The 137,784-nt window shown below is 45.1% G+C and overlaps 2 protein-coding genes and 1 pseudogene across 2 annotated transcripts; 2 read left to right on the top strand and 1 right to left on the bottom strand.

The window, feature by feature from the left end:
- Positions 1-71,528: 71,528 nt before the first annotated feature.
- LOC149336871 (uncharacterized) lies at positions 71,529-119,505 on the bottom strand. Its single transcript, XM_089553627.1, has 5 exons — positions 119,485-119,505; positions 118,945-118,995; positions 111,485-111,810; positions 74,435-74,440; positions 71,529-72,083 (listed from the first exon to the last, which is right to left on the bottom strand). Exons 1-5 carry the CDS (start codon positions 119,503-119,505, stop codon positions 71,735-71,737), a joined length of 753 nt encoding a protein of 250 aa, XP_089409753.1. The 3' UTR covers positions 71,529-71,734.
- A 508-nt stretch (positions 119,506-120,013) lies between these two features.
- On the top strand, positions 120,014-124,040 carry LOC149336870 (uncharacterized; annotated as a pseudogene).
- Positions 124,041-124,725: 685 nt separating this feature from the next.
- On the top strand, positions 124,726-130,972 carry LOC149336869 (uncharacterized). The gene is made up of 3 exons (XM_089553626.1): positions 124,726-124,752; positions 126,820-127,014; positions 130,181-130,972. The coding sequence occupies exons 1-3, from the start codon at positions 124,726-124,728 to the stop codon at positions 130,970-130,972; spliced, it is 1,014 nt and encodes a 337-aa protein (XP_089409752.1).
- Positions 130,973-137,784: the final 6,812 nt, after the last annotated feature.

Raw genomic sequence — 137,784 nt, 5'->3', positions numbered from 1 at the left:
GAAACAGCGACGGGGATTGGGTATGTAATGCCTTACGGTGATTTTCAGGTATCCAACATCGATCGTTTCGGGCAAACTGCTGGTGTTAAATGTGAGGACCATGTGTTTGGTGTCAATTTCTTTGTTGTCTTTACGGATTTTGATTCTGTGCACTTCAATTACATTTTGATCGGAAAGTCCTTCAAGCATTTCGGTTTCTGTTAGATGGATGAAGTCAGCCTCTGAGATTACGCCTTTGACTGTGTTGAGGGATCGGTGGGGAGTTACGGAGACAGAGATGTCCCCTATGGAATCGATGTTTGAGAGTTTTGAGCACTGGATGCTCTCGCGTAGTTCAAGAAGTAGGTCGCCGCTGGCCATTTTTGATACCTTATAGCCAGGCCCTAAGGTATCTGTTAAACATTTGGTTACAAGGAATGGGGATATTATTCGAGCTTGCTTTTCGTCACTGTTGCTATGTATCACATGAAACTTAGTGAATGTAGGTTTCTTTTTCGAAAAAAAGTCTGCTGCCTCGTTCCGCACTCTTTTAAGAGAGCGATCAGGTTTTCAAAGGGGGGGAGCCATAAAAAATTGAGGTTTTTCGGTCATGGTGCCAGCCACCCACCATGGAGTCCAACAGGGGGACGCGACAGGAACTTGAAAGCAAGTCCTGCCCACGCCAGCTGTACACCTTAACTATAACCTAATATGACTCAACTCAGGGTAGTTGGTCACACACGGTTAACCCTCGCCGCCAGGAAAAAGAGGAAAAAACGAAGATAAGAGGAGGAGACAGGAGAGTTGTAAGAAAGATATAGGAAAGTGAAAGATAGAGGGGAGGACAGGAAAAGGAGAACTGCCGATTTCCCCCGGTCGGGTCAGGCCGGAAGTGCCGTCTACAGGAAGCTGGGGCCAAAGTGGTGTGTTGCCTCCGCCGAGGGGCCTTAAGGGTCCAAACGCTCGGCATCGGCTCAACCACCAGGATCCCCTTTTCCCCGGACACGGCGATGCCACGCACGGCTAAGCGCGGATGCTCGGGTCCGTGGTGACGCATTGTTCACCATCATCCCCCTGCGGGGATGTCCCTGCGGATGCTCGGGTTAACCCCGTTTTATCACTTTGCATCTCTGTCTGCCTCTTAGTGATGGCTTTGTGACCGTACCCTTCCGCGTTTATTGCTTTGAGCTGAGCACGCGTTGTCATGCCGCCTCGTGGGAACCTAGACATAACGTGTGTTTGAGGTGGGCGCCAGAGGGAAAGTGGGAGGGAGGTATTTGTAGTCCACTTTCTATTGGCTAATGAGGCATGCGATTTGCAAGGTTGACTTATATCGTATATACAATGTGGGTTAAGAACTTTGTAGAGTTTCTTTGGACAAGTTCGGAAAATCTACGTGTAATCTGCACGCCCCTTTTTTGAAGCCTTAATTCAAGGGGAAAAAAAGGCGAAATTCACACAAGTAAATATCCTAAATCTCCTCAAATAAAAGGGAGTACCTTGCGAACCACACCAATTCTGCACTTAGCTTTTAGCTTTGTGTTTTTTGCTGCAGCCAGCAGAAATTGAAGCAAAAGCTATAGAAAACGAAGAGATTGTGAACAGGGCACCAACAAACTAGTGGCGATCCCATACATCCACAGTTTTCCGTAGTGTGTAAATGGCTGCCAGCAAGCCTGGCGCACTGGCAAGCTGAAAGGGCACCACATTTTATAAAAAAATATTGCATTATGGATGATGCAAGCTTGAAAGTAACAAGCCACTTAGTACAAACTGCTGCAATTAGCCACCTAAATTGTAAACTTGTTTTTCACTGCAGGGTCTAATGCCAATCACAGCTTGTGTACTCTACTGTGGCGAGTCCATTGAAGACGCAGACTACTTTTACCTCGTCGTGGAACGCAAGCACCTGTTTTCCACGTGCAATGCAGAAGAAGGACTAATTGTTTTGCTTGGAGCGTACTAGATTTTCAACTTGCGTTACTCAAGTGACGCATTTAACACGCTAGCTGTCTTGGAGCACCTGTACCTAAAGATGCACGTGACAACACCCCGAACAGTTGTCACGAAGTTTGTTTTTAAACAAATTTGTAACAAAGCATTCAGTGGTAAATGCTGACTTCCAAGAAGCTTATTGCAAGAAGCAGAAATCAAGTTCTACCTTCTTTGGCATCATCTAAGAGGGTCAGCCAACTCAGCTGTTTGGTGTTAATAAATTTTTGTCACTGAGACAAGGCATCTGTAGAACTCACACTTTTTATAGCTGTTTTCTAAACCCAGCACTACATCCATTTCTGCACAGTGGCTGAGCAACTCTGTATAAAGCGTAAGCAGAGTAGTATCTCCAAGCATGCTTTTGGGGTGCAAGCTTGTAAAGTGTTTTACGTTTCTGTGTCAGGTATCAAAATTCACTTCATGTGGTTCTGCGAGAAACATTCTTCCTATTCACCCATTTTTACAATCCAGTAAGCAGGATGTTCCTGCAAGCCGACTTGGGAGTAAAGGTGCGGAGGATGTCCGATTATGTTCTTGCCTGTGAAATGAAAGTAGGTTGCCGCATTTTCCACTTATACGGTTCTGTAATGTGTGATTTTGTTTTCATTTTTAACTTTGCAACACTTCACAGTTGCATATACTGTGCCAGTTCCTAGCTTTTCCTTTACGAACGACTTATGGAGTCGTTCGTAAAGCAGAAATTGGGAATTGTCACAGGAACACGCCTGCCGTATGGGAAACACCCTCCCTTGAAGGGTGCGGTCACAGCACCCCAAATGGAAAGGTGCAGATGCAACTGCAACACCCCAGTCGAAGGTTTGTTATATACTCAATAGGGGTGTAAAACTTTTTCACTGTGTATAGACACAGAAATGCACCTTTAAGGGTGCGATACTTTAAGTGTACAAACGGCCCTATACATGCCCATGTATGTGCTAGTTGACTGTTCTATTGCTGAAAGCAAGTTGTGGCCAGCAGTTTTGCTGAATATCTTAGGCTGGTTGGAACATACCCATCCAAAGACCTGTGTGACAATTAAGGGGCTCACAATCTGAGCAGGAATCGCCTCACTTGGGCAAGGCAGTACACCATTATTAAAAATCCATCCCATGTGTGTCGCCTGAAATGGAGGGGCTGCGAAAGCATCTGCCTGCTACCACATCTACTGCAGACGCCTTTGCGCAGGTGGTTGCGCTGCTAAGCATCATGGCCGTCAGTAAACGCGTTTAGGAAGTCATTATGAAACAGCCGGCGCTAGCAGAGCCCGACCCCTCGTATTATTTTCCTCCACTTTTCACCGTATACTTCCCCCATTCTCTCCTCCCTATCATTCTCACCCTCCCTTCGTTACCGACCCAGTTTAATCCTTCGCCGCACTCTTTGCTTTCCTATAGCTCTGGCGGTTACTCCGACATTGCGCAAGCAAAGAAAAATGCCTAAGAGCTGCATTCTGCAAGTTTTCGATCCATCCTAGTCGCCAGGCAATAACGCAAAAATATTTCAACCACTGGCCGTCATCTTCGTTCGACCTTATCTGAAACAACCCTGCTGGGCTCGACATGCCGCTGGAGGGGAGTGGCATTTCGGGTATATCGCTTAGTTTCTCAAACATATGCAATCTGGTCACATACCGCAGAGTTTGAGCATTGCGACACAGGGATGGCTCGTGTGCAGCCCAGCGGCGGGGAGCTCTAGCCGCGTCTCAAACAAGGAAGAAAAGAACGGCGGTCGCCAGCAGCTGGAGCAGCGCCGAGCAAAGCCTAGCAAATCGAATGGAGGAACCGGGGTCCAAACATCCCGGCGTCGAAGCAGGCACCGCCCTGGCGAGTTCAGAGCAACTGTCATGCGTCCCCATTTCAAAGAGGTTGGCTATAGAGGTGGGCTATAGGGCTATAGAGGTGGAATATGCAGTTGGTGCTGTGACCATTCCTTTTCTGCATATCATCCGGTTTGAGGAATTTGCTTGAATGTGCTAAAATATTTATCATGTCAATTTCTGTGTTTGCGTATCCTTCTTGGAGGTGGCTGTAAATTTATTCTGCCGAGAGCACTCCTGCTGCAATGGCCTTCCTCGCCGCTTCATCAAGTGCTAGTGGGTTTCTTACATCAAGGTTTGCTAGGCTTCCTGTGCTTGTTGCACTATCTTCATGCTGCTCGTACAGCCGAACACTGGATGAGATTGGCTGTGCGGGTAGCAATGGTGCTGTATCGTTGCATGATGGATGCACAGTCGAGCTGCCTGAACCTTTACCTGACAGTGGGTATGCCATTTGGTCACTGCGACTTCCTAAAAGGAAAGAAGTACAAGTTAATTCCTGTACTTCTTAAACAGAAAATAAATTTCTGCGCATTTTTTGTGTCTTATTGTGTTGGTCTCTCTGAATAGAGATGTATTCTGAAGCATCTACTTTTTCCTGAAACAATTCATCCATGGATTACTGAACAGTAGGTTCAAATAACATACACAAACAGTGACAGTGCACGAAACTCTTTACACACAATAAATAAGCTTGCTAATTGCTTACATTGGTACATTTCGATTGGCATGCTATAACGAGTTGCTAAGTCAAGAAGCGCCTTGCATCAAACTAAGCTATAACAATGCAAAGCGAGCTTCTGATTTCTGGCACCCAGTAATCGGCACACTGCGAGTGAAATTCGATTCTCTTTCATCTTGATGTTTTCAGTATTGTAAGTGGAATAACCTCTGTTTGTGCGCTACGATTTCAGCAGGTCTACCCCCGCTGGTATCTGGACAGCATCAGGAATCCTTGGAAACAGATGCTATGAATTTCTGTAAGAACTTCCAGATAGGATTTTTTCCCAGTAACATCCTATAGTTGCAGAGGGTCGTGCACTGTAAAATTGCTCACTAGTTAGCTGCATACGCATTCTTCTGCGAACGGCGCTTCCTCGACTAACAACGTAGCGGACTACCGGAGAATAACTAGGTGCAGGGTTATCACTCCCTACGCCTGCGCAGATACACACATGGTCTCCGCACGCACTGGTTTCTCAAGCCTCCTTCGATAAGCTGCCGATAAAGTCTATAAACAGTCCGCTCATGAATCACTCCCTGATCCTGGCGCAATTGTCTCATTGTCCAGGCAGGACGAGCTTGCATGTTAGGATCCTCACGAAGTAAAAGCGAAGTTTAGTCACGTGCCACAAGCTACACAGCACTCAAGTCACGAGAAAACTGTTGTGGCACACACTGCTTTTTCTAACTCTTTAATAAGTAGTCTGAGAATCCTGATTTGATTAACTTTCGGCATGGTTTCGTCCTCAACCTTAATATTGAAATTCCAGTCGCACTCGCACTGGAATGCTTTCGGATTGTAGATGAAGAGTTCGGATTCTTTAGCCAAGAAGACGGGTATAGCGAAGAAACTATCAAGAAGCTAAGCAACTAAGCTGCGCAAATATTAGGGATCTTAAGGAGGGTCGCGCTCAAGGTCAGAGGCCTCAAAGAACATAGCATCCTGAAATTGACACAGGCGTGTATCATTAGCAGAATATGCCACACCATTCCACGATGTTGGGGCAAACGAGAAAGATAAGATCAACGCGCTTATTAGGCCTTGCGTCAAGAGGGCGCTGGGACTACCTATTTCCACCTCTATAGCCCACCTCTTTGAAATGGGGGTGCATGACAGTTGCTCTGAACTCGCCAGGGCGGTGCCTGCTTCGACGCCGGGATGCTTGGACTCTGGTTCCTCCATTCGATCTGCTAGGCTGTGCTCGGCGCTGCTCCAGCTGCTGGCGACCGCCGTTCTTTTCTTCCTTGTTTGAGACACGGCTAGAGCTCCCCGACGCTGGGCTGCACACGAGCTATCCCTGTGTCGCAATGCTCAAACTCTGTGGTATGTGACCAGATTGCATATTTTTGAGAAACTAAGAGGAGGTTGAAAAGAGGTCGGGGACTGAGCGCGCAGTTCACGCAGTACATCAGCCTATGTCTAATGCTGAAGAAAGTCTCTGCTGCTGACCTGGTTATCCCTGCCCTGTTCCAGCTGCAATTATCCTGTTTCTTAATATTACTCTGGCAATCTGCGCTCTTCGAAGAGAGACCACTCCAGCCGGGTGAGCAGAGGCATTGATGTACAGAGGAGGTTGAAAAGAGGTCGGGGACTAAGCGCGCAGTTGACGCAGCACAGCTCAGTAAGGCGATCGCAGACAGAGAGCGATACTACATATAGCATTTTCTTTCCATACTTTGCTTTGCTCTTCAAGCCTCATCGTTAACCTCTAGATTTCCTGATTTGCCGAATTCGAGCTGGCCAGTATCCAGCCGGGCAGCACCAACTTGGAGGCAAATTTAAAATTACATAATGCTCAAATCCTTATGTGTATCCCTGAGCATGCTTTGTTTGTTTGCAGCTTTCTTTGCGCAACAGCCAGTGAAACAACCTTGATGTACTACCGCTCGGAGTGTGCTTGACAGGCTATGCCAGTTTGCCAGATGTGATAGAGGATTCCTGATGCTGTCCAGATACTAGCGGGGGTAGACCTGCTGAAATCATAGCACACAAACAGAGGTTATTCTACTTACAATACTTTTTGAAAACATCAAGATGAAAGAGAATCGAATTTCACTCGCAGAGTGCCGATTACTGGGTGCCAGAAATCAGAAGCTCGCCTTGCATTGTTATAGCTTAGTTTGATGCAAGGCGCTTCTTGACTTAGCAACTCGTTATAGCATGCCAATTGAAATGCCAATACACTGTCACTGTTTGTGTATGTTATTTGAACAGTAATCCCTGAATGAAAAGTTTCAGGAAAAGTAGATGCTGCAGTATACATCTCTATTTAGAGAGAGCAACATAATAAAACACAAAAAAATGCGCAGAAATTTATTTTGTTGTTTAAGAAGTACAGGAATTAACTTGTATTTCTTTCATTTCAGAAGTCGCAGTGACCAAATGGCATACCCACTGTCAGGTAAAAGTTCAGGCAGCACAACTGTGCATCCATCATGCAACGATACAGCACCATAGCTACCCACACAGCCAATCTCATCCACTGTTCGGCTGTACGAGCAGCATCAAGATAGTGCAACAAGCACAGGAAGCCTAGCAAACCTTGATGTAAGAAACCCACTAGCACTTGTTGAAGCTGCGAGGAAGGCCATTGCAGCAGGAGTGCTCGCAGCAGAAGAAATTTACAGCCACCTCCAAGAAGGATACGCAAACGCAGATATTGGCATGATAAATATTTTAACACATTCAAGGAAATTCCTCAAACTGGATGATATACAGAAAACGAATGGTCACAGCACCAACTGCATATTCTGTTTACACATGAGTGCACTCACTCAGAAGAAGGATGAGCCCACATCATGTGCGGCCTCTGCTGAAAGTTGTACTGAGAGAAACCTCAGCGCAGACACCTGCAATGGTAAGAGGCACTCTGCTAGAACTCAAAACGTGAAAGTCGAATAGTGCGCACTTGTGCCCCATCAGTTTAGAAAAATTCAAGGCAAAAGAAATAACAAGTAAAGGCGTAAGCTTGTGTCTGAAGAAGACCAGCAGGTATTTCGGTCAAGTGCAGGTCCAATGGGATTGAACAGTCGCGCTCGAAATGGGAAACGACTTACACATAAAATTACAGATTAACATATTTCCCATATGCACCAACAAGCTCAAAAAGCCACGCAGATTGGATTGCAAGGGTGTCCAGTGCCTCGAGCGCCCGTAGTCGTGCGAGGCCTAACGAGGCTTAGCTCGCACCCCGCCGCTCGGCAAATTCAAAGTCCGGTAGAAAATCCAAAAATGGGCCCACCTCTTCGAATTTGGTGTCCAAGTGGTCCGCTTCAGTTCCTCTTCAAGCTCCAACAAACATTTTGGAGATCCGTTGAGATGATCGAGCCTGGCTGGTCAAAATTTGCGGAGCCCATGCGGAGCACGTCGCGGTGGACACCCGAAGGATCGGACGAGGAACTGCTAGAAGCAGTCCGCATCAAATGCTACAGCAAGGACAACCCCGGGGCTACAACAGGGAGTACCAAGGAGCAGACAATCCCGCAATGGACAGGCCGATCACAAGATAGGAAGTCCAGGCAGCGATAAGCGCAACAACAAGAAATACAGCAGCCGGCACAGACAAGATCAAGAACGCCTTGATCCGCAACCTCAGTGACCAGGCGATCGACCAGCTCACGGCGTACCTCAACACGCTGTGGGCAGAGGGAGTGGTGCCGAAGGAGTGGAAGCACGCTGTCGTGGTTACGATACCCAAACCCGGCAAGAAGCTTCAGATTGAGAACCTGAGACCCATTTCCCTCACGTCGTGCCTTCGAAAATTGTACGAGAGAATCGTCACCAGGCGAATCCAACAATACCTGGAGGACGAAGAACAGTACCCGCACAGCATGTTCGGCTTCCGGGCGAACCTGTCGACGCAAGAAGTCCTGCTGCAGATCAAGGAAGAGATCATAGCCACGGCACCTAGAACTGGCGAAAACATTATCATGGCCCTGGACATCAAAGAGGCTTCGACAATATTAGCCACGAACGAGGCCATCATGGAAGGAATAAACAACGCCAACTGCGAAGAAGAACCCACGACTACGCAAGATCCTTCCTGTCAGAACGCACAGCGACAGCGGGATTGGGAGACCTGCGAAGCGACACCTTTACCACCCCACGCAAGGGCACGCCGCAAGGATCCGTAATCTCACCAGTGCTTTTCAACATTGCAATGACTGGACTGGCCAGAAGACTCGGCAAGATCGATGGCATCCAGCACGCGATGTACGCCGACGACATTACAGTCTGGGTGAATCGAGGCTCGCTAGGACAAAAGCAATACATTTGATTCTGTGCAGCTCTGTTCCACGTCTAAATGGGCGACGTGCCAGCCGATCTGTGGCAGAAGCGGCTGAAGGCTGTCCGAAAGCACCTGTCCCAAAAGCTGGGGGACATGCAAAGAAAAGGACCATGCCGCGATTGAGTATTTTTTTTCATTATTTTCATTAATTCGCATAAGGATCAAGAGTCAATAAATTATTTGTATAAATCACGTGGTTTGCTAAAGATGTATTGTAAAGCTCTTCTGTCCCTCTTGACCAGCTAGCAAGCTTGGCACCGGGACAGTAGGCTTTTCAGTGTCATACACCTTTCATGCGCTACATAATGGTGCGTGCTCGTGAACATATATGAAGTTAGGCCTAGTATCTGCCGAGCACTGATCTGAGCATACATTCAGACCGTCACCATCACCATCAGGCCCATCACCATCAGGCCCATCACTATGAGGCCCATCACCATCAGACCCATCATATCAGACCCATCACCATCCGACCCATCACCGTCAGACCCATCACCATCATGCCCAAATTACGGGTTCCTTCAGACCGGCAAGCTGATGGAATTTTTGAGAGCAAAATTTTGCTCTCTCCAAGAGCAAGGGCATGCCCTTGCCCTTGGAGAATAGAACCTATTCGACAACAAAGCCACATACTGTCGTGGATGCTGACCGCCGTTGAGACAACCATGCACGTTTTTTTTTTACAAGTTTGCCGTTTCTCTCGAAGAGAGAATTGAACCCATTGGACAACAAAATCACATACTGTCGTGGATGCTGACCGTCGTGGAGACAACCATGCACATGCTTTTCTTTACGAGTTTGCCCGAGTTTTCGAGTTTTCTTTACGAGTTTTCTTTACGAGAACCTATTCGACACGACAACCAAGCCACATACTGTCGTGGATGCTGACCGTCGTGGAGACAACCATGCACATGCTCAGTCTACAAGCAGGACAACAAGAAGAAGTAGACATAAAGCCAGTGATTCCTGTCCTTTCAGACACCAAACGACAAGGAGAAAAAGAACAGGAAGACAGAAAGCCAGTGATTCCTGTCCTTTCAGACATCAAACGACAAGGTGAAAAAGAAAAGGAAGACATAAAGCCAGTGATTCCTGTCCTTTCAGACATCAAACGACAAGGAGAAAAAGAACAGGAAGACAGAAAGCCAGTGATTCCTGTCCTTTCAGACATCAAACGACAAGGAGAAACAGAACAGGAAGACAGAAAGCCAGTGATTCCTGTCCTTTCAGACATCAAACGACAAGGAGAAACAGAACAGGAAGACAGAAAGCCAGTGATTCCTGTCCTTTCAGACATCAAACGACAAGGAGAAACAGAACAGGAAGACAGAAAGCCAGTGATTCCTGTCCTTTCAGACATCAAACGACAAGGAGAAACAGAACAGGAAGACAGAAAGCCAGTGATTCCTGTCCTTTCAGACATCAAACGACAAGGAGAAACAGAACAGGAAGACAGAAAGCCAGTGATTCCTGTCCTTTCAGACATCAAACGACAAGGAGAAACAGAACAGGAAGACAGAAAGCCAGTGATTCCTGTCCTGTCAGACATCAAACGACAAGGAGAAAAAGAACAGGAAGACAGAAATCCAGTGATTCCTGTCCTTTCAGACATCAAACGACAAGGAGAAAAAGAACAGGAAGACAGAAAGCCAGTGATTCCTGTCCTTTCAGACATCAAACGACAAGGAGAAAAAGAACAGGAGGACAGAAAGCCAGTGATTCCTGTCCTTTCAGACATCAAACGACAAGGAGAAACAGAACAGGAAGACAGAAAGCCAGTGATTCCTGTCCTTTCAGACATCAAACGACAAGGAGAGACGGAACAGGAAGACAGAAAGCCAGTGATTCCTGTCCTTTCAGACATCAAACGACAAGGAGAAAAAGAACAGGAAGACAGAAAGCCAGTGATTCCTGTCCTTTCAGACATCAAACGACAAGGAGAAACAGAACAGGAAGACAGAAAGCCAGTGATTCCTGTCCTTTCAGACATCAAACGACAAGGAGAAACAGAACAGGAAGACAGAAAGCCAGTGATTCCTGTCCTTTCAGACATCAAACGACAAGGAGAAAAAGAACAGGAAGACAGAAATCCAGTGATTCCTGTCCTTTCAGACATCAAACGACAAGGAGAAACAGAACAGGAAGAAAGAAAGCCAGTGATTCCTGTCCTTTCAGACATCAAACGACAAGGAGAAACAGAACAGGAAGACAGAAAGCCAGTGATTCCTGTCCTTTCAGACATCAAACGACAAGGAGAAAAAGAACAGGAAGACAGAAAGCCAGTGATTCCTGTCCTTTCAGACATCAAACGACAAGGAGAAACAGAACAGGAAGACAGAAAGCCAGTGATTCCTGTCCTTTCAGACATCAAACGACAAGGAGAAAAAGAACAGGAAGACAGAAAGCCAGTGATTCCTGTCCTTTCAGACATCAAACGACAAAGAGAAAAAGAACAGGAAGACAGAAAGCCAGTGATTCCTGTCCTTTCAGACATCAAACGACAAGGAGAAACAGAACAGGAAGACAGAAAGCCAGTGATTCCTGTCCTTTCAGACATCAAACGACAAGGAGAAACAGAACAGGAAGACAGAAAGCCAGTGATTCCTGTCCTTTCAGACATCAAACGACAAGGAGAAACAGAACAGGAAGACAGAAAGCCAGTGATTCCTGTCCTTTCAGACATCAAACAAGGAAAAAAGAACAGGAAGACAGAAACCCAGTGATTCCTGTCCTTTCAGACATCAAACGACAAGGAGAAACAGAACAGGAAGACAGAAAGCCAGTGATTCCTGTCCTTTCAGACATCAAACGACAAGGAGAAACAGAACAGGAAGACAGAAAGCCAGTGATTCTTGTCCTTTCAGACATCAAACGACAAGGAGAAAAAGAACAGGAAGACAGAAAGCCAGTGATTCCTGTCCTTTCAGACATCAAACGACAAGGAGAAAAAGAACAGGAAGACAGAAAGCCAGTGATTCCTGTCCTTTCAGACATCAAACGACAAGGAGAAAAAGAACAGGAAGACAGAAAGCCAGTGATTCCTGTCCTTTCAGACATCAAACGACAAGGAGAAAAAGAACAGGAAGACAGAAAGCCAGTGATTCCTGTCCTTTCAGACATCAAACGACAAGGAGAAACAACAGGAAGACAGAAAGCCAGTGATTCCTGTCCTTTCAGACATCAAACGACAAGGAGAAACAGAACAGGAAGACAGAAAGCCAGTGATTCCTGTCCTTTCAGACATCAAACGACAAGGAGAAACAGAACAGGAAGACAGAAAGCCAGTGATTCCTGTCCTTTCAGACATCAAACGACAAGGAGAAAAAGAACAGGAAGACAGAAAACCAGTGATTCCTGTCCTTTCAGACATCAAACGACAAGGAGAAACAGAACAGGAAGACAGAAAGCCAGTGATTCCTGTCCTTTCAGACATCAAACGACAAGGAGAAAAAGAACAGGAAGACAGAAAGCCAGTGATTCCTGTCCTTTCAGACATCAAACTACAAGGAGAAACAGAACAGGAAGACAGAAAGCCAGTGATTCCTGTCCTTTCAGACATCAAACGACAAGGAGAAAAAGAACAGGAAGACAGAAAGCCAGTGATTCCTGTCCTTTCAGACATCAAACGACAAGGAGAAAAAGAACAGGAAGACAGAAAGCCAGTGATTCCTGTCCTTTCAGACATCAAACGACAAGGAGAAAAAGAACAGGAAGACAGAAAGCCAGTGATTCCTGTCCTTTCAGACATCAAACGACAAGGAGAAACAGAACAGGAAGACAGAAAGCCAGTGATTCCTGTCCTTTCAGACATCAAACGACAAGGAGAAACAGAACAGGAAGACAGAAAGCCAGTGATTCTTGTCCTTTCAGACATCAAACGACAAGGAGAAAAAGAACAGGAAGACAGAAAGCCAGTGATTCCTGTCCTTTCAGACATCAAACGACAAGGAGAAACAAAACAGGAAGACAGAAAGCCAGTGATTCCTGTCCTTTCAGACATCAAACGACAAGGAGAAACAGAACAGGAAGACAGAAAGCCAGTGATTCCTGTCCTTTCAGACATCAAACGACAAGGAGAAACAGAACAGGAAGACAGAAAGCCAGTGATTCCTGTCCTTTCAGACATCAAACGACAAGGAGAAAAAGAACAGGAAGACAGAAAGCCAGTGATTCCTGTCCTTTCAGACATCAAACGACAAGGAGAAACAGAACAGGAAGACAGAAAGCCAGTGATTCCTGTCCTTTCAGACATCAAACGACAAGGAGAAACAGAACAGGAAGACAGAAAGCCAGTGATTCCTGTCCTTTCAGACATCAAACGACAAGGAGAAAAAGAACAGGAAGACAGAAAACCAGTGATTCCTGTCCTTTGAGACATCAAACGACAAGGAGAAACAGAACAGGAAGACAGAAAGCCAGTGATTCCTGTCCTTTCAGACATCAAACGACAAGGAGAAAAAGAACAGGAAGACAGAAAGCCAGTGATTCCTGTCCTTTCAGACATCAAACTACAAGGAGAAACAGAACAGGAAGACAGAAAGCCAGTGATTCCTGTCCTTTCAGACATCAAACGACAAGGAGAAAAAGAACAGGAAGACAGAAAGCCAGTGATTCCTGTCCTTTCAGACATCAAACGACAAGGAGAAAAAGAACAGGAAGACAGAAAGCCAGTGATTCCTGTCCTTTCAGACATCAAACGACAAGGAGAAAAAGAACAGGAAGACAGAAAGCCAGTGATTCCTGTCCTTTCAGACATCAAACGACAAGGAGAAACAGAACAGGAAGACAGAAAGCCAGTGATTCCTGTCCTTTCAGACATCAAACGACAAGGAGAAACAGAACAGGAAGACAGAAAGCCAGTGATTCCTGTCCTTTCAGACATCAAACGACAAGGAGAAACAGAACAGGAAGACAGAAAGCCAGTGATTCTTGTCCTTTCAGACATCAAACGACAAGGAGAAAAAGAACAGGAAGACAGAAAGCCAGTGATTCCTGTCCTTTCAGACATCAAACGACAAGGAGAAACAGAACAGGAAGACAGAAAGCCAGTGATTCCTGTCCTTTCAGACATCAAACGAGAAGGAGAAACAGAACAGGAAGACAGAAAGCCAGTGATTCCTGTCCTTTCAGACATCAAACGACAAGGAGAAACAGAACAGGAAGACAGAAAGCCAGTGATTCCTGTCCTTTCAGACATCAAACGACAAGGAGAAAAATAACAGGAAGACAGAAAGCCAGTGATTCCTGTCCTTTCAGACATCAAACGACAAGGAGAAACAGAACAGGAAGACAGAAAGCCAGTGATTCCTGTCCTTTCAGACATCAAACGACAAGGAGAAACAGAACAGGAAGACAGAAAGCCAGTGATTCCTGTCCTTTCAGACATCAAACGACAAGGAGAAAAAGAACAGGAAGACAGAAATCCAGTGATTCCTGTCCTTTCAGACATCAAACGACAAGGAGAAACAGAACAGGAAGACAGAAAGCCAGTGATTCCTGTCCTTTCAGACATCAAACGACAAGGAGAAACAGAACAGGAAGACAGAAAGCCAGTGATTCCTGTCCTTTCAGACATCAAACGACAAGGAGAAAAAGAACAGGAAGACAGAAAGCCAGTGATTCCTGTCCTTTCAGACATCAAACGACAAGGAGAAACAGAACAGGAAGACAGAAAGCCAGTGATTCCTGTCCTTTCAGACATCAAACGACAAGGAGAAAAAGAACAGGAAGACAGAAAGCCAGTGATTCCTGTCCTTTCAGACATCAAACGACAAGGAGAAAAAGAACAGGAAGACAGAAAGCCAGTGATTCCTGTCCTTTCAGACATCAAACGACAAGGAGAAACAGAACAGGAAGACAGAAAGCCAGTGATTCCTGTCCTTTCAGACATCAAACGACAAGGAGAAACAGAACAGGAAGACAGAAAGCCAGTGATTCCTGTCCTTTCAGACATCAAACGACAAGGAGAAACAGAACAGGAAGACAGAAAGCCAGTGATTCCTGTCCTTACAGACATCAAACGACAAGGAGAAAAAGAACAGGAAGACAGAAAGCCAGTGATTCCTGTCCTTTCAGACATCAAACGACAAGGAGAAACAGAACAGGAAGACAGAAAGCCAGTGATTCCTGTCCTTTCAGACATCAAACGACAAGGAGAAACAGAACAGGAAGACAGAAAGCCAGTGATTCCTGTCCTTTCAGACATCAAACGACAAGGAGAAACAGAACAGGCAGACAGAAAGCAAGTGATTCCTGTCCTTTCAGACATCAAACGACAAGGAGAAAAAGAACAGGAAGACAGAAAGCCAGTGATTCCTGTCCTTTCAGACATCAAACGACAAGGAGAAACAGAACAGGAAGACAGAAAGCCAGTGATTCCTGTCCTTTCAGACATCAAACGACAAGGAGAAACAGAACAGGAAGACAGAAAGCCAGTGATTCCTGTCCTTTCAGACATCAAACGACAAGGAGAAAGAGAACAGGAGGACAGAAAGCCAGTGATTCCTGTCCTTTCAGACATCAAACGACAAGGAGAGACAGAACAGGAAGACAGAAAGCCAGTGATTCCTGTCCTTTCAGACATCAAACGACAAGGAGAAAAAGAACAGGAAGACAGAAAGCCAGTGATTCCTGTCCTTTCAGACATCAAACGAAAAGGAAAAACAGAACAGGAAGACAGAAAGCCAGTGATTCCTGTCCTTCCAGACATCAAACGACAAGGAGAAAAAGAACAGGAAGACAGAAAGCCAGTGATTCCTGTCCTTACAGACGCGATACGACAAGAAGAAAAAAAAGAAGACAAGAGAGCCGTTTTGTGTCTAAAAGGACACGACATGTACCAATGTAAGCAATTAGCAAGCTTATTTATTGTGTAAAGAGTTTAATATAGTACACTGTCACTGTTTGTGTATGTTATTTGAGCCTACTGTTCAGTTATCCATGAATGAATAGTTTCAGGAAAAAGTAGATGCTTCAGTATACATCTCTATTTAGAGAGCGCAACATAATAAACAAAAAAATTAATTTTTGCGCATTTTTTTTGTGTTTTAAGAAGTACAGGAATTGTATTTCATTCATTTCAGGAAGTCGCAGTGACCAAATGGATACCCACTGTCAGGTAAAGGTTCAGGCAGCTCGACTGTGCATCCATCATGCAACGATACAGCACCATTGCTACCCACACAGCCAATCTCATCCAGTGTTTTTATGGAAAGAAAATGCTATATGCAGTACCGCTCTCTGTCTGCAAACGCCTTACTGAGCTGTACGTCGTCAACTGCGCGCTCAGTCCCCGACCTCTTTTCAACCTCCTCTGTAAATCAATGCCTCTGGCAATCTGCGCTCTTCGAAGAGAGACCACTCCAGCCGGGTGAGCAGAGTAATATTAAGAAACAGGATAACTGCAGCTCGTGCAGGGCAAGGGATAACTAGGTATAACTTTCTTCAGCAGTAGACATAGGCTGATTATATTCTGTAGTTTTTGTGCAGTGAGAAGGTTTGAAAATATGTAGGGGAAACAAAATTTTATAGCTTGTATTGTTCATGGTTGCATATAGTGTCGTTGGATTAGCCTTAGAACTATGTTTGCTGCTGCTTTTTCGGGCCGCATGCGAGGGAACTGTTTTATCGCCTTGCATGTCTGTCTGCCTCTTAGTGATGGCTTTGTGACCGTACCCTTCCGCGTTTATTACTTTGAGCTGCGCACGCGTTGTCATGCCGCCTCGTGGGAAACCAGACATAACGTGTGTTTGAGGCGGCACCGGAGAGAAAGTGGGAGGGAGGTATTTGTTGATATATATCTGGAGTCCACTTTCTATTGGCTAATGAAGCACGAGATTTGCAAGGTTGACATATCGTATACAATGTGGGTTAAGAACTTAGTAGAGTTTCTTTGGACAAGTTCGGAAAATCTACGTGTAATCTGCACGCCCCCTTTTTGAAGCCTTAATTAAAGGGAAAAAAGGGCGAAATTTACACAAGTAAATATCCTGAATTTCTTCAAATAAAAGGGTGTACCTTGTGGACCACAGCCATTCTGCACTTAGCTTTTAGCTTTTCGTGTTTTTTGCTGCAGCCAGCAGAAATTGAAGCAAAAGCTATGAAAAACGAAGAGAATGTGAACAGGGCACCAACAAACTAGTGGCGATCCCATACATCCACTGTTTTCCGTAGTGTTTAAATGGCTGCCAGCAAGCCTGGCACACTGGCAAGCTGAACGGGCACCACATTTTATCAAAAAATATTGCATTATGGATGATGCAAGCTTTAAAGTAACAAGCTGCTTAGTACAAACTGCTGCAATTACCCACCTAAATTGTAAACTTCTTTTTCACTGCAGGGTCTAATGCCAATCACACCTTGTGTACTCTACTGTGGCGAGTCCATTGAAGACGCAGACTACTTTTACCTCGTCGTGGAACGCAAGCGCCCGTTTTCCACGTGCAATGCAGAAGGGGGACTAATTGTTTTGCTTGGAGCGTACTGGCTTTTCAACTTGCGTTATTCAAGTGACGCATTTAACACGGTAATTGTCTCGGAACGCCTGAGCCTAAAGATGAACGTGACAGCACCCCGAACAGTTGTCATGAAGTTTCTTTTAAACAAATTTGTAACAAAGCGTTCAGTGGTAAATGCTGGCTTCCAAGAAGCTTATTGCAAGAAACAGAAACCAAGTTCTAGCTTCTTTGGCATCATCTAAGAGGGTCAGCCAACTGAGCTGTTTGGTGTTAATGAATTTTTGTGAGCTCTACAGATGCCTTGTCTCAGTGACACTTTTTATAGCTTTTTTCTAAACCCATCACTACATCCATTTCTGCACAGTGGCTGAGCAACTTGGTATAAAGCGTAAGCAGAGTACTATCTTCAAGCATGCTTTTGGGGTGCAAGCTTGGAAAGTGTTTTACGTTTCTGTACAGGTATCAAAATTCATTCCATGTGGTTCTGTGAGAAACATTCTTCATATTCGCCCATTTTTACACTCCAGTAAGCAGGATGTTGCTGAAAGCCGACTTGGGAGTAAGGAGCGGAGGATGTCCGATTATGATCTTGCCTGTGAAATGAAAGTAGGTTGCCGCATTTATTTTCCACCTATACGGTTCAGTTATGTGTGCTTTTGTTTTCATTTTTAACTTTGCAACACTTCACAGTTGCAATTTTTTCGTCGGCAGGACTCGTGGGCCAAAGTGTCACTGGCACTGCCTCTAACAGGACGAAAGCTGATCCAAAGCCTCCGTTGGACTCAATGAACCTCAAAACCTTCAGTGATATGTGTGCAGCAGCATTGCTCTTGTATTCAAGAACTGCTGAACTGGATATACCATGCGTTCTCAACCTAGCTAGCATAGCTGCACTCGGAGCACAGGAACCTCTCTCTGCCTTTGGGCGATGTTTGCTGCGAATAAGAGCTGCAGCTACTCTTAGCTGTGGCCGAACCTGCACAATGAAAACGACCTTGTTTTTTTAAGATACAAAATGTGTGCCTCAATGCATTGATAATGGCTGGCCCAAGTGCTGAGATGACTAACTGAATGGTAAACATTCGCTAATTCAATCTGAGCACATGCGGCATATTTAAGTGAGCCTCAGATTAAGACAACCTTGGTTCCACTCAGTCATATGTTTATAAGGTGGCATACATTTTTTTGTTACTGATACAGCCCCCAAAGTCCACCATCGGAGAAATTCTACCAGAGTGTAAAATCGCAAGAAAGGCACCAAGAGCTTCTAAAAGTTGGAAGAAACAAATATGATCATCCAGTCACAGCAGGTTAACATAAGAATGGCCATTAGAGAAAGTTTGCTTTCATACCAGTTTCTCCACATCAAGAAACTGGGAAAGGGAAAGTACTGCGCCATTTCCTCAAAAACCAATTTACTATTTTTTACACAACCACAATAGCTTTGTCAAAAGCACTTTGTTGGTTTGAGATGCAACACCTTCCCATCGACTACGGTGTGTGTGCAGCGATGTCATTGATCTCCTTTCTCATGATTCTTGGTACGCCGATGACATCGCTATCCTACATTCTTGTGTCCACCAAGCCTTTTGGTTCTGGCACACCATTCCTGTGGACTGGGGAATCGTGCAGCATCGATGATACATTTCGTGAGAATTTCCTTTAGTTCGTCTATGCTAAGTGTCTCAGCGAAAATGCTTTGTAAACTGGCTTTTTCGCTGAATAATGCCCAGTCAGCTAAATGGAGCTTCCATCGTCATGGTTTAGTTGGGAGGATGGCAGGTGAGGATGGCAGGTGAGGATGATAGGCTAATAAAAACTGGTAGGTGATCACTCCCATACGGGTTGTCTAAAACATCCCATTTAAAATCATGAAAAACAGATGGTGAACTAAAAGACAAGTCTAAACAGCTCATTCTTCCAGACGATGGGGAATAGTACCTGGCCTTTTCTGTATTTAAAAGACACATATTATTTGTGAGAATAACGAACAACGGGGCAAGCCCAGCCACGGGGAGCTCTGGCCTCGTGACGAACGAGGAAGACAACAGCGGCGGACGCCAATAGCCGGAGCAGCGCCGGACACAGCCAATGAGGTCGTGTAGAGGAACCGCAACCGGGGACCAAGCATCCCGGCGTCTACGCAGCACCTATCGTGAACCCCAGCGTGCCGAGGCCACATGCGACCGTGGTGTCGTTGCCAAAGTTCAGCGTCGAAATGCTTCTACTCAGACTTGAATAAATCAAGCGAGACGGCTGTCTTTGCCGGCAAGTTTCCAGAATAAAATCTTCGATCATCTGACCCCTAGCGTCACAGCGTTCGCTGCCCCAAAAAGGGGAGTGAGCGTTAAAATCCCCGACTACAAGATATGGTTCTGGCAGTTCATTGATGAGTTCCTGTAGGTCACGAACTGTTAATGTTATATGTGGAGGAAGATATACAGAACAGATAGTTATAGTTTTGTAGCTGACAATGCTGACCGCAACTGCCTCCAGTTTTGTTTTGAGTCTGATCTCTTGAGCAGGGACGCCGCGTTGAACGACATTCGCGACGCCTCCTGAGAGTCTATTTGCCTGCTCGCGATCTCGTCTAAATGTTTTATAATGTGTCAGGATATTCATGTGTTGTGGACCAAGATTTGTTTCCTGTAGACATAAAGCTACAGGCAACATTGACGCCAAAATATCTGTTATATCATTTTAATTCCTCAAAAGTCCTCTACAGTTCCACTGAACCCGAAAAGCCATGTTTATGTTTGGGGTAGGAACAATAAAGGGTTTACTTATTTTCTGGGCCCGTTATGAGGGCCCTATCCTTCTTTCGCTCAAGGGAACTGTTCCGCCACTGCAAAGCAGGTGGGCTTGAAGTGTCACTGACAGCAGGTGGCTCGACAGGGTACCAAGACAGGCAATCAGTGTCTTGATGGAGACGTCCAGACTTGTACACGACAGTGTACGAATACTCCTGAAGGCGTACCGCCCAACGGACAAGATCAATGGAAGAAAAGTATTGAGATCCGTGGAGGCAGACAAGAAAATGGCTGAAAATCAGGGTGACCCCGAACAAGAAGTTGCAAATTTTTTTTACGAGTTTGCCCTTGATCTCAAAGAGAATAGAACCTATTCGACAACAAAGTCACATACTGTCGTGGATGCTAACCGTTGTGGAGACAACCCTGCACATGCTTTTTTTTACGAGTTTGCCCTTGCTCTCGAAGAGAATAGAACCTATTCGTGGATGCTCACAGTCGTGGAGACAACCATGCTCATGCTCCGTCTACAAACAGGACAACAGGATGTAGACATAAAGCCGGTGATTCCTGTCTTTTCAAACATGAAACAAGGAGAAAAACAAGAAGACAGAAAGCGAGCGATTCCCGTCCTTCCAGACCCAAAACAACAAGACGAAGAAAAAAAAGAAGACAAGAGAGCCGTTTTGTATCTAAAAGGACACGAAATGTACCAATGTAAGCAATTAGCAAGCTTATTTATTGTGTAAAAGAGTTTCATATAGTACACTGTCACTGTTTGTGTATGTTATTTGAACCTACTGTTCAGTTATCCATGAATGAATAGTTTCAGGAAAAAGTAGATGCTTCAGTATACATCTCTATTTAGAGAGAGCAACATAATAAACAAAAAATAAATTTCTGCGCATTTTTTTGTGTTTTAAGAAGTACAGGAATTGTATTTCATTCATTTCAGGAAGTCGCAGTGACCAAATGGATACCCACTGTCAGGTAAAGGTTCAGGCAGCTCGACTGTGCATCCATCATGCAACGATACAGCACCATTGCTACCCACACAGCCAATCTCATCCAGTGTTTTTATGGAAAGAAAATGCTATATGCAGTACCGCTCTCTGTCTGCAAACGCCTTACTGAGCTGTACGTCGTCAACTGCGCGCTCAGTCCCCGACCTCTTTCCAACCTCCTCTGTAAATCAATGCCTCTGGCAATCTGCGCTCTTCGAAGAGAGACCACTCCAGCCGGGTGAGCAGAGTAATATTAAGAAACAGGATAACTGCAGCTCGTGCAGGGCAAGGGATAACTAGGTATAACTTTCTTCAGCAGTAGACATAGGCTGATTATATTCTGTAGTTTTTGTGCAGTGAGAAGGTTTGAAAATATGTAGGGGAAACAAATTTTTATAGCTTGTATTGTTCATGGTTGCATATAGTGTCGTTGGATTAGCCTTAGAACTTTGTGCAAACTGTGGCAATTGGATTGTGCTTAAGATGCCAAAGTTTGGTGTAGTGACAGGATTTCTGTGTAAAATGCTTCGGCAATGTTCCAGCCTCTCGACAACTTCAATTTCCTTATCAATAAAGATGGAGGCATGAGGCCAAGCATTCAAACTGTGCTAAGCTTAGTTCTCAGGGATAGTCTTGGCATAAAAAGAAAAGAGATGCTGCTGACAGTCTGAGGCATCAACCCTTTTCTGCGCCCCTTATTATCCGGATTTATAAGAAAAAACTCTGATATTTTGAGCTCTGTGCTCTGGAAGCCCACCAGGATGCATGGAGGTGCACGCAAGGCAGGCTTCCGAAAAGTGGCAAAACCACGTTGCCACGCGCGGCTTTGAAAGGTGAGTGAGTGGTGTAAGAGAGTGAGTAATTCATTTGTAAATTTCTTCCAGTAAGAAAAGTAGCCGTTTACCCGCTTGCTCGCACATGCGGCCGCTTTCACGTACTAGCAGCTGCAAAAGAAAATTTTTAGTAACCTCTGGAGCGTGCACTGCGCCAGAATCCGAAACCGTCGAACTGTTACCTGCTATGTTTGCTGCTGCTTTTTCGGGCCGCATGCGAGGGAACTGTTTTATCGCCTTGCATCTCTGTCTGCCTCTTAGTGATGGCTTTGTGACCGTACCCTTCCGCGTTTATTGCTTTGAGCTGCGCACGCGTTGTCATGCCGCCTCGTGGGAAACCAGACATAACGTGTGTTTGAGGTGGCACCGGAGAGAAAGTGGGAGGGAGGTCTTTGTTGATATATATCTGGAGTCCACTTTCTATTGGCTAATGAAGCACGAGATTTGCAATGTTGACATATCGTATACAATGTGGGTTAAGAACTTAGTAGAGTTTCTTTGGACAAGTTCGGAAAATCTACGTGTAATCTGCACGCCCCTTTTTTGAAGCCTTAATTCAAGGGAAAAAAGGGCGAAATTTACACAAGTAAATATCCTGAATTTCTTCAAATAAAAGGGTGTACCTAGTGGACCACAGCCATTCTGCACTTAGCTTTTAGCTTTTGGTGTTTTTTGCTGCAGCCAGCAGAAATTGAAGCAAAAGCTATGAAAAACGAAGAGAATGTGAACAGGGCACCAACAAACTAGTGGCGATCCCATACATCCACTGTTTTCCGTAGTGTTTAAATGGCTGCCAGCAAGCCTAGCACACTGGCAAGCTGAACGGGCACCACATTTTATCAAAAAATATTGCATTATGGATGATGCAAGCTTTAAAGTAACAAGCTGCTTAGTACAAACTGCTGCAATTACCCACCTAAATTGTAAACTTCTTTTTCACTGCAGGGTCTAATGCCAATCACACCTTGTGTACTCTACTGTGGCGAGTCCATTGAAGACGCAGACTACTTTTACCTCGTCGTGGAACGCAAGCACCTGTTTTCTACGTGCAATGCAGGAGGACTAATTGTTTTGCTTGGAGCGCACTGGCTTTTCAACTTGCGTTACTCAAGTGACGCATTTAACACGGTAATTGTCTCGGAACGCCTGAGCCTAAAGATGAACGTGACAGCACCCCGAACAGTTGTCATGAAGTTTCTTTTAAACAAATTTGTAACAAAGCGTTCAGTGGTAAATGTTGGCTTCCATGAAGCTTATTGCAAGAAACAGAAACCAAGTTCTAGCTTCTTTGGCATCATCTAAGAGGGCCAGCCAGCTCAGCTGTTTGGTGTTAATGAATTTTTGTGAGCTCTACAGATGCCTTGTCTCAGTGACACTTTTTATAGCTTTTTTCTAAACCCATCACTACATCCATTTCTGCACAGTGGCTGAGCAACTTGGTATAAAGCGTAAACAGAGTACTATCTCCAAGCATGCTTTTGGGGTGCAAGCTTGGAAAGTGTTTTACGTTTCTGTACAGGTATCAAAATTCATTCCATGTGGTTCTGTGAGAAACATTCTTCATATTCGCCCATTTTTACAATCCAGTAAGCAGGATGTTGCTGAAAGCCGACTTGGGAGTAAGGAGAGCAGGATGTCCGATTATGTTCTTGCCTGTGAAATGAAAGTAGGTTGCCGCATTTATTTTGCACCTATACGGTTCTGTTATGTGTGCTTTTGTTTTCATTTTTAACTTTGCAACACTTCACAGTTGCAATTTTTTCGTCGGCAGGACTCGTGGGCCAAAGTGTCACTGGCACTGCCTCTAACAGGACGAAAGCTGATCCAAAGCCTCCGTTGGACTCAATGAACCTCAAAACCTTCAGTGATATGTGTGCAGCAGCATTGCTCTTGTATTCAAGAACTGCTGAACTGGATATACCATGCGTTCTCAACCTAGCTAGCATAGCTGCACTCGGAGCACAGGAACCTCTTTCTGCCTTTGGGCGATGTTTGCTGCGAATAAGAGCTGCAGCTACTCTTAGCTGTGGCCGAACCTGCACAATGAAAATGACCTTGTTTTTTTAAGATACAAAATGTGTGCCTCAATGCATTGATAATGGCTGGCCCAAGTGCTGAGATGACTAACTGAATGGTAAACATTCGCTAATTCAATCTGAGCACATGCGGCATATTTAAGTGAGCCTCAGATTAAGACAACCTTGGTTCCACTCAGTCATATGTTTATAAGGTGGCATACATTTTTTTGTTACTGATACAGCCCCCAAAGTCCACCATCGGAGAAATTCTACCAGAGTGTAAAATCGCAAGAAAGGCACCAAGAGCTTCTAAAAGTTGGAAGAAACAAATATGATCATCCAGTCACAGCAGGTTAACATAAGAATGGCCATTAGAGAAAGTTTGCTTTCATACCAGTTTCTCCACATCAAGAAACTGGGAAAGGGAAAGTACTGCGCCATTTCCTCAAAAACCAATTTACTATTTTTTACACAACCACAATAGCTTTGTCGAAAGCACTTTGTTGGTTTGAGATGCAACACCTTCCCATCGACTACGGTGTGTGTGCAGCGATGTCATTGATCTCCTTTCTCATGATTCTTGGTACGCCGATGACATCGCTATCCTACATTCTTGTGTCCACCAAGCCTTTTGGTTCTGGCACACCATTCCTGTGGACTGGGGAATCGTGCAGCATCGATGATACATTTCGTGAGAATTTCATTTAGTTCGTCTACGCTAAGTGTCTCAGCGAAAATGCTTTGTAAACTGGCTTTTTCGCTGAATAATGCCCAGTCAGCTAAATGGAGCTTCCATCGTCATGGTTTAGTTGGGAGGATGGCAGGTGAGGATGGCAGGTGAGGATGATAGGCTAATAAAAACTGGTAGGTGATCACTCCCATACGGGTTGTCTAAAACATCCCATTTAAAATCATGAAAAACAGATGGTGAACTAAAAGACAAGTCTAAACAGCTCATTCTTCCAGACGATGGGGAATAGTACCTGGCCTTTTCTGTATTTAAAAGACACATATTATTTGTGAGAATAACGAACAACGGGGCAAGCCCAGCCACGGGGAGCTCTGGCCTCGTGACGAACGAGGAAGACAACAGCGGCGGACGCCAACAGCCGGAGCAGCGCCGGACACAGCCAATGAGGTCGTGTAGAGGAACCGCAACCGGGGACCAAGCATCCCGGCGTCTACGCAGCACCTATCGTGAACCCCAGCGTGCCGAGGCCACATGCGACCGTGGTGTCGTTGCAAAAGTTCAGCGTCGAAATGCTTCTACTCAGACTTGAATAAATCAAGCGAGACGGCTGTCTTTGCCGGCAAGTTTCCAGAATAAAATCTTCGATCATCTGACCCCTAGCGTCACAGCGTTCGCTGCCCCAAAAAGGGGAGTGAGCGTTAAAATCCCCGACTACAAGATATGGTTCTGGCAGTTCATTGATGAGTTCCTGTAGGTCACGAACTGTTAATGTTATATGTGGAGGAAGATATACAGAACAGATAGTTATAGTTTTGTAGCTGACAATGCTGACCGCAACTGCCTCCAGTTTTGTTTTGAGTCTGATCTCTTGAGCAGGGACGCCGCGTTGAACGACAATCGCGACGCCTCCTGAGAGTCTATTTGCCTGCTCGCGATCTCGTCTAAATGTTTTATAATGTGTCAGGATATTCATGTGTTGTGGACCAAGATTTGTTTCCTGTAGACATAAAGCTACAGGCAACATTGACGCTAAAATATCTGTTATATCATTTTAATTCCTCAAAAGTCCTCTACAGTTCCACTGAACCCGAAAAGCCATGTTTATGTTTGGGGTAGGAACAATAAAGGGTTTACTTATTTTCTGGGCCCGTTATGAGGGCCCTATCCTTCTTTCGCTCAAGGGAGCTGTTCCGCCACTGCAAAGCAGGTGGGCTTGAAGTGTCACTGACAGCAGGTGGCTCGACAGGGTACCAAGACAGGCAATCAGTGTCTTGATGGAGACGTCCAGACTTGTACACGACAGTGTACGAATACTCCTGAAGGCGTACCGCCCAACGGACAAGATCAATGGAAGAAAAGTATTGAGATCCGTGGAGGCAGACAAGAAAATGGCTGAAAATCAGGGTGACCCCGAACAAGAAGTTGCAAATTTTTTTTACGAGTTTGCCCTAGATCTCAAAGAGAATAGAACCTATTCGACAACAAAGCCACATACTGTCGTGGATGCTAACCGTTGTGGAGACAACCCTGCACATGCTTTTTTTTACGAGTTTGCCCTTGCTCTCGAAGAGAATAGAACCTATTCGTGGATGCTCACAGTCATGGAGACAACCATGCTCATGCTCCGTCTACAAACAGGACAACAGGATGTAGACATAAAGCCATAAAGCCGGTGATTCCTGTCTTTTCAAACATGAAACAAGGAGAAAAACAAGAAGACAGAAAGCGAGCGATTCCCGTCCTTCCAGACCCAAAACAACAAGACGAAGAAAAAAAGAAGACAAGAGAGCCGTTTTGTATCTAAAAGGACACGAAATGTACCAATGTAAGCAATTAGCAAGCTTATTTATTGTGTAAAAGAGTTTCATATAGTACACTGTCACTGTTTGTGTATGTTATTTGAACCTACTGTTCAGTTATCCATGAATGAATAGTTTCAGGAAAAAGTAGATGCTTCAGTATACATCTCTATTTGTTATGTTATGTTATGTTAGGTTTAATGGCACATAGGCAGCTAAGGCCATCATGCGCCAAACACAAGGTATAATAATTTCTGTGCGATTTAATAAAAATGTGAAAAGGTGATCAGTGGTGTAAAGGGCCTAAAAAATTACCTATCTACTAATAACAGAGAGAAAAAGATTTAAGAATTGCTAAAGGTAAAAGCTTTAAAAAGGTCAGGTAGCCTCAGCAGCCATCCTTGGCTGGGCGAGGAGGTCGAGGAACCCGACCAATCAAATAAAAGCCTCAGCCCTTTCTTCACGGGTGAGGAAATGACTGAGGGACATCATGTGAAGCTGTGGGTCATGATTTATATTTTGTTGAGAAAACCTGCTTCAGTTAAAAATTTAAAAACACAAGATATGTCCACAATTGCATTATCGCCTATGAGTAGCGCTGGGTGGAAAGGAATGGTTTGCGTGTAAAACAGAGAAAAGCACTTTTTCCTTAGTTTTTCGTGTTTAGAACATGAAAATAAAATGTGGTTAACTGTAAGTTCACCTCCACATGCACAAACTGGTTTATCTTGTTTCGTGAGCAGAAAGTTGTGTGTAAGGTGCGTGTGACCTATACGGAGACGGCAGATAATCACTTCTTTGAAACGTTCTTGGTGTACACATGACTTCCATTCTCCTAAAACAGGTTTTACCAAATGTAGTTTATTGTTTATTTCACTATTCCAAGCAGATTGCCATTTTTGCCTTGCGTTAAGATTTACTAAGTTTATGCAGTCTCGATGCGGCACATTTACTTTTTTTATTTGCTTGTCACGTGCTTGGGCAGCGCATAAATCTGCTCTCTCATTGCCTTCTATTCCTACATGACTCGGGACCCAACATAGTTTTATGTTGTGTCCTTTAGCTGTGGATGTTACTATGTTGTGTATGATGTCACCGAGTAGAGGAGTGATAGCATTTCGAGAGTGGAGAGCTGTAAGCACACTTAAGGAGTCTGTATAAATGATACCGTTCTTGACGTTCTCGTTTACTATTTTTTCTATGGCAACATATACGGCGTAACATTCGGCAGTGAAAACAGATGCACACTGCGGAAGTCTTACTGTTTCCTCCCAATTACCTCGTACTACCGCGCTTCCTACATAATTATCTGTTTTTGAACCATCAGTATAAAATTCTGAAAAGCTACTGTATTTTTCTTTCAGTGCAAGAAATTCTTGTATGATATGCTGTTGTGGAGTTTTCTTTTTACGGAACTGTGTAAGTGTGAAGTCGCAGATTACAGGAAAATTGTACCATGGAGGTAGTGGGTCTCGTCTTCGGGAAACGTCAGGTAGTGTGTCCTGCATATCGAGATTTTGGCACATCTCTTCAAAACGCAAGAGCAGTGGCCTGGTAGCTTGAGGTTTGTTTGCAAATATTATTCTAGAAGGAGATTTTGTTACAACTGGATAGCAGATGTGTTTTGGTAGTGACCGTATTTTAAGGACATATGCACACGTTAGAGTGGTTCTTCTAATTTCTAGTGAGGGTTCATTTGTTTCTACATAGAGGCTTACTATGGGGGATGTCCTGTATGCACCGCATGAGAGGCGCAAGCCTGAGTTATGTACTGAATCTAATTTTTTTAGGTAAGATGGTCTTGCTGAGCCGTACACAATGCACCCATAATCCAAGGATGAACGTACCAACGAGCGATATATGTGCAGAAGACATGTTCTATCAGACCCCCAATGTTTCCTTGAGAGTACTTTGAGTATGTTTAAAGATTGCGAGGCTTTCTTTTTTAGTGTGTTTATGTGCGGTAGGAATGTAAGTCTTTTGTCGAATGTTATGCCTAAAAATTTATGTTCTCCTTTTACTGGCAGTATAGTTCTGTTCAAATTTAGGGTAGGGTCATTCTGCAAGCCTCTTTTTAGTGAGAAAAGAATCGCTACTGTTTTCTGTGGGGAAAACTTAAAACCATTTCTATCTGCCCATATCACTAGTCTGTTTAATGTTAGTTGTATTTGCCTCTCACAGGTTGATAAGCTGGAGGATGTACATGCAATCTGAAGGTCATCGACATAGACTGAATACATAATGGACTTTGGAATGAAGTTTGCTAGCGAATTCATTTTTATGACGAAGAGTGTAGTGCTTAGAATGCATCCTTGCGGTACTCCATTTTCTTGAATGAAGTTCCTCGAAAGTGTTGAACCCAGGCGTACCTGAAATGAACGGTCGGACAGAAAATCTTTCAGGCAGTTCAGCATCCTTCCACGGATACCTAGATCTGCTAGGTCGCGGAGAATGCCAAACCTCCAGGTAGTGTCGTAAGCTTTTTCCATATCAAAGAAGACTGCCAAACAGTGTTGTTTATGAATGAAAGCTTCTCGTACTGTGTTTTCAAGGCGGACAAGATGGTCAGTTGTTGAGTGCGCTTTTTTAAATCCACATTGGTGGACGTCCAGAAGTTCACGGGATTCGAGGATGAACATTAATCTAGTATTCAATACGCTTTCAAAACATTTTGCAAGACAACTTGTGAGTGCTATAGGCCTGTAACTATCAGGGGAGGTTGATGGTTTTCCATGTTTCAGGAGAGGGACAATTATTGCTTTTTTCCAGGTGTCCGGTATTTTTCCTGATACCCATATTTTATTAAAAAATCTTAAAAGTGCCTCTATGGCAGGTTCCGAGAGATGAGCTAGCATTTCATAATGTATTTCGTCTGGGCCGGGTGCAGTCATTTTACCGGCGGACAGTACTTTATGGATTTCCTGAAGAGTAATTGGGTTATTGTAAGGCTCCTTGGTACTGCTGTTAGTTGGGAGTCTTTGTTTTTCGGCTGTGTTCTTATACTTTAAGAATGACTGTGTATAATGCGAGGAACTGGAAATTGTAGAGAAATGTTCTCCTAGTATGTCTGCTTGTTCACCGATGCTTGTTTGGGTACCAGGGGGTGTCAGAAAAGGAATTGTGAATGGAGAGAAGCTGCCATTTAGTTTACGAACTTGCTCCCACATTTTTTTGGAAGTGATTGTACTATTTATGGATGATATATAATTCTGCCAGGAAGTTTTCTCAGCAGCGCGACGTACGTGACGTGATTTTGCTCTCGCCTTTTTAAAATTGATAAGATTTTCTTGTGTTGGGTATCGTCGAAAAATTCCCCAGGCTTTATTTCGTTTCTTTTTAGCTTCTTTACATTCTTGTGTATACCAGAACTTGTGGTTTTGTCTTACCAATCCCGAGGACTGAGGAATCGCTAGGCGCGCAGCAGCTATGATACAGGTTGTGAAGATTTCATTCAGTTCGTCAACGCTAAGGCTATCGGAGTATATATTATCCAGGCTGGCCTTTTCTCGAAAGAGTGACCAGTCGGCTAAGTGTAGTTTCCAACGGCGAGGTTTACTTTGGATGATTAAAGGTGACGATGGTATGCTGATAATTACTGGCAAATGGTCACTTCCATAAGGGTTGTCCAGGACTTCCCATTTAAAAACTGTAAAAACTGATGGTGAACTAAAAGATAAATCTAAGGGGCTAGTTTTTCCAGTACTTGGAGAGCAATAGGTGTGCTTTCCTGTATTGAGTAGGCACACATTGTTGCACAGTATAAAATCTTCTAAAATGCGACCTCTAGTATCAGTTTGATCACTTCCCCAGAAGGAGGAGTGGGCATTAAAATCTCCGACTAAAAGATATGGCTCTGGTAGTTGTTTTAAAAGTTCTTCCATGTCCTCAAGTGTTACTGTTATATGTGGTTCAAGATAGATGGAACATATTGTGATCGTTTTAAAATGAAGAACGGTGACTGCAACAGCTTCATATTTAGTCTGAAGTTTGACTTCGCGAGCTGGAACACCACTCTGAACAACGATAGCAGCGCCTCCAGAGAGCCGACATGCTTGCTGTCGGTCGCAACGAAACACTTGATATTTTTTCAGAATGTTTTTGTGTTGCGGGCCTAAATTGGTCTCTTGTAAACAAAAAATGACTGGGGAAAGTGAAATTAAAAGATCTGTTACATCACTGTAGTTTTTTATAAGTCCTCTACAGTTCCATTGGATTAAAAAAGCCATTTTTGTTGTTTTCCTTGTTTTGTTTTTTTTTGGAAAGATTGAGCTGAAACCTAAGTTTCTGGCTTTTCGGGTCCCGTTATTCTGGCCCGTCCTTTGCGACGCTCGAGTGAGCTGTGCCGCCCGAGCGGGACGGACGTGCCAGGGGTGACATCCATCACCTCGGAGGAGGTGCTGGAAACCCGCGAGGAAACCGTGCGTGTGCGGGTTTCAGGCCTCCCACGGCGGGGAGTAGCCTGGTTGTCCGCCGACTCAAGGGACGGCTGGACCTTTTTGGGAGACGACAGGGCAGCTTTCGCTGTCCCTGCCTGGGGCGTTGATGGCGCTGCCTGTGTCCCGGTAAACGAGACTTGGGCAGGCGCCTGATTGCGGTGTGATGCACCGCCCCTGCGCACCACATCCGCGAAGTTTGTCCTAGCTGTGAAGGCGAATGGATTAGACTGTGAAAATCGTTTACGTGCTTCTTTGAATGAAATGTTTTCTTTTGTTTTCAATGTTATGATTTCCTTTTCCATCTTCCATGATGGGCAAGACCTAGAATACGCTGGGTGTTCGCCTTCGCAGTTTGTGCAGTGTGGTGATGCTTGACAGTTCTCGGATTTATGTTCTCTTGATGCACATTTTGCACATGTTTGATGGCCACGGCAACTCTGGGAGCCATGACCAAACCTCTGGCAATTAAAACACCGACGGGGGTTTGGAATGTAGGCACGAACTCGGATTTTTTCATAGCCAACTTGAATAGATTCAGGGAGTGTGCTACAGGCAAAAGTGAGTACTAAGTGTTTGGTTGCTATTTCCTTGTCATCTTTTCTGATTTTTATTCGGTGCACATTTACAACATCTTGGTCACTAAGACCTTCCAACATTTCCTTTTCGGTGAGCAAAAGAAGATCATTTTCAGAAATTACACCTCTGACAGTGTTCAGGGATCGGTGTGCAGTGACAGAGACTGCAACCTCCCCAAAAGACACGTTTGGCAGTTTTTCATGTTGCGTGTTATCTTTGATTTCGAGCAATAGGTCACCACTTGCTAGTTTTGTTACCCTGTAGCCGGGGCCCAAGGCATCTGACAGACTCTTAGTAACTATGAATGGGGATATCTTTCTGGCTGGTTGCTCTGTTATTTCGCTATGAATAACATGATACTTTGGGAACGTTTCTTTTCTGGTGAGGAACTGAGCTGTTGCATCGGTCCGCCCTCTTTTGAGAGGGCGATCAGGTTTTGAAAGGGGGGGAGCCATAAAAAATTGATGTTTTTCGGTCATGGTGCCAGCCACCCACCATGGAGTCCAACAAGGGGACGCGACAGGTACTTGAAAGAAAGTCCTGCCCACGCCAGCTGTACACCTTAACTATAACCTAATATGACTCAACTCAGGGTAGTTGGTCACACACGGTTAACCCTCGCCGCCAGGAAAAAGGAAAAAACAAAGAAGAGAGGAGGATACAGGAAAGTTGTAAGAAAGGAAATAGGAAAGTGAAAGGTAGAGGGGAGGACAGGAAAAGGCGACTGCCGATTTCCCCCGGTCGGGTCAGGCCGGAGGTGCCGTCTACAGGAAGCTGGGGCCAAAGTGGTGTGTTGCCTCCGCCGAGGGGCCTTAAGGGTCCAAACGCTCGGCATCGGCTCAACCACCAGGATCCCCTTTTCCCCGGACACGGCGATGCCACGCACGGCTAAGCGCGGATGCTCGGGTCCGTGGTGACGCATTGTTCACCATCATCCCCCTGAGGGGATGTCCCTGCGGATGCTCGGGTTAACCCCGTGGTGTCGCCACTCACCAACGTCTGCATGCTGCAGACGCCTCCCTGCGGGGACACATCTCTATTTAGAGAGAGCAACATAATAAACAAAAAAAAAATAAATTTCTGCGCATTTTTTGTGTTTTAAGAAGTACAGGAATTGTATTTCTTTCATTTCAGGAAGTCGTAGTGACCAAATGGCATACCCACTGTGAGGTAAAGGTTCAGGCAGCTCGACTGTGCAGCCATCATGAAACGATACAGCACCATTGCTACCCACAACGCCAATCTCATCCAGTGTTTTTATGGAAAGAAAATGCTATATGCAGTACCGCTCTCTGTCTGCAAACGCCTTACTGAGCTGTACGTCGTCAACTGCGCGCTCAGTCCCCGACCTCTTTTCAACCTCCTCTGTACATCAATGCCTCTTCTCACCCGGCTGGAGTGGTCTCTCTTCGAAGAGCGCAGATTGCCAGAGTAATATTAAGAAACAGGATAACTGCAGCTGGTGCAGGGCAAGGGATAACTAGGTCAGCAGCAGAGGCTTTCTTCAGCAGCAGACATAGGCTGATTATATTCTGTAGTTTTTGTGCAGTGAGAAGGTTTGAAAATATGTAGGGGAAACAAATTTTTATACCTTGTATTGTTCATGGTTGCATATAGTGTCGTTGGATTAGCCTCAGAACTTTGTGCAAACTGTGACAATTGGATTGTGCGTAAGATGCCAAAGTTTGGTGTAGTTACAGGATTTCTGTGCGAAATGCTTCGGCAATGTTCCAGTTTGTCGACAACTTCAATTTCCTTATCAATAAAGATGGAGGCATGAGGCCATTGAGGCAAGCATTCAAACTGTGCTAAGCTTAGTTCTCAGGGGTAGTCTTCGCATAAAAAGAAAAGACATGCTGCTGACAGTCTAAGGCATCAACCCTTTTCTGCGGCCCTTATTATCCGGATTTAAAAGAAAAACTCTCATATTTTGTGCTCTGTGCTCTGGAAGCCCACCAGGATGCATGGAAGTGCACGCAAGGCAGGCTTGCCAAGAGTGGCAAAACCACGTTGCCACGCGCGGCTTTGAAAGGCGAGTGAATGGTGTAAGAGAGTCAGTAATTCATTTATAAATTTGTTCCAGTAAGAAAAGTAGCCGTTTACCCGCTTGCTCGCACATGCGGCCGCTTTCCCGTACTAGCAGCTGAAAAAGAAAACTTTCAGTAACCTCTGGAGCGTGTATTGCGCCAGAATCCGAAACCGTCGAACTGTTACCTGCTCTGTTTGCTGCTGCTTTTTCGGGCCGCATGCGAGGGCACTGTTTTATCGCCTTGCATCTCTGTCTGCCTCTTAGTGATGGCTTTGTGACCGTACCCTTCTGCGTTTATTGCTTTGAGCTGCGCACGCGTTGTCATGCCGTCTCGTGGGAAACTAGACATAACGTTTGAGGCGGGCACCAGAGAGAAAGTGGGAGGGAGGTATTTGTTGATATATATCTGGAGTCCACTTTCTATTGGCTAATGAGGCACGTGATTTGCAAGGTTGACATATCGTATACAATGTGGGTTAAGAACTTAGTAGAGTTTCTTTGGACAAGTTCGGAAAATCTACATGTAATCTGCACGCCCCTTTTTTGAAGCCTTAATTCAAGGGGAAAAAAAGGGGCGAAATTTACACAAGTAAATATCCTAAATTTCCTCAAATAAAAGGGAGTACGTTGTAGACCACACCCATTTTGCACTTAGCTTTTAGCTTTGGGTGTTTTTTGCTGCAGCCAGCAGAAATTTAAGCAAAAGCTATAGAAAACGAAGAGAATGTGAACAGGGCACCAACAAACTAGTGGCGATCCCATACATCCACAGTTTTCCGTAGTGCTTAAATGGCTGCCAGCGAGCCTGGCGCACTGGGAAGCTGAACGGGCACCAAATTTTATAACAAAAATATTGCATTATGGATGATGCAAGCTTTAAAGTAACAAGCTACTTAGTATAAACTGCTGCAATTAATCCACCTAAATTGTAAACTTCTTTTTCACTGCAGGGTCTAATGCCAATCACACCTTGTGTACTCTACTGTGGCGAGTCCACTGAAGACGCAGACTACTTTTACCTCGTCGTGGAACGCAAGCACCCGTTTTCTACGTGGAATGCAGAAGGAGGACTAATTGTTTTGCTTGGAGCGTACTGGCTTTTCAACTTGTGTTATTCAAGTGACGCATTTAACACGGTAATTGTCTCGGAACGCCTGAGCCTAAAGATGAACGTCACAGCACCCCGAACAGTTGTCACGAAGTTTGTTTTTAAACAAATTTGTAACAAAGCGTTCAGTGGTAAATGCTGACTTCCAAGAAGCTTATTGCAAGAAACAGAAACCAAGTTCTAGCTTCTTTGGCATCATCTAAGAGGGCAAGCCAACTCAGCTGTTTGGTGTTAATAAATTTTTGTGAGTTCTACAGATGCCTTGTCTCAGTGACACTTTTTATAGCTGTTTTCTAAACCCAGCACTACATCCATTTCTGCACAGTGGCTGAGCAACTTGGTATAAAGCGTAAGCAGAGTAGTATCTCCAAGCATGCTTTTGGGGTGCAAGCTTGGAAAGTGTTTTACGTTTCTGTACAGGTATCAAAATTCACTCCATGTGGTTCTGCGAGAAACATTCTTCATATTCACCCATTTTTACAATCCAGTAAGCAGGATGTTGCTGCAAGCTGACTTGGGAGTAAGATGCAGAGGATGTCCGATTATGTTCTTGCCTGTGAAATGAAAGTAGGTTGAAGCATTTTCCATCTATACGGTTCTGTAATGTGTGCTTTTGTTTTCATCTTTAACTTTGCAACACTTCACAGTTGCAATTTTTTCGTCGGCAGGACTCATGGGCCGAAGTGTCACTGGCACTGCCTTTAACAGGACGAAAGCTGATCCAAAACCTCCGTTGGACTCAATGAAGCTCGAAACCTTCAGTGATATGTGTGCAGCAGCATTGCTCTTGTATTCAACAACTGCTGAACTGGATATACCATGCTTTCTCAACCTAACTAGCATAGCTGCACTCGGAGCACAGGAACCTCTTTTTGCCTTTGGGCGATGTTTGCTGCGAAGACGAGCTGCAGCTACTCTTAGCTGTGGCCAAACCTCCACAATGAAAATGAGCTTGTTTTTTAAGATATAAAGTGCATGCCTAAATGCATTGACAATGGCTGGCCTAAGGGCGGAGATGAGTAACTGAATGGTAAACATTCTCTAATTCAATGTGAGCACAAGCGGCATATTTAAGTGAGCCTAAGATTAAGACAACCTTGATTCCACTCAGTGATGTGTTGTTTAGAAGATGGCAAACATTTTTTTGTTACTGATACAGCCACCTAAGTCCACCATCGCAGAATTTCTACCAGAGTGTAAAATCGCAAGAAAAGCACCGAGAGCTTCTAAAAGTTGGAAGAAACAAAATAGATCATCCAGTCACAGCAGGTAAACATAAGAATGGCCATTAGAGAAAGTTTGCTTTGATACCAGTTTCTTCACATCAAGAAACTGGGAAAGGGAAAGTACTGCGTCATTTCCTCAAAAACCAATTGAACATTTTTTACACCACCACAATGGCTTTGTCAAAAGCACTTCTTTGGCTTCAGATGCAACACCTTCGTATCGACGACGGTGGGTGTGAAGTGATGTCGTTGACGCCCTTTCTGATGATTCTTGCTAACTCGCTGACATCAATCCGTGCGTCAATAACTGAGAGTAGGCACAAGCTCTGCAGTGTCGGGGCAAAGTGCAATATGTGAACATTCGTCAGCCACCCGGTCTGTCCATCCTCCTGGTTAAGTACCAGACCAAAACCACCAAAGACACTCTTTCACCAGCAGTAGAGCAGCCATGGAAGCTCCTCGCCGATGGGCTTGAGCCACGTGTTGTGCATTCCCTTTTTTTTTCTTGAGGTAGGGAGAGTGCATCTCCCACAAACGCCATTGTTTACTCGAGCCTTTGTTTTTTGTCGCCCATGTGCCCTCCTTTACGTTTGTCTGTGTGTGTCTCCTAGTACGTGTGCGCGACGGGGGGCCAAAGGGGACCGGAACAGTGCGGGGGTACACTGCCTGTTTTCAGCACTGGTGGCTGGCCCGGGATCGGGCTTTGTGAGCAATAACTATGACGCGAGTTTGGGCACGAAACGGCCTGGTCAAGGAAAAACGGCCAGGCCCCCGCAAGACAGTGACCTCTTCTATGGCAAAGAAGATACGTTTGTGTCGAGTGTTCCATCCGATCACTCTTTGTGTATCTACCGTAAAGTTAATACAGGTTTCCTTGCTTGTTTGTTAAAGAATGTGTCTGTGTCTTCACTCTCTTCAATATGCCCCGTCGCAAGATTCCAGTGCTACATTTTGCAACAGCAAGTGGCCTAACTACGATCCAGCACGACGTCTCAGGGTCGTACTTGTGCATGTCTGCAAAGTAACGGGGCTGCAGCGCACTGCACCCTCAGAAACTGTAAAGCTCTTCATTGTACACTGAACGCCTTTTCCGACCCACAGGGGGAGTGCCTTGTATTACGTGTGGGCGCACCCACGTCGAGGTGGTCGTTTGCACTGTGTACACCCAGTTGTCGCAGACGCCACCGCCGAAAAAAGTGCTTATCTGGACACCACCCCACACATATATGTGGGTCCCAATGGCAGACACAGTGTGGAAGGTAAACCTAGACGGGACGTCTCCAGTGGCGGGGACACGATGCCATTCCATGGTATCCTAGTCAAGGACACGCGAATCTGACAAACGGTTCGAGAGCTCAAAGATATACATGTGGTTACCTACCACACATGCTGTGTTGCCGTAAAGCAATGCAGGCACCTCACCACACACCTGCAGTCGGATCCATGCCAAGGTGTTGGTGTTGAAGCGGTAAAGGGCGTTGCCCCATGCCGAGCTGTACGGGCCGCCCCACAGATTCGTAAAGTGGCCGCAAGCTACAACTGTGGAGTTAACAAATGTCAATTGGCTAGCCGTTGGGGAGTTACGTTTGCACTGTATGCCACGGGTATGTGACGGTGTCAAGGACGAACATGTCGATGGCATTCTGTAAGTCGAGTCCTCGCTGCGTGAGGCCTATCCAACGAGTAGACCTTGCCGTTGATGGAGACAACCTTTTCGGTAACGCGCTCTGCAACACCGTGCAGTCACACTGTCTACATCTTATCTCCCACAGGCAGACAGCACCCTCACAAATGAGGACTGGCCATTCTAGCGATGGCAGCAGCGTCTTCCTGAAGCAGCAAAACATTGGTAGGTGTCCCACAGCGCGTGCGCATGCAGTGTTCGAAAGGTGACTACGTGAGTCAGATATGCAAATACCTTTGATATTTTATGGCGTGCAAATGATAAAACGTCTGAATAAGAAAATATAGTACTGCTCTCACCAAGAAAAAAAGCAAGAAAAGCTGTCACGAAGTGCTCAGAACTGGACAGAAAGGCCCTTCATCAATTACACGTACACTGCTGAGCAAAGTACTTTTTTGACGCTGCTAACCACGATGCAGTTGACAACGTCTCAGGTTGTGAGACCATTAAACCTGATCACAGTTCTGGCCTGCAAGATGTGGGTAACACTCCTTCCGGCAATATTGGTGAACCAGCTCCTATTACTGTGAATGAGGAAGAAGGCAATGCCGATCTTACAGGCCGGAGTGGTGTGATCGATGACACAGCGTCCGTAGGTACACCTCACGACCACGTTAGGGCCTATTTCGAGAAATGTTGCAGAGAACCACTACCAAACTAAGATATTACCAAAGCACAGACTGTTTTGCTCATTCTGACCTAAATAGTGCATGCAGGTCTCACCTGCTCACAGGTGGAAGGCCTCTTAAAGAAAACACACTTTGTGGAACAAACATGGTACCCGCCACTGCACATCTATTCCGAAAAATGTGAGAAAAGAAAATGGATTGACTTCGGGTTCATTTCATTTGCATACGCTGCTTCTCAAATTTCGACTGAAAAACCAGAAAGGACCATTGCACTTATTGTTGCAGAAACAAGGCTTTATTTGAAAGCTATCATGTGGCCAGCTCCTGGCACATATCTCTCATCAACTGCACATGCAAAGCCTCATCGGGGAGAGCGCTCGCAAGAAAAGCGGGTTTCATTCTCTGAAACTCATCTTGGGACGATGAAGTGGTACCTTTTTACTGAGTGAGTTCTTGTTTAAGGCCATCAAAAAAACAACTGAGACCATAGTTCGGTGCCATGATTTCAGTCAGCATTTATTCAAAACAATCTACAACTTCTGATTTAACACTTTGACCTGAAGACAATAGTAAAAATGTTTCCCATTCATTGTTTATTAATCAATATATTTTGAAGAATGAAAAAATACTGCAGACTAGGCAGTGCGACTCTGAAAAGTGCTCAGTAGGGTAGAATCTGCTAGGATACTGAGCATTAAAACATTGGTTATGTTAAGCTGCGACACCCAATAAACAGTGGTTCTGAAACTTGACTCTCAGAAAAGAGTTCGGCTGTGGGGTGTTCCTTCTTCACATATTATGCATCATTTGGCAATGCGTCAGAAAAACTTCAGGCTGGGTTACATCTTCTGCTCAGAATTCTAGTGTATATTTGCTCAGGTGTACACTAAGGTGTAACAGGTGTAACACTGTCACCTGCGAAGGTGGCCTCAGTGTCAGATGAGCTGACATATTTTATTCGGCATAATAGATTATGGACAAATATCATTTTATAATATGTGAGGACATTACTGTGTACTCAAGCCTGCCCGATTTTTTAAAGGAAGTTTTAAAGAAGAAAAAGTCATTTCAACTTTGTAAGTTAGTTGGTGTTTTCTTTTGTGGTTGGTGACCTTTTTCAGATGCTCCTGGGAGAGGGTGCGTGGGTTCCAGTGACCACCTAAGAACGACCAATCAGCCGCAATAATGACAGTGTGTTTGTGTGGGAGCCAACAGTGGCAATTTTCTCGTAGGCAGGACTCAGAGGCAGTGCCAGTGACACTTTGGCCCACAACAGGACGAAAGCTGATCCAAAGCCTCCGTTAAGACTCAATGAAGCTCAAAACCTTCAGTGATATGTGTGCAGCAGCATTGCTCTTGTATTCAAGAACTGCTGAACTGGATGTGCCATGCGTTGTACACCTAGCTAGCATAGCTGCACTCGGAGCACAGGAACCGTTTTTTGCCTTAGAGTGATTTTTGCTGCGAAGACGAGCTGCAGCTACTCTTAGCTCTGGCCGAACCTGCACAATGAAAATGACCGTTTTTTAAGATATAAAATGTGTGCCTCGATGCATTGACAATGGCTGGCCCAAGTGCTGAGATGACTAACTGAATGGTAAACATTCGCTAATTCAATCTGAGCACATGCGGCATATTTAAGTGAGCCTAAGATTAAGACAACCTTGGTTCCACTCAGTAATGTGTTGTTTATAAGGTGGCATACATTTTTTTTTACTGATACAGCCACCAAAGTCCACCATCGGAGAAATTCTACCAGAGTGTAAAATCGCAAAAAAGGCACCAAGAGCTTCTAAAAGTTGGAAGAAACAAATATGATCATCCAGTCACAGTAGGTTAACATAAGAATGGCCATTAGAGAAAGTTTGCTTTCATACCAGTTTCTCCACATCAAGAAACTGGGAAAGTGAAAGTATTGCGCCATTTCTTCAAAAACCAATTTACTATTTTTTACACAACCACAATACCTTTGTCAAAAGCATTTTGTTGGTTTGAGATGCAACACCTTCCCATCAACTACGGTGGGTGTGAAGCGATGTCATTGATCTCCTTTCTCATGATTCTTGGTACGCCGATGACATCGCTATCCTAAATTCTTGTGTTCTGGCACACCATTCCTGTGGACTGGGGAATAGCTAGGCGTGCAGCATTGATGATACATTTCGTGAGAATTTCATTTAGTTCGTCTACGCTAAGTGTCTCGGCGAAAATGCTTTGTAAACTGGCTTTTTCGCTGAATAATGCCCAGTCAGCTAAATGGAGCTTCCATCGTCGTGGCTTAGTTGGGAGGATGGCAGGTGACGATGATAGGCTAATAAAAACTGGTAGGTGATCACTCCCATACGAGTTCTCTAAAACATCCCATTTAAAATCGTTAAAAACAGATGGTGAACTAAAAGAAAAGTCTAAAGAGCTCATCCTTCCAGACGATGGGGAATAGTATGTGGCCTTTTCTGTATTTAAAAGACATATATTATTTGTGAGAATATCGAACAACGGAGCAAGCCCAGCCACGGGGAGCTCTTGCCTCGTGACGAACGAGGAAGACAACAGCGGCGGACGCCAACAGCCGGAGCAGCGCCGGACACAGCCAATGACGTCGTGTAGAGCGACCGCGACCGGGGACCAAGCATCCCGGCGTCGACGCAGCACCTATCGTGAACCCCAGCGTGCCGAGGCCACATGCGACCGTGGTGTCGTTGCCAAAGTTCAGCGTCGAAATGCTTCTACTCAGACTTGAATAAATCAAGCGAGAAAGGGCGTTTTGTACAGAACTGATGGGAACCTGGTGCTGCATCTAAACAGGATAATATCTCTAATGACCTCAAGGCATCCACGAGATAAGGGAGTCTTCACAAACTGTCACAGACCTTAACGCATTCCACCAGTTCTTAGATGACTGGGAGGAAGCAGCAAAAAAGGCTGGGAGCGGGTTTGTAAGCAGCAGTACTGCTCAAGGCCTTCATGTCACAATACACAGCACTCTGTCTGTGCTGAAGTATGTGACATCTTTAGGATTTAAATGCCTGCTGACTTCCAGATTGAGCCAAGACAAGTTATGAAACCTATTTGGGATTATTAGGCAATATTCGGGTAGTAATGACCACCCATCCCCAGGCCAGTTCCTAATAACTGTGAACTGTTTAAGTTTCTATAATTTGGCACAAGCCCCAAAGTCAAGCAATTGCAGAGAAGAAGTGGTAAATTCACTTCTGGCCTCTCCATCTAAAGCAAACGGGGCTATGTTTGGCATTCAAGACATTATCGAAGATATGCTCGAGTTTGGGGATGTAGATAATGCAGGGGAAGTAATTTGTTCTGGATTGTGCTCTGATCACAGCAGCTTGTGGTGGAATTCAGGGACAGCCACCTCGTTTATTACATGGCAGGCTACGTCGCAAGGAAGTCTGGGGTTAAGAATGCCTGCAAATAATGTGCATTATGCCTCATGAGTAGCAGAACAGCAGCTGTGCGCAACACGAACAGCACACTCACTGCACATTTTGATGAAGGAGGTCTCCTCTACCCATGTGAGAAGCTGGGTAAACTGGAGGATGCCTTTACGATGTTTTTCTCAAAGGAGAAGCTCCATGCATTCAGTATGCACGACTTTGTAAACACTTCGAGCAGCCTAAGATTCGACACTGTTGGCTGCGAGGAGCACTGTAAAGAACTCACTGCCAAAATCATACAATTCTTTGAGGTGACATGGCGACATTTTTTTTACAAAGGCTGTTAATAAGGAAAGGGTTGAAAAGAGGGAGCAGCAAAAACTTTTAAAGCTTCGAAGATGCCACTCAGTACCAGCAGGTAGAACTTGACACGAGCTCACAGCGGCTAGTGGCCATCAACATGCCTCAAGGCCTCTTCCAGTACACTAGACTGCCTTTCGGAGTAGCTTCAGCACCGGCCATATTCTAGAGAGAAATGGAAAACTTGCTACAAGACATGCGCCATGTCACCGCATACTTTGATAACATCTTTGTAACGGGACTGGATGACGCAGACCACTTGAGTAACGTAGCCAGTGTGCTATACAGCCTCTACAGGAAGCAGGCCTCAAGCTCAAGAAGTGTTCATTTCTGGCGACATAAGTTGAGTGCCTGGGCCATGTCATGAATGCAGATGGACTGAGGCCAACACCAAAGAAAATAAAAGCTGTCATGAATGCTCCAAGTTCCAAGGACAGCAAGCAACATCAAAGCTACCTTGGACTCATTAATTTCTACAAGCATTTTCTGCCTAACCTTTGGACAGTTCTCCGATCCTTGAATCTGCTACTGACAAAAGAAACTCCATGGAAGTGGACAAGCGTAGATGAACAAGTTTTCAGAGAAAGTAAAGATCTACTGACTTCCGTCCCGATACTGCATCATTTCGATTCTTCGAAGCAAATCGTTCTCAGTTGCGACGCTTCACCGTACGGAATCGGAACACCCCACTGCTTTCACATCGAGAAGCCTTCTTCCAGCAAAAGAGAATTACAGTCAGCTGGATAAGGAATCCCTCCGGCGTCTCGAAGCTTCACCAGTATCTCTGGCACCAAGATTTGGAAGTGATAAGTGAACACAAACCACTTCTAGGACTTCTCGGGCAGGACAAGCCTATTCCCGACCGATCACCACCGAGAATGATACGTTGGGCAATTACCCTGTCAGCATACAAGTATACGCTTCTGTACCGCCCTGGCACCAGCATCAGTAGTGCCAACGCGCTAAGCCGGCCACCGCTTCCTACAGTGCCCTCATCAGTACCCAAGCCTGCTGATATCTGCACGCTTGAAACTTCATATCCTCGACTTCTTTCGCCATCCGCCATTGCCAAAGCTACAGATCATGAACCTCTTTTGTCACACCTACGCCGGGCGCTCCTTACTGGTGACGCTCCTTACTGGATACTTCATAAAAATGCTCACCTAAAATATCAGCCTGCCCTTTTGTACACACTTCTGGAGTCGGAGTCATTTGTGTTGAGAACAGGGGTAGTAAATACCCGACTTTCGCCATCGACCTTGCGTCTTTTTTTCCCGTACTAATTTATTTGAAGTGTCACTGAGAGCAGGTGGCTCGACAGGGTACCAAGAAAGGCAATCAGCATCTTGATGGAGACGTCCAGACTTGTACACGACAGTGTACGAATAATCCTGAAGGCGTAGCGCCCAACGGACAAGATGAATGGAAGTATTGACATCCACGGAGGCAGAAAAGCAAATGGCTGAAAACCAGGGTGACCAGGAGCGAGAAGTTGCAAATTTTTTTTACGAGTCTGCCCTTGCTCTCGAAGAGAGAATAGAACCTATTCGACAACAAAACCACATACTGTCGTGGATGCTGACCATCGTGGAGACGAGTCTGCCCTTGCTCTCGAAGAGAGAATAGAACCCCACATACTGTCGTAAATGCTGACCGTCGTGAAGATAACCCTGCACATGCTTTTTTTTTATGAGCCTGCCCTTGCTCTCGAAGACAGAATAGAACCTATTCGACAACAAAGCCACATGCTGTCGTGGATGCTGACCATTGCGGAGACAACCATGCACATGCTTTTTTTACGAGTTTGCCCTTGCTATAGAAGAGAAAATAGGACCTATTCGACAACAAAACCACATGCTGTCGTGGATGCTGAGCATCATGGAGACAACCCTGCACATGCTTTTTTTTACGAGTCTGCCCTTGCTCTCGAAGAGAGAATAGAACCTATTCGACAACAAAGCCACATACTGTCGTGGATGCTGACCGTCGTGGAGACAACCCTGCACATGCTTTTTTTTACGAGTTTGCCCTTGCTCTCGAAGAGAGAATAGAACCTATTCGACAACAAAGCCACATACTGTCGTGGATGCTGAGCATCGTGGAGACAACCCTGCACATGCTTTTTTTTTTACGAGTCTGCCCTTGCTCTCGAAGAGAGAATAGAACCTATTCGACAACAAAGCCACATACTGTCGTGGATGCTGACCGTCGTGGAGACAACCCTGCACATGCTTTTTTTTACGAGTCTGCCCTTGCTCTCGAAGAGAGAATAGAACCTATTCGACAACAAAGCCACATACTGTGGTGGATGCTGAGCATCGTCATAGTCCTTCAATGCTTTTTCTGGTCACGAAACTCCTCCGTAACTCTATGGGAGAGGTTCATATACCGCCCGCGCCTGCCGCGGCGCGGCGCCACGGGGCACTGAAGGGCATCATTCGGCGAGCTCAGCGCTGTCGCGACCGGTCAGAAAGCGTCGCCGCTCGTTATCAGAGTTCGAATTTCACCGCCTGCTGCTGTGTTGTGTGTTGACATAATGTAAGTCGTGTGCGTGACACCATGCCGAACACTTGTTGCGCACCAGGGTGCCGGTCCGGCTACAAAGGCGTGACAGAGAAGCTCTCGTTGTTTCGCTTCCCTGCTGACAAGGGGCTGTCGGAAAAGTGGAAGCGTGCTATTCCTCGGGAAGAGACTGGTGACGTCAGTTTCGATTCGAAATATGTGCGTGTTTGCGAAAAGCACTTTCACGCTGCGGACATCATTCGTGTAGAGGAATTCGCTGTGAATGGCGACGCGGTATCTTTGCAGCGGGGGAGGCCGGCGCTCCGCCCTGACGCTATCCCAAGCATTTTTGAAGGCCTTCCAGGCTATTTGACAAACTGTAAACGACGTAGGCGGTCGCCAGTAGCTCGGAAACAGGTGAAACGACGTCGCGAGCTATCGTGTTCCAGCCTGCCGTCTCAAGATTCCGCCGAAGCCTCGTCTGTGACTGATCCTGCACCCGCGGTTGACTGCATTGACGGTAAGCATTGCTTCTTAGCCTTGTTTTTTTTTTCGCTTATTGTGTCTAAAAATCCGTGGCTTCCTGGCACGAGTTCGGGAGGATTAGTTTTAAGCAGTATTTTAATCTTTTTGCAGCGCTAGCACTTTCGACGAGCGACAGCGGTCGGGACCGGACCGCGGACGCGGCCTGCCAAACGGATCAAGTTGTCGGCTGTATAACTTGCGTTGAAGTGCAGTCATTGAAGCGCCAGCTTCGTGCCGCAAAGCAGCAGCTTGAGCACAGCCAGAAAAAGGTGGCAACGTTGAAAGTTGAGGCTAAAAAGCTCCAGAGGCTTCACCAGAACGTTGGCAAGCTCTCGGAGCGCGGAAGGCTGGTATTTCATCAGAGCGTGATGAAGGCAAACGCAGTCTGCGAGAGCTGTGCGGTAAGTGTCAAATGTGCATTGCGCGTGAAATATCGAAGGAGTTTCCTGCTTTTTACTAGACTGTATTACTATTTGGTCATAGGAGGAATAATATGCGTAATCTGTAATCTATTAATCTGCGACCTGTAAGATTTCAGTCGAGCTAGGGAAATGTATCTTCTTTCAGTGTAAAACGCCATCTTTCGTATTGATAACTACGTTCATTATAGACCATAACAGAGAATGGCATCAGAACATACATGCACTCTGTTAAATAACTGATGGTGCAGACTGAAGCACTTGTTCGTATTCACGTGTCCACATCCTGTTAGCCTCTTTTTTGTCCTTGTAGAATGCAGTTTCGAATACATAAAGAATGGCGTTTGTAGTTGAAGAAAATAATGAATTCTTGGCGACATATTTGCAAAATTTAGGAATGCTGACAAGTTTCCTGTGTCCTGTGGTTTCCTTTTTTGACTGCCAGCCCAAAACGGCTTGTGTGCATGTGCTGGCATGTGTTACGACCATGCTTGCAAAACCCTCAATGTAGCTGACAGACGTGAGACATAACAGGCTTTGATGCTTTGCAGTCAATTCTATGATGCACAGGTCAAACATACGTGCTACAATTTCTTCAAGGCGTGCACTGAAGCATTGTGGAGTTTAATTGGCATGTTTGTCCGTCACTTATCTGGTTGCCTTTATGTGATTGCAATGTGCACGGGGCAAATTTTCTAGATGTCTGAATTAAGAGCATGCCTATGAATGCAAAATATTAGTCTTCCACTTCAGGATAGAGAATAGAGAATAGAACCTATTCGACATCCAAGCCACATACTGTCGCGGATGCTGACCATCGTGGAGACAACCATGCACATGCTCCGTCTACAAGAAGCAGGACAAGTAGCCATAAAGCCAGTGATTCCTGTCCTTCCAGACCCGAAAAAAAAAGAAGACACCACTCAGGTGCTGTAAATGTAGGATTTTGCATGAAGCAAAGGCTCACTCACAGATGCAAACAACACAAAACTGCCTATCAATAAATAAAATGTAAAATGGCTAAGCAAAAACTCTTCAAAGACGCATAAAGAAAAATCTGTCAGCAAGTGCATCAGCTTCATTTTCACAAGTAAAGTACAAAGCAGCAGATGACAGGAAACATTGAAGCATTCCCTCATTCCATGAGATGCATTGTATAGAGAGAGTGCAGTGTACAATTAATAATGACAAGGCAGCGACCATCATGAATTTCCACCAAAATACCTGCAAATAAATACAATGTGTCATTTCAAGACAGGGATCACCTATCCAATTTATAAAACAGCCAAGAGAAATGTGCCAGAGCCATATTTCCTGCAAAAATTGTTGTACGCTACAAAAACAAAGATGAACCCTTCTCCCATCTGATTTTAGAAAGGGAACCATTTTGAATGAAGCAAGCATTCCAAGAACGCACTGTGCACAGTCTGCCCAATTTTTCAGAAATGGTTTGTTAACTACTCTTTCCCTTACAAGCAAACAAGAGGCAAAAAGAAAGCTGCTTGAGATAATTTGAAACCAAACAAAACATTAATACGCTGCAAACACATCTAATAGTGTTGTTCACATTTCAGGTGCAGAATAGCAAATTACTTTGCAGTCAGTTACCTTAAAATTTTGTAACCGCTCATACTTTCCTACAAATATTACAACATGTATCAGATAGTGTCAACATGATTAATGTCAAAATATCCTTCTGGATCATTTCAATCAAAACATCAGGACGAAATTGGCAGACTCTTACAACGCACAATGGCTCACAATAACTTCTCCAATAAATGCTCGCAGAACACGCTGTAACATATTTCAATAGCAGATGCCTTGAGATGAATACACTGTGCACCAACAGGACTTCAGGCACAGCCTCCACGAAAACTTACTTGCTAAAAAAAAAATACTACACATTTGCCGTCTTGTGAGATTGCACGTGGTGACGTAGGCTCGCTTTGCACGGAAAGACTTCGGGACATAGATGGCACTGGAACAGCTTCTCGCCTGTGTGGACGCGGAGGTGTTTTTTCAGGTGGCCCTTTTGTGTGAAGCATTTGCCACAGTGATCACAGCGGTACGGCTTATCACCTGTGTGGATGCGAAAATGCTCTGTCAGGTTGCTCTTGTCTGAGAAGCTCTTGCCCCAGTGAATGCACTGGTATGGCTTCTCGCCCGTATGGATACGGATGTGCCTCGCAAGGTTGTCTGAAGTAGTGAACGCCTTGCTGCAATGGCTGCACTGGTAAGGACGCTTTCCAGTGTGGGTTCTCTGGTGTCTCTTGAGAAGATGGTTATGCACTGTAGCATAGCCACACTGGGGGCACAAAAAGCACTTTTTGCATCCTTGTGAATTTTGTTGTGGAGATGAGGTGCAGCTACTCTTAGCTGCGACCAAACATGCGCAAAGAAACAATGCATGAGCTTTTTTAGATATAAAGGGTATGCCTCAATGCATTGATAACAGCTGGCCTATGTCGCTAGGTTAGTTAATGAACGGTGAGGTTGCTCAAACTCAAACTGACCAGATCTTGTCATGATCGAAGAACCAATCCTTGCTTAAGACCATGCATGCCTAAAATAAAAGCTGTTCTCTTTTAGACTAGACCCATATTTCATATCATGAGGACAGCTAATCACGAGCACATGACTCAAAAAACACTGTTGCTTTTGTAGCTGAGCTGAGCGGAGCATAAACTACAAACATTACATCCCATTGCATGACATTATCTGTGTATGTCATGACTTGTTACAAAGAGAGAAGGACACGTTTATCACTTTCTAGCTCACAGGCATTGACCTGCTCACAGTGCAGGGTTGCAGGGCACCACTTCCCCTGAATCACACCACAACAAACAAGAATCCGCGGAACACAACTGAACTTTCAGCTGCTGCTGTCGTTCATGCACTCTCCACTTTCCAACCATGTCAACACCGCACATGAAAAACAACAAACAAAAAAAGGTGTGAGGCATAAATTAAAGTGAGAACTACAACAAAGCAGAAATGTGAGACTTTGTAAATATGGAATAGTTTTAACGGTCATAGCAATTGAAAACATGCATAGATGCCAACCACATCAGTAACAATGGTATTACTATATTAATATAGTTACATAAGGTTTCATACACAATAATATATAACAGCAGGAGTTTCAGTGGCAGAGTTTAGCTTCCAAACGAATACCTAAAATAACGCAAAGTCACGGCATACATGAAGATACTAAACAGTGCAAGCCACACAGAGATTGACAAGGCCCTTTAGAGAGATCAGACACAATGATACCAACTATTATCTACAGTATAAGACCTCAAGCACAGCAAATAAAAAAAACAGAGATAAGAAGAGCAGGAACTGAACACCACTATTTCACTGTCACCAATCTAAAACCAATGCAATACTCGTTAAAATAAACACACCTTCTCCCGCCTTGTGCAACAGATTTAAAATCCAGAAACCTGGTTATTTAGCCACCTGGGAAGAATATGTCAGCATCCATGTTGTGCAAGCTTGATAAGTGCTTGGGAGGCACCGAGCACATTGATGTGTATTTTATAAACTCCATCAGCTGCCAAACCGTCTGCTGCCAGCATCATTTCCACAAAACATCATGTCAAGCATGTTTACCTTTCTGAGTAGATTTACACCTAAGAGGGCATACTTCCTGGCTGGGAAAAGTAGAACTTTGATGAGACCAGCTAAGTCGTCATAAAATTATCATCAAAATAAATGACGTAATCTGGCATCGCCATTTCAAAAGCAAGTAGTGTTTATCATGGTTCTAAATACAATAGTGAATAATACAATAGTGAATGGTATATAGACAAGGAATGGTCACAGCATCAACTGCATATTCTGTTTACACATGAGTGCACACCCTCAGAAGAAGGATGGGCCCACATGATGTGCGGCCTCTGCTGAAAGTTGTACTGAGAGAAACCTCAGCGCAGACACCTGCAGTGGTAAGAGGCACTCTGCTAGAAGTCAAAACGTGAAAGTCGAACAGTGCGGACTTGTGCCCCATCAGTTCAGAACAATTCAAGGCAAAAGAAATAACAAGTGAAGGTGAAAGCTTGTGCCTGAAGAAGACCACCAGTTATTTTGGTCAAGTGCAGGTCCAGATGGGATAGAACAGTCGCGCTCGAAATGAGAAAAATGCAATGACAAAATTAGATTAACATTTTTCCCATATGCACCAACAAGCCCAAAAAGCCACACAGACTGGATTGGCAAGGGTGTCCAGTGCAGATGTTATTTGTTTTATGGCGCAAAATCAGCAAAGGCTATGATGCGCCAAACAGAGGGTTAGAATTAATGGAGATACCTATAGTTTGTTTAAAATACTGGTTTCTTTAGGAACTTGAAAATACTTGAAAAATCAACCAGTGCTCAATCGTCTAAAACCAGCATGGGGTGTAACAGGATGCATTCATTGTAAAATGTGAAATATTTCTTAGTTCTTCTAGCTTCTAGCACACATTTCACAGAGGTTTGTCTTGTTTTGCCCGTAGGAAGTTGTGTGTTAGGTAAACTTCATACAATCTCTGTGCGGTATGTTCACTTGTTTTATTTGACCACTTCAGGCTTGTGCAGCACATGCATCTGCTATCTCATTACCTACAATATCAAAATGTCTAGGGACCCAGCAGAATTTAACAGTACGTTTTTGTTTTGTAATTTTAGCTCATCGTTCATAGTAAACAAATAGAAAAGCCAGCCAGACAAATATCCTCATTCCTTGTGTCAAAAGTTCTGATTTTTGGGCCCTCTGTACAAAGTAACAAAATTGGCTCCTGGTGACCTCCTGCTCGAACTGCTCGACATAACTCAAATGTCAAAGCTTGCAAACTTTGAGACCTTCGTTGGTATTCCTCTCTCCGTCACACCACACAGATCATCGAACGCAGTATACGGTGTCATATCAATGACTTTCTACACCTAACAGAGAAAGAGATGCTTGAAGGACTGTCTCCTCAGAATGTGACTAATGTACACAGAATTACAATCTGCAAAGAAAACAAAGAAAATTCCTACGAAACATTTGGTCCTGACCTTTGCCTCCTGCACCCTGCCCGAGTCAAGCGAGGTAGGGTACGCAAAAATCTCCGTTCGATCATATATACCTAACCCTAGACGCTGCTTCAAATGCCAGAGGTTTGCCCGCGGCTCCCAAAGCTGCCGCGGCCGTGATACCTGTGTTAAATGTGCCTCAAATGACCACCATTCCGACAATTGTGATGCTGCACTACGCTGTGCAAACTATGAAGGTGACCACACAACTCATTCAAGGTAATATCCTGCTTGGAAGAAAGAAAAGGAAACAATTACCTTAGAGACACAAGACAAGATAACAAAGAAGCAGGAAGGCATTACAGAATGACAGAGGGCACATACTCTTTCTCACCCCACACAAATTTTGCAGATGTGGTTTGCCTGTCTTTTAAGAGATTTTAAGTGGGATGTTCTAGACAACACATGGAAGTGGTCACCTTTTTGCTGCGAAGATAACCTGCAGCTACTTTTAGCTGTGGCCGAACCTACACAATGAAAATGAGCTTGTTTTTTTAATATATAAAGTGTGTGCCTCAATGCACTGACAATGGCTGGCCCAAGTGCGGAGATGACTAACTGAATGGTAAACATTCTCTAATTCAATCTGAGCACATGCAGCATATTTAAGTGAGCCTCAGATTAAGACAACCTTGATTCCACTCAGTGATGTGTTGTTTCTAAGGTGGCATACATTTTTTTGTTACTGATACAGCCACCTAATCCACCATCGCAGAATTTCTACCAGAGTGTAAAATTGCAAGAAAAGCACTGAGAGCTTCCAACAGTTGGAAGAAACAAAAAAGATCATCCAGTCACAGCAGCTTAACATAAGGATGGCCATTACAGGAAGTTTGCTTTGATACCAGTCTCTTCACATCAAGAAACTGGGAAAGGGAAAGTACTGCGCCATTTCCTCAAAAACCAATTTACTATTTTTTTTACACCACCACAATGGCTTTGTCAAAAGCACTTCTTTGGCTTCAGATGCAACACCTTCTTTTCGACTACGGTGGGTGTGAAGTGATGTCGTTGATCTCCTTTCTGATGATTCTTGGTAGGTCGCTGACATCGAGCCGTGCATCGATGACTGCAAGTAGGCACAAGCTCTGCAGTGTCGGGCAAAGTGCAATACATGAATATTCGTCAGCCACCCGGTCTGTCCATCCTCCTGGTTAAGTAGCGGACCAAAGAGATCACGTGATCACTCCCATACGGGTTGTCTAAAACTTCCCATTTCAAATCAATAAAAACAGATGGTGAACTAAAAGACAAGTCTAAACAGCTCATTCTTCCAGACGATGGGGAATAGTACGTGGCCTTTTCTGTATTTGAAAGACATATATTTGTGAGAATAACAAACGGGGCAAGCCCAGCCACGGGGAGCTCTGGCCTCGTGACGAACGAGGAAGACAACAGCGGCGGACGCCAACAGCCGGAGCAGCGCCGGACACAGCCAATGAGGTCGTGTAGAGGAACCGCGACCGGGGACCAAGCATCCCAGCGTCGACGCAGCACCTATCGTGAACCCCAACGTGCCGAGGCCACATGCGACCGTGGTGTCGTTGCCAAAGTTCAGCGTCGAAATGCTTCTACTCGGAGTTGAATAAATCAAGCAAGACGGCTGTCTTTGCCGGTAAGTTTCCAGAATAAAATCTTCAATCATCTGACCCCTAGCGTCACAGCGTTCGCTGCTCCAAAAATGGGACTGAGGGATCATGTAAAAGCCCTTGTACATACTGTACATAAAAGTCATTTGACTCACCGTCGCTTCGACCGTTTCCTGGCTCGGACTCCCAGTCCCAACAGTGCCCGTGGTGTCGCAACTCACCATCGTCTGCATGAATCAGACGCCCCTGCGGGGTGCTGTGGCCCAAGGTTCGTTTCCTGCAGGCACACAGCTGTAGGTGCCATTTTTTTTAGCATAGCGGTTATGTCTGTGTAGTTTCTGTGTAGACCTCTACAGTTCCGTTGTATTAGATATGCCATTGTGGTAAGCTGGGGATTGGGGAAAGTTACTTATTTTCAGGAGCAGTGATTCGTGGTTTCCCTTTTTTCTCTAGGGAGTCTCGCCGCCACTGCAGCAATGGCGAACCAGGAGTTGAATCCGTCGCCACTTTCATGCCGCCGGATTTCCGCGGAGGCGCCGCAGATGCGTGAGTTCTAGATGTCGGCGAATTTCCGCTGACATATCCTCCACGGTGGACGTGGAGGATGCTTCTTGGTTGCGATGGCCCGTGGCCTTCGCATTCGTCTTTTTCACTGGCACCGCTGAACCAGGCCCTGCTACAGCGGCAGTCTCTTGGGCCAGCAGTTGCCTTCTTAGAGGGGTGGGGCGACAGGTCCAGTTCAGCAGAGCTGTTCTGTGTGTCTGTCGCCGAGGACGCCGCTGCTGAAAGTGGGGCCTGAGGGCCTCCGGTGAGGATCGCGTGGTCTTCTCACGAAATTTTCAGCCCTGTGAACTGTACCACCGACTTCTGTGGTGGGGACTTGGTTGTCGACGCCAGGTCCACCGGATTGACCTGTGTGCCGACAGAAACCGATGGCGGCGGCGGTCCCCGCGTCACCACTTCGGAGTATGTCCCTTTCTGTTGGAAAGAGACGCGTTTTTTTGCCTCAAGGTAGGATAGGTTTTCTGTGGTCTTCAAAGTTATGATTTTTTTTCTGTTTTCCAGACTGGGCACGACCTGGAGTACGCGCTATGTGCGCCATTGCAGTTGATGCATTTTGGTGTACGTTCGCATCTTTCCTCTGTATGTGCGTCTTCTGCGCATGTGACACAAGTGGGTTTACCCTGGCAAGCCAACATGCTGTGTCCAAAGCGCTGGCATTTGAAACATCATCTCGGATTCGGTATGTACGGGCGGACTTTACAATGGAGGTATGCGGCGTGGATAGAATTAGGCAGAGTTGTGCTATTGAAAGTTAGGACAATGTGTTTGGTCTTGATTTCAGCATTGTTTCTCCGGATGGTTATTCGTCGGGCTGCTACTACTCCTTGTTCGGCTAGTTCTTCCATTTCCGCATCGGTACTCTGTAGGAGTTCATATTCAGATATGACGCCCTTTGAGTGGTTCAGGGTGCAGTGCGGGGTTACCTGTACACTCATTTCTCTAAGATTCTGTAATGACATCAGTTTGGTGCTGTGTTCTTTTGTGTTTATTTCTACAACGAGATCTGCGGTTCGCTGCTTTCTTGCTTTGTAGTCTTTGCTTACACAACTTTTTAGGGTGTTGGTGATGACAAATGCAGACAGGTTGGCTACCGGTACAGGGTCGTCCACTCTTAGTTAGAATGCGCTAGCACATGGCCGTGCTCTTTGGAGGGTCACTGTGTCCGAAACGGCTGCGCATCGAAGTGAAGTGGCAGATGACGCGAAGCACCACGTCCAGGTACACCCCCTCCTGCACCACTTTGCTGCGATGAGCGACTGTGTCGCACGCGGTGGCCCTCAGAAGAGTGCGGCCATGCGCTAGTGTGTTCTAACTAAGAGTGGACGACCCTGTACATCAGTGTTTGAGTGAAGCATAAAAAACTTCGCAAACGTTTCTGGCTTCTGTGGGCTCAGTTTCTTCACATCAGTGCGACCCCTTTTCAGGGGCCGATCAGATTTTTTGCAGATTTTTCCATACAGCATGTACTAACTAAGGGTTCATAATCCTTTGTCGCCTCTGATTCACCCTTATACACAGAGGAAGGTCCCGGGACTCCCCGCCTGGTAGACAGACGAAGAGTCCATCGGCCGAGGATTGACCACTTCCTCGACCGCCACCGTTCATGGTTTCCCAAGTGAAATTGGCCGACGGCCGACCATCGGTAAGCAATTGGACAGTGCTCGGCAGCCGGTATCCTCGGCCAACCAATGGCGGCCCCTAGTCGGGCCGTGGTTGGCTGCCAATTGGGCTGGTTAATAGTTGGCCAAAAACGTTCAGCCAACTACCGGCAAATGATAGGGAATTAGTCGGCACCCAACGCTCGGGCAACCACACGGGGACCATCGTAGGGCCATGGTTGGCTACCCACTGGCTTGGCCGGTGACGTATATGCCAGACCCACGCGCAGTAGGCGCGTGGAAATTGTGGACGAAACGCTCGATCGACGTACGTTTCATATTATCCCAATATTTTTTTACGAATACACTGCGCGCATGACTGCATGCATGTTGAGCCTAACATGCATGCAGTCATTATCAATCAATTATCAATCATTATTACCAATTTATCAATCGGTGAAATGTAATGCGTAAGCAATATGCAGGTGCAATGCTGCGGCATCAATTTCGTTTTAATGCAGAGTATTTAAATAATTGTCGGACGAGTGCTGTTTCACCGAGATAAAAGGAAAGTCCCGTAATTCTGACACCAAACGAAACCGAAACTCAAAAGTTTCTGTTTTGATGTTTTATTGAAATTGGCAAGCAATTGTTTCTTTATCTAGACGTAGTGAAGCAATGTAAATTTTCACTTGCATAATTTGAGAAAAATGAATGAAACAACACATTTATTTTATTTTTTGTTCCTTGCGAACATATTTTTGACAGCACATCTACGAAAGGGCGGTGTCAGTCACAACGACTGAATCTGCAACGCGATGCTCTTCCCACGCTTTTCACAGACATGCTCTCGTAGCGGCGTAGCTGGCGAAGTGCTTCGTTTGGATTTGAAGCATTGGTTGTTCCTGCAGTGTCGTGTCTTGGCCTTTCACCATGACAACACCACCTGACCTAAACGTTGGAAGGTAAGACCTCATCATGGAGCGGTTCTTGAGGGCGAAACGTCGCCGAGAGCTTTATCTGCTGAAGGCGGGCAGCGTTCGGTGTTTGCAGCAAGTCGCAGAAAACGCAGAGGCGGCAGCATGCTCTGAGACATTCCCCAATTTGCAATCCGACAATCCATCACGTTTAGCAATTGTTGGAAACGATAGATTTGCACCGTTCGGGGACAACTTAGGGCAAGCACATGCAGCAGTTTATCCTTTTTTGAATCGTCTGTCGTGGCAGCTGAGGCACAGTGTTCAAGTGCAGATCAAGCTGAGTCAGTTGGAAGTGACTTGCACGGTCAAAACACTGGTCCCGTGGAGCCTTATGAACATGACTTGGTTGATGTTCCCGACAATGCCGAGTGTTCAGAGGAGATAAGGAGCCAGTTGAGGGCTTGGGCTGTGAAGTATCATATCAGGAGAGCGGCAGTTAATTCACTGCTTGACATTCTTAGGCCGCACTTCACTGATCTTCCTAAGACACAGTATGCTCTAGTGTCCACTCGACAAAGCGTGCCACTTCAACTCGGCAGTGGTGAGTACGTTCATTTTGGCCTTCAGAGAGGCTTATTGCGTGCATTGGACATGTGGCATTCGGCTCCAAGTAATGGAGACGGAAATTCTTCAGCACACTGGTGAAGAATTGTCATGCTGTGCTAAACATGCTGGTCATTTTATCAGCCATATATTCTTCAGTACAATACATTTGTCCCAGGTGGTGGAAATTCCTGGAGCCCTCCACTAAGGTGTCCCTCATAGTCCATCTGTTGCTTCTGGGACATTAAACCCCGCAATGTTTTCCCAGGAAAAAAAAATTTGAGTGCTTCGAGATTCTATTCTATTTAGTCTACTTTGTCATGAAAAAAATTCGTATTCATTCTTAATTTTGGCACTGCTTTGACGTGGATGTAATGCAATGCAGGTTTTAAATGATTTGCCTGTATTGAAGGGTAAATATGCATGTTGGCGGTAATGTAGCTGTTTTATTGTTGGCTTAGATTGCCTCATTAAAGCAACTTGTTAAAACAATTGCTACTGTATACTACATCAGGTTTCATGCAATTGTAAAGATATTGAATTTCTAGTACTGTTTGCAATTGTTTAGTGCTTACACACAATGCCAAATTTTTCAGTATATAATGCCCTGATTTTAGCTAAAACATTGTGAAGACATTGAAGACTGCCCACAAATATATCACAATGGATGCTATGTACAAAGGACAGATATTCTACTTTATTGCATTTTGCCCTCATTGCTGCAAGTTATTTTGGGTTCAAAGTGAATATTGCAATGATTATAGAATATAGTGCAGACTACTGTTATATCCGAGTCTGGACTACAAAGCTCTGGATTATTTGGTTGGAATATCACTGCTGAGCTGGTTTGAGCCTTTTTGAAGTGGTGGCATTTGTTTTTGCTCTCTTCTTTTATCGTAGCCTGCCTGAGAGCACACTACCCTGAACAAGCAACCCCGAAGAATAGCAGCGCTGTTATAAAGCGCTGGCTGATTGGCGCGCAGGATCGGGAGTGTGGCCGCAGCCAGAGGCGCCAGCCGACTCGAGCAAGCGAGGCAGTGGGCACAAAAGAATAAGACATCACTTCACTTTCTTCACTTTAAAGACCCCTTCAGGGAGTATTACATAAGGGGTGGCTTAATGTATTCAACAATCATAAATATGCGTGCGGCAATCATAAACAATCATATTGAGCAATCTTGGAAGTATAATACAAATGGTTACAGCGGATAAGAATGAAGGTGGGCACGTGACGGCGACAACATCGGCGGGGAGGGAATTCTAGTCAACAATGGTGCAGGGAAAAAAGAACTGAAAAAGTAGCAGTACGCAATAGAGGCCGGGCGATCTGAAATGGGTGTGCCGTGCGGTGAGATATGCGGGTCGGATGAGAAATGTAAGGTGTTTGATTCTGAGTGCTATGGAAAAACTTGTGGAGCAAACACATGCAGGTGACGCGATGGCGAGCTTCAAGGCTTTCGAGACCGGAAGTATTCTTTAGAGATGAAACGCTGATTGTATATGCATAAGCAGAATGAACAAAGCGAATGGCGCGGTTTTGAACTGATTGGAGTGCATTTGTTAGGTATATTTGGTGTGGATTCCAGATGAGACTGGCGTACTCGAGTTTAGGTCTAATAAGGGTTTTGTAAGCTAGAAGTTTCACTTGCTGCGGTGCATGACGAAGATAATGGTTTAGGAATCCTAGAGATCTATTGGCAGATGATATGATTCTGGTAATGTGTATTCGCCAAGAAAGATCGGTACAGAGTGTTGCACCGAGGTACTTGAACGATTGGATGCTTTCTATAGATCAGTTCGCAACTGTATAGGAAAAAACAAGGGGGTTGCGTTGACGCTGAAATGAGACGAGTTTGCATTTTTTAGCGTTTAGTGTCATTAGCCAGAGGTCACACCATTCATGGATGCGGTTGAGCTCATTTTGAAGAGCCACTTGTTCAGAAATATTAGTAACGGTACAATAGATTACACAGTCATCGGCGAATGTGCAAGTTTTACACGATACTTGTGGCGCCAGATCGTTAATATATATTGGGAATAAAAGCGGGCCGAGCACAGATCCTTGCGGAACACCGGATGTTATGGGGAGAGTGCCTGAGTTGTGATTGTTAATAGAAACAAAACTGAGAACGCTTAGCTAGGGATTCTTTAATTCAGCCTAGAATATTAGGGTGCAAATTTAAAAAGGCTAGTTTCAGTGACAAGCATTGGTGTGGTACCTTGTCAAAAGCCTTCGCGAAATCTAAAAATAATGCATCGGTCTGTATGTTACGGTCGAGGTTAGCAAGCAGGTCCAAAGTGAAGATTGCCAATTGGGTATCGCAGGAAAGTCCCCTACAAAACCCGTGCTGAGCCGGATGAAGAAAGTTGTTAGAATCTAGGAAGTTTACGACATGGGAATAGATATATGACATGTACCATGATTTTGCAAGGCACACTGGTTAAGGAGATGGGGCGATAATTCAATGGAGTGTCCTTTACACCTGATTTGTGGACCAGAATGACCCTCCCCACCTTCCAGTCATCCGGTAGCATTCCTGTTGAAAGTGATTGTGAATAGAGTATTAATAAAATATATATGGCTGAAATGTGTTTGGTGTTTTTCAGTGTTTTGTAAGATTGCACAGTACGCGTGCGTTTACAGCAAGTGGAACTGCTTGTTAGTTAGTTAGTTATATTGATTTTTATGGCGCAAAAGCAACTGAGGCTATGCTGCGCCAAACACAAGGTTAGAGTTTTTGTTAATGGTGAAGCTTTCTAAAAATACTTAGAGTTTGTTTAAAACGTTGGCTTCCTTGAGAAACCTAAAAATACATGAAATATCAACCAGTGCTCGATCACCTAAGAGTAGCATGGGGTGTAATGGGATGCTTTCCCTGTAAAATGTTGTGAAATATTTCTTTCTTAGTTCTTCTAGTTTTATGCATGAAATTAAAATGTGGTTCACTGTGAGTTCAGCACCACACATTTCACAGAGAGGTTTGTTTTGTTTGGCTAGCAGAAAGTTGTGCGTGAGGTGGGTGTGTCCAATGCGGAGCCGACATAAAATAACTTCGGTAAAACGTTCTTGATGCCTACATGATTGCCATTCCCCTATAATTGGTTTCACAGAATTTAATTTGTTGTTTACGTGATCTTGCCATGCGGCCTGCCACTTATTTCTGAGTTTACTGTTGATAAACTTTAAGCAATCCCTGTGCGGTATGCTCACTTGTTTTATTTGGCCATTCCGGGCTTGTGCAGCGCATACATCTGCTTTTTCATTACCTACGATTCCAACATGGCTAGGAACCCAGCAGAATTTAATGTTATGTTTTTGTTTTGTGATTTTAACAATGCTATGTATGATGTTACCTATTATGGGTTCAGCAGCATTTCTGGAGTGCAGTGCTTTGAGCATACTCAGGGAATCGGTGTAAATGATGCTATTTTTGATATTCTCTCTTACTATTTTTTCCACAGCTACAAAGATGGCATAACACTCAGCAGTAAAAACCGATGCGAATTCTGGTAGTCGCATTATCTGTTTGTTTTTTCCTTGGATTACTGCACTTCCAACGTGACTTTCTGTTTTTGAGCCATCGGTATAAAATTCAATGTAAGTGTCATACTTTTCTTGTAGTGCAAAGAATTCCTGTAATATGTACTCATGTGGCGTTTGCTTTTTATCTAAATGTGTCATTGTGAAGTCACATACTGAAGGCAGGCTGTACCATGGTGGCAAACATTCATTCCTTTGTGCAATATTTGGTAGGGCATCTAGCACTGTTAGCTCTTCGCATTTATCTTCAAAGCGCAGTAGTAATGGTCTGATAGAGTGTGGTTTGTTGATGAATAATCTTTTAGATGGGCACTTGGTGACAATTGGATGGCAGAGATGTTTCGGAAGAGAACGGATTTTTAAGACATATGAGCATGTAAGGGCAATTCTTCGATCCTCAAGAGCGGCTTCATTAGTTTCAACGTAAAGGCTAACTACTGGTGATGTTCTGTATGCTCCAGATGATAGGCGCAGACCAAGGTTATGAATGGGGTCTAATCTTTTTAAGTAGGATGCTCTTGCCGAACCATATACTATGCACCCGTAGTCCAGCTTGGAGCGAACCAGAGAGCGATATATTTGTAAAAGGCTTGCTCTATCGGACCCCCACCGCTTCCGTGAGAGAACTTTTAAGATATTGAGGGCTTGAGAAGCTTTCTTTTTAAGGTTGTTAATGTGTGGTAGAAATGTGAGTTTCTTGTCGAAAGTTAGGCCTAAAAATTTGTGTTCTAGTTTAATTGGTAGCGTAGTGTGATTCAAGTATAGATTGGGATCGACCTGTAGGCCTCGTCGCAATGAAAAAAGAACAGCTACTGTTTTTTCAGGAGAAAATTTAAACCCATTTATGTCTGCCCAAGCACCTAGTTTATTTAGTGTGATTTGTATTTGTCTCTCACAGGTTGATATGCTGGAGGACGTGCATGCTATTTGTAGGTCATCTACATAGACTGAATACATTATGGACTTGGGTATTACTTTAGCTAAGGAATTCATTTTTACTATGAAGAGTGTCGTGCTTAGAATGCACCCCTGGGGTACGCCGTTCTCTTGGGTGAAAGTCATGGAGAGAGTTGCTCCTAGGCGGACTCGGAATGTGCGGTTAGCCAGGAAGTCGTTCAAGCAGTTCAACATCCTGCCGCGGATACCTAGCTCTGCTAGGTCACGGAGGATGCCGAACTTCCACGTAGTATCGTAGGCCTTCTCCAAGTCGAAGAAGACCCCAATACAGTGCTGCTTGTGGATGAACGCCTCCCGGATGGTGTTTTCTAGACGGACAAGGTGATCTGTGGTTGAGCATGCTTTCTTAAACCCACATTGGTGTGTATCTAATAGTTGCCGAGATTCAAGTATGAAGGTCAATCTAATGTTTATTACACTTTCGAAAGATTTAGCAATGCAGCTGGTGAGGGCTATTGGTCTGTAACTGCTAGGACTTGTTGGTGGTTTTCCGGGTTTGAGAAAAGGTATTATGACTGCTTTTTTCCACTCGTCAGGTATATTGCCAGTTATCCAGATTTTATTAAAGAATTTTAATAGTGCCTCTACAGCAGCCTCGGAGAGATGTGCAAGCATAGCGTAATGCACGTTGTCTGGTCCCGGTGCTGTCTTTTTGCCAGAAGATAGTACCTTATTTAATTCTTGTAGTGTGAGAGGCTGGTTATAATCCTCATGAACACCTGCTCCAGATGGGAATCTTTGTTTCTCAGCTATTGCTTTGTGTTTTTGAAATGTGTTTGTGTAGTTGGATGAGCTTGAGATCTCAGCAAAATGCTCGCCCAGTATGTTGGCCTGTTCTTCTAAAGATGTTTGTGTCCCGGGTGCTGTCAAGAGAGGAAGTGTGAAAGTGGTATGGTCACCAGTAAATTTACGCACTTTTTCCCACATTTTCTTTGATGTTATTGAACTATTTATTGAGGAGACATATTTCTGCCAAGAGGTTTTCTCTGCATTTCTTCGCACATACCGCGCTCTGGCTTTTGCCTTCTTAAAGGTGAGTAGGTTTTCTGCAGTGGGATATCGACGCAGAGCGCTCCAGGCTTTCTTTTGTTGTTTTTTTGCTAATGTGCATTCTTTTGTCCACCACACTTTGTGTTTCTTTTGTGCAAGTCCTGTTGTTTGTGGTATAGCGAGTGTTGCGGCCGATATTATGCATTCAGTAAACTTCTCATTAATTCCATCTGTGCTAAGGTCCTCACAAAATTCCTTTTCCAGAGTGGCACTTTTTGTAAAAAGTGACCAGTCGGCGAGCTGAATTTTCCAGCGCCGTGGCCTTGTGGGGATGATTGGAGTGGACGATGAGAGCCTGATGATGGTAGGTAAGTGATCGCTGCCCATGGGGTCATTTAAAACATCCCATTTAAAATCGTTAAAAAGTAATGGTGATGCGAAAGCTAAATCGAGAGAGCTCATTTTTGCTGAGCTTGGACAGCAATATGTGGCTTTTCCCGTATTTAAAAGACAGACATTATTAGAAAGTATAAAATCTTCGATTGTTTGTCCTCTAGAGTCACAGCGTTCGCTTCCCCAAAAAGGGGAGTGAGCGTTGAAGTCCCCAACTACTAGATACGGTTCTGGAAGTTCATTGATAAGTTCTTGTAAATCGTGGACTGTTAATGTAAAATGTGGAGGAATATATACAGAACAGATAGAAATTGTTTTATGGCTGACGATACTGACCGCGACGGCTTCAAGTTTTGTTTTGAGTGTGACTTCTCGAGCAGGGACGCCGCTTTGCACGACGATCGCAACGCCTCCAGATAGTCTATTTGCCTGCTCACGATCGCGTCTAAAAGTTTTATAATGTTTCAGGATATTTGTATGTTGTGGACCTAGATTTGTTTCTTGAAGACATAAGACTACGGGCGAGATTGACCCTAGGATATCTTTTATGTCATTGTAGTTCCTCAACATTCCTCTACAGTTCCACTGAACTAGGAAAGCCATGTTTTATGTTTTGGGGTAGGAACGATTGAGAGTTTACTTATGTTCTGGGGCCGTTATGGTGGCCCTGCCTTTTTTCCGCTCAAGAGAGCTGTTCCGCCGCTGTAAAGCAGGCGGGCTGGGAGTTTGGTCCATCACCTCGCAGGAGGTGCTGGACGACCGCGGAGATTCCGCCGGTGTGTGGGTGTCGGGCCTCCCCCGACGGGGGGAAGTCCTGCGGGGTGTTGACCCGTGGGCCGGCACTCCCTGGCTTGTAGTTGGCAGAGCAGCTTTCGCTGTCTCTGCCTGGGGCGTGGATGGCACTGCCACAGGCGCGGTGGAAGTGGCCGCGGCAGGTGCCGGAGTGCTGTGTGGTGCTACGCCCCTGCGCACCACATCAGCGAAGTTTGGTTTCGCTGTGAAGGAGAATGTGTTGTTAAGTGCAAAACGCCTTCTGGCTTCTTTGAATGAAATGTTTTCTTTGGTCTTAATGATGATGATTTCTTTTTCCTTTTTCCAGGACGGACACGCCCTGGAGTACGCAGCGTGGTCGCCTTCGCAGTTTGCGCAGCGTAGTGCTGCGTCGCATTCCTCAGACTGGTGGTCCTTTGATGCGCATTTCGCGCAGGTTTTGCGGCCGCGGCAGCTTTGTGAGCCATGGCCAAACTTCTGGCAATTGAAACAGCGACGAGGATTGGGTATGTAGTGTCTTACGTTGACTTTCAGGTATCCTACTTCGATTGTTTCGGGCAAGCTGCTGGTGTTAAATGTGAGGACCATGTGTTTGGTGTCTATTTCCTTGTTATCCTTGCGGATTTTGATTCTGTGGACGTCTATTACATTTTGTTCGGATAGTCCTTGAAGCATTTCAGTTTCTGTTAGGTGGATAAAGTCAGCTTCTGAGATAACGCCTTTGACTGAGTTGAGGGATCGGTGGGGAGTCACGGAGACAGAGATGTCCCCTATGGAATCGATGTTTGCAAGTTTCGAGCACTGGATGCTCTCGCGTAGTTCGAGGAGTAGGTCGCCGCTTGACATTTTGGATACCTTGTAGCCAGGCCCTAAGGTATCTGTTAGGCATTTGGTAACAAGAAATGGGGATATGATTCGGGCTTGCTTTTGTTCACAGTTACTGTGTATAACATGAAACTTAGTGAATGTCGGTTTCTTTTTTGAAAAAAAGTCTGCTGCTTCGTTCCGCCCTCTTTTCAGAGAGCGATCAAGTTTGGAAAGGGGGGGAGCCATAAAAAAATTTGGTTTTTCGGTCATGGTGCCAGCCACCCACCATGGAGTCCAACAAGGGGACGCGACAGGAACTTGAAGGCAAGTCCTGCCTACGCCAGCTGTACACCTTAACTATAACCTAATATGACTCAACTCAGGGTAGTTGGTCACACACGGTTAACCCTCGCCGCCAGGAAAAAGAGGAAAAACGAAGAAGAGAGGAGGAGACAGGAGAGTTGTAAGAAAGGGAATAGGAAAGTGAAAGATAGAGGGGAGGACAGGAAAAGGCGACTGCCGATTTCCTCCGGTCGGGTCAGGCCGGAGGTGCCGTCTACAGGAAGCTGGGGCCAAAGTGGTGTGTTGCCTCCGCCGAGGGGCCTTAAGGGTCCAAACGCTCGGCATCGGCTCAACCACCAGGATCCCCTTTTCCCCGGACACGGCGATGCCACGCACGGCTAAGCGCGGATGCTCGGGTCCGTGGTGACGCATTGTTCACCATCATCCCCCTGCGGGGATGTCCCTGCGGATGCTTGGGTTAACCCCGTGGTGTCGCCACTCACCAACGTCTGCATGCTGCAGACGCCTCCCTGCGGGGAGGAACTGCTTGTATACTGATGTCTGCATAAAGGGACCCATTAATAATTGCTGCAAGTTCGTCTTCATTGTTTCTGTCTCCTCAAGATGCCTGTGCATACAGGTCGGATTCCTCATGGCCAAAATTTAGTTTTCAGACGTCATATATAGATAAGGTAACCACGATTTGTCATTGATTCACAATCTAGCAGGGCGCTGGCTGGCGACGGCAAGGTCGGCATACGGCCTCGGCCCTATGTTGGCAGCCAAAGGTCGGCCGGTGTGAGGCCAATAACCAATCCCGACCTCGGCCCAACCTAGTTTGCCAAGCTAGGGCCAAGGTCGGCCAGGCCGGCTACCGACTTTGGCCCAACATAGGGCCGAGGTCGTTTTTTCAGTTGGGTTCTTCCTTCCACCTCTCAACCTATCGCCACGGTACGGATGACAGCTTCGGTACGGGGGCTAAGGGTCCGTGGTGCCACCAAGCACCAACACCTCGTTACACACGGTGCCCCTGTGGGTCATATCAAAAAGCATGTTATTGTAATTAACAATGTGCATCTTTTAATATATTGAGGAATTTGCTAAATAAGCAAAGTAACATACAGAGGTATGCTTATTGCTAATCAGTTTTATTGCTTTTTCAGCGCAATCAGGCCACATCTCATGTAAAACTACCCACCCCGTGGACTCAACAAGGCCTCTTACTAAGTGTGAAAAGTCTGAGCAAAAGTGAAGTGTCTTTGGAATTCTTTTGTGAGCAAAGGTTTCTCAACACCTGATGGCCGAGTGCATCCAACACCTATAAGCAGCTCGGGACAAAGACAGAAGTTCCATCGCTCTGAAGGCAATGCCAAGTTTAACTAAAGCTCATATCAGGCCTAAATAATTTGAGAAAATGAAAGCTAATCTGGCCTTCACTCAGAAATGAGGTACTGAAGGCCGTTTTGTACAGAACTGATAGTGCAATGTAATAAGAGATCTTCCTAACGGAAAACCTGGTGCTGCGTCTAAACAGGATAATATCTCTAATGACCTCAAGGCATCCACGAGATAAGGGAGTCTTCACAAACTGTCACAGACCTTAACGCATTCCACCAGTTCTTAGATGACTGGGAGGAAGCAGCAAAAAAGGCTGGGAGCGGGTTTGTAAGCAGCAGTACTGCTCAAGGCCTTCATGTCACAATACACAGCACTCTGTCTGTGCTGAAGTATGCGACATCTTTAGGATTTAAATGCCTGCTGACTTCCAGATTGAGCCAAGACAAATTAGAAAACCTATTTGGGATTATTAGGAAATATTTGGGTAGTAATGAGCACCCATCCCCAGGCCAGTTCCTAATAACTGTGAACTGTTCTATAATTTGGCACAAGCCCCAAAGTCAAGCAATTGCAGAGAAGAAGTGGTAAATTCACTTCTGGTCTCTCCATCTAAAGCAAACGGGACTGTGTCTGGCATTCAAGACATTATCGAAGATATGCTCGAGTTTTGGGATGTAGATAATGCAGGGGAAGTAATTTGTTCTGGATTGCGCTCTGATCACAGCAGCTTGTGGTGGAATTCAGGGACAGCCACCTCGTTTATTACATGGCAGGCTACGTCGCAAGGAAGTCTGGGGTTAAGAATGCCTGCAAAGAATGTGCATTACGCCTCATGAGTAGCAGAACAGCAGCTATGCGCAACACAAACAGCACATTCACTGCACATTTTGATGAAGGAGGTCTCCTCTACCCATGTGAGAAGCTGGGTAAACTGGAGGATGCCTTTACGATGTTTTTCTCAAAGGAGAAGCTCCATGCATTCAGTATGCACAACTTTGTAAACATTTCGAGCAGCCTAAGATTCGACACTGTTGGCTGCGAGGAGCACTGTAAAGAACTCACTGCCAAAATCATACAATTCATTGAGGTGACATGGCCACATTTTTTTACAAAGGCTGTTAATAAGGAAAGGGTTGAAAAGAGGGAGCAGCAAAAACTTTTAAAGCTTCGAAGATGCCACTCAGTACCAGCAGGTAGAACTTGACACGAGCTCACAGCGGCTAGTGGCCATCAACATGCCTCAAGGCCTCTTCCAGTACACTAGACTGCCTTTCGGAGTAGCTTCAGCACCGGCCATATTCTAGAGAAAAATGGAAAACTTCCTAGAAGACATGCGCCATGTCACCGCATACTTTCATGACATCTTTGTAACGGGGCTGGATGACGCAGACCACTTGAGTAACGTAGCCAGTGTGCTATACAGCCTCTACAGGAAGCAGGCCTCAAGCTCAAGAAGTGTTCATTTCTGGCGACATAAGTTGAGTGCCTGGGCCATGTCATGAATGCAGATGGACTGAGGCCAACACCAAAGAAAATAAAAGCTGTCATGAATGCTCCAAGTTCCAAGGACAGCAAGCAACATCAAAGCTACCTTGGACTCATTAATTTCTACAAGCATTTTCTGCCTAACCTTTGGACAGTTCTCCGATCCTTGAATCTGATACTGACAAAAGAAACTCCATGGAAGTGGACAAGCGTAGATGAACAAGTTTTCAGAGAAAGTAAAGATCTACTGACTTCCGTCCCGATACTGCATCATTTCGATTCTTCGAAGCAAATCGTTCTCAGTTGCGACGCTTCACCGTACGGAATCAGAACACCCCACTGCCTTCACATCGAGAAGCCTTCTTCCAGCAAAAGAGAATTACAGTCAGCTGGATAAGGAATCCCTTCGGCGTCTCGAAGTTTCACCAGTATCTCTGGCACCAAGATTTGGAAGTGATAAGTGAACACAAACCACTTCTGGGACTTCTCGGGCAGGACAAGCCTATTCCCGACAGATCACCACCGAGAATGATACGTTGGGCAATTACCCTGTCAGCATACAAGTATACGCTTCTGTACCGCCCTGGCACCAGCATCAGTAGTGCCAACGCGCTAAGCCGACCACCGCTTCCTACAGTGCCCTCATCAGTACCCAAGCCTGCTGATATCTGCACGCTTGAAAGTTCATATCCTCGGCTTCTTTCGCCATCCGCCATTGCCAAAGCTACAGATCATGAACCTTTTTTGTCACACCTACGCCGAGCGCTCCTTACTGGTGACACTCCTTACTGGATACTTCATAAAAATGCTCACCTAAAATATCAGCCTGCCCTTTTGTACACACTTCTGGAGTCGGAGTCATTTGTGTTGAGAACAGGGGTAGTAAATACCCGACTTTCGCCATCGACCTTGCGTCTTTTTTTCCCGTACTAATTTATTTGAAGTGTCACTGAGAGCAGGTGGCTCGACAGGGTACCAAGAAAGGCAATCAGCATCCTGATGGAGACGTCCAGACTTGTACACGACAGTGTACGAATACTCCTGAAGGCGTAGCGCCCAACGGACAAGATGAATGGAAGAAAAGTATTGAGATCCACGGAGGCAGAAAAGCAAATGGCTGAAAACCAGGGTGACCAGGAGCGAGAAGTTGCAAATTTTTTTTACGAGTCTGCCCTTGCTCTCGAAAAGAGAATAGAACCTATTCGACAACAAAACCACATACTGTCGTGGATGCTGACCGTCGTGGAGACAACCCTGCACATGTTATTTTTCCGAGTCTGCCCTTGTTCTCGAAGAGACAATAGAACCTATTCGACAACAAAGCCACATACTGTCGTGGATGCTGACCGTCGTGGAGACGAGTCTGCCCTTGCTCTCGAAGAGAGAATAGAACCCCACATACTGTCGTAAATGCTGACCGTCGTGAAGATAACCCTGCACATGCTTTTTTTTTACGAGCCTGCCCTTGCTCTCGAAGACAGAATAGAACCTATTCGACAACAAAGCCACATGCTGTTGTGGAAGCTGACCATTGCGGAGACAACCATACACATGCTTTTTTTACGAGTTTGCCCTTGCTATAGAAGAGAAAATAGAACCTATTCGACAACAAAGCCACATGCTGTCGTGGATGCTGACCGTCGTGGAGACAGCCATGCACATGCTTTTTTTTACGAGTTTGCCCTTGCTCTCGAATAGAGAATAGAACCTATTCTACAACAAAGCCACATACTGTCGTGGATGCTGACCGTCGTGGAGACAGCCATGCACATGCTTTTTTTTACGAGTTTGCCCTTGCTCTCTAAGAGAGAATAGAACCTATTCGACAACAAAGCCACATACTATCGTGGATGCTGACCGTCGTAGAGACCACCATAAAAATGCTCCGTCTACAAGAAGCAGGACAACAAGAAGAAGCAGAAATAAAGCCAGTGATTCCTGCCCTTTCAGACATGAAACAATAAGGAGAAAAACAAGAAGACAGAAAGCCAGTGATTCCTGTTCTTCCAGAACCGAAAAAAAAGAAGACAGGGAGCCGTTTTGTGTCTAAAAGGACACGAAACGGCTGTCCTAAGCTGCAACCAAAAAGCATGGTGCCAGCACCATCAGCCTGTTCTTCTTCCTTCGTCCCTTTCACGCGGGAATCCATTTCGTCTTCCACTTCAGAACAACACAACATGGCCAACAAACAGTACAACCCGGCCAGGGGGCTACTGTTGGAATCACGGGGGGCTCGAAGAAAGCGGCCAGTTAATTAGATAATTTAGGAGTATAGAATGAATGCTTCATAGATAGATGCTGACAAAAGACTAATATACATTGGGCGAAAATTCAAGATCAAGAAGTGGTAGCCAGCTTTTTGCACTGGACCTAAGAATAATGATTCAGGCAATCAACGTTAACCTCAGGATAAGCATTAGCCAGTCGCAATTTCTGCAGCGTTAGCCCTCAGAACATAGTCCCAAGTGCGAGTGGTTTCCTGAGGAATCTAATTCGCTATACCGGAAGCCACGTCTTTTCAAAGACAGGGTGACCAGGTGTTTATACAGACTGCCTGCGACCTTTCAATTTTGACTTCTTACCAGAATACACCTTGACAACGAAGTGGAAGCTTGTATCAAGCATTTTTCAGCTAGAATAGCATGTGTGTCTCTTCTTGATATATATTCCAACGGAACAACAGAAATTTTCCCAAGAAACACAAACCTACTATGTTAAAGATCCCTAGTTATCTGCTTGTTAAGCCCACCAACTCGACTACAAGCCAGGGTGATTTAGCCAGTAGGTGAAAAGAGAGCATGAGGTGGGTTGCATCTTGGTCAATACTCCCTCCAATATGTTCGCAGATGTCTGGGCAAGACATCCTGAGGTCGTGCTTTAGGCTATCTCCACATTAGGTTCTATGCTGCCTTTCCAGTGCTTCTCCCACCACAATTAGTGGTATCCACATGTTGCACAATGTGTGCGTGCATGTGTGCGTTTGCGTGTGCGCGTGTGTGTGTGGTAATGAATTTCGTCAGGACCAACCGCGGTAGCTTTGCAGTTCGCTAGTACGAGTTCTAAATCATGCAGCGTAAGCTCACAGTTGTACTCTTCGCCTATGCTCGCACGTGGAAGTTTCTTGCATTCAGCGTTCTTTTTAAGTTTCAGAAAGTCGTCCGCATATCCTGCAGAACTCGATACTTCATAAAAATGCTCACCGAAAATATTAGCCTGCCCTTTTGTACACACTTCTGGAGCCATTTGTGTTGAGAACAGGGGTAGTAAATTCCAGACTTTCGCCATCGACCTTGCGTATTTTTTTCCCGTACTAATTTATTTGAAGTGTCACTGAGAGCAGGTGGCTCGACAGGGTACCGAGACAGGCAATCACCGTCTTGATGGAGAAGTCCAGACTTGTACACGACAGTGTATGAATACTCCTGAAGGCATAGCACCCAGCGGACAAGATCAATGGAAGAAAAGTATTGAGATCCGTGGAGGCAGACAAGAAAATGCCCGAAAACCAGGGTGACCCCGAGCGAGAAGTTGCAAATTTTTTTTACGAGTTTCCCCTTGCTCTCGAAGACAGAATAGGACCTATTCGACAACAAAACCACATACTGTTCTGGATGCTGAGCATCGTGGAGACAACCCTGCACATGCTTTTTTATACGAGTTTGCCCTTGCTCTCGAAGAGAGAATAGAACCTATTCGACAACAAAGCCACATCCTGTTGTGGATGCTGACCGTCGTGGAGACAACCCTGCACATGCTTTTTTATACGAGTTTGCCCTTGCTCTCGAAGAGAGAATAGGACCTATTTGACAACAAAGCCACATCCTGTTGTGGATGCTGACCGTCGTGGAGACAACCCTGCACATGCTTTTTTATACGAGTTTGCCCTTGCTCTCGAAGAGAGAATAGAACCTATTCGACAACAAAGCCACATCCTGTTGTGGATGCTGACCGTCGTGGAGACAACCCTGCACATGCTTTTTTATACGAGTTTGCCCTTGCTCTCGAAGAGAGAATAGAACCTATTCGACAACAAAGCCACATAATGTCGTGGATGCTTACCGTCGTGGAGACAACCATGCACATGCTTTTTTCATGAGTTTTCCTTGCTCACGAAGAGAGAATAGACCCTATTCGACAACAAAGCAAAATACTCTCATGGATGCTAACAGTCGTGGAGACAACCATGCACATGCTCCGTCTACAAGCAGGACAACAAGTAGACATAAAGCTGGTGATTCCTGTCCTTTCAGACATGAAACGACAAGGAGAAAACCAAGAAGACAGAAAGCCAGTGATTCCAGGCTTTCCAGACCCGAAACGACAAGAAGAAAAAAAAAGAAGACAGCGAGCCGTTTTGTGTGTAAAAGGACACAAAACGGCCGCCGTAAGCTGCAACCAAAAAACATGCTGCCAACACTATCAGCCTCTTCTTCTTCGTTCGTCCCTCTCAAGCGGGAATTCATTTAGTCTTCCACTTCAGGATAGAGAATAGAGAGAATAGAACCTATTCGACATCCAAGCCACATACTGTCGCGGATGCTGACCATCGTGGAGACAACCATGCACATGCTCCGTCTACAAGAAGCAGGACAAGTAGCCATAAAGCCAGTGATCCCTGTCCTTCCAGACCCGAAAAAAAAGAAGACACCACTCAGGTGCTGTAAATGTAGGATTTTGCATGAAGCAAAGGCTCACAGATGCAAACAACACAAAACTGCCCATCAATAAATAAAATGTAAAATGGCTAAACAAAAACTCTTCAAAGATGCATAAAGAAAAATCTGTCAGCAAGTGCTGCAGCTTCATTTTCACCAGTAAAGTACAAAGCAGCAGATGATAGGAAACATTGAAGCATTCCCTCATTCCATGAGATGCAATGTATAGAGAGAGTGCAGTGTACAATTAATAATGAGAAGGCAGCGACCATCATGAATTTCCACCAAAATACCTGCAAATAAATACAATGTGTCATTTCAAGACAGGGATCACCTATCCAATTTATAAAACAGCCAAAAGAAATGTGCCACAGCCATATTTCCTGCAAAAATTGTAGTACGCTACAAAAACAAAGATGAACCCTTCTCCCATCTGATTTTAGAAAGGGAACCATTTTGAATGAAGCAAGCATTCCAAGAACGTACTGTGCACAGTCTGCCCAATTTTTCAGAAATGGTTTGTTACTACTCTTTCCCTTACAAGCAAACAAGAGGCAAAAAGAAAGCTGCTTGAGATAATTTGAAACCAAACAAAACATTAATACGCTGCAAACACATCTAATAGTGTTGTTCACATTTCAGGTGCAGAATAGCAAATTACTTTGCAGTCAGTTACCTTAAAATTTTGTAACCGCTCATACTTTCCTACAAATATTACAGCAAGTATCAGATAGTGTCAACATGATTAATGTCAAAATATCCTTCTGGATCATTTCAATCAAAACATCAGGACGAAATTGGCAGACTCTTACAACGCACAATGGCTCACAATAACTTCTCCAATAAATGCTCGCAGAACACGCTGTAACATATTTCAATAGCAGATGCCTTGAGATGAATACACTGTGCACCAACAGGACTTCAGGCACAGCCTCCACGAAAACTTACTTGCTAAAAAAAAAATACCACACATTTGCCGTCTTGTGAGATTGCACATGGTGACGTAGGCTCACTTTGCACGGAAAGACTTCGGGACATAGATGGCACTGGAACAGCTTCTCGCCTGTGTGGACGCGGAGGTGTTTTCTCAGGTGGCCCTTTTGTGTGAAGCATTTGCCACAGTGATCACAGTGGTACGGCTTATCACCTGTGTGGATGCGAAAATGCTCTGTCAGGTTGCTCTTGTCTGAGAAGCTCTTGCCACAGTGATTGCACTGGTGTGGCTTCTCGCCCGTATGGATACGGATGTGCCTCGCAAGGTTGTCTAAAGTAGTGAACGCCTTGCTGCAATGGCTGCACTGGTAAGGACGCATTCCAGTGTGGGTTCTCTGGTGTCTCTTGAGAAGATGGTTATGCACTGTAGCATAGCCACACTGGGGGCACAAAAAGCACTTTTCGCATCCTTGCGAATTTTGTTGTGGAGATGAGGTGCAGCTACTCTTAGCTGCGACCAAACATGCGCAAAGAAACAATGCATGAACTTTTTTAGATATAAAGGGTATGCCTCAATGCATTGATAACAGCTGGCCTATGTCGCTAGGTTAGTTAATGAATGGTGAGGTTGCTCAAACTCAAACTGACCAGATCTTGTCATGATCGAAGAACCAATCCTTGCTTAAGACCATGCATGCCTAAAATAAAAGCTGTTCTCTTTTAGACTAGACCCATATTTCATATCATGAGGACAGCTAATCACGAGCACATGACTCAAAAAACACTGTTGCTTTTGTAGCTGAGCTGAGCGGAGCATAAACTACAAACATTACATCCCATTGCATGACTTTATCTGTGTATGTCATGACTTGATACAAAGAGAGAAGCACACGTTTATCACTTGCTAGCTCACAGGCATTGACCTGCTCACCGTGCAAGGTTGCAGGGCAGCACTTCCCCTGAATCACCTCACAACAAACAAGAATCCGCAGAACACAACTGAACTTTCAGCTGCTGCTGTCATTCATGCACTCTGTGACACAGCTTTTCCAGCCATGTCAACACCGCACATGAAAAACAACAAACAAAAAAGGTGTGAGGCATAAATTAAAGTGAGAACTATAACAAAGCAGAAATGTGAGGCCTTGCAGATACGGAATAGTTTTAGCAGTCATAGCAATTGAAAACATGCATAGATGCCAACCACGTCAGTAACAACGGTATTACTATATTAATATAGTTACATAAGGTTTCATACACAATAATATATAACAGCAGGAGTTTCAGTGGCAGAGTTTAGCTTCCAAACGAATACCTAAAATAACGCAAAGTCACGGCATACATGAAGATACTAAACAGTGCAAGCCACACAGAGATTGACAAGGCCCTTTAGAGAGATCAGACACAATGATACCAACTATTATCTACAGTATAAGACCTCAAGCACAGCAAATAAAAAAAACAGACATAAGAAGAGCAGGAACTGAACACCACTATTCCACTGTCACCAGTCTAAAACCAATGCAATACTCGTTAAAATAAACACACCTTCTCCTGCCTTGTGCAACAGATTTAAAACCCAGAAACCTGGTTATTTAGCCACCTGGGAAGAATATGTGAGCATCCATGTTGTGCAAGCTTGATAAGTGCTTGGGAGGCACCGAGCACATTGATGTGTATTTTACAAACTCCATCAGCTGCCAAACCGTCTGCTGCCAGCATCATTTCCACAAAACATCATGTCAAGCATGTTACCTTTCTGAGTAGATTTACACCTTAGAGGGCATACTTCCTGGCTGGGAAAAGTAGAACTTTGATGAGACCAGCTAAGTCGTCATAAAATAATCATCAAAATAAATGACAAAATCTGGCATCGCCATTTCAAAAGCAAGAAGTAGTGTTTATCATGGTTCTAAATACAATAGTGAATGGTATATAGACAAGGAATGGTCACAGCATCAACTGCATATTCTGTTTACACATGAGTGCACACCCTCAGAAGAAGGATGGGCCCACATGATGTGCGACCTCTGCTGAAAGTTGTACTGAGAGAAACCTCAGCGCAGACACCTGCAATGGTAAGAGGCACTCTGCTAGAAGTCAAAACGTGAAAGTCGAACAGTGCAGACTTGTACCCCATCAGTTCAGAACAATTCAAGGCAAAAGAAATAACAAGTGAAGGTGAAAGCTTGTGCCTGAAGAAGACCAGCAGGTATTTTGGTCAAGTGCAGGTCCAGATGGGATAGAACAGTCGCGCTCGAAATGAGAAAAATGCAATGACAAAATTAGATTAACATTTTTCCCATATGCACCAACAAGCCCAAAAAGCCACGCAGACTGGATTGGCAAGGGTGTCCAGTGCAGATGTTTTTTGTTTTATGGCGCAAAATCAGCAAAGGCTATGATGCGCCAAACAGAGGGCTAGAATTAATGGAGATACCTATAGTTTGTTTAAAATACTGGTTTCTTTAGGAACTTGAAAATACTTGAAAAATCAACCAGTGCTCAATCGTCGAAAACCAGCATGGGGTGTAACAGGATGCATTCATTGTAAAATGTGAAATATTTCTTAGTTCTTCTAGCTTCTAGCACACATTTACAGAGGTTTGTCTTGTTTTGCCCGTAGGAAGTTGTGTGTCAGGTAAACTTCATACAATCTCTGTGCGGTATGTTCACTTGTTTTATTTGACCACTTAAGGCTTGTGCAGCACATGCATCTGCTATCTCATTACCTACAATATCAAAATGTCTAGGGACCCAGCAGAATTTAACAGTATGTTTTTGTTTTGTAACTTTAGCTCATCGTTCATAGTAAACAAATAGAAAAGCCAGCCAGACAAATATCCTCATTCCTTGTGTCAAAAGTTCTGATTTTCGGGCCCTCAGTACAAAGTAACAAAATTGGCTACTGGTGACCTCCTGCTCGAACTGCTCGACATAACTCAAATGTCAAAGCTTGCGAACTTTGAGACCTTCGTTGGTATTCCTCTCTCCGTCACACCACACAGATCATCGAACGCAGTATGCGGTGTCATATCAATGACTTTCTACACCTAACAGAGAAAGAGATGCTTGAAGGACTGTCTCCTCAGAATGTGGCTAATGTACACAGAATTACAATCTGCAAAGAAAACAAAGAACGAAACATTTGGTCCCGACCTTTGCCTCCTGCACCCTGCCCGAGTCAAGCGAGGTAGGGTACGCAAAAATCTCTGTTCGACCATATATACCTAACCCTAGACGCTGCTTCAAATGCCAGAGGTTTGCCCGCGGCTCCCAAAGCTGCCGCGGCCGTGATACCTGTGTTAAATGTGCCTCAAATGACCACCATTCCGACAATTGTGATGCTGCACTACGCTGTGCAAACTATGAAGGTGACCACACAACTCATTCAAGGTAATATCCTGCTTGGAAGAAAGAAAAGGAAACAATTACCTTAGAGACACAAGACAAGATAACAAAGAAGCAGGAAGGCATTACAGAATGACAGAGGGCACATACTCTTTCTCACCCCACACAAATTTTGCAGATGTGGTTTGCCTGTCTTTTAAGAGATTTTAAGTGGGATGTTCTAGACAACAATCACCTTTTTGCTGCGAAGATGACCTGCAGCTACTTTTAGCTGTGGCCGAACCTACACAATGAAAATGAGCTTGTTTTTTAATATATAAAGTGTGTGCCTCAATGCACTGACAATGGCTGGCCCAAGTGCGGAGATGACTAACTGAATGGTAAACATTCTCTAATTCAATCTGAGCACATGCAGCATATTTAAGTGAGACTCAGATTAAGACAACCTTGGTTCCACTCAGTGATGTGTTGTTTCTAAGGTGGCATACATTTTTTTGTTACTGATACAGCCAACAAAGTCCACCATCGCAGAATTTCTACCAGAGTGTACAATCGCAAGAAAAGCACCGAGAGCTTCTAAAAGTTGGAAGAAACAAAAAAGACCATCCAGTCACAGCAGCTTAACATAAGGATGGCCATTACAGGAAGTTTCTTTTGATACCAGTTTTTTCACATCAAGAAACTGGGAAAGGGAAAGTACTGCGCCATTTCCTCAAAAACCAATTTACTATTTTTTTTACACCACCACAATGGCTTTGTGTGGGTGTGAAGTGATATCGTTGATCTCCTTTCTGATGATTCTTGGAAAGTTGCTAACATCGAGCCGTGCATCGATGACTGCAAGTAGGCACAAGCTGTGCAGTGCCGGGGCCAAGTGCAATACGTGAAGATTCATAAGCCGCCCGGTCTGTCCATCCTCCTGGTTAAGTACCGGACCAAAGCCACCAAAGACACTCTTTCACCAGCAGCAGACCAGCCGTGGAAGCTCCTCGCCGATGGGCCTGAGCCACGTGTTGTGTACTCCTTTTTTACTTGAGGAAGGGAGAGTGCATCTCCCATGAATGGAATCGTTTATTCTAGCGTGTGTTTTTCGTCACCCGTGTGCTTTCCTTTACATTTTTCTGTGTGTTTCCTATGTCCGTGTCCACAACGGGGGGCCTTAGGGGACCGGCACAGTGCGGGGACAGTCCCTGTTTTCAGCACTGATGGCTAAACCGAGATCGGGTTTCGTCAGCAGTGCCTGTGAGGCGAGTTTGGGCACGAAACGGCCTGGTAAAGGAAAAACGGCCGGGCCCCCTCGGCAAGACAGTGGCCTCTTCGACGGCAAAAAAGAGACGTTTGTGTCGTGTTCCATCCGACCACTCTTTGTGTATTTGTACTGTAAAGTTAATACAGGTTTCCTTGCTTGTTTGTTAATGAATGTGCTCCTGTGTCTTCAACGTGTCTTCAATATTCACCGTCGCAAGATTCGAGTCTCACATTCCACAACACCAAGTGGCCTTACTACGATCCAGCACGACGTCTAGGGGTCCTACTTGTGCATGTCTGCAAAGTAACGGGCCTGCAGCGCACTGCACCCTCAGAAAATGTAAGGCTCTTCATTGTACACAAAGGCTGCACGCCCTTTCCGACCCACAGGGGGAGTGCCTTGTATTACGTGTGGGCGCACCCACGTCGAGGTGGTCGTTTCCATTTTGTACAACGAGTTGTCACAGAAGTCACCGCTGAAAGAAGGGCTTACCTGGACACCACCCCACACGTATATGCGGGTCCATATGGCAGTCGCGGTGTGAAAGGTACACCAAGACGGGACGTCTCCACTGGCGGGGACACGATGCCAATCCATGGTATCCAAGTCAACTACATGCAAATCTGACGAATGGTTCAAGAGCCTAAAGATATACAAGTGGTTACCTACCACACAAGCTGTGTTGCCGTAAAGCAATGCAGGAACCTCACTGGACACCTGCAGCCGGCTCCATTCCAAGGTGTTGGTGTTGACGCGGTAAATGGCGTTGCCCAGTGCCGAGGTGTACGGGCCGCCGTAAGCTACAACGGTGGAGCTAGAAATGCCAATTGGCTCGCCGTCGGGGAGTTGCATTTGCACTATATGCACGTCAATGGCATTCTGAAAGTTGAGTCCTGGCTGCGTGGGGGCTATCGAGATTATTTGTTGAAGAGTCAGAAAAAGTGTAGTGAAAAGTGTAGTGAAAAAGTGTAGTGATGCGTAGTGACATCAGCGTGTGCCATCATGACTCGAAATATTTTAACACATTCAAGCAAATTCCTCAAACTGGATGATATACAGAAAAGGAATGGTCACAGCATCAACTGCATCTTCTGTTTAAACATGAGTGCACTCACTCAGAAGAAGGATGGGCCCACATGATGTGCAGCCTCTGCTGAAAGTTGTACTGAGAGAAACCTCAGCGCAGACACCTGCAATGGTAAGAGGCACTCTGCTAGAAGTCAAAACGTGAAAGTCGAATAGTGCGGACTTGTGCCCCATCAGTTTAGAAAAATTCAAGGCAAAAGAAATAACAAGTGAAGGCGTAAGCTTGTGTCTGAAGAAGACCAGCAGGTATTTCGGTCAAGTGCAGGTCCAATGGGATTGAACAGTCTTGCTCGAAATGGGAAACGAAGTTACAGATAAAATTACAGATTAACATATCTCCCATATGCACCAACAAGCTCAAAAAGCCACGCAGATTGGATTGGCAAGCGTATCCAGTGCAGATGTTTTTTTGTGTTTCAAGACAACAAAAACTTCTTGTTGTTTCTTGTAATGTTCAACGGTTCTTTCAATGATGTTGTGGAGAGGGCTGTCTACTTTTTCAAGTCATATGTGTTGCCTTGTAACTGAATGACAACTAGTGTCCACCATGCCCATGGTTGACGATAAAGAGTTTGTGTTCACACATTTCAAACTTTGCTGGTACCGAGACCACGAAAATTCAACTTGCACGCTTAGTGTCATGCTGTTTGCTGCATAGGTACTGGTATAAAGAAATACCCAGTTATTCCAAATGGGTAACACATTTGGAGGGACTGACACACAGAAGAAAGAGTGTGTACAGAATATTTTATAATATGTGAGGACATTATGGTGTGCCCAAGCCTGCCCGATTTTTTAAAGGAAGTTTTAAAGAAGAAAAAGTCCTTTCAACTTTGTAAGTTGGTGTTTTCTTTTGTGGTTGGTGATCTTTTTCAGATGTTCCTGGGAGAGGGTGTGTGGGTCCCTGGCTGGATACCGGCCAGCTCGAATTTGGCAAATCAGGAAATCTGGAGGTTAGCGATGAGGCTTGAAGAGCAAAGCAAAGTATGGAAAGAAAATGCTATATGTAGTATCGCTCTCTGTCTGCAAACGCCTTACTGAGCTGTACTGCGTCAACTGCGCGCTCAGTCCCGACCTCTTTTCAACCTCCTCTGTACATCAATGCCTCTGCTCACCCGGCTAGAGTGGTCTCTCTTCGAAGAGCGCAGATTGCCAGAGTAATATTAAGAAACAGGATAACTGCAGCTGGCGCAGGGCAAGGGATAACTAGGTCAGCAGCAGAGGCTTTCTTCAGCAGTAGACATAGGCTGATGATAATCTGTAATTTTTTTGCAGTGAGAAGGTTTGAAAATATGTAGGGGAAGTTAATTTTTATACCTTGTATTGTTCATGGTTGTATATAGTGTCGTTGGATTAGCCTTAGAACTTTGTGCAAACTGTGACAATTGGATTGTTCGTAAGAAGCCAAAGTTTGGTGCAGTTACAGGATTTCTGTGTGAAATGCTTCGGCAATATTCCAGTTTCTCGACGACTTTAATTTACTTATCAAAAAAGATGGACACCAGGCGCTTAGGCAGGCATTCAAACTGTGCCAAGCTTAGTTCTCAGGCAGTCTTGGCATAAAAAGAAAAGACATGCTGCTGACAGTCTAAGGCATCACCCCTTTTCTGCGCCAGTTATTATCCGGATTTAAAAGAAAAACTCTCATATTTTGCGCTCTGTGCTCTGGAAGCCCACCAGGACGCATGGAGGTGCACGCAAGGCAGGCTTCCGAAAAGTGGCAAAACCACGTTGCCACGCGCGGCTTTGAAAGGCGAGTGAATGGTGTAAGAGAGTCAGTAATTCATTTATAAATTTGTTCCAGTAAGAAAAGTAGCCGTTTACCCGCTTGCTCGCACATGCGGCCGCTTTCCCGTACTAGCAGCTGCAAAAGAAAACTTTTAGTAACCTCTGGAGCGTGCACTGCATCAGAATCCGAAACCGTCGAACTGTTACCTGCTCTGTTTGCTGCTGCTTTTTCGGGCCGCATGCGAGGGCACTGTTTTATCACCTTGCATCTCTGTCGGCCTCTTAGTGATGGCTTTGTGACCGTACCCTTCCGCGTTTATTGCTTTGAGCTGAGCACGCGTTGTCATGCCGCCTCGTGGGAACCTAGACATAACGTGTGTTTGAGTCGGGCGCCAGAGGGAAAGTGGGAGGGAGGTATTTGTTGATATATATTTGTAGTCCACTTTCTATTGGCTAATGAGGCATGCGATTTGCAAGGTTGACATATCGTATATACAATGTGGGTTAAGAACTTTGTAGAGTTTCTTTGGACAAGTTCGGAAAATCTACGTGTAATCTGCACGCCCCTTTTTTGAAGCCTTAATTCAAGGGGAAAAAAAGGCGAAATTCACACAAGTAAATATCCTAAATCTCCTCAAATAAAAGGGAGTACCTTGCGAACCACACCCATTCTGCACTTAGCTTTTAGCTTTGTGTGTTTTTTGCTGCAGCCAGCAGAAATTGAAGCAAAAGCTATAGAAAACGAAGAGATTGTGAACAGGGCACCAACAAACTAGTGGCGATCCCATACATCCACAGTTTTCCGTAGTGTGTAAATGGCTGCCAGCAAGCCTGGCGCACTGGCAAGCTGAAAGGGCACCACATTTTATAAAAAAATATTGCATTATGGATGATGCAAGCTTGAAAGTAACAAGCCACTTAGTACAAACTGCTGCAATTAGCCACCTAAATTGTAAACTTGTTTTTCACTGCAGGGTCTAATGCCAATCACAGCTTGTGTACTCTACTGTGGCGAGTCCATTGAAGACGCAGACTACTTTTACCTCGTCGTGGAATGCAAGCACCTGTTTTCCACGTGCAATGCAGAGGAAGGACTAATTGTTTTGCTTGGAGCGTACTGGATTTTCAACTTGCGTTACTCAAGTGACGCATTTAACACGCTAGCTGTCTTGGAGCACCTGTACCTAAAGATGCACGTGACAAACCCCGAACAGTTGTCACGAAGTTTGTTTTTAAACAAATTTGTAACAAAGCGTTCAGTGGTAAATGCTGACTTCCAAGAAGCTTATTGCAAGAAACAGAAATCAAGTTCTACCTTCTTTGGCATCATCTAAGAGGGTCAGCCAACTCAGCTGTTTGGTGTTAATAAATTTTTGTCACTGAGACAAGGCATCTGTAGAACTCACACTTTTTATAGCTGTTTTCTAAACCCAGCACTACATCCATTTCTGCACAGTGGCTGAGCAACTTGGTATAAAGCGTAAGCAGAGTACTATCTCCAAGCATGCTTTTGGGGTGCAAGCTTGGAAAGTGTTTTACGTTTCTGTACAGGTATCAAAATTCATTCCATGTGGTTCTGTGAGAAACATTCTTCATATTCGCCCATTTTTACAATCCAGTAAGCAGGATGTTGCTGAAAGCCGACTTGGGAGTAAGGAGCGGAGGATGTCCGATTATGTTCTTGCCTGTGAAATGAAAGTAGGTTGCCGCATTTATTTTCCACCTATACGGTTCTGTTATGTGTGCTTTTGTTTTCATTTTTAACTTTGCAACACTTCACAGTTGCAATTTTTTCGTCGGCAGGACTCGTGGGCCAAAGTGTCACTGGCACTGCCTCTAAGAGGACGAAAGCTGATCCAAAGCCTCCGTTGGACTCAATGAACCTAAAAACCTTCAGTGATATGTGTGCAGCAGCATTGCTCTTGTATTCAAGAACTGCTGAACTGGATATACCATGCGTTCTCAACCTAGCTAGCATAGCTGCACTCGGAGCACAGGAACCTCTTTCTGCCTTTGGGCGATGTTTGCTGCGAATAAGAGCTGCAGCTACTCTTAGCTGTGGCCGAACCTGCACAATGAAAATGACCTTGTTTTTTTTAAGATACAAAATGTGTGCCTCAATGCATTGATAATGGCTGGCCCAAGTGCTGAGATGACTAACTGAATGGTAAACATTCGCTAATTCAATCTGAGCACATGCGGCATATTTAAGTGAGCCTCAGATTAAGACAACCTTGGTTCCACTCAGTCATATGTTTATAAGGTGGCATACATTTTTTTGTTACTGATACAGCCCCCAAAGTCCACCATCGGAGAAATTCTACCAGAGTGTAAAATCGCAAGAAAGGCACCAAGAGCTTCTAAAAGTTGGAAGAAACAAATATGATCATCCAGTCACAGCAGGTTAACATAAGAATGGCCATTAGAGAAAGTTTGCTTTCATACCAGTTTCTCCACATCAAGAAACTGGGAAAGGGAAAGTACTGCGCCATTTCCTCAAAAACCAATTTACTATTTTTTACACAACCACAATAGCTTTGTCAAAAGCACTTTGTTGGTTTGAGATGCAACACCTTCCCATCGACTACGGTGTGTGTGCAGCGATGTCATTGATCTCCTTTCTCATGATTCTTGGTACGCCGATGACGCCGATGACATCGCTATCCTACATTCTTGTGTCCACCAAGCCTTTTGGTTCTCGCACACCATTCCTGTGGACTGGGGAATCGTGCAGCATCGATGATACATTTCGTGAGAATTTCATTTAGTTCGTCTATGCTAAGTGTCTCAGCGAAAATGCCTTGTAAACTGGCTTTTTCGCTGAATAATGCCCAGTCAGCTAAATGGAGCTTCCATCGTCATGGTTTAGTTGGGAGGATGGCAGGTGAGGATGATAGGCTAATAAAAACTGGTAGGTGATCACTCCCATACGGGTTGTCTAAAACATCCCATTTAAAATCATGAAAAACAGATGGTGAACTAAAAGACAAGTCTAAACAGCTCATTCTTCCAGACGATGGGGAATAGTACCTGGCCTTTTCTGTATTTAAAAGACACATATTATTTGAGAGAATAACGAACAACGGGGCAAGCCCAGCCACGGGGAGCTCTGGCCTCGTGACGAACGAGGAAGACAACAGCGGCGGACGCCAACAGCCGGAGCAGCGCCGGACACAGCCAATGAGGTCGTGTAGAGGAACCGCAACCGGGGACCAAGCATCCCGGCGTCTACGCAGCACCTATCGTGAACCCCAGCGTGCCGAGGCCACATGTGAAAGTGGTGTCGTTGCCAAAGTTCAGCGTCGAAATGCTTCTACTCAGACTTGAATAAATCAAGCGAGACGGCTGTCTTTGCCGGCAAGTTTCCAGAATAAAATCTTCGATCATCTGACCCCTAGCGTCACAGCGTTCGCTGCCCCAAAAAGGGGAGTGAGCATTAAAATCCCCGACTACAAGATATGGTTCTGGCAGTTCATTGATGAGTTCCTGTAGGTCACGAACTGTTAATGTTATATGTGGAGGAAGATATACAGAACAGATAGTTATAGTTTTGTAGCTGACAATGCTGACCGCAACTGCCTCCAGTTTTGTTTTGAGTCTGATCTCTTGAGCAGGGACGCCGCGTTGAACGACAATCGCGACGCCTCCTGAGAGTCTATTTGCCTGCTCGCGATCTCGTCTAAATGTTTTATAATGTGTCAGGATATTCATGTGTTGTGGACCAAGATTTGTTTCCTGTAGACATAAAGCTACAGGCAACATTTGACGCTAAAATATCTGTTATATCATTTTAATTCCTCAAAAGTCCTCTACAGTTCCACTGAACCCGAAAAGCCATGTTTATGTTTGGGGTAGGAACAATAAAGGGTTTACTTATTTTCTGGGCCCGTTATGAGGGCCCTATCCTTCTTTCGCTCAAGGGAGCTGTTCCGCCACTGCAAAGCAGGTGGGCTTGAAGTGTCACTGACAGCAGGTGGCTCGACAGGGTACCAAGACAGGCAATCAGTGCCTTGATGGAGACGTCCAGACTTGTACACGACAGTGTACGAATACTCCTGAAGGCGTACCGCCCAACGGACAAGATCAATGGAAGAAAAGTATTGAGATCCGTGGAGGCAGAGAAGAAAATGGCTGAAAATCAGGGTGACCCCGAACAAGAAGTTGCAAATTTTTTTTACGAGTTTGCCCTTGATCTCAGAGAGAATAGAACCTATTCGACAACAAAGCCACATACTGTCGTGGATGCTAACCGTTGTGGAGACAACCCTGCACATGCTTTTTTTTACGAGTTTGCCCTTGCTCTCGAAGAGAATAGAACCTATTCGTGGATGCTCACAGTCGTGGAGACAACCATGCTCATGCTCCGTCTACAAACAGGACAACAGGATGTAGACATAAAGCCGGTGATTCCTGTCTTTTCAAACATGAAACAAGGAGAAAAACAAGACAGAAAGCGAGCGATTCCCGTCCTTCCAGACCCAAAACAACAAGACGAAGAAAGAAAAGAAGACAAGAGAGCCGTTTTGTATCTAAAAGGACACGAAATGTACCAATGTAAGCAATTAGCAAGCTTATTTATTGTGTAAAAGAGTTTCATATAGTACACTGTCACTGTTTGTGTATGTTATTTGAACCTACTGTTCAGTTATCCATGAATGAATAGTTTCAGGAAAAAGTAGATGCTTCAGTATACATCTCTATTTAGAGAGAGCAACATAATAAACAAAAAAATAAATTTCTGCGCATTTTTTTGTGTTTTAAGAAGTACAGGAATTGTATTTCTTTCATTTCAGGAAGTCGTAGTGACCAAATGGCATACCCACTCTGAGGTAAAGGTTCAGGCAGCTCGACTGTGCAGCCATCATGAAACGATACAGCACCATTGCTACCCACAACGCCAATCTCATCCAGTGTTTTTATGGAAAGAAAATGCTATATGTAGTATCGCTCTCTATCTGCGAACGCCTGACTGAGCTGTACTGCGTCAACTGCGCGCTCAGTCCCCGACCTCTTTTCAACCTCCTCTGTACATCAATGCCTCTGCTCACCCGGCTGGAGTGGTCTCTCTTCGAAGAGCGCAGATTGCCAGAGTAATATTAAGAAACAGGATAACTGCAGCTGGTGCAGGGCAAGGGATAACTAGGTCAGCAGCAGAGGCTTTCTTCAGCAGCAGACATAGGCTGATTATAATCTGTAGTTTTTGTGCAGTGAGAAGGTTTGAAAATATGTAGGGGAAGATAATTTTTATACCTTGTATTGTTCATGGTTGCATATAGTGTCGTTGGATTAGCCTCAGAACTTTGTGCAAACTGTGACAATTGGATTGTGCGTAAGATGCCAAAGTTTGGTGTAGTTACAGGATTTCTGTGTGAAATGCTTCGGCAATGTTCCAGATTCTCGACAACTTCAATTTCCTTATCAATAAAGATGGAGGCATGAGGCCATTGAGGCAAGCATTCAAACTGTGCTAAGCTTAGTTCTCAGGGGTAGTCTTGGCATAAAAAGAAAAGACAAGCTGCTGACAGTCTAAGGCATCAACCCTTTTCGGCGCCCCTTATTATCCGGATTTATAAAAAAAAACTCTCATATTTTGACCTCTGTGCTCTGGAAGCCCACCAGGATGCATGGAGGTGCACGCAAGGCAGGCTTCCGAAAAGTGGCAAAACCACGTTGCCACGCGCGGCTTTGAAAGGTGAGTGAGTGGTGTAAGAGAGTCAGTAATTCATTTATAAATTTGTTCCAGTAAGAAAAGTACCCATTTACCCGCTTGCTCGCACATGCGGCCGCTTTCCCGCACTAGCAGCTGCAAAAGAAAACTTTTAGTAACCTCTGGAGCGTGCATTGCGCCAGAATCCGAAACCGTCGAACTGTTACCTGCTCTGTTTGCTGCTGCTTTGTCGGGCCGCATGCGAGGGCACTGTTTTATCGCCTTGCATCTCTGTCTGCCTCTTAGTGATGGCTTTGTGACCGTACCCTTCCGCGTTTATTGCTTTGAGCTGCGCACGCGTCGTCATGCCGTCTCGTGGGAAACTAGACATAACGTGTGTTTGAGGCGGGCACCGGAGAGAGGTGGGAGGGAGGTATTTATTGATATATATTTGGAGTCCACTTTCTATTGGCTAATGAGGCACGCGATTTGCAAGGTTGACATATCGTATACAATGTGGGTTAAGAACTTAGTACAGTCTCTTTGGACAAGTTCGGAAAATCTACGTGTAATCGGCACGCCCCCTTTTTGAAGCCTTAATTTAAGGCAAAAAAGGGCGAAATTTACACAAGTAAATATCCTAAATTTCCTCAAATAAAAGGGAGTACCTTGTGAACCACACCCATTCTGCAGTTTGCTTTTAGCTTTGTGTGTTTCTTGCTGCAGCCAGCAGAAATTGAAGCAAAAGCTATAGAAAACGAAGAGAATGTGAACAGGGCACCAAAAAACTAGTGGCGATCCCATACATTCACAGTTTTCTGTAGTGCGTAAATGGCTGCCAGCAACGGGCACCACATTTTATCAAAAAATATTGCATTATGGATGATGCAAGCTTTAAAGTAACAAGCTACTTAGAACAAACTGCTGCAATTACCCACCTAAATTGTAAACTTCTTTTTCACTGCAGGGTCTAATGCCAATCACACCTTGTGTACTCTACTGTGGCGAGTCCATTGAAGACGCAGACTACTTTTACCTCGTCGTGGAACGCAAGCGCCCGTTTTCCACGTGCAATGCAGAAGGGGGACTAATTGTTTTGCTTGGAGCGTACTGGCTTTTCAACTTGCGTTATTCAAGTGACGCATTTAACACGGTAATTGTCTCGGAACGCCTCAGCCTAAAGACGAACGTGACAGCACCCCGAACAGTTGTCACGAAGTTTGTTTTTAAACAAATTTGTAACAAAGCGTTCAGTGGTCAATGCTGACTTCCAAGAAGCTTATTGCAAGAAACTGAAACCAAGTTGTAGCTTCTTTGGCATCATCTAAGAGGGTTAGCCAACTCAGCTGTTTGGTGTTAATGAATTTTTGTGAGCTCTACAGATGCCTTGTCTCAGTGACACTTTTTATAGCTGTTTTCTAAACCCAGCACTACATCCATTTCTGCACAGTGGCTGAGCAACTTGGTATAAAGCGTAAGCAGAGTAGTATCTCCAAGCATGCTTTTGGGGTGCAAGCTTGGAAAGTGTTTTACGTTTCTGTACACGTATCAAAATTCACTCCATGTGGTTCTGCGAGAACCATTCTTTATAATCACCCATTTTTACAATCCAGTAAGCAGGATCTAGCTGCAAGCCGACTTGGGAGTAAGGAGCGGAGGATGTCCGATTATGTTCTTGCCTGTGAAATGAAAGTAGGTTGCCGCATTTGCCACTTAAACAGTTCTGTAATATGTGCTTTTGTTTTCATTTTTAACTTTGCAACACTTCACAGTGGCAATTTTTTCGGCGGCAGGACTCGTGGGCCAAAGTGTCACTGGCACTGCCTCTAACAGGACGAAAGCTGATCCAACACCTCCGTTAGACTCAATGAAGCTCAAAACCTTCAGTGATATGTGTGCAGCAGCATTGCTCTTGTATTCAAGAACTGCTGAACTGGATATACCATGCGTTCTCAACCTAGCTAGCATAGCTGCACTCGGAGCACAGGAACCTCTTTTTGCCGTCGGGCGATGTTTGCTGCGAAGACGAGCTGCAGCTACTCTTAGCTGTGGCCGAACCTGCACAATGAAGATGAGCTTGTTTTTTAAGATATAAAGTGCGTGCCTAAATGCATTGACAATGGCTGGCCCAAGTGCGGAGATGAGTAACTGAATGGTAAACATTCTCTAATTCAATCTGAGCACAAGCGGCGTATTTAAGTGAGCCTAAGATTAAGACAACCTTGATTCCACTCAGTGATGTGTTGTTTGTAAGGTGGCATACATTTTTTTGTTACTGATACAGCCACCTAAGTCCACCATCGGAGAAATTCTACTAGAGAGTAAAATTGGAAGAAAGGCACTAAGAGCATCTAAAAGTTGGAAGAAACAAAAAAGATCATCCAGTCACACCAGGTTAACATAAGGATGGCCATTAGAGAAAGTTTGCTTTGATACCAGTTTCTTCACATCAAGAAACTGGGAAAGGGAAAGTACCGCGTCATTTCCTCAAAAACCAATTGAACATTTTTTTACACCACCACAATGGCTTTGTCAAAAGCAATTCTTTGGCGTCAGATGCAACACCTTCCTATCGACAACAGTGGGTGTGAAGTGATGTCGTTGATCTCCTTTCTGATGATTCTTGGAAAGTGCATCGATGACTGCAAGTAGGCACAAGCTCTGTAGTGTCGGCGCAAAGTGCAATACGTGAAGATTCATAAGCCGCCCAGTCTGTCCATCCTCCTGGTTAAGTACCGGACCAAAGCCACCAAAGACACCAAAGACAAACACTCTTTCACCAGCAGCAGACCAGCCGTGGAAGCTCCTTGCCGATAGGCCTGAGCCACGTGTTGTGCATTCCGTTTTTTTTTTCTTGAGGAAGGGAGAGTGCATCTCACACGAACGCCATTGTTTACTCAAGCCTGTGTTTTTCGTCGCCCCTGTGCCCTCCTTTACATTTGCCTGTGTGTGTTTCCTATGTACGTGTACGCGACAGGGCGCCACAGGGGACCGGAACAGTGCGGGGACTGTGGACACTCCGTTTTCTGCCCTGGTGGCTGGCCCGGGATCGGGCTTAGTCTGCAGTGCCTGTGAGGCGAGTTTGGGCACGAAACGGCCTGGTCAAGGAAAAACGGCCAGGCCCCCTCGCCAAGACAGTGGCCTCTTCAATGGGAAAAGATAAGTTTGTGTGGTGTTCAATCCGACCACTCTTTGTGTATCTGTACTGTAAAGTTAATACAGGTTTATTGCTTGTTTGTTAAAGAATGTGTCTGTGTGTCTTCACTGTCTTTTCAATATTCCCCATCGCAAGACTCCAGTCTTAAATCTTGCAACATCATGTGGCCTTACTACAATCCAGCACGACGTCTCGAGGTCATACTTGTGCATGTCTGCAAAGTAACGGGCCTGCAGTGCACTGCACCCTGAGAAAATGTAAAGCTCTTCATTGTACACAAAGCGTGCACACCCTCTCCGACCCACAGGAGGACTACTGTGTATTTGGGCGCACCCACTTCGAGGCAGTCGTTTCCATGTAGTACACTGAGTTGTCGCAGAAGCCACCGTCGAAAGGAGAGCTTACCTAGACACCGCCGCACAAATATATGCGGGTCCCAATGGCAGACATACTGTGGAAGGTACAATGATAAGGGACGTCTCTACTGGTGGAGACACGATGCCATTCATTGGTATCCAAGTCAAGGACCCGCAGATCTGACCATTGGTTCGAGACCCCAAAGATATATATATGAGGTTGCCTACCACACAAGGTGTGTTGCAAAAAGATATGTAGGCACCTCAGCAGACACCTGCAGCCGGCTCGATGCCAAGATGTTGGTGTTGAAGAGGTAAAGGACATTGCCTATCGCCGAGGTGTACGGGCCGCCCTACAGATACACGCAGTGGCCAGAAGCTACAACGGTGGAGCTAGAAATGTCAACCGGCTCGCCGTCGGCGAGTTCCGTTTGCACTATATGCCACCGACATGATGCAGTGTCGAAGATCAAAAAACAATATCCAATATATGCAAAAACAATATTGAATTAAACGGGATTCCGCATGACGTGGTCAGCTTGACAAACCAAGATTCTTTCTTATCTACTGTCATGTCTCTGTTATAGATGCAGTGTGTTTGTTCAAGCTCTTTTTAAGCATTTTTGTATTTTTGAGAAACCCAGAGTATTTGTTCTTGCTTCCGTGCTCGCTTTTTATTTTTTATTTTGTGTGTGTTTCCTTTGTTACATCGTGCTGCACAACGATGTATGCTTGTTCCACTCCTGCCTTGGCTACCAAATGGCAGCTGGAAGTATTGAATTAAAAAAATGAATACCTCAATGGCGTTCTGTAAGTTGCGAGTCCTGATGCGTGGGAGCTATCGAACGAGTAAACCTTGCCGTTGATGGAGACAACCTTTTCGTTAACGCGCTCTGCAACGCCGTGCAGCCGAAATGTCCACATCTTATCTTACACAGGCGGACAGCACGCTCAGAAAAGAGGGCAGGTCGTTCAAGCGATGGGAGCAGCGTCATGCAGAGTCTTCCTGAAGCAGCAAGACAATGGTAGGTGTCTGCAGCGCGTGCGAACACAGTGCTCGAAAGGTGACTATATGCGTCAGGTATGCAAACATCTTTGATATTTTATGGCGCGCAAATAGTTTAACATTCGAACAAGAAAACATAGTACTGCTCGCACCAAGGAAAAAAAGCGCGAAAAGACGTCACAATGTGCGCACAAAGTGCACAGGACAGGACAGAAAGGCCCTTCATCCATTACCCGTGCATTGCTGAGCAAAGTACTTTTTTCACACTGCTAACCACGATGCATGTCACAACATCTCAAGTTGCGAGACCAATAAACCTGATCACACTTCTGGCCAACAAGATGTGGGTGACACTCCTTCCAGTGATATTGGTCAACCAGCTCCTATTGCGGTGGATGAGGAAGGAGGCGACGACGATCTTACAGGCCAGAGTGGTGGGATCGATGACTCAGCGTCCGAAGGTACACACCTGACGAGAATGTTAGGGGCTATTTCGACAAAAGTTGAAGAGGACCACAACCAAAATAAGACATTATAAAAGCACAGGCTGTTTTGCTCATTCTGACCTAAGCTGTCTATGCAGGTCTCACCAGCACACAGGCGGAAGGCCTCTTGAAACTTGTAAATACACTTTGTGGACAAACATGGTCCCCGACACTGCACATCTGTTCCGAAAATTGTGGGAAAAGAAAATGGATTCACTTTGGGTAGATTTCTTTTGACATATGTTATTTGTGAGAATAACGAACAACGGGGCAAGCCCAGCCACGGGGAGCTCTGGCCTCGTGACGAACGAGGAAGACAACAGCGGCGGACGCCAACAGCCAGAGCAGCGCCGGACACAGCCAATGAGGTCGTGTAGAGGAACCGCGACCGGGGACCAAGCATCCCGCCGTCAAAGCAGCACCTATCGTGAACCCCAGCGTGCCGAGGCCACATGCGACCGTGGTGTCGTTGCCAAAGTTCAGCGTCGAAATGCTTCTACTCAGACTTGAATAAATCAAGCGAGACGGCTGTCTTTGCCGGCAAGTTTCCAGAATAAAATCTTCAATCATCTGACCCCTAGCGTCACAGCGTTCGCTGCCCCAAAAAGGGGAGTGAGGGATCATGTAAAAGCCCTTGTACATACTGTACATAAAAGTCATTTGACTCACCGTCGCCTCGACCGTTTCCTGGCTCGGACTCCCAGTCCCAACAGTGCCCGTGGTGTCGCAACTCACCATCGTCTGCATGAATCAGACGCCCCTGCGGGGTGCTGTGGCCCAAGGTTCGTTTCCTGCAGGCACACAGCTGTAGGTGCCATTGTTTTGAGCATAGCGGTTATGTCTGTGTAGTTTCTGTGCAGACCTCTACAGTTCCGTTGTATTAGATATGCCATTGTGGTAAGCTGGGGATTTGGGAAAGTTACTTATTTTCAGGAGCAGTGATTCGTGGTTTCCCTTTTTTCTCTAGGGAGTCTCGCCGCCGCTGCAGCGGTGGCGAACCAGGAGTTGAATCCGTCGCCATTCGTGGCGCCGGATTTCCGCGGAGACGCCGCAGATGTGTGAGTTCTAGGTGTCGGCGGACTTTCACTGACATCCATATTGTGGAGGATGCTTCTTGGTTGCGATGGCCCATGGCCTTCGCATTCGTCTTTTTCGCTGGCACCGCTAAACCAGGCCCTGCTCCAGCGGCAGAGTCTTTTGGGACAGCAGGCGCCTTCTTAGAGGGGTGGGGCGACAGGTCCAGTTCAGCAGAGCTGTTCTGGGTGTCTGTCGCCGAGGACGCCGCTGCTGAAAGTGGGGCCTGAGGGCCTCCGGTGAGGATCGCGTGGTCTTCTCGCGAAATTTTCAGCCCTGTGAACTGTACCACCGATTTCTGTGGTGGGGACTTGGTTGTCGACGCCAGGTCCACCGGATTGACCTGTGTGCCGACAGAAACCGAAGGCGGCGGCGGTCCCCGCGTCACCACTTCGGAGTATGTCCCTTTCTGTTGGAAAGAGACGCGTTTTTTTGCCTCAAGGTAGGATAGGTTTTCTGTGGTCTTCAAAGTTATGATTTGTTTTTCTGTTTTCCAGACTGGGCACGACCTGGAGTACGCGCTATGTGCGCCATTGCAGTTGATGCATTTTGGTGTACGTTCGCATCTTTCCTCTGTATGTGCGTCTTCTGCGCATGTGACACAAGTGGGTTTACACCGGCAAGCCAACATGCTGTGTCCAAAGCGCTGGCGTTTGAAACATCGTCTCGGATTCGGTATGTACGGGCGGACTTTACAATGGAGGTATGCGGCGTGGATAGAATGAGGCAGAGTAGTGCTATTGAAAGTTAGGACAATGTGTTTGGTCTTGATTTCAGCATTGTTTCTCCGGATGGTTATTCGTCGGGCTGCTATTACTCCTTGTTGAGCTAGTTCTTCCATTTCCGCATCGGTACTCTGTAGGAGTTCATATTCAGATATGACCCCCTTCGAGTGGTTCAGGGTGCGGTGCGGGGTTACCTGCACACTCACTTCTCCAAGATTCTGTAATGACATCAGTTTTGTGCTCTGTTCTTTTGTTTATTTCTACAAGGAGATCTGCGGTTCGCTGCTTTTTTGCTTTGTAGTCTTTGCCTACACAACTTTTTAGGGTGTTGGCGATGACAAATGCAGACAGGTTGGCTACCGGTACATCAGTGTTTGAGTGAAGCATAAAAAACTTCGCAAATGTTTCTGGCTTCTGTGGGCTCAGTTTCTTCACATCGGTGCGACCCCTTTTCGGGGGCCGATCAGATTTTTTTGCAGATTTTTCCATACAGCATGTACTGACTAAGGGTTCCTAATACTTTGTCGCCACTGATTCACCGTTATACACAGAGGAAGGTCCCGGGACTCCCCGCCTTGTAGACAGACGAAGAGTCCATCGGCCGAGGATTGACCACTTCGACCGCCACCGTTCATGGTTTCTTCCCTCCACCTCTCAACCTATCGCCACGGTACGGATGACAGCTTCGGTATGGGGGCTAAGTGTCCGTGGTGGCGCCAAGCACCAACACCTCGTTACACACAGTGCCCCTGTGGGTCATATCAAAAAGCATGTTATTGTAATTAACAATGTGCATCTTTTAATATATTGAGGAATTTGCTAAATAAGCAAAGTAACATACAGAGGTGTGCTTACTGCTAATCAGTTTTATTGCTTTTCAGCGCAATCAGGCCACATCTCATGTAAAACTACCCACCCCGTGGACTCAACAAGGCCTCTTACTAAGTGTGAAAAGTCTGAACAAAAGTGAAGTGTCTTTGGAATTCTTTTGTCAGCAAAGGTTTCTCAACACCTGATGGCCGAACATGCATCCAACACATAGAAGCAGCTCGGGACAAAGACAGAAGTTCTATCGCTCTGAAGGCAATGCCAAGTTTAACTAAAGCTCATATCAGGCCTAAATCATTTGAGAAAATGAAAGCTAATCTGGCATTTAAACTCACTGATGAGGTACTGAAGGGCGTTTTGTACAGAACTGATAGTGCAATGTAATAAGAGATCTTCCTAACGGAAAACCTGGTGCCGCGTCTAAACAGGATAATATCTCTAATGACCTCAAGGCATCCACGAGATAAGGGAGTCTTCACAAACTGTCACAAAGCCAAAACCAGGGCGAGGCATTCACATTCCGTAATGGAGTAGTTGCGCTCTGCACGTGACAGCAGGCGGCTAGCATACGCAACCATGCAGTGTGGGCCCCTGGAGCGTTGTGCCAGCACGGCTCCAATCCCGTAGCCCCAGGCGTCCATGCGGATTTCAGTAGGGGCCGTGGGATCAAAATGTGCCAGAATCTGGGATTAAGTCAGAAGGCGGACAAGCGTGGAAAACGCATTTTGTTGATCAGTGCCCCAGATAAAGTCTGTGTCAGTCTTCAGGAGGTCAGTGAGGGGACGAGCGATAAGGGCAAAATCTTGAATAAAACGGCGAAAGTAGGAATACAACCCAAGAAAACTTCACACGTTTCTGCAAATGTGGACGAGGAAAGTGCTGCACCGCTGCAATTTTAGCTGGATCAGGACGTACACTGGAGGCGTCGACGAGATGTCCAAGAATGGTAAGTTGCCAGAGGCCGAATTGGCATTTGGACGAGTTGAATTGATGCCCAGCTGTATGAAAGACACTCAGGATACTCCTGAGACATTCAAGGTGCGAGGGAAATGTGGGCAAAAAGACGAAGACAACAACATCGTCAAGGTAGCACATACACGTAACGTAGTCCACTTAAATCCGCGAAGGAGCGAGTCCATCATCCTTTCGAAAGTAGCAGGCGCATTACAAAGTCCGAACGGCATGACTTTCAACTGGTATAAGCAGTCAGGTGTGACAAAAGCTGTGCTTTCGCGGTCCTGCTCGTCAATGGCGATTTCCCAATAACAAGAACGAAGATCAATGGAAGAAAAGTATTGAGATCCGTGGAGGCAGAAAAGAAAATGGCCGAAAACCAGGGTGACCAGGAGCGAGAAGTTGCAAACTTTTTTTACGAGTTTGCCCTTGCTCTCGAAGAGAGAATAGAGCCTATTCGAGAACAAAGTCACATACTGTCGTGGATGCTGACAGTCATGGAGACAACCATGCACATGCTTTCTTTTACGAGTTCGCCCTTGCTCTTGAAAAGAGAATAGAGCCTATTCGAGAACAAAGTCACATACTGTCATGGAATCTGACCGTCATGGAGACAACCATGCACATGCTTTATTTTACGAGTTCGCCCTTGCTCTTGAAGAGAGAATAGAGCCTATTCGAGAACAAAGTCACATACTGTCGTGGATGCTGACCCTCATGGAGACAACCATGCACATGCTTTATTTTACGAGTTCGCACTTGCTCTTGAAGAGAGAATAGAGCCTATTCGAGAACAAAGTCAAAGACAACCATGCACATGCTTTATTTTACGAGTTCGCACTTGCTCTTGAAGAGAGAATAGAGCCTATGCGAGAACAGAGTAAAATACTGTCGTGGATGCTGACCGTCATGGAGACAACCATGCACACACTTTTTTTTATGAGTTCGCCCTTGCTCTTGAAGAGAGAATAGAGCCTATTCGAGAACAAAGTCACATACTGTCGTGGATGCTGACCGTCATGGAGACAACCATGCACATGCTTTATTTTACGAGTTCGCACTTGCTCTTGAAGAGAGAATAGAGCCTATTCGAGAACAAAGCCACATATTGTGGTAAATGCTGACCGTCATGGAGACAACCATGCACACGCTTTTTTTTTACGAGTTTGAACTTGCTCTTGAAGAGAGAATAGAGCCTATTCGAGAACAAAGTCAAATACTGTCGTGGATGCTGACCGTCATGGAGACAACCATGCACATGCTTTATTTTACGAGTTCGCACTTGCTCTTGAAGAGAGAATAGAGCCTATTCAAGAACAAAGTCAAGTACTGTCGTGGATGCTGACATGGAGACAACCGTGCACATGCTTTATTTTACGAGTTCGCCCTTGCTCTTGAAGAGAGAATAGAGCCTATACGAGAACAGAGTAGAATACTGTCGTGGATGCTGACCGTCATGGAGACAACCATGCACACGCTTTTTTTATGAGTTCGCCCTTGCTCTTGAAGAGAGAATAGAGCCTATACGAGAACAGAGTAGAATACTGTCGTGGATGCTGACCGTCATGGAGACAACCATGCACACGCTTTTTTTATGAGTTCGCCCTTGCTCTTGAAGAGAGAATAGAGCCTATTCGAGAACAAAGTCACATACTGTCGTGGATGCTGACCGTCATGGAGACAACCATGCACATGCTTTATTTTACGAGTTCGCACTTGCTCTTGAAGAGAGAATAGAGCCTATTCGAGAACAAAGCCACATATTGTGGTAAATGCTGACAGTCATGGAGACAACCATGCACATGCTTTATTTTACGAGTTCGCCCTTGCTCTTGAAGAGAGAATAGAGCCTATTCGAGAACAAAGTCACATACTGTCATGGAATCTGACCGTCATGGAGACAACCATGCACATGCTTTATTTTACGAGTTCGCCCTTGCTCTTGAAGAGAGAATAGAGCCTATTCGAGAACAAAGTAAAATACTGTCGTGGATGCTGACCGTCATGGAGACAACCATGCACATGCTTTATTTTACGAGTTCGCACTTGCTCTTGAAGAGCCTATTCGAGAACAAAGTCAAATACTGTCGTGGATGCTGACCGTCATGGAGACAACCATACACATGCTTTATTTTACGAGTTCGCACTTGCTCTTGAAGAGAGAATAGAGCCTATTCGAGAACAAAGTCAAAGACAACCATGCACATGCTTTATTTTACGAGTTCGCACTTGCTCTTGAAGAGAGAATAGAGCCTATGCGAGAACAGAGTAAAATACTGTCGTGGATGCTGACCGTCATGGAGACAACCATGCACATGCTTTATTTTACGAGTTCGCACTTGCTCCTGAAGAGAGAATAGAGCCTATTCGAGAACAAAGCCACATATTGTGGTAAATGCTGACCGTCATGGAGACAACCATGCACACGCTTTTTTTTTACGAGTTCGCCCTTGCTCTTGAAGAGAGAATAGAGCCTATTCAAGAACAAAGTCAAGTACTGTCGTGGATGCTGACCATCATGGAGACAACCATGCACATGCTTTATTTTACGAGTTCGCCCTTGCTCTTGAAGAGAGAATAGAGCCTATGCGAGAACAGAGTAAAATACTGTCGTGGATGCTGACCGTCATGGAGACAACCATGCACACGCTTTTTTTTACGAGTTCGCCCTTGCTCTTGAAGAGAGAATAGAGCCTATTCGAGAACAAAGTCAAAGACAACCATGCACATGCTTTATTTTACGAGTTCGCACTTGCTCTTGAAGAGAGAATAGAGCCTATGCGAGAACAGAGTAAAATACTGTCGTGGATGCTGACCGTCATGGAGACAACCATGCACACGCTTTTTTTTATGAGTTCGCCCTTGCTCTTGAAGAGAGAATAGAGCCTATTCGAGAACAAAGTCACATACTGTCGTGGATGCTGACCGTCATGGAGACAACCATGCACATGCTTTATTTTACGAGTTCGCACTTGCTCTTGAAGAGAGAATAGAGCCTATTCGAGAACAAAGTCAAATACTGTCGTGGATGCTGACCGTCATGGAGACAACCATGCACATGCTTTATTTTACGAGTTCGCACTTGCTCTTGAAGAGAGAATAGAGCCTATTCAAGAACAAAGTCAAGTACTGTCGTGGATGCTGACATGGAGACAACCATGCACATGCTTTATTTTACGAGTTCGCCCTTGCTCTTGAAGAGAGAATAGAGCCTATACGAGAACAGAGTAGAATACTGTCGTGGATGCTGACCGTCATGGAGACAACCATGCACACGCTTTTTTTATGAGTTCGCCCTTGCTCTTGAAGAGAGAATAGAGCCTATACGAGAACAGAGTAGAATACTGTCGTGGATGCTGACCGTCATGGAGACAACCATGCACACGCTTTTTTTATGAGTTCGCCCTTGCTCTTGAAGAGAGAATAGAGCCTATTCGAGAACGAAGTCACATACTGTCGTGGACGCTGACCGTCATGGAGACAACCATGCACATGCTTTTTTTTACGAGTTTGAACTTGCTCTTGAAGAGAGAAAAGAGCCTATTCGAGAACGAAGTCACATATTGTCGTGGATGCTGACCGTCATGGAGACAACCATGCACACGGTTTTTTTTACGAGTTTGAATTTGCTCTTGAAGAGAGAATAGAGCCTATTCGAGAACAAAGCCACATACTGTCGTGGATGCTGACCGTCGTGGAGACAACCATGCACATGCACAGTCTACAAGCAGGACAACAAAAAGAAGTACACATAAAGTCAGTGATTCCTGTCCTTTCAGACCTGAAACAACAAGGAGAAAAACAAGAAGACAGAAAGCCAGTGATTCCTGTTCTTCCAGATCCGAAAAAAAGAAGACAGGGAGCCGTTTTGTGTCTAAAAGGACACGAAACGGCTGTCCTAAGCTGCAACCAAAAAACATGGTGCCAGCACCCTCAGCCTCTTCTTCTTCCTTCGTCCCTTTCACGCAGGAATCCATTTCGTCTTCCACTTCAGAACAACTCAACACGGCCAACAAACAGTACAACCCGGCCAAGGGGCTACTGTTGGAATGACGGGGAGCTCAAAGAAATAGGCCAGTTAATGAGATAATTTAGGAGTATATTAATGAATGCTTCATAGACAGGATGCTGACAAAAGACTAATATACCTTGGGCGAAAATTCAAGATTCAAGAAAATTCAAGTTGTTGTGGTAGCTTGCTTTTTGCACTGGACCTAAAAATAATGATTCAGGCAATCAAATTTAACCTCAGGCTAAGCATTAGCCAGTCGCAACTGCTGCAGCGTTAGCCCTCAGAACATGGTCCCAAGTGCGAGTGGTTTGCTGAAGTATCTAATTCGCTATACCGGAAACGTCTTCACGAAGACAGGGTGACCAGGTGTTTATACAGACTGCCTGCGACCTTTCTGTTTTGACTTCTTACTAGAATACACCTTGACAACGAAGTGGGTGCTTGTATCAAGCATTTTTCAGCTAGAATAGCATGTGTGTCTCTTCTTGATATATATTCCAGCGGAACAACAGCATAATTTTCCCAAGAAACACAAACCTACTATGTTAAAGATCCCTAGCTATCTGCTTGTTAAACCCGCCAACTTGACTACAAGCTAGGGTGATTTAGGCAGTAGATGACAATAGAGAGCTTGAGGTGGGTTGCAGCTTGGTCAATACTCCCTCCAATATGTTCGAAGACGTCTTGGCAAGCCATTCTGAAGTCGTGTTTTAGACTATCCATCGTACGTTCTACGCTGCTTTTCCAATGCTCCTTTAGCCACAGTTAGCAGTATCCACATGCTACAGAACATGTGTGTGCGTGTGTGTGTGTGTGTGTGTGTGTGTGTGTGTGTGTGTGTGTGCGTGCGCGCGAGCATACGTGCGTGTGTGTGTGTGTGGCAAGGAGGAATAACATGGAAAATTTACTGGGAATTACACCAATTCCTAGGCACACTTCCTGTTGATGACGCTAGCTTGGCGGAAGAGACCGTCTGTCGCCAGGAAGCCACCGCTGAAGAGGTAAGGAAAAGGGCTGCATGTACAGTCTCTGAACTGCCACCACACCTGCATGGTTTTCAGTCAGTTTTGTTGTGACATACAATAATTTTTTTTTTGTTCGCGAAGAAAACCAGTGCAAAAAATATGTGCATGTACCACGGAGTGCACCATTCTAAAGCTGCATCTCCTTTACCAGCTCTCATATGATGAAGGCACAAGCTCAATATGTGTTTATCACAGTATGCGGCATAGCTTGTATATTATTGTCTGGCATGGCTTGTGTTTGTGATTACACACTGACTATAGCCCTTACCCTGGAGATTCTAAAGCCACACTTATATGATGTGTCAACCTATTGTGCTTCAAGATCATGATTACTTTTTGTCTTTGCATACCAACATTTGATATGTGTTATTGGTTCAGCTTTTCCACACCATGGTGCACGGCCAAGACGGAAGCGCTGTATACCATATTTTTCGGTGTATAACTCGGTTTTTTTCTGAAATTTTTGTCGGTGCGTCTTATACACCGGTGCGACTTATATATGGAATAAATGCGGGCTACTGCGGCCGCACCACTTGCTTGCTGTTAAGGATGTGCTGCGCGATGTCAGCGCACCTAGGCAGTCTAATCCGTAGCCTACCACTACCCCGTCCCTTATAATCTATATGTCACTTTCGGACGTTCAATCCAACAACTTGCAAATATTAAATTGCAAGATATCAGTGGGCGCAGAGCGTGCGCCCTGGCCAGGAACAATACGCGCCACAACCGCGCGACGCCTTCTGCTACGCCCAGCATCTACATTTCAGAAGGAGTGCTCAAAGTACCATCAGACTGGCGTGCAAAAATGAAATGTGGCTTATACATTCTTATAATGATTTTAGTTAAGGAGTTAAATGTGCTGTTTCTAAAATGGGAGCTTGTCAATAACAAGTTTCAACCGTTTCAACTTTCAACCATTTTCAAGCCGCTTCTGTGCGCGTCACTTCCAGACTTCCGTCCGCCATCGCTGCTGTATTGCCTTTTCACCAATAGTTGCGGCAAGGTCGACAAGATCTTGATTGAGGCGTGCTTCATATTCGTCGTTTCGTTGGCCATGACACCTCCTACAAGGCAAAGAAGTTATGATGCAAAATTCAAGCTGCGTGCAGTTGAATTTGCTCAGGAGCGCGGTAATCAGGCTGCAGGAAGGCAGTTTGATGTCAGTGAAAAATTGATTAGGGACTGGCGTAAAGCCACCAATGTGCTCCAAACAATGAAGTCTACTAAAAAGGCCAACCGCGGCAAGAAGGCACGCTGGCCGGAGCTCGAGGATCGTCTACGTGCGTGGGTCCTCGAGCAACGAACCGAAGGCAGGGGGCTGTCAACAGTGCAGCTCCATCTGAAAGCGAAGACCCTTGCAACGGAGATGAACGATGTTGGATTCAAAGGCTGTCTGTCATGGTGCTTCCGCTTCATGCGGCCTAATAACTTAGTGATACGAGCTCGGACGACCACGTGCCAGCAGCTCCCCACATCGGACACCGATGGCGGCGGCCTGCCCACCTCACCAAAGACTGCTGCGTCAAACTTGGATGTGAGAGCGGCCTACCTGCTGCCCTCTGCCCTCCCCACGTGCACTTGTGCGCGCTGGGCCTCATCGCGGCGCTCGCTATGGCGGTTTCCAGCGACACCATCCAGCTACACCTGAGTAGATTTACACCTTTACAAATGAGTAGATTTACACCTTAGAGGGCATACTTCCTGGCTGGGAAAAGTAGAACTTTGATGAGACCAGCTAAGCGTCATAAAATTATCATCAAAATAAATGACGTTGTAATCTGGCATCGCCATTTCAAAAGCAAGAAGTTGTGTTTATCATGGTTCTAAGTACAATAGTGAATAATCATTGTTGCGTAATATAACAAAAAGTGCTTGTGACTTTTTCCTTTGAGCATTCCCTACATTATGAAAAACAGCAAGCACAAGTAGAAACATCATACAATCACAAAGTCAAACAGGGTCATGCGTAACACAAGCCTGTAGATGCATTTATAGAATCTCTGTTGTGGCTTCCAATCTGTGTTAGAATCATGAAGTAATGAATGCTGTTGCTGTTTGAATCAATGCTATCTATTATAACACCACACACGCTAGTTCCAGGACCATGACTACCACACGTTATGTAATCTTGTCTGGACTTAAGCTAACTATGCACTGCCAACACCAGGCCAACTATGTCTTGCCTGAGCATAAAAAATTCATTTCGTGCATCCAGATAAGTACAGCACATTGACATAAATATTTTAACACATTCAAGCAAATTCCTCAAACTGGATGATATACAGAAAAGGAATGGTCACAGCATCAACTGCATATTCTGTTTACACATGAGTGCACTCACTCAGAAGAAGGATGGGTCCACATGATGTGCAGCCTCTGCTGAAAGTTGTACTGAGAGAAACCTCAGCGCAGACACCTGCAATGGTTAGAGGCACTCTGCTAGAAGTCAAAACGTGAAAGTCGAACAGTGCGGACTTGTGCCCCATCAGTTTAGAAAAATTCAAGGCAAAAGAAATAAGTGAAGGCGTAAGCTTGTGTCTGAAGAAGATCAGCAGGTATTTCGGTCAAGTGCAGGTCCAATGGGATTGAACAGTCGCGCTCGAAATGGGAAAGGAAGGTACACATAAAATTAGATTAACATATCTCCCATATGCACACACAAGCTCAAAAAGCCACGCAGATTGGATTGGCAAGGATGTCCAGTGCAGATGTTTTTTTGTGTTTCAAGACAACAAAAACTTCTTGTTGTTTCTTGTAATGTTCAACGGTTTTTTCAAAGATGTTGTAGAGAGGGCTGTCTACTTTTTCAAGTCATATGTGTTGCCTTGTAACTGAATGACAATTAGTGTCCACCATTTATTCATTTTCACTATGCCCATGGTTGACGATGAGAGTTTGTGTTCACACATTTCAAACTTTGCTGGTACAGAGACCACGAAAATTCAACTTGCACGCTTAGTGTCATGCTGTTTGCTGCATAGTTACTGGTATAAAGAAATACCCAGCTATTCCAAATGGGTAACACATTTGGAGGGACTGACACACAGAAGAAAGAGTGTGTACAGAATATTTTATATGTGAGGACATTACGGTGTGCCCAAGCCTGCCCGATTTTTTAAAGGAAGTTTTAAAGAAGAAAAAGTCCTTTCAACTTTGTAAGTTGTGGTTGGTGTTTTTTTTTCAGATGTTCCTGGGAGAGGGTGTGTGGGTCCCTGGCTGGATACTGGCCAGCTCGAATTTGGCAAATCAGGAAATCTAGAGGTTAACGATGAGCCTTGAACAGCAAAGCAAACTATGGAAAGAAAATGTGATACGCAGTATCGCTCTCTGTCTGCAAACGCCTTACTGAGCTGTACGTCGTAAACTGCGCGCTCAGTCCCCGACTTCTTTTCAACCTCCTCTGTACACCAATGCCTCTGCTCACGCGGCTGGAGTGGTCTCTCTTCGAAGAGCGCAGATTGCCAGAGTAATATTAAGAAACAGGATAACTGCAGCTGGTGCAGGGCAAGGGATAACTAGGTCAGCAGCAGAGACTTTCTTCAGCAGTAGACATAGGTTGATTATAATCTGTAGTTTCTTGTGTAGCAAGAAGGTTCGAAGATATGTTGGGGGGACAAATTTTTATGCTTTGTATTGTTTATGGTTGCATAAAGTGTCGTTGGATTAGCCTTAGAACTTTATGCAAGCTGTGACAATTGAATTGTGTGTAAGATGCCAAAGTTTGGTGTAGTTACAGGATTTCTGTGTAAAATACTGCGGCAGTGTTCCAGTTTCTTGACGACTTCAATTTCCTTATCAACAAAGATGGAGACCAGGCCACTGAGGCAGGTATTCAATCTGTGCTGAGCTTAGTTCTCAGGGATAGTCTTGGCATAAAAAGAAAAGAGATGCTGCTGACAGTCTGAGGCATCACCCCTTTTCTGCGCCCCTTATTATCCGGATTTAAAACAAAAAACTCTCATATTTTGACCTCTGTGCTCTGGAAGCCCACCAGGATGCATGGAGGTGCACGCAAGGCAGGCTTCCGAAAAGTGGCAAAACCACGTTGACACGAGCGGCTTTGAAAGGTGAGTGAGTGGTGTAAGAGAGTCAGTAATTCATTTATAAATTTGTTCCAGTAAGAAAAGTACCCATTTACCCGCTTGCTCGCACATACGGCCGCTTTCCCGTACTAGCAGCTGCAAAAGAAAACTTTTAGTAACCTCTGGAGCATGCACTGCGCCAGAATCCGAAACCGTCGAACTGTTACCTGCTATGTTTGCTGCTGCTTTTTCGGGCCGCTTGCGAGGGAACTGTTTTATCGCCTTGCATCTCTGTCTGCCTCTTAGTGATGGCTTTGTGACCGTACCCTTCCGCGTTTATTGCTTTGAGCTGCGCACGCGTTGCCATGCCGTCTCGTGGGAAACTAGACATAACGTGTGTTTGAGGCGGGCACCGGAGAGAAAGTGGGAGGGAGGTATTTGTTGATATATATTTGGAGTCCACTTTCTATTGGCTAATGAGGCACACGATTTGCATGGTTGTCTTATATCGTATATACAATGTGGGTTAAGAACTTAGTAGAGTTTCTTTGGACAAGTTCGGAAAATCTACGTGTAATCTGCACGCCCCTTTTTTGAAGCCTTAATCCAAGGGAAAAAAGGGCGAAATTTACACAAGTAAATATCCTAAATTTCCTCAAATAAAAGGGAGTACGTTGTGGACCACACCAATTCTGCACTTAGCTTTTAGCTTTGTGTTTTTTGCTGCAGCCATCAGAAATTAAAGCAAAAGCTATAGAAAACGAAGAGAATGTGAACAGGGCACCAACAAACTAGTGGCGATCCCATACATCCACAGTTTTCCGTAGTGCTTAAATGGCTGCCAGCAAGCCGGCACGCTGGAAAGCTGAACGGGCACCACATTTTATCAAGAAATATTGCATTATGCATGATGCAAGCTTTAAAGTAACAAGCTGCTTAGTACAAACTGCTGCAATTACCCACCTAAATTGTAAACTTCTTTTTCACTGCAGGGTCTAATGCCAATCACACCTTGTGTACTCTACTGTGGCGAGTCCATTGAAGACGCAGACTACTTTTACCTCGTCGTGGAACGCAAGGGCCCGTTTTCCACGTGCAATGCAGAAGGGGGACTAATTGTTTTGCTTGGAGCATACTGGCTTTTCAACTTGTGTTATTCAAGTGACGCATTTAACACGCTAGCTGTCTTGGAGCACCTGTACCTAAAGATGCACTTGACAACACTCCAAACAGTTGTCACGAAGTTTTTAAACAAAATTGTAACAAAGCGTTCAGCGGTAAATGCTGACTTCCAAGAAGTTTATTGCAAGAAACCGAAACAGAGTTCTAGCTTCTTTGGCATCATATAAGAGGGTCAGCCAACTCGGCTATCTGGTGTTAATAAATTTTTGTGAGTTCTACAGATGCCTTGTCTCAGTGACACTTTTTATAGCTGTTTTCTAAACCCAGCACTACATCCATTTCTGCACAGTGGCTGAGCAACTTGGTATAAAGCGTAAGCACAGTAGTATCTTCAAGCATGCTTTTGGGGTGCAAGCTTGGAAAGTGTTTTACGCTTCTGTACAGGTATCAAAATTCACTCCGTGTGGTTCTGTGAGAAACATTCTTCATATTCGCCCATTTTTACAATCCAGTAAGCGGGATGTTGCTGCAAGCCGACTTGGGAGTAAGATGCGGAGGATGTCCGATTATATGAAATGAAAGTAGGTTACCGCACTTTCCACCTATACGGTTCTGTAATGTGTGCTTTTGTTTTCATTTTTAACTTTGCAACACTTCACAGTTGCAATTTTTTCGTCGGCAGGACTCATGGGCCGAAGTGTCACTGGCACTGCCTCTAAGAGGACGAAAGGTGATCCAAAACCTCCGTTGGACTCAATGAAGCTCAAAACCTTCAGTGATATGTGTGCAGCAGCATTGCTCTTGTATTCAAGAACTGCTGAACTGGATATACCATGCGTTCTCAACCTAGCTAGCATAGCTGCACTCGGAGCACAGGAACCTCTTTTTGCCTTTGGGCGATGTTTGCTGCGAATAAGAGCTGCAGCTACTCTTAGCTGTGGCCGAACCTGCACAATGAAGATGAGCTTGTTTTTTAAGATATAAAGTGTGTGCCTCAATGCATTGACAATGGCTGGCCCAAGTGCTGAGATGAGTAACTGAGTGGTAAACCTCCTATAATCCAATCTCAGCACATGCGGAATATTTAAGTGAGCCTAAGATTAAGACAAACTTGGCTCCACTCAGTGATGTGTTGTTTATAAGGTGGCATACATTTTTTTGTTACTGATACAGCCACCAAAGTCCACCATCAGAGAAATTCTACCAGAGTGTAAAATCGCAAGAAAAGCACCAAGAGCTTCTAAAAGTTGGAAGAAACAAAAAAGATCATCCAGTCACAGCAGGTTACCATAAGGATGGCCATTGGAGAAAGTTTGCTTTGATACCAGTTTCTTCACATCAAGAAACTGGGAAAGGGAAAGTACTGCATCATTTCCTCAAAAACCAATTGAACATTTTTTTACACCACCACAATGGCTTTTTAAAAGCACTTCTTTGGCTTCAGATGCAACACCTTCCTATCGACGACGGTGGGTGTGAAGTGATGTCGTTGACGCCCTTTCTGATGATTCTTTGTAGGTCGCTGACATCGAGCCGTGCATCGATGACTGCAAGTATGCACAAGCTCTGCAGTGTCGGGGCAAAGTGCAATACATGTAGATTCGTCAGCCGCCCGGTCTGTCTATCCTCCTGGTTCACCAGCAGTAGAGCAGCCGTGGAAGCTCCTCGCCGATGAGCCTGAGCCATGTGTTGTGTATTCCCTTTTTTTTTTCTTGAGGTAGGGAGAGTGCATCTCCCACAAACGCCATTGTTTACTCGAGCCTGTGTTTTTCATCGCCCGTGTGCCCTCCTTTACATTTGTGGAGACAACCATGCACATGCTTTTTTAACGAGTTTGCCCTTGCTCTCGAAGAGAGAATAGCACCTCTTCGAGAACCAAGCCACATGCTGTCGTGGATGCTGACCGTCGTGGAGACAACCATGCACACGCTTTTTTTTACGAGTTAGCCCTTGCTCTCGAAGAGAGAATAGAACCTATTCGACAACAAAGCAAAATACTCTCATGGATGCTAACAGTCGTGGAGACAACCATGCAGATGCTTTTTTAACGAGTTTGCCCTTGCTCTCGAAGAGAGAATAGAACCTCCTCGAGAACCAAGCCACATACTGTCGTGGATGCTGAACGTCGTGGGGACAACCATGCACATGCTTTTTGAACGAGTTTGCCCTTGCTCTCGAAGAGAGAATAGAACCTCTTCGACAACAGAGCCACATACGAGGGGGTACCCAAAAGAAACCGGACTAAATTTTTTGGTCAGCAATCCTTCTGTGGTACCGCGTTTTTCCACTAGGAACGCATAGAACGAACATTCCAGAGTAAGTAAGCCGAGTGCCGTCGTTGAAGGAGGTCAGACTAGTTTAGGCAGAGTTTTAGAGTGACGACTGTTTTGTGTGAATGTCGTTTTTGCAATGGCTGATTTTCGTGAACAGCGTGCGGCGGTGATATTCTGATTTTTGCTCGGAAAAAGTTGAATGGAAACTCTTGAAATATTGAGAAATACGTACAAGGACGATGCTATGGGGACAACTCAAGTGTTCCTGAATCGAATCACGAATCAAAGCAACAATCATGCCAATGGAAAACTTTCAAATTCACCTCGCCTCAAGAAAGCTCGTCAGGCGAAACCAGACCACAAAACAATGCTGATTTGTTTTTTCGACGTGAAAGGAGTCGTCCATTGAGAAGTTGTTCCGCAGGGTCAGACAGTTAGCCAGGCTTTCTACTTGGATGTTTTGAAAAGATTGGGCAACAGTGTGCGGTGGAAGCGGGAAGATTTGTGGCGGTCGGGTGACTGGTTTTTCCATCATGGCAATGCCCCTGCTCACACAGCCCTGTATCTACGACAATTTTGGACCAAAAATGGCATGACCCCTATTCCTCAACCCTCATACTCTCCCGACCTTGCCCCGTGCTACTTTCTTTGTTTCCTAGAATGAAAAAAATAGGTGAATGGAAAGCGTTTCGCTGATGTTGCAGAGGTGAAGAAAAAAACGACGGAGGCACTCTCAAGCATCACAAAAGATGAATTTAAACAATGTTTTGAAAAATGGAATGAAAGATTCGACAAGCGTATCATTGCAAGTGGGGAATACTTTGAAGGAGATTGAAGGTCTCTGCTTAAAATGTGAACAAATAAGTTCAAACAAAAATAAGTCCGGTTTCTTTTGGGTACCCCCTCGTACTGTCAGGATGCTGACCGTCGTGGAGACAACCATGCTCACACTTTTTTTTACGAGTTTGCCCTTGATCTCGAAGAGAGAATAGAACCTATTCGACAACAAAGCCACATACTGTCGTGGATGAGTGTCGTGGAGACAACCCTGCACATGCTTTCTTTTACGAGTTTGCCCTTGATCTCGAAGAGAGAATAGAACCTATTCGACAACAAAGTAAAATACTGTCGTGGATGCTGACCGTCATGGAGACAACCATGCACATGCTTTATTTTACGAGTTCGCACATGCTCTTGAAGAGAGAAGAGCCTATTCGAGAACAAAGTCAAATACTGTCGTGGATGCTGACCGTCATGGAGACAACCATGCACATGCTTTATTTTACGAGTTCGCACTTGCTCTTGAAGAGAGAATAGAGCCTATTCGAGAACAAAGTCAAAGACAACCATGCACATGCTTTACTTTACGAGTTCGCACTTGCTCTTGAAGAGAGAATAGAGCCTATGCGAGAACAGAGTAAAATACTGTCGTGGATGCTGACCGTCATGGAGACAACCATGCACACACGTTTTTTATGAGTTCGCCCTTGCTCTTGAAGAGAGAATAGAGCCTATTCGAGAACAAAGTCACATACTGTCGTGGATGCTGACCGTCATGGAGACAACCATGCACATGCTTTATTTTACGAGTTCGCACTTGCTCTTGAAGAGAGAATAGAGCCTATTCGAGAACAAAGCCACATATTGTGGTAAATGCTGACCGTCATGGAGACAACCATGCACACGCTTTTTTTTTCGAGTTTGAACTTGCTCTTGAAGAGAGAATAGAGCCTATTCGAGAACAAAGTCAAATACTGTCGTGGATGCTGACCGTCATGAAGACAACCATGCACATGCTTTATTTTACGAGTTCGCACTTGCTCTTGAAGAGAGAATAGAGCCTATTCGAGAACAAAGTCAAATACTGTCGTGGATGCTGACCGTCATGGAGACAACCATGCACATGCTTTATTTTACGAGTTCGCACTTGCTCTTGAAGAGAGAATAGAGCCTATTCAAGAACAAAGTCAAGTACTGTCGTGGATGCTGACATGGAGACAACCATGCACATGCTTTATTTTACGAGTTCGCCCTTGCTCTTGAAGAGAGAATAGAGCCTATACGAGAACAGAGTAGAATACTGTCGTGGATGCTGACCGTCATGGAGACAACCATGCACACGCTTTTTTTATGAGTTCGCCCTTGCTCTTGAAGAGAATAGAGCCTATTCGAGAACGAAGTCACATACTGTCGTGGATGCTGACCGTCATGGAGACAACCATGCACATGCTTTATTTTACGAGTTCGCACTTGCTCTTGAAGAGAGAATAGAGCCTATTCGAGAACAAAGCCACATATTGTCGTAAATGCTGACCGTCATGGAGACAACCATGCACACGCTTTTTTTACGAGTTTGAACTTGCTCTTGAAGAGAGAATAGAGCCTATTCGAGAACGAAGTCACATATTGTCGTGGATGCTGACCGTCATGGAGACAACCATGCACACGGTTTTTTTTACGAGTTTGAATTTGCTCTTGAAGAGAGAATAGAGCCTATTCGAGAACAAAGCCACATACTGTCGTGGATGCTGACCGTCGTGGAGACAACCATGCTCACACTTTTTTTTACGAGTTTGCCCTTGATCTCGAAGAGAGAATAGAACCTATTCGACAACAAAGCCACATACTGTCGTGGATGATGAGTGTCGTGGAGACAACCCTGCACATGCTTTCTTTTACGAGTTTGCCCTTGATCTCGAAGAGAGAATAGAACCTATTCGACAACAAAGCCACATACTGTCGTGGATGCTGACAGTCGTGGAGACAACCATGCACATGCTTTTTTAACGAGTTTGCCCTTGCTCTCGAAGAGAGAATAGAACCTATTCAACAACAAAGCAAAATACTCTCATGGATGCTAACAGTCGTGGAGACAACCATGCACATAATCTTTTAACGAGTTTGCCCTTGCTCTCGAAGAGAGAATAGAACCTCTTCGAGAACCAAGCCACATACTGGCGTGGATGCTGACCGCCGTGGAGACAATCATGCACATGCTTTTTTAACGAGTTTGCCCTTGCTCTCGAAGAGAGAATAGAACCTATTCGACAACAAAGCCACATACTGTCGTGGATGCTTACCGTCGTGGAGACAGCCATGCTCACACTTTTTTTTACGAGTTTGCCCTTGATCTCGAAGAGAGAAAGAACCTATTCGACAACAAAGCCACATACTGGCGTGGATGCTGACCGCCGTGGAGACAACCATGCACATGCTTTTTTAACGAGTTTGCCCTTGCTCTCGAAGAGAGAATAGAACCTCTTCGAGAACCAAGCCACATACTGTCGTGGATGCTGACCGTCATGGAGATAACCATGCACATGCTTTTTTAACGAGTTTGCCCTTGCTCTCAAAGAGAGAATAGAACCTATTCGACAACAAAGCAAAATATTCTCATGGATGCTAACAGTCGTGGAGACAACCATGCACATGCTTTTCTAACGAGTTTGCCCTTGCTCTCGAAGAGAGAAAGAACCTCTTCGAGAACCAAGCCACATACTGTCGTGGATGCTGACCGTCATGGAGACAACCATGTACATGCTTTTTTAACGAGTTTGCCCTTGCTCTCGAAGAGAGAAAGAACCTCTTCGAGAACCAAGCCACATACTGTCGTGGATGCTGACCGTCATGGAGACAACCATGTACATGCTTTTTTAACGAGTTTGCCCTTCCTCTCGAAGAGAGAATAGAACCTCTTCGAGAACCAAGCCACATACTGTCGTGGATGCTGACCGTCATGGAGACAACCATGTACATGCTTTTTTAACGAGTTTGCCCTTCCTCTCGAAGAGAGAATAGAACCTATCCGACAACAAAGCAAAATACTCTCATGGATGCTGACTGCCGTGGAGAAAACCATGCACATGCTTTTTTAACGAGTTTGCCCGTGCTCTCGAAGAGAGAATAGAACCTATTCGACAACAAAGCCACATGCTGTCAGGATGCTGACCGTCGTGGAGACAACCATGCTCACACTTTTTTTTAAGAGTTTGCCCTTGATCTCGAAGAGAGAATAGAACCTCTTCGAAAACCAAGCCACACACTGTCGTGGATGCTGACCGTCGTGGAGACAACTATGCACATGCTTTTTTAACGAGTTTGCCCTTGCTCTCGAATAGAACCTATTCGACAACAAAGCAAAATACTCTCATGGATGCTAACAGTCGTGGAGACAACCATGCACATGGTTTTTACGAGTTTGCCCTTGCTCTCGAAGAGAGAATAGAACCTATTCGACAACAAAGCCACATACTGTCGTGGATGCTGACCGTCGTGGAGACAGCCATGCACATGCTATTTTTCCGAGTCTGCTCTTGTTCTCGAAGAGAGAATAGAACCTATTCGACAACAAAGCCACATATTGTCGTGGATGCTGAGCGTCGTGGAGACGAGTCTGCCCTTGCTCTCGAAGAGAGAATAGAACCCCACATACTGTCGTGGATGCTGACCGTCGTAGAGACAACCATGCACATGCTTCGTCTACAAGCAGGACAAGAAGAAGTAGCCATAAAGCCAGTGATTCCTGTCCTTTCAGACATGAAACAACAAGAAGGAGGAAAACAAGAAGACAGAAAGCCAGTGATTCCTGTCCTTCCAGACCCGAAAGAAAAGAAGACACCACTCAGGTGCTGTAAATGTAGGATTTTGCATGAAGCAAAGGCAGATGCAAACAACACAAAACTGCCCATCAATTATCACCAAGAAATAAAATGTAAAATGGCAAAGCAAAAACTCTTCAAAGACGCATAAAGAAAAATCTGTCAGCAAGTGCTGCAGCTTCATTTTCACCAGTAAAGTACAAGCAGCATATGATAGGAAACATTGAAGCATTCCCTCGTTCCATGAGATGCAATGTATAGAGTGCAGTGCAAATTAATAATGAGACGGCAGCGACCATCATGAATTTCCACCAAAATACCTACAAATAAATACAATGTGTCATTTCAAGACAGGGATCACAGCCAAACAGCCAAAAGAAATGTGCCAGAGCCATATTTCCTGCAAAAATTGTTGTATGCTACAAAAAACAAAGATGAACCTCCCTCCCATCTGATTTTAGAAAGGGAACCATTTTGAATGAAGCAAGCATTCCAAGAATATACTGTGCACAGTCTGCCCAATTTTTCAGAAATGGTTTGTTAACTACTCTTTACCTTACAAGCAAACAAGAGGCAAGAAACATGCTGCTTGAGATATTTTCAAATCAAAACAAAAAATTAATACGCTGTAAACACACCTAATAGTGTTGTTCTCATTTCAGGTGCAGAATAGCAAATTACTTTGGAGTCAGTTACCTTAAAATTTTGTAACCGCTCATACTTTCCTACAAATATTACAACATGTATCAGATAGTGTCAACATAATGTCAAAATATCCTTCTGGATCATTTCAATCAAAACATCAGGACGAAATTGGGAGACTTTTACAACGCACAATGGCTCACAATAACTTCTCCAATAAATGCTCGCAGAACACCCTGTAACATATTTCAATAGCAGATGCCTTTAGATGAATAAACTGCGCACCAAGAGAACTTCAGACACAGCCTCAACGAAAACTTACTTGCTAAAAAAAAAATACTACACATTTGCCCTCTTGTGAGATCGCACATGGTGACGTAGGCTCGCTTTGCACGGAAAGACTTCGGGACATAGATGGCACTCGAACAGCTTCTCGCCTGTGTGGACGCGGAGGTGTTTTCTCAGGTGGCACTTTTGTGTGAAGCATTTGCCACAGTGATCACAGTGGTACGGCTTCTCGCCTGTGTGGATGCGAAAATGCTCTGTCAGATTGCTCTTGACTGAGAAGCTCTTGGCACAGTGAATACACTGGTATGGCTTCTCGCCCGTGTGGATACGGATGTGCCTCACAAGGTGGTCTGAAGTAGTGAACGCCTTGCTGCAATGGCCGCCTAGGAAAGGACGCTCTCCAGTATGGGTTCTCTGGTGTCTCTTGAGAAGATGGTTATGCACTGTAGCATAGCCACACTGGGGGCACAAAAAGCACTTTTCGCATCCTTGCGAATTTTGTTGTGGAGATGAGGTGCAGCTAGCAAAGAAACAATGCATGAACGTTTTTATATATAAAGGGTATGCCTCAATGCATTGATAACAGCTGGCCTATGTCGCTAGGTTAGTTAATGAATGGTGAGGTTGCTCAAACTCAAGCTGACCAGATCTTGTCATGATCGAAGAACCAATCCTTGCTTAAGACTATGCATGCCTAAAATATAAGCTGTTCTCTTTTAGACTAGACCCATATTTCATATCATGAGGACAGCTAATCACGAGCACATGACTCAAAAAACACTGTTGCTTTCGTAGCTGAGCTGAGCGGAGCATAAACTACAAACATTACATCCCATTGCATGACTTTATCTGTGTATGTCATGACTTGTTACAAAGAGAGAAGCACACGTTTATCGCTTGCTAGCTCACAGGCATTGACCTGCTCACAGTGCAAGGTTGCAGGGTAGCACTTCCCCTGAATCACACCACAACAAACAAGAATCCGCAGAAAACTACTGAACTCTCAGCTGCTGCTGTCGTTCATGCACTCTGTGACGCAGCTTTTCCAGCCATGTCACCACCGCACGTGAAAAACAACAAACAAAAAAGGTGTGAGGCATAAATTAAAGTGAGAACTATAACAAAGCAGAAATTTGAGACTGTAAATATGGAATAGTTTTAACGGTCATAGCAATTGAAAACATGCATAGATGCCAACCACATCAGTAACAACGGTATTACTATATTAATATAGTTACATAAGGTTTCATACACAATAATATATAACAGCAGGAGTTTTCAGTGGCAGAGTTTCATCTTCCAAACGAATACCTAAAATAACGCAAAGTCACGGCATACACGAAGATACTAAACAGTGGAAGCCACACAGAGATTGACAAGGGCCTTTAGAGAGATCAGACACAGCGATACCAACTATTATCTACAGTATAAGACCCCAAGCACAGCAAATAAAAAAAAACAGACATAAGAAGAGCAGGAACTGAACATCACTATTTCACTGTCAGCAATCTAAAACCAATGCAATACTCGTTAAAATAAACACACCTTCTCCCGTCTTGTGCAACAGATTTAAAACCCAGAAACCTGGTTATTTAGCCACCTGGGAAGAATATCTGAGCATCCATGTTGTTCAAGCTTGATAAGCATTTGGGAGGCACAGAGCACATTGATGTGTATGCTGTATAAACTCCATCAGGTGCCAAACCGTCTGCTGCCAGCATCATTTCCACAAAACATCATGTCAAGCATGTTACCTTTCTGAGTAGATTTACACCTTAGAGGGCATACTTCCTGGCTGGGAAAAGTAGAACTTTGATGAGACCAGCTAAGCGTCATAAAATTATCATCAAAATAAATGACGTTGTAATCTGGCATCACCATTTCAAAAGCAAGAAGTTGTGTTTATCATGGTTCTAAGTACAATAGTGAATAATCATTGTTGCGTAATATAACAAAAAGTGCTTGTGACTTTTTCCTTTGAGCATTCCCTACATTATGAAAAACAGCAAGCACAAGTAGAAACATCATACAATCACAACGTCAAACAGGGTCATGCGTAACACAAGCCTGTAGATGCATTTATAGAATCTCTGTTGTGGCTTCCAATCTGTGTTAGAATCATGAAGTAATGAATGCTGTTGCTGTTTGAATCAATGCTATCTATCATAACACCACACTCGCTAGTTCCAGGACCATGACTACCACACGTTATGTAATCTTGTCTGGACTTAAGCTAACTATGCACTGCCAACACCAGGCCAACTATGTCTTGCCTGAGCATAAAAAATTCATTTCGTGCATCCAGATAAGTACAGCACATTGACATAAATATTTTAACACATTCAAGCAAATTCCTCAAACTGGATGATATACAGAAAAGGAATGGTCACAGCATCAACTGCATATTCTGTTTACACATGAGTGCACTCACTCAGAAGAAGGATGGGTCCACATGATGTGCAGCCTCTGCTGAAAGTTGTACTGAGAGAAACCTCAGCGCAGACACCTGCAATGGTTAGAGGCACTCTGCTAGAAGTCAAAACGTGAAAGTCGAACAGTGCGGACTTGTGCCCCATCAGTTTAGAAAAATTCAAGGCAAAAGAAATAAGTGAAGGCGTAAGCTTGTGTCTGAAGAAGATCAGCAGGTATTTCGGCCAAGTGCAGGTCCAATGGGATTGAACAGTCGCGCTCGAAATGGGAAAGGACGTTACACATAAAATTACAGATTAACATATTTCCCATATGCACCAACAAGCTCAAAAAGCCACGCAGATTGGATTGGCAAGGGTGTCCAGTGCAGATGTTTTTTTGTGTTTCAAGACAACAAAAACTTCTTGTTGTTTCTTGTAATGTTTCAACGGTTCTTTCAATGATGTTGTAGAGAGGGCTGTCTACTTTTTCAAGTCATATGTGTTGCCTTGTAACTGAATGACAATTAGTGTCCACCATTTATTCATTTTCACTATGCCCATGGTTGACGATAAAGAGTTTGTGTTCACACATTTCAAACTTTGCTGGTACAGAGACCACGAAAATTCAACTTGCACGCTTAGTGTCATGCTGTTTGCTGCACAGTTACTGGTATAAAGAAATACCCAGCTATTCCAAATGGGTAACACATTTGGAGGGACTGACACACAGAAGAAAGAGTGTTTACAGAATATTTTATAATATGTGAGGACATTATGGTGTGCCCAAGCCTGCCCGATTTTTAAAAGGAAGTTTTAAAGAAGAAAAAGTCCTTTCAACTTTGTAAGTTGGTGTTTTCTTTTGTGGTTGGTGATCTTTTTCAGATGTTCCTGGGAGAGGGTGTGTGGGTCCCTGGCTGGATACTGGCCAGCTCGAATTTGGCAAATCAGGAAATCTGGAGGTTAACGATGAGCCTTGAACAGCAAAGCAAACTATGGAAAGAAAATGTGATACGCAGTATCGCTCTCTGTCTGCAAACGCCTTACTGAGCTGTACGTCGTAAACTGCGCGCTCAGTCCCGACCTCTTTTCAACCTCCTCTGTAGGTCAATGCCTCTGCTCACGCGGCTGGAGTGGTCTCTCTTCGAAGAGCGCAGATTGCCAGAGTAATATTAAGAAACAGGATAACTGCAGCTGGCGCAGGGCAAGGGATAACTAGGTCAGCAGCAGAGACTTTCTTCAGCAGTAGACATAGGCTGATTATAATCTGTAGCTTTTGTGCAGTGAGAAGGTTTGAAAATATGTAGCGGAAACATATTTTTATACCTTGTATTGTTCATGGTTGCATATAGTGAAGTTGGATTAGCCTTAGAACTTTGTCCAAACTGTGAAAATTGGATTGTGCGTAAGACGCGAAAGTTTGGTGTAGTTACAGGATTTCTGTGTGAAATGCTTCGGCAATGTTCCAGTTTCTCTACAACTTCAATTTCCTTATCAATAAAGATGGAGGCATGAGGCAATTGAGGCAAGCATTCAAACTGTGCTAAGCTTAGTTCTCAGGGATAGTCTTGGCATAAAAAGAAAAGACCAGCTGCTGACAGTCTAAGGCATCAACCCTTTTCTGCGCCCCTTATTATCCGGATTTATAAGAAAAAACTCATATTTTGCGCTCTGTGCTCTGGAAGCCCACCAGGATGCATGGAGGTGCACGCAAGGCAGGCTTCCGAAAAGTGGCAAAACCACGTTGCCAGGCGCGGCTTTGAAAGGTGAGTGAGTGGTGTAAGAGAGTCAGTAATTCATTTATAAATTTGTTCCAGTAAGAACAGTAGCCGTTTACCCGCTTGCTCGCACATGCGGCCGCTTTCCCGTACTAGCAGCTGCAAAAGAAAACTTTTAGTAACCTCTGGAGCGTGCACTGCGCCAGAATCCGAAACCGTCGAACTGTTACCTGCTCTGTTTGCTCCTGCTTTTTCGGGCCGCATGCGAGGGCACTCTTTGATCACCTTGCATCTCTGTCTGCCTCTTAGTGATGGCTTTGTGACCGTATCCTTCCGCGTTTATTTCTTTGAGCTGCGCACGCGTTGTCATGCCATCTCGTGGGAAGCTAGACACAACATGCGTTTGAGGCGGGCACCGGAGAGAAAGTGGGAGGGAGGTATTTGTTGATATATATTTGGAGTCCACTTTCTATTGGCTAATGAGGCACACGATTTGCAAGGTTGACATATCGTATACAATGTGGGTTAAGAACTTAGTAGAGTTTCTTTGGACAAGTTCGGAAAATCTACGTGTAATCTGCACGCCCCTTTCTTGAAGCCTTAATTCAAGGGAAAAAAGGGCGAAATTTACACAAGTAAATATCCTAAATTTCCTCAAATAAAAGGGAGTACCTTGCGAACCACACCCATTCTGCACTTAGCTTTTAGCTTTGTGTGTTTTTTGCTGCAGCCAGCAGAAATGAAGCAAAAGCTATAGAAAACGAAGAGAATGTGAACAGGGCACCAACAAACTAGTGGTGATCCCATACATCCACAGTTTTCCGTAGTGCTTAAATGGCTGCCAGCAAGCCTGGCGCACTGGCAAGCTAAACGGGCACCACATTTTATCAAAAAAATATTGCATTATGGATGATGCAAGCTTTAAACTAACAAGCTGCTTAGTACAAACTGCTGCAATTACCCACCTAAATTGTAAACTTCTTTTTCACTGTAGGGTCTAATGCCAATCACACCTTGTGTACTCTACTGTGGCGAGTCCATTGAAGACGCAGACTACTTTTACCTCGTCGTGGAACGCAAGGGCCCGTTTTCCACGTGCAATGCAGAAGGGGGACTAATTGTTTTGCTTTGAGCGTACTGGCTTTTCAACTTGTGTTATTCAAGTGACGCATTTAACACGTAGTTGTCCTGGAGCACCTGTACCTAAAGATGCACTTGACAACACTCCAAACAGTTGTCAAGAAGTTTAAACAAAATTGTATCAAAGCGTTCAGTGGTAAATGCTGACTTCCAAGAAGCTTATTGCAAGAAACAGAAACCAAGTTCTAGCTTCTTTGGCATCATATAAGAGGGTCAGCCAACTCAGTTGTTTGGTGTTAATAAATTTTTGTGAGTTCTACAGATGCCTTGTCTCAGTGACACTTTTTATAGCTGTTTTCTAAACTCAGCACTACATCCATTTCTGCACAGTGGCTGAGGAACTTGGTATAAAGCGTAAGCAGAGTAGCATCTTCAAGCATGCTTTTGGGGTGCAAGCTTGGAAAGTGTTTTACGTTTCTGTACACATATCAAAATTCACTCCATGTGGTTCTGTGAGAAACATTCTTCATATTCACCCATTTTTACAATCCAGTAAGCAGGATGTTGCTGCAAGCCGACTTGGGAGTAAGATGTGGAGGATGTCCGATTATGTTCTTGCCTGTGAAATGAAAGTAGGTTGCCGCATTTTCCACTTAAACGGTTCTGTAATGTGTGCTTTTGTTTTCATTTTTAAATCTGCAACACTTCACAGTTGCAATTTTTTCGTCGGCAGGAGTCGTGGGCCAAAGTGTCACCGGCACTGCCTCTAACAGGACGAAAGCTGATCCAAAACCTCCGTTGGACTCAATGAAGCTCAAAACCTTCAGTGATATGTGTGCAGCAGCATTGCTCTTGTATTAAAGAACTGCTCAACTGGATATACCATGCGTTCTCAACCTAGCTAGCATAGCTGCACTCGGAGCACAGGAACCTCTTTTTGCCTTTGAGCGACGTTTGCTGCGAAGACGAGCTGCAGCTACTCTTAGCTGTGGCCGAACCTGCACAATGAAAATGACCTTGTTTTTTTAAGATACAAAGTGCGTGCCTCAATGCACTGACAATGGCTGGCCCAAGTGCGGAGATGAGTAACTGAATGGTAAACATTCTCTAATTCAATCTGAGCACAAGCGGCACATTTAAGTGAGCCTAAGATTAAGACAACCTTGGCTCCACTCAGTGATGTGTTGTTTGTAAGGTGGCAGGCATTTTTTTGTTACTGATACAGCCACCTAAGTCCACCATCGCAGAATTTCTACCAGAGTGTAAAATCGCAAGAAAAGCACCGAGAGCTTCTAAAAGTTGGAAGAAACAAAAAGATCATCCAGTCACAGCAGGTTAACATAAGAATGGCCATTAGAGAAAGTTTGCTTTGATGCGAGTTTCTTCACATCAAGAAACTGGGAAAGGGAAAGTACTGCGTCATTTCCTCAAAAACCAATTGAACATTTTTTACACCACCACAATGGCTTTGTCAAAAGCACTTCTTTGGCTTCAGATGCAACACCTTCAAGTTCTGATTCTTGGAAAGTCGCTAACATCGAGCCGTGCATCGATGACTGCAAGTATGCACAAGCTCTGCAGTGTCGGGGCAAAGTGCAATACATGAAGATTCGTCAGCCGCCCGGTCTGTCTATCCTCCTGGTTAAGTACCGGACCAAAGCCACCAATAACACTCTTTCACCAGGAGTAGAGCAGCTGCGGAAGCTCCTCGCCGATGGGCCTGAGCCACGTGCTGTGTATTCCCTTTTTTTTTATTAAGGAAGGGAGAGTGCATCTCCCACGAACGCCATTGTTTACTCGAGCCTGTGTTTTTCGTTGCCTGTGTGCCCTCCTTTATGTTTGTATGTGTGTTTCCTATGTATGTGTGCGCCATGGGGGCCGTAGAGGCCGGAACAGTGCGTGGACAGTCCTTATTTTCAGCACTGGTGACTGGCCCGGGATCGGGTTTTGTCAGCAGTGCCTGTGAGGCGAGTTTGGGCACGAAACGGCCTGGTCAAGGAAAAACGGCCGGGCCCCTCTCGGCAAGACAGTGGCCTCTTCGATGGCAAAAAAGAGATGTCTGTGTCGTGTTCCATCCGACCACTCTTTGTGTATTTGTACTGTAAAGTTAGTACAGGTTTCCTTGCTTGTTTGTTAATGAATGTGTTCCTGTGTCTTCAACGTCTCTTCAATATTCACCGTCGCAAGATTCGAGTCTCACATTCCAACACCAAGTGGCCTTACTACGGTCCAGCACGACGTCTAGGGGTCGTACTTGTGCATGTCTGCAAAGTAACCGGCCTACAGCGCACTGCACCCTCGGAAAATGTAAGGCTCTTCATTGTACACAAAGCCTGCACACCCTCTCCGACCCACAGGGGGACGACTTTGTATTTGGGCGCACCCACTTCGAGACGGTCGTTTTCATCGCAGAAGCCACCGTCGAAAGGAGGGCTTACCTGGACAACACCCCACACATATATGCAGGTCCCAATGAAAGACGCGCTGTGGAAGGTATACCTTCCACAGCGCGCATTAAAGCGCACTAAAGGGAAATATCAAACTAGGCAAGACAAATAGATTACTCCCAGGAAACATGTGACATAGTTCCTTCAGTTCTCACAAAACTGATCCAGCTTTTTAAACTTGTATTTGTTAACAGTGATTCTGCTTTCAGGCGGAAACAATCAATTTGCGTGTGAAGGCTGAAATAGGCAACGGGGTCGTCGTGGAGGATATGAGTTGATGCAGCTCAACATGTGCCATGGCAGATGCAGAAAAAAAAAAATGATGGTCGGTTTAGCTCGGCTAAGCACGGAATATTGTGCACTAGCATTGTTTGTTCACGCTCAAAGCCGCAAGCACGTGGCTGTATAGCCGATTTAGCAGGGCTAAGCCAATTACGTATTAGATATGCTCGCACTGTGAAGCTATTGTTCTCACTTCACCTCCCACCCACCCAACTCCATGCCCCCTGCACTCAGAAAGATTCATATTTTCACGGAACCAAGGAAGGAGCCACCGTTCGCCAGCAGCGTTAACAGAACCAGCTCTCAGGGCGAGTGAGCCAACTCTCACGTCTTTGTCTTCTGATGCCACCTGGTGGCAATATATTGCGGGGTAGGCGCAACGATGTGCCTCTGCCCCGGCAGGTGATGTTCCGGCTTGTGCGATTGGCAGAGGTTGAGAGGTTGCCAATCGCAGCCCAGCCCACTTGCTTGGCCAGCCCTGGTTGCAAGAGGCTACACGCATGCAGTGGCGAACTCCGGGGTGGTAGGCCAGAAGCACTACACTGAAAGTTAAAAGAGGCACTGAAGGGAAATATCAAACCATGCAGAACTGATAGATTGCTCCCAGGGTATGTGTGAGATAGTTTCTTTGGTTCTCACAAAACTGATTGAGCTCATTAAACTTTATTAGTTACAGGTGCTTATGTTTATGTATAGGCACAATAGAGCTTGACGCCTTCTGGCAAAAATGCCTGCAGCCTCACCCAACATGAGGCTTGACTGTGCCAGGAGCGGAGAAGACCAAATCCAGAGAGTGAGCAGCTGTGCTGCCGACTCAGAATTACACACAAAGGAAGAAGAGAGCAAGACCTCTGCCAAATGCCAGTTCTTGTGGCACTTGTAAAGTACCCATACTTGGCAGATGTGGACTTGGAGAGTGCTTGATAATCGTGCTTTTATACAGTCTTTATGCTGTGTCTTTAGTTTGTTTATTGTGCTCTTTTATGGCGTGTTCAATAGCAGCCACTGCTTGCAAATGTTCAAAACATGTCTTGGCCACCTCTGAGGGCCTGAACTGTCTCTGCCATGAAGAATTTAACTAGTTGCAAGAGCAGCCGAACAATCACATCTGGCAAACAGGCGTAGCCTGTCAAATAAAAACAAAAGCACCCCAAAACTCAGTGCCCAGCAGCACACTCTTAGCGGTAGCACATCAAGGTTGCTTTCACTGGCTGTTGCACAAAGAAAGCTCCAAACAAACAAAGCATGCTCAGGGATACACAAGAGGATTTGACCATTACAAGTTGGTGCTGCCTGGCTGGATACTGGCCAGCTCGAATTTGGCAAATCAGGAAATCTAGAGGTTAATGATGAGGCTTGAAGAGCAAAGCAAAGTATGGAAAGAAAGTACTATATGTAGTATCGCTCTCTGTCTGCGAACGCCTTACTGAGCTGTATGTTGTCAACTACGCGCTCAGTCCCCGACCTCTTTTCAACCTCCTCTGTAGATCAATGCCTCTGCTCACCCGGCTGGAGTGGTCTCTCTTCGAAGAGCGCAGATTGCCAGAGTAATATTAAGAAACAGGATAACTGCAGCTGGTGCAGATTGCTGAGAGATTGCTCCCAGGGAATATGTGAGATAGTTTCTTTGGTCCTCACAAAACTGATTCAGCTCATTAAACTTCATTAGTTAAAGGTGCTTCTGTTTTCAGGCTGAAACAATATCACATTGTGTGTGCAGGTCGACATAGGTGGCGGCGTCCTTGTAGAAGAAAGTGTGCTCCAACAGCTAAATATGTGTATTGGTGGACCGAGAAAATTTGCAAGGGCGCTTTTGCGGCAGAATTTCGCCTTCATCGAAATTCAGCCCCGCAGCCAGGATCGAACCTGCGTTAGATTGTAACTACTGTTGTTCTTTTTATCTGTCATTACAGCTGCGTTTTGGTATGGCAAATACGACCGACGTGACCGAGAGCAGTCTGCGGGTTTGGGCCAATCTCTCAAAGCGGGCGGAAAATCTCTTCTCGGAATGGCAGTCATTGGTGACGGAAAGACTGGTAATGAATATTGTTTACAAAATGACCCTTTACCTTTCAGGCCATTCATGCCAAAGAAGCACCGCTAAAAAATTGTTGGGGCTTTATCTATGGTACAGCGCGGGCAATTTGCCGGCCGTCGAGAAATCAGAAAGTTTATTTTAGTGGACACAAGAGAGTCCATGCCCTCAAATATCAGGCCATTATGTGACCGAATGGCATCATCTACCAGTTAGACGGCTCATATCTAGGCAGCAAACATGATGCCAGTGAGTGCGAAAACAGCGGGGTAAGCCCCAACAAGTGTTGCATGTGTGAAAAGCTGCTCCTTCTGCGCCTGCGACTTGGAGACATGTGGTTTGTGCTAATCTTGTACTGTGGTCTTCATGTCCCGTTCCAGGTAACTCTGGGAACAGCAACGTGTATACAAAGCTGAAAACACTGGTCCAAGGCCGAAGCTATTGCATATATGGGGACCCTGCATACCCACTGCGGCCTCTTCTCTTAAAGCCTTATGGGGGTGCCCACATAACCCCACAGCAACGCGCTTTTAACAAAGCCATGAGCTCTGTGAGACAGGCAGTTGAGTGGGGATTTGGGAAAATAGTAGGCTTATTTGCATTTGTCGACTATAAAAAGAATCAGAAGATCTACCGCCAAAATGTGCCAAGAATCTTCAAAGCCAGCGCTCTTCTCACCAGTTGCCACACCTGCTTATACAATGCACAGGTGGCACAGTACTTTGGCCTCAAGCCACCATCCCTTGAAGTATACCTCACACCTCGTTTTACCTAGCTCGAACATGGAAACATTTGAAATTACCAAAGTCATCATTACAACTAGTATGCTTATAATACTTGTCCGCTGAACATCTGTATTTGTAACCTGTGAATAAACGCGCCTTCGAATTTACCTTCAGTGCTAGCCTGTTCTCATGGATGGCCAATTAGATGCTGCTGTTACCCGCTTTGACAGCCACAAGAAAGCTCGTGAATGACCAACACTTAATTGTTTATTCTCCCGACGTCAAAGGGGTGAGAGACATTGTTTATTGACGCACAGGTAACACACAGGCAAAGGGATGGTTCTTCAGCAATTTTCAACAGAAACACTTTGCATGTGAAGAGTGACCACACAGTTGAGGTGCATGTCTTTGGCAGGCCAATTGATTGTGCTGCTGTTGGTGTAAGTTCGTTTGCCACGTCGCCATCTGATATCGAAGTCATGCTGAAAACTATTGATAGCCTTAACATGTGCCGGGGAGGGCCGAGTTTGAAGGGCTTCCCGAGTGTGCATCCAGAGTGTGCTTCGGTAGACTACCAGTAGAGCTGGAGACACAAGTGCCTACTACTGCCTGGAGGAGCCATATGTCATCACTGCAGCGGTCTCGCTGACACCCTGAGGTAGCACACCGACCGGCAAGCTGCGAGAGTGTAAGAGGAGCAACCATGGAAACACATCAAGCTTTCCGTGCAGCCTTCCCAGCAGGAAAAGCTCAAAGCTTTGCGCCGGGGAAAGTCACTGCTCCAGCAGTCACGAGCGCGACTTACTAAGCGCAACAAACTGTTGATCAAGCAGATACAGGACACCAGGACAGAGCTAACAAAATTGCAGGAGGAAGACTCCAGGCACTGGATATGCCACCAGCGCAGCTGCTTTTGTTAGAGGAATGCATTTCAGCTGCCAAGAGCACAACGAAAAGAAACCAGCGATACACAGACGACTGAATTCTCTTGTGTCTCCTTCTACACATACACAGCCCTGCTACGTACTCTTTTTTTGCAAAGCAATGACATTTTGCCTTTGCCATTTCGATGAGTTTTGATTAGGCTCCAAGAAAACTCCTTTGCATCGTCAAGGAACGCTGATAATGGATGAAATTCAAGTGAGGAAAGAAATGGCTGTAAACTCAAAAACGATGACCTACGCTGGTCTCGTCGATTATGGGGAGAGAGAGAAAATCAAAGCAGTGAGCCGGTGGACCACGGTCTTGTTTTTGCTTTTTCACCTTTCAGAAAAAATTATTTACAGCCGGTGGCTGTGTTTGCATCGAAAGGGTGAACAAAGGAAACGCTCCTTGCTCAGCTCTTGATTCAGTGTATTGTACATTTAAAGAAAGCTGGCTTGTCTGTCGACGGAGTTGTGTGCAACAGCGCTTCCACGAACCGTGCGATGTGGAAAAAGCTCGGCATCAGTGGCATACAGGGACAAGTGGTTAACTCCTTTGAGCACCCAACGGACACATCAAGAAAGGTATACGTTTTTTCCGACGCACCCCATCTCTTCCAAGTGCATTAGGAACCGTATGCACAACAAGAAAGTTCTCAAAAAAGGTGGCCACTTTATTAGATGGTTGTGCTACGACGCAGTGTTTGTTGCCGACAGCAAGAACATTGGTGCGCTTCGAGTCTTCCCCAAGCTTACTTACAATCATGTAAACCCATCGCACATGCTGAAGACGAGGGTAAAGCTGGCCACACAACTTTCCAGCAACTCTGTTGCCAAAGGAATCATGCTTTATGCACGCAGAGGTGCGCCAAGGTTGGCTGATGCGTAACCGACAGCTAAATTTACACTTTTTTTTTTAACGACCTGTTCGACACTCTAAACCACCAGTACCCTGCAGAGGGCATTCAACTAGGCAGCAGAGATTTCACTACTCTCCAAACTGCATCTGAATGGCTCAACACATGGTAACAACAGGCTGTAAACGGTGACACTCCAAAGAACTCTTTTTGACCCAGTCGACTGCCGAAGGTTTACGCGTTACGGTGACATCTGTCCAAAAACTTTTCACCTAGCTCCTAAAAGACTGCAGTTTCAAGTACATGTTGTCGGCCGAAATGAACCAGGACCCCTTAAATGCTTTTCCGGAATCAGACAGGGGGGAGGTCAAAATGAACATCCGACCTTTCCCACATTCTTACAGTTATACTGCATGCTGAGAATGTATTCTTTGTTAAAACCTCTGCAGTTTGGAAACTGTGCAGTGCCTGATACCAGTCAGGCTGCCATTGTTACTCTGGCAGATTTAAGGGAGATTTAAGCAGAAGCTGATCGAAGAAGGGAGCTGGGAATGTGATGACATATTTGAGCTAAACGACTGTGACGCAGACGCTGTAAACTGCATTGTATACTACGTGACTGGCTTTGTCTCAAGAAAACTAACAAATGAGGCCTCCTGAACAATTTGCAAGGAGGCGCTTGAGGGAACAAAAGGGATCGCAAACGTGCCTGAAGCTGACCTGTGAATTTAAAAACGAGAGGCAGGCTGACGCACCCGAATATGCGTCTTTCCGATCGTTTCAAATACTGCGAGAAGTTTGAAAAATATGCAAGTGACAGGCATGCGTTCGATAGGACAATTGATGCTGCTCTGGAAAAGTTCCAGTTTACAATTCCATGCAGTCTTCACAAAGAAGACATGCTTGCGAGACTGACCCACTATTACGTGTGCTTGCGTACGTGTCAATACTGCTGTAGGCAGTTGAAAAGTCAGAAAGACAAAACGAGCCAGGACTTGCGAAAATTGTCAAACGTTGTGTGAGCCCGTGGGTCGAAGCGACTGCATGAGAGCTGAAATTTACTTTGCTGTGTATATTTTTCACTTTATTCTCCCACATTAACCAGTTGTTTCCGGATTTGTGCTTCTATGCTTCTATCAGAATTGTTCGATAAATTTCTACGAGCTTTGACTTCCATGCAGTGAAGAGTCATGATCTTTGCGGGGGAAAGTATGGATGTTATCGTAATATCACGCTAACATCCAAGGCGGTGTGCCCGCGTGTATTTTCAGCATTGGTATCGGTCTTTTCCTTGCATAGAGGAACGCTCGGAAATATCTAATAACTGGTAGAGTTAGTACAAAGCCTGTAATGCGAAATATAGGACAGAGTTTTGTTAAACGCATATGCATGCCACCAACGCCATGTCGGCTAGGACCTCCTAAGCGGTTGCTTATGTGATTTCGATGCTTTGTTCAAAAGAGGCGAAATGCTTTTATGTAAAAAAACGATAATTTATATCCCCAAAGTGAAATACCAGAAGAGGAAATCTTAAGGCCAGTTAACCACGCAGTTCAAGAAAATACAGGCCCAAAGCACTGTATAGCACTCGCGCCAATGTGACCCGGCCGCTCGTGAAGCAGGGAAAGGTTGATTGCGCCATCTGTCGGTTGCCTCCAAAAGTAGAATGTTATGACAGGGCGCTGGGCGCGGGCATTCTCTCACCTCACCTACTCTTACACACCGTGGCCTCACTTAGTAGATAGAAAAGCCACCTATCACGCCTTGTAGATGGAGAAATGTAAAAAGGGTAACCTCCCCGCCCCTTGCAGAGGAGAGGAGGAATAGGCCCGAAAGGTGGCTGAGACATGGCAAGAACCATAATAGGGCTAACTATCACTTTTTGTTTCATTCTTTATGTGATGCTACAGAGAATTTACATGGGACATAGAGTGAAATTGTCGAGCAGGCAATAATACAACAGCGCAAAAGGACTTGCAACAGCGGCCTGGGCAAGTTCACTCTGGTCCTTTTGAGACCTCTCATCATAGACAAGTTAAGGGGGAAGGACCCAGAAGAGCAAAATTGTTGAGCAGGCAATAATACAACAGCTCAAAAGGACTTGCAACAGCGGCCTGGGCAAGTTCACTCTGGTCCTTTTGAGACCTCTCATCATAGACAAGTTAAGGGGGAAGGACCAGGAAGAGCAAAATTGTTGAGCAGGCAATAATACAACAGCTCAAAAGGACTTGCAACAGTGGCCTGGGCAAGTTCACTCTGGTCCTTTTGAGACCTCTCATCAGAGACTAGTTAAGGGGGAAGGACCCAGAAGAGCAAAATTGTTGAGCAGGCAATAATACAACAGCTCAAAAGGACTTGCAACAGCGGCCTGGGCAAGTTCACTCTGGTCCTTTTGAGATCTCTCATCACAGACGAGTTTAGGGGGGAAGGACATAACAGAGCAAAATTGTTGAGCAGGCTCAAAGCGACTTGCAATTTCATGTCTGCTAACGAACTTGTTGCACCTGCAAAATTTTGCTATTTCAGACATTGAGTGCTTTCTTTTAGGTTATTTTTTGCAAGTTATGTCAGCAGCAAATTTGCTGCCATGTGAAGAACTTTGTGAAGAACTGCCTTTCTTCCATGCTCACCCACGAAATAATGTAAATAGACCACTCAATTTTCTACTGCGCATCCTCTGGTCACAATTCACAAGCAGCTAAATAAAAACTTCGGGGGACACTTTCACCTTTAGGAATGTGACGCAACAGCATCAATGGCTCCTGTCTGTGGTTCCCCTTGTGAATCCTCGTTTGTGTACATGCACAATGTGACTCACTCAATCATTAACCCCTTAATTTGTGCCTCTATTTCACACGTACTCATTAGCATACAGTCGTAATCCACCACATTATCAAGTTCAAGGCCACCCCATATATGTATAAAGTCCCGTTTTAACCACTCTGTACGAACGTGCCTCCATGGCCTAGGGGTAGGTGTAGCTTGTCTGACAGTGCGGAAGCAAGGGTGCAAACAGTGACCCCCTTCACAGAAAGGTGTGCCAAAGCAACTACCAAGGCACCAGCGGTGGAATGGAAGTCGCAGGAGCACTGAAAATTTTCGGCAGGAGTGAGGAGTTTCACGGCGTTCGATACATCAAATACCTTGAGGATGGTGACAGCAAGGCTTTTATGGCTGTGAAGGCACAAATACCTTATCAACATAACCATGTCTGATACAGGTTTCGTGAAGTGTTCCGATTTTTCTGAAGTCCGGAAGTTCTTTCAGTATCAAACAGGCAATTCATTTCAGTTTACTCATGTTAATATTCGCAGTATACGGAAACACTGGGACCATTTTTGTGCGTTAATTCACCCTTTTCACTTAAGTTTTGACGTCATTGCTCTCACGGAAGTGAACGCTTCGTCAGACGTGTTACTACAGTTCTCGCTGCCAGGCTACCAGTTATATTCTTACACTCGTTTACAAAGAATGGGAGGAGGAATCGCAGTTTTTGTTAAGGATTCTTGGTCCGTTTCTGAAATTAGTGTTCCTTTCACTCAAGCAGAAGTAGTTGCGCTCCGCCTAAGTACACCTTGGTTGTCGCTGGTTCTTCTCACAATTTACCGCCCTCCGTGTTGTAACGGTCGAATCTTTTTAGCTGAGCTAGATTTTGCATTATCATCGTTCTCCCGCGAAGAACACGTGTGCATTATCGGTGATATGAATATCGATATTTTACGCCCCACTGTGTCAACGGTCGCAGATTATCTGGACACTTTATCAAAGTGGGGGCTAGCGACTACAATCCACAGCCCTACACGTGAGGAATACTTAGCTGGGCAGCTGGTCGCGTCTTGCATCGACCACATCAACGTGCGTTCTCAAAACCTGTCGGTGCGGTCTGCTGTGGTTGAGGTCAAGCTTGCAGACCACTATTTCATTTGTTGCTCGTTAACAGATAGTTCCAGCCATCCTGCATCTATGCACAGCCAGCAAAAGGTCTCAGTACTTGATTATAAGCGTCTTGACGAAAGAATAGCAAAGCATGATTGGGATTCTTTTATACACAGTGTGTCCCCTGCGGACCTATATGATCGGTTCGTCGATGTTTTTCGTTCACACAAAGCAGAATCTTCCCGCATGGTGAATGTTAAACAACGAAATTTAGACAATAAGTGGATGTCTCCCGCAATATTGGCAGCCATTAAAGAGAAGGATCTGCTCTGGGCTCGATCAAGACGTGCCCCAAACTGTTCTCAGCTACGACTGCAGTTTAAACATGAACGAAACCGTGTCAACGCCATGATCCGTCTGGCCAAGCGCAACCACTTTAGGTCTCAGTTTAATGACGCACGTTTTAACAGCAAGAAAACATGGTCATTGGTGAATAGTCTGAAAGGAGGGAGCGCTGCTATCTACAATGATACATATTTCATCTCGCATTTTCATAAAGATGGACAGAGCATTGCGAATGACTTCAACAATTTTTTTTCTCTGGTCTCTGGTGCATCTCGAACCCCTCCTACCGACTGTCCTATGCCTCTCAGTGTGATGGAATCTGCTTTCCTTCCTGATATTACTGAAAGTGATTTAAGGTGTATACTTTTCAGTCTTAAACGTAGCAAATCTCCTGGTCATGACGGCCTCACGATTTCTGAATTGTGCAGAAATTTTGAAGTAATTAAAGGTGTTCTACTAGTTATCCTTAACACTATCATTTCTACTGGTATAATACCTGCTTCAATGAAAACTGCTAAAGTTATACCTTTGTACAAGGGTGGCTCCAGAAACATTATGAGTAATTACCGACCTATCTCTATTCTACCATGCATTGGCCAAATTTTTGAGAAGCATCTATTACTCACCATGACGAATTTTTTGAATACGCACAGTGTTCTATCACCTTGTCAGTACGGCTTTATAGCAGGAAAAGGAACAACGGTTCTTCTTGAAGAATTCTGTGACGTGCTAAATTCAGCTTTTGATAAGAATCAAGTCGCATGTTCTCTTTTTCTGGACGTTAGCAAGGCTTTTGATAGCATCTGCCACGTTCTTTTGCTTGATAAACTTTCTGCGCTGGGATTTCGAGGTTCGTTTTTGGAACTGCTTACTAACTTTTTACAAGATAGGCGCCAATATGTGTCGATTTCAAGACTCCATAGCGATTTCACGGCAATTGCCTCTGGAGTCCCGCAAGGTTCTATATTAAGTCCTTTATTATTCAATCTATACGTTAACGACCTTGCTAACAGTGTGCCATCTTTGCTGTTTCAGTATGCTGATGACACTGTTATTGTTGCATGTGCAAAGAAATACACTGATGCTGTTACAGCATTACAGATAGCTGCTATTAAAGCCATGGACTGGTTTAAGTTTAATCTTATTAATGTTAATACTTCTAAAACAAAACTGATCTGTTTTCATAACCCATTAAAACAAGTTGAATTAACTGACCTTGTTTATTTGCATACTTCCTCTTGTCTTAATTGCAACTGTGTACCAGTTGAATATGCGCATTCGGTCAAATATCTTGGCCTGACCTTCGACAGTGATCTCTCTTGGAAATCGCACCTTTCTTTTGTTTGCCAAAGGCTTCGTGCTGTATCGTGTGTCCTGTATAACATTAGATATTTTATGCCTTTTTCTGTCCGTAAATGTGTTGTACATGCTCTAGCCTATAGTGTACTTAGGTACGGAATTACTGTTTATGGTCACTGCACGGTTCGCTGGCAACATAGGGTGAATTCGCTTTTGCGTTTGCTTCTAAAGAATATTGCTTACGACCTGTCCATTGGTAATGACATTGATATTTTTAGAAGACTAAAGCTTCCAAGTTTTAACTCTTTATTAACAGAAACTATTGTGCTAAAACACTTCTGGTACAGTCAGTTCACCGTTCCATATGTCCCTGCTCGGGATTTAAGACCAAAATACCGCTACTGCATTCCTCGCTCCTCAACCCGGTACGGTAAGCGCACACGTCATTACTATGTACCTGCCTGTTTCAATAGCTTGCCTCCTACTGTACTCCGCATGAAAACTAAATACACCCTGAAAAAAACTTTGCGGTATGTCTCCGTGTTGCTTCCTGCCCCGTAGTTATTTCAGCTATTTACTGTATTAATTTCAAATCACTGTAATCTTTCTTGATGTTGTAATAGTTATATATTTGTTTCATTCTGTTTGGTGACCATTTTCTTTTTTTGCAAAGTTCACTGCAACGTCTCTATTTTCCTTTGTTTTGCCAATGTTAGCTGTCTGCCAGGCGCTGCCACTCAAGCCCTTTGAGGCTTTGGTAGGCCTGATTTATGTTGTCTGGCAATTGACGTGAATAAAAGTTCTATCTATCTATCTATCTATCTATCTATCTATCTACCTTATGGTGACTGTGTTGAAATATCGAAGATTGAGTGCAAAGGGCACGTGCAGAAAAGGATGGGCACAAGATTACGGAGGCTGAAAAAAGAAAACAAAGCAGAAAAACTCTCTGATGGAAAGAGCCTCTCGGGCCGAGGCCGACTGAATGATGCAGTAATCGACAAGCTCCAGAGGTACTACTATGGTTTAGCCATCAGAAGAAATGTAGGAAACTTGGATGAAATGCGAAAGGCTGTTTGGGCAACCCACTTCCATTTATCGTCCACAGACGATGACCCATGCCATGGACTTTGCCCAAAGGGACCTGATACGTGGTGTGGCTTCAACAGAAGTCAATCAGAGGGCAAACCTTTTGTCCACAAGGAGAGTTTGCCTGCATCTGTTTTGGAGGCTATCAAACCCATTTATAGGGAGCTATCGAAGGCTGAGCTCCTAGAGAGGCGCCTGCGTGGGCGAACTCAAAATGCGAATGAGTCGTTCAACCATGTTGTTTGGGAACGCGCGCCAAAGAACGTGTTTCTTAGGCTTTGGACCCTAAGAATGGCAGCACTGGACGCTGTTCTTTCATTTAATGCTGGCAGCATCGCACGGGCCAACGTTTTGAAGGCGTGTGGATTGAACCCAGGGCGCAACACCATCAAGTGGCTGAGGGAAGCTGACCACAAGCGTTTGTACTTTGCGGACCAAGCAACACGACAGCTCACAAAAGAGGCCCGGCAAGCAAAACGACAAGACCAAAAGCGAAAAAATGACTGCGACAGTGACTACGAAGCAGGGGGCTATTAAATCAATAACTTTGAATGTCGTTGTGCGAATAAAACATTTTTTTCACATTTTTTTTCACTTTAGGCTCAATTATCTCAAAATCCGTGTTTTTTCTTACAAAGATACCATTATTTCCAATGTCTTTCAAGAAGACAGACAGCTGATTTTTTTTTGCAACCATATACATAAGTGTTGGCAACTACTGAACTAGAATTAAGCAATTTCACTGAGCAGCTTTTCCATTATGTATTTTTAAATGCGCAAAGAAAGCCGAAATTTATGTACTACAGGAAGAAATTTCATAAAAATCCTATTTTCAACACATTTCAATAATTCTAGTTCAGTAGAAAGTGCACAAAATTAGCAACAAAATTATATATATATTACCTAGGTACTCCTATTAGTTGGTGGGAAACCTGTACCTAAACATGGCCTAAAATGCAAGGAAAGTATAGGGCTTACCCTGTGCCCTTAAAGCATACAATGCACTGCATTTCAAAGCGACAGCAGCAGTGCCTTGAAATCAGTTTATTCTTTAGCAAGCAAGGAGACAAACTCATTCACCTGTTGCGCCAAAAAGCAGGCTACGGAAACCCGTAACCGAGGGTTGGTCATCACTGGCCTGCTTAAATGGCACCACAGGCACTTGGACAACTGTACTACACTGCGCTCAGTATAGTGATATGGCTGCATTTTTCAAACGAATTCAGTTGCTAGTCCAGATGTTTGCTGTTGGCCTTCTGGTGTTCCATGTTTCACACTCATTTTTGTTGCCAAAGAGTGCCCCAACAGAGTAAGCGATTATTGGTACCTTATCTACCAAGTGGTAGTGCTCATACCAGGTGTAAAATTATTCAGAGCGGCCAGCAGGAAAGCACAAACAAAACAAACGCAGTCAGCCGGTAAGTGAGGGCTCAGCAATTCCTTATATGAACTGGCCAAGAGTAATAAAATAGGCAGCAAGAAGGGGGGCGCTTCAACAACGGAACAAGAAAAACAACTGTCCTTACTGGTCTGTGTTAGTAAAATTTCGAGAAGTACACACTGTTCCTGTTCTCAGACACTGGGAGTTTGTTCTGCCAGAGTATTCCAAAGCCTCTCTTATGTCAACTTGCACAGTGCATTTTCGGAAAGATAGGCATCAAGTGCTACGTTCTTGGCCATATGGGAGAAGTCAGCCAAGAGCTTTAACTGCTGAGTGCCTCTTAAAGGGCATTAAAAAGCCAACAGCGGGCACCTCTCCTGATCAGCAATGCTCGGTCCCCGAGCCAACAAAGGCAGTTGCAGCGGTGTCGTCGACAAAGGCCCGTGGGGGTTAACAATGGTGCGGTCACAGACCAGCAGCAAGCTGTGGTGCTTCGAGATGGACAAAACGGGATGCTGTCACACTGGGCCCAGTCAGTGAGGCCAACAGTCACCAGCCCAGCACCATCATGTACAGAAACGTATGGGCCACACATTAGTGCACTAATCATGAATACAGAACCCCACTGAGCTTAACTGGCAAACAGTCAAAAAACACCACACATTTCACAGCTCAAATGATGAGAGCCAACAACAAAAGTTTAGAAAGCACTTAGAAGAAGGTGAAGCACCGTTCTGTCTGGAACAGCCGTATGCCATATGAAGTGCCTGGACTCATTCCAGTAGCCAGTGTAGGCCACGGCCCGGTGCTACCCCACCTTAAGCCGCCCTGCCAACAGCACCACGAATTGGCCAACGACTTTGGAGTCCGACTGCCCAACAAAGCCGACTTCTGTGATAGCACATGCTGTTGCCATTATTTTGCCAGTTTTAATGAAAACCACGTAAGCTGAGTGCGTAGGCCAAGAACACTACTACACCCCGTCTGAATCCCCTCACGGAACACCAAGTCTCAATGTCTCCAGTCTTGTCACGTCAGCAGGTACCTTATTTGGTTCCCAGGCCCTGATAGGCATTTCAGATCGGAGTGTGCACCTTAAAGGGCAACTCCAGCGATTTTTCAGCCCTTTTAAGTTAATGGCTGTTTTGTGTTCCTAAGAATCTCCTGTAATGTGTACGATACAAGGTTTACAAAAGCAAGCATAAAATAATTTTGAACAGCAAAAAACGCAAAACTCGAAACCGAAACCGTGAAACCGAAACCGGGGAGGTACCTTCATGCGGTGTTGATTGTGACGTCACTAGCGTGTTCGCCGCGCTGCGAAGTTCGAAGCCGCGCTGTCGACATGACTGAAACGCGGAGAACAGCTTTTCCGAGACCAGTGAGTGTTTAGAAGACGACTCATTCGATGAATTTGAACTGGACGAGTCGCCTTTCAGGTATGATCCACCGCCGCGCGAGCCAGCCGAGTCACATCACAGGCCGCGCCACCTGAAGCATGGAGATGGTCTGAACTCGGAGAAGTAAGTATTTGAGTCATTTCTCGTACATGCATTTCTGACACAGTAGTCAGAACAAAAGTTAATGTGATGCTCCCGCTGATAGCTGTTCGTGTGGCGAGTGCCGGCCGACCCAGCTTGATGAAAGAATCTGCTTCCGGAACATTGCCGCGGTGCACAACGTCCTTACTGGGGAATGCATCACCAACAGTCCTCTCTTTGCGAAGCTTTGTCTCGACGGTGAGCTTTTGGAACTGAATTCACGCCAGCTGCAGTTCTACAATACAACATACTTTGAGCGCGCTCACTGTGGTCCGTTTCCTCTTGACGGCCGCGCTTCGTTCAGCTGGCCGCTGCGATGGGCGGTTGTACTCGAATAACGTTGGCACAGAATCTGCCTTCAAGCGCTGGTTGAACGAAGCCTTAGCGAGTCCAAAGCTCCCTCTGAGGTACACGCTGTCTTCATAGCTATCTGGCGCGGAATGTTCCGAGCGCAAGTGGGAATGCTTCCTCGGAGACCTGTTGACACGGCGGACAGCTCTCACCCACTTGTCGCGAAGGTTCTTATCGCTAATAAACCTGTGGTAGATCACGCCCGTTGTCACAGATGAAGAATTTGTGCAGCCCACAGCACATCAGAAGTTGCCGTGACCCATCACTCTGGCGTACACATCACATCAGGCACGTTGAGATGGCGCCAAATTGCACAGGTGGTCGAAATAATTCCCAGAGACCTGCACTACAGCACCTCTTTCTTCCTTTCTTCTTTCACTCCTCCCTTACGTCGCGGTTCGGATGTCCGTTACTGCGTCATTTACTTTCCTCAAAATCAATTTTCAGTTTTCCCCTGCACTGCCAATGCCAGCGCGCGGCCGACCAGCTTGACACGCCGACACACTAGTGACGCCACAGTACAGGGTGGCCTGTAGAAGTTGCTCGATCAGTGGGTGCCGCTTGCGTCGAGGAGCGCTTGTCTTCGAAATTCGTTTGCGAAAAAACTACGCCGCTTTCAGGTGCGAAATTTTACATGAGATTTCAGACTACCATAAAGAATACAGACTTAAAATTTCATTTAGATCGATGAACATCGAAAAATCGCCGGTGTTGCCCTTTAAGAAAGAACGGCCACCATAAAATAGCTACTAAAGGACGAGGAAAGGAGGTCACAAGGTGCCAACGCCGCTATGGGTCGGACACACGAGATGCCTAGTGCATACGTGCCGATCGTCGATAACTTGAGATGCCTCACAGCTGCACGGCGCGGCATCATCAAAACGCCAAGTCACACTGTTCCCTCCCTCTCTCGTTGCCTCCACGCTCTCCTTTCAAATTCAGTCCTGTTTTGTGAAGAATAATATCAATCTGCTCGGAATCTCCACGCTATCAGCACGTCTCTCCTTTATCTTGCAGCACGGACGAAGCTCTCACTACAAGCTCACATTTCAATAATGAAATGCCAACACTGAATCCATGAAATATGTGGAATCTGTTACACCGCATCCTACATGCATCTACTGCATATTTTAATGGCATACAGGCGACTGTTGAAACAGGTATTGCTTGCTCATTTATGGGTGCTCCGGCGTCTGCAGTTTCTGTAAATCCAAAATGTGAAAACTGCTTAAGAACCACGCCATTTCATTCAGCAAGAAAGTGTCTGCACAGCACCAAGCCGACTTTGCCGAAACAAGTTTTGTTTGCATGCTCAAGTTTTGCTCTCTCTTCCCATGACAACCGACTCTGCAAACCACCGGCTAGTCAAGGAGTTGCAGCAACTACCCACCCAGCACGTCAAGACATTTTCCAGCCCATCACAGGCATACCCTGTACTAGGCTATTGTCTCAACAACGTGCTCACAAGCATGCACCCTGACCAAAAGAGCACATAACAATAGACCTACACCGCCAAGAACTTCAATGGCAGAGAGGGCACTCCCATGCACACGCTCCTATATGGATTAGCAAAAGCCTCACGATTCCTATGTAGCCAAACCGTGCTACGAGACAAAGTCCAACAACCCCAGAAAACCACAAACATCCATGCGATGTCCTGATTTGATCTGAATCCCCAGCTCCTACTATTACGTCAGTATGACATACCAGAAATCAACCATTTTTTGTGATTATGTCATGAACATCGGCGCGACGTCATTTCCACCTGAGAAACAACGTTGTTCAGATGTCCTTTTTTACGTCCCAGAAGTGTAAATAGGATGTAAAACCATCATTCATGCACCCAGAGCTAAGTGCAAATTTACTGCACAATATCCGAAACGTGAAGCGCAGCCTCAGCTCCCGCCACTGAAGTATATTGTCAAAAACATGATTCCCAATCCCATTTACCATAGTACTCTATTTAACAAGCCTATATTTTTATACTCCGATACACGTCCACAGCATTTGTTTCTCTAGTTAAACAGAAGTGCCCCGCAAACTTTCAGATGAGAAGTCAGCTTTACTTCATTGTTTTGCCATCTGGTCAGCTGCAGCACGCCAAGTAGTTCTCTTTTACTAGATGGCATGCCGAATTCGGCAGGGTCATCACCCTTCGTCTGCAGACTATAGCAGTAGGCCCAAACGGCAGCAAGTGCTGGTTTCATCTCTATTTCTCCTTCAGCCCCACGAACAAAACTTTTAATTGCCGCGGCATCTCATTGTCTACACGTATATTCCTGATGTTTAGCACTTACAAGGCTACCTGCATCGCAAAGCACCTTTTTACCTGTCTTGTGTCGCCGATACATAGTGGATTCCCAGACAGACAACAGAAAGTTCCTCATCACCCACCGACAAACCGCGTCCACAGTTAGGAGAAGGCAAGTGACGGCAGAAAGTTAGGTGGGCGGATGAGATTAAGAAGTTTGCAGAGATACAGTGGCGGCAACTGACAAAGGACAGGGTTAATTGGAGAGACATGCGAGAGGCCTTTGCCCTGCAGTGGGTGTAGTCAGGCTGATGATGATGATGATGATGATGAAGTGACGCCAAACAAGTAAAATACAGGAAAAACACGACGTTTCGGGACCGGCTCGGACCCTTCTTCACGGTGTGACTACGGGCGAGCGCAGCTTGGCTTTTTAAGCCCCTGCGTGGAGAACCTCCGGGTCAATGGCCGCAGCCCATCGACGTAGGATGAGGGGAGTGTCCCCAGGGAACGATTAAGTCCACAGTCGCATGCTGTGCAGTATAAAAAGACTAGTGTGGCTGCAAGACATCACTAGAAGCGTGTTTCCTAGGCATGAGCAAATATTCGAAAATTTCAAGTAGTGAATTGAATATCCACATTTATTAGAGGGCTGCCGGAGAGGAGATAGCAGCAGAGAACGGCCGAGGCCCCAGGACGTTCTCCAGCTTGTGCCGGCGAGGCTTCATCCTCTTCACCTTTTCGTCGCTACTGGCCGTACAGGTCACTACCGGGTTCCCCCTCCCTAGACGTTTAGTCAATGAAAAAGCCAGGTAGGTGCATGAGCTATGCACAAAGAGGTTGCAACAAATCGTTGGCCAATTCATCGAAAGAGTCGTGCAGGGAGTCCGGGATCCAAAAGCGATGCTCAGGCGGGTGACTCTGGCTGTGGCGTTGGCGGGGCAGGCCGGCCCCGTCCAGAAAGTGGAGACCACTTTACCTATGTTTCCAGGCCTTCGAAAGCGAGTAATACCCGTGCCACACGGACAGATTTAATGCCATTAAGTGCTTACTGCCTTAAGTTTTAATGCCATTCACGTGATGCCACATGCAAGAACATAACGGCATTAGCCTTACTGCCATTAGCAACCTACTGAGTTCGGCACAACTCATTCGACCATCGAATGTATACTCTCGTCGCTCTCCCATGGCTCTCCTGCCTAGCTATGTTCCCAGTGCTCCTGCTTATCAGCAAAATTTTAAACACCACACACTTTTATCAATTAACAAATAATATATCTGTAACGTGTAGGCAAAATAAGTTGCTTTTCAAGTAATAAACATACAAGTCATAAAAAATTCCGCCTTCATTAGAAAACGCTCTCTAACTTGAAGGCAATTGTTTTAAAAGTTAGCAACCATGAATGCTAAGTACGAAGCGTAGTCAACAAGTTGGTCACATCCGTATCCGAACGCGAAGTACGAAGCGAAGTCAACAAGTTGGTCACATCCGTATCCGAACGCGAGCAGCGTCCTGTTTATCCATGTGTTCGTCGAAGTGAGCAAAGCACCATGGCGGGAAGTGACCGTGCAAACTGGATGGACGACGAGACAGAGGCATTAATAAAACTCTGGGAAGAGAACCTGGACGACTTGCGCGGCCAAAAAAGAAATTGCTAAGTATACGCAGCCATTACAGCGAGATTGGCCGATCATGGCATTTTGAAGACGCGAGCACAAGTCCATTCCAAGATAGAGAACCTGCGTTGAAAATGCAGGTATGCGTTTCACTTCCATTCCGTTATGATTGTAAAGCTGTAGAAATGAAAGGAGAGAAAAACTCCAT

This window comes from Amblyomma mixtum, chromosome 7 (genome assembly GCF_055824585.1).
Source record: "Amblyomma mixtum isolate Tamu chromosome 7, ASM5582458v1, whole genome shotgun sequence".
Lineage (NCBI taxonomy): Eukaryota > Metazoa > Arthropoda > Arachnida > Ixodida > Ixodidae > Amblyomma > Amblyomma mixtum.
Note: the sequence above shows the minus strand (reverse complement) of the source record. Positions and strands in the feature narration are given on the sequence as shown.

Excerpts from the sequence above, each read along its gene's own strand:
- LOC149336871 (XM_089553627.1), bottom strand. The coding sequence starts at position 119,505 with ATGGAGTTGGGTGGGTGGGAG. Across the intron at positions 118,996-119,484 it reads TGGAGTTGGGTGGGTGGGAG|GTAAGCCCTCCTTTCGACGG; the intron begins GTGAAGTGAGAA and ends GGTGTTGTCCAG. Across the intron at positions 111,811-118,944 it reads ATGAAAACGACCGTCTCGAA|TGTGGCTATGCTACAGTGCA; the intron begins GTGGGTGCGCCC and ends TTGTGCCCCCAG.
- LOC149336869 (XM_089553626.1), top strand. The coding sequence starts at position 124,726 with ATGCTTGCGAGACTGACCCACTATTAC. Across the intron at positions 124,753-126,819 it reads CGAGACTGACCCACTATTAC|TGCGGAAGCAAGGGTGCAAA; the intron begins GTGTGCTTGCGT and ends CTTGTCTGACAG. Across the intron at positions 127,015-130,180 it reads TTATGGCTGTGAAGGCACAA|CTACCTTATGGTGACTGTGT; the intron begins ATACCTTATCAA and ends CTATCTATCTAT.